Source organism: Thamnophis elegans, chromosome 2 (genome assembly GCF_009769535.1).
Source record: "Thamnophis elegans isolate rThaEle1 chromosome 2, rThaEle1.pri, whole genome shotgun sequence".
Lineage (NCBI taxonomy): Eukaryota > Metazoa > Chordata > Lepidosauria > Squamata > Colubridae > Thamnophis > Thamnophis elegans.
This window is the reverse complement of record NC_045542.1, coordinates 152612234-152739089: the sequence shown is the minus strand read 5'-3', so window position 1 is coordinate 152739089 and position 126856 is coordinate 152612234. Positions and strand designations below refer to the sequence as shown.

At 44.5% G+C, this 126856-nt stretch overlaps 2 protein-coding genes and 1 pseudogene across 5 annotated transcripts; 2 read left to right on the top strand and 1 right to left on the bottom strand.

The window, feature by feature from the left end:
- Positions 1–6988: 6988 nt before the first annotated feature.
- Positions 6989–27853, top strand: LST1 (leukocyte specific transcript 1). Of its 2 annotated transcripts, XM_032238977.1 has the most exons (6): positions 6989–7182; positions 11759–11816; positions 17547–17654; positions 19166–19188; positions 20992–21300; positions 27812–27853. In XM_032238977.1, the coding sequence occupies exons 2-5, from the start codon at positions 11783–11785 to the stop codon at positions 21253–21255; spliced, it is 429 nt and encodes a 142-aa protein (XP_032094868.1). In that variant the 5' UTR covers positions 6989–7182; positions 11759–11782; the 3' UTR covers positions 21256–21300; positions 27812–27853. The 2 variants fall into 2 exon arrangements, with proteins under 2 accessions (XP_032094868.1, XP_032094867.1); XM_032238976.1 differs by lacking the exon at positions 27812–27853 and having other exon boundaries at positions 6990–7182; positions 20992–21415.
- A 13441-nt stretch (positions 27854–41294) lies between these two features.
- LOC116503705 (regulator of G-protein signaling 18-like) lies at positions 41295–87693 on the bottom strand. Of its 3 annotated transcripts, none has more exons than XM_032210275.1 (7): positions 87340–87693; positions 64458–64874; positions 55878–55963; positions 52837–52902; positions 49162–49223; positions 44274–44440; positions 41295–42003 (listed from the first exon to the last, which is right to left on the bottom strand). In XM_032210275.1, exons 2-7 carry the CDS (start codon positions 64872–64874, stop codon positions 41812–41814), a joined length of 990 nt encoding a protein of 329 aa, XP_032066166.1. In that variant the 5' UTR covers positions 87340–87693; the 3' UTR covers positions 41295–41811. The 3 variants fall into 3 exon arrangements, with proteins under 3 accessions (XP_032066166.1, XP_032066168.1, XP_032066167.1); XM_032210277.1 differs by lacking the exon at positions 87340–87693 and adding an exon at positions 86161–86241; XM_032210276.1 differs by lacking the exon at positions 87340–87693 and adding an exon at positions 82790–83068.
- A 12308-nt stretch (positions 87694–100001) lies between these two features.
- Positions 100002–100101, top strand: LOC116505109 (annotated as a pseudogene).
- Positions 100102–126856: the final 26755 nt, after the last annotated feature.

Below are 126856 nucleotides of genomic sequence, written 5' to 3'. Positions count from 1 at the left end.
CAGCGTACGTACATTAAAAATGAAATTTCTTTACAGCTGTCAAAGGGTCACCACCTCCAATATACACTCCATAACCATGACAAAATAAATAAATACATAAATTAGGCGTATAAGGTAAAGATTCTCCCGCACATATGTGCTAGTCATTCCCAACTCTAGGGGGCGGTGCTCATCTCCATTTCTAAGCTAAAGAGCCAGCACTGTCCGAAGATGTCTCTGTGGTCATGTGGCTGGCACGACTAAACACAGAAGGCGCCTGGAGCGCCGTTCCCTTCCCACCAAAGGTGGTGCCTATTTTTCTACTTGCATTTTTTACGTCCTTTCGAAATGCTAGATTGGCAGAGCTGGGACAAGTGAGCTCACTCCATTATGCAGCACTAGGGATTCGAACCGTTAAGCTGCTGACTTTCTGATCGACAAGCTCAGCGTCTTAGCCACTGAGCCACCGCGTCCCTAAATTATGCGTATACCGATATATATTATATGACACAAAGAAACAACGCAGTCTAGTTCATGTATACATGTACATGGTGTGTAAAACGAATCTTGCAAGGTTACCAGACGGCAGGCATAGGGAACACAGCTGTTAGCGAATCGGGTAGCCCTGCTAGACATATTCACATGAGTTTGAAACTGTCAAGCTAGCTTGAAAGGAATTTTTTTTCTGAGGTAAATTTTGAGCACAGAAAAATTTCCGGTCCAGGTTTCGGTGCATGATGTGAAATCAAAGGTTATATAGCTGTGACCTGCGGTTATAAAACAATTCTTCGGAAGCTGTCAAACCAGTTATATCACTAGCCCAGGAATGCATAACTCTGTTACTAAAATCAAACCTTTTCTGCCTATCTTCTTGCAAATGGTAACTGAAACCACTGGCAGAAAGCAGATCTTATTCAAAGGACTTGACCAGGGGTTTTCAAGCTGTCTCCCATAGAACAGGGAGTCCTCGACTTACAACAGTTCATTTAGTGATTGTTCGGAGTTACAACCTCACTGAAAAAAAAGGGACTTATGACCGGTTTTCATGCTGACAAAGGTTGCGGCGAAATGAATGGGGAAGCCGAATTCATTTAACAACCATGTCACTAACTTAACAACTGCAGTGGTTCACTTAATGACTGTGAAGGTCATAAAATGGCCCAAAATTCACTTCACAGAGCAACAGAAACTTTAGGTTCAATTGTGGTCATACACTGAGGACTACCTGTACCAGTGGTGGGATTCAGCCGGCTTGTATCAATTCTGGAGAACCGGTTGTTAACTTTCTAAGCAATTCAGAGAACCGGTTGTTGGAAGAAATCTCCCTTTGTTTCTTTCCACTTTACAGGGCTAATTCCTGTAAGGAAGGCAGGAAGGAAACATTATGCTGTTGTTTCTAGCTATCTTTGTTGCCCTGCTTACAGAAACTGCCCTCTCTAGTTAACCCTTATGACATTGGCAACAGCTAAGCAAAGCCACCCATCGACCTGAGTGACGTTGAGTTGGCCACACCCACACAGCACAGATCACGGAGCCACGCCTACCCAGCTGGTCATTAAGGAAGGATTTGTTAATTATTTGAATCCCACCACTGACCTGTACCCTAAACTTTCAGTGAGAACTGAAAGGACAGATGAAGGCAGAAATTCATTCAAACATAGCCAATTTGCTGTCTCTAGATCAGAGTGCTAACCTTTTGTCATTGTGTGCAGAAAAGCACAAACATGGGTGCACGACAGCACACACCCTCACTCATAATGCAATGCCTGTGCACCAGTGGTGGGTTCAAAAAATTGTTCAACACCTACTCTGTGGGTGTGGCCTCCTTTGGTGGGAGTGGCTTGCCACCCTGTGACCGATGGGAGTGGCTTTGCCGTCCATGTGAACGGATATGAAGATGCCAACAACACTTGTCAGAACCACCTTAAATTACCTCACACACAGCACTGGCATGCATAAGAATATGATGTATATTTGTTTTTTAAAAGGCATCTTTGGTTTGCGTTAAAACAACTTCAACACACGCAATGTCCTGATTGCACCACAAACGCAGTAGTCATCTTTACCTTTCACAGAGGCACTGAGTTTTATAAATATGAGCATGGTAGTGTAGAATAATCATATCCAAGTGCACCCCTCGTGCGCCCCGTGCATGCATGGGTGACCCCCCCTGCATATGCCCCACCCCCACACATGCACAAGCGACTCCCCCCGCACTCCCCCATGCATGTGCTCCGCCCCCACCTCCTCGCCCATTGTTTGCTTCCAGGTTGGTGCAGGAGGTCTTCCAGGCCCAAAACAGGGTGCAGGAGTTCAGTGCGAGGCCCCAAAATGTAATGTGAGCACCCCCCCTCCATGGATGCATTCCGCCCTCCGCGCATGTGCGCACACATCCCCCGAATGCACCCCATGCATGTGCAGTGGAGACCCGAAGACCAGCTGGCTGGTGAGAGGCACGGGCATATATGCGGTGGAGCTGGGCTGGCATGCCCACAGAGAGGGCTCTGCATGCCACTTGTGGCACGTGTGCCATAGGTTTGCCATCACGGCCCTAGATTATTGCCTCTTGGTTGTGGCAACCAACTTTTTTTTTATTCTTAACAGGTTTTGTTGCCTGAGAAAGTCTGAAAATCCCTGGCTTAGATGTCTTTCACCCTACTTCAGACAAGCAAACTAGAGGTACAGAATGGACCTTCCATGCTGGCTGGGGAATTCACACATCTTCAAGGTGCGAAGTTTCAGAAACACTGGTCTATTTGATCACTCCACATAGTTAATTCTGCTTCGGATGGGATGTTTTGCAATCGGTGTATGTATTTCTATTGTCCAAAGTGTACCCTTTCTGCTTATCTGAGCACTCATGTAAGCTGCTGTAAGCAATTAAACAATACGAATGATAAAACACAACAGTAAAATCTGTGTAGTTGCCATCAAAATAATAATAATAATAATAATAATAATAATAATAATAATAATAATTACTGCATAATAATAAATAATAATAATAATAAATATTAATAAATATAATAATAATAATAAATATTACTGCATCTGAGGGAATTGAAATGCCCAATGGCCAACTAATTAAATGCAAAGAAAATGAAGCCTACAAATACTTAGGCATTCTGCAGTTGGATAACATCAAGCATGGAGAAGTAAAAACTATTGTCAGGCGAGAGTACACCAACAGAATTAGGAAAATTTGAAATCTAAATTGAATGGTGGAAATACAATCAAGGCCATAAATACCTGGGCAATACCAGTTATAAGATACACAGCTGGCATAGTTAACTGGACACAAGCTGATTTGGACCTTTTGGACCGAAAAACCAGGAAACTAATGACAATGCACTACAGTTTACATCCACGTGGTGATACTGATAGACTATATCTGCCCCGAAAATCAGGTGGCAGAGGATTATTACAAGTGAAGCAAACAGTTGAAGAGGAAAAACATGCACTGGCTGATTATTTAAAAGAAAGTCAAGAACATCTATTAATCGAAGTAAAGAACAAAAATCTACTGAAGGCCCAACAGACAAAACAAGAATACAAAAAAGATGTGATAAAATCAAGAATGGAGAGTTGGCAGAACAAAGCACTGCATGGTCAATTTCTGGAAAAAATAAAAGATAAGTGGACAGTGAACAAACTTGGTTATGGTTAAAAACAGGTACATTAAAGAAAGAAACAGAGTCACTAATCCTGGCTGCGCAAGAACAAGCTATCCGCACAAATGCCATTAAGGCCAAAATCGAAAAATCCTCTGAAGATGCCAAATGCAGACTTTGCAAAGAAGCTGATGAAACTGTTGATCACATACTCAGCTGCTGTAAAAAAATCGCGCAGACTGATTATAAATTGCGGCACAATTCAGTAGCACAAATGATCCATTGGAATTTGTGCAAAAATTATAATATTAAAACAGCAACAAACTGGTGGGAACATCAGCCTGAAAAAGTCACCGAAAATCAGATGGTCAAGATCTTGTGGGATTTCCGTATACAAACTGACAAAATACTGGCGCATAATACACCAGACATCACACTGGTTGAGAAAAATAAGGTCACAATCATAGACATCGCAATACCAGGTGATAGCAGGGTCGCCGAGAAGGAACATGAAAAAATCGCAAGATACCAGGACTTAAAAATCGAAATTCAACGACTATGGCACAAACCAGCAGTGGTAATTCCAGTGGTAATTGGCACACTGGGTGCTATTCCAAAAGCACTGGAATTACATTTAAAACAGTTAAAAATTGACAAAATCACCATCAGTCAAATGCAAAAAGCCGCACTGCTTGGATCTGCACGCATATTACGAAAATACGTTACGACGTCCTAGGCCCCTGGGTGGGGCCCGACTAGTAACCAATGCCAAATCCGGCGAAACAACTGGCCGCTGTGATACAATTGTATAATAATAGTGGCATTAAAATAGTTATTACACTTGGTGAAAAAGAAGCTACAAATTACTGTATATCAGTAGTGGGATTCAGCCAGTTCGCACCTATTCGGGAGAACCGGTTGGTAACTTTCCAAGCAGTTCAGAGAACCGGTTGTTGGAAGAAATCTCATTTTGGTTTTTTCCACTTCACAGGGCTAATCCTGTAAGGAAGGCAGGAAGGAAACATTCTGGTGTTGTTTCTAGCCTAATCTTTATTGCCCTGCTTACAGAAACTGCCTCTACGGTTAATCCTTATTACATTGCAACAGCTGAGGCAAAGCGCCCATTGACGTGAGTGATGTCAAGTTGCCACGCCCATCCAGTCACATGACCACCGAGCCATGCCTACCCAGCTGGTCATTAGGGCAGAGAACCGGTTGTTAAATTATTTGAATCCCACCACTGCTGTATATAAACAGAGAGCAAACCTCACACTCATTAGCACTGATGAAATTAGCTAGTCAGGTAATGAAACGTCTGCAGGCGAACAACCAAGCTCAGAGAGAATTCACCGTTCAACCCTGAGCTATAGATATTCTCTTCTAAGGCAATTCCACAAATAGTGCTGAAAATTACTACATAACATAGTGTCCATTACTAATTCTAGTAATTGATAAGTTATTTATAGTTAGTAATTTATAATAATTAGTAAATATAATTACTAATATTGTTGAGATGAAACCAGAACTTTTCTAACTGGGAGTTACCGGTAGCCAATTTAGAAAAGAATTGTGGGAGATTGATTTTATATACAGTCATTGCAGCAAGATTATTATTATTATGCACAAGGATGGAGAAACACTGAAATACTCATAATGGAGGAATGGATTGTGAAGTTGACAGAACTAGCTGAGATGGAAAAACTGAACTGTTTGTCAGGCACTAAAAATAAGTACTTTTATAAAAGACTTGCAAACCTTTCATAAGACTCCTGAACACTGGAAAAACTAAAATAGTAATTTGTGGAATCTGGTGATTTCCCTTGAAAAGGGAAGGAATAAGGGGTTAAAGGAATTATTGCAACATTGATGAGGAAAGCAGGATAATTGCTTTGCAATTGCTCTTGAAGAAGGGTAGAAATTGCTTCTTTATCTCCCCCCCCCTTTTCTTTTAACTGTATCCTTTTCTGCACTTTTTCCTTTTCTCTTTTCCTTTATATTTTTTCTCAACCTAGGGCCACAGAGAAATTTGTTAAGTGAGTTTTATGCCCCATTTTATGTCTTTTCTTGCCCTATTCATTAAGCCAGGGGTGTCAAACTCGATTTCATTGAAGGCCGCATCAAGGATGTGTTTGATCTCAGGGGACTGAGGTGGGCATGGCCAAGGTGGGTGTAGCCAGCTCGACATCACACATATCAGGGCCCCTTGTGGTGGGCTGAGCGCTCTGCTAGCAAAACACAAGCTCCCGAGCTCTGTTTTCGGCTGCGATGGCCGCAATCCTGCAATCCTCTGCCAGCGAAAACAGAGATGGGGGGGGGGGGGCATGTGGCCCTCCCGAGCTCCATTTTGGCTGATAGAAGTGCCACAGGCTGGTCCTTCACTGTTTCCAGGGTGGCCCTCCGGGCCAGATCTAAGCACCCTGCAGGCCAGATTTGGCCCCCGGGCCTTGAGTTTGACATGCCTGCATTAAGCAATTCACTGCAATTGTTAAATTAGTAACACAGCTGTTAAGTGACTCTGGCTTCCACTGACTTTGCTTGCCAGAAGGTCGCAATAGGGGATCACGTGACTCCAGGACACTGCAACCGTCATAAATGTGAGTCAGCTGTCAAGCATGTAAATCATGTGACCATGGGGATGCTACAAGGGTCCTAAGTGTAAAAAAATGGTCGTAAGTCACTTTGTTCAATGCCGTTGTATTTGAACGGTCAGTAAATGAAGTGTTGCAAGCGTAGGACTATCTTTATTCATTTTTTTAGTATGGTAAAACGTTAATATTTTTTTTTTAAAAAAATGGCCATTCTATAATGGATACTTTGGCTACCTAATGAGAAGGAAGGACTCACTGGAGAAGAGCCTAATGCTGGGAAAGATGGAGGGCAAAAGAAGAAGGGGACCACAGAGAATTAGGTGGCTGGATGGAGTCACCGAAGGAGTCGGCGTGAGCTTAGATGGACTCCAGAGGATGGTAGAGGACAGGAAGGCCTGGAGGAACATTATCCATGTGGTTGCGATGGGTCGGACATGACTTCGTAACTAACAACAAATAATGGAGAAGCTTGTTTTCCCCTTGTTCTTTCTTTCCAGTTCTGCTTTTCTGGAGAACTAAAGTGACATAGCTGGGCGAGTAGAATTAGGTTTAGCCTGTGATGAGGCTAAATTTAACCTGCTGGAAGTTGATTGACGTGAATATTAGATTCCCCCTTCTTGATGTTTCATAATACCCTGACATTGCTTCTACTGTCCTGGTTAAACATGCAGTGAAACAAAACCAGGTTTTCTGGTGAAAATGAACACAGCAACTCCCCCTCCTATAGGCCGACACCTACTGTATTCAGGCCTATTTAGCTCAGCCTTGTGGCTGAGTGGAAACATCTGCTTGTCCACTTCTAGTTTGTGTGGTAGGTCTGTATTTCCTGGTGGAAGCAGAAGTTTCAGCGAGAGGTTTTTTTTTGTTGTTGTTTGACATCTTTCAGAAGCAGAAATGCCTCAGATCCCAAAGAAGGCGGACTGGTAGAAAAGACGCTCGCGTGTCTGGGATGGTGAAAGAACCCCAAACTTACAGAGGATATTTGGCGAGATAAGGGGAAGAAGGTAAGACGGATCTAAAGAAGTTCTAGAAGCTGACGAAGTTCAACCAGCAGGAAAGAGTCAGAAGTAAGATCAGAGGATGGCAAACGGTGGGAAGGATTTGGTGAATGAGGCGGTGTGGTTGTCTGTGCCTTCAAGTCCGTGTTGGCTCTTGATAATTGCCTAGGCAAGTCCCCAAAGTTTTCTTTGGTAAGATTTCAGAAGTGGCTTGCCATTGCCTCCTTCCTAGGGTTGTAAGAAAGGGACTGGCCCAAGGTCACCCAGCTGGCTTTATGCCTAACATGGAGAACTAACATGAAGTGGTGCCTTCACTACTCCACCAAAATGGTTTCTCGAATGAGGAGGTACCTGGCTTATCATACAATTGTATTTATGGAGTGTATGTGAAGCCAGTGGTGTAGTACTTGCTGAACTCACTCTTATGAGGAACGGAGCACTAGTTGCAATGTGGTTGCTTCTTTGACTTGTGGTAAGTAGAGCTTGCGGAGTGGATCCTGCATATTGCTACTCTGGAGATAGTGCTACTATAGCAGACCCCACTGTTGCTTAAATCTTTTAGAATAGAGTAGAGTAGAGTAGAGTAGAGTAGAGTAGAGTAGAGTAGAGTAGAGTAGAGTAGAGTAGAGTAGAATAAAATTCTTTATTGGCCAAGTGTGATTGGAGACACAAGGAATTTGTCTTTGGTACGTATGCTCTCAATGTACATAAAAAGACAAGATACATTTGGCAAGAATCATAAGGTGCAAAACTTAATGATCATCTTAGTCATCATTTTTATGCTTTTAAAACACCATCTCTGTGTTTTACCGCCATAAAAAAGAGAACTGTGCGTTTTGTAAGTGAAACCTCTTGGATTCTTCACTGAGGCAGTAACAGGAGAGAGATTTCCCTAGACTGATTTGTCCATCCGTTGACATCTGGTACAAATTTCAGCGAAGGAAAAAAAAACATGATAAAAAAAGTGTAGTTGACATCAGCCCTAGCTTTTTGTACTTGGTGAAATAATAATAATCATTTTTTTAAAAACCCAGCATAATAGAAGAAAAAGAACTAGAGAAAAACCACAAATTACAAAATGTATAGATTATAGAAATATGTATATAGAAATAGAATGACTTGTGACAAAAGAAAACAAAGATAATCTCTCTCTATCTCTCTATCTCTCTATCTCTCTATATTCATTCATTCATTCTGTCTGTCTGCCTGCCTGCCTGCTTGCCTGCCTGCCTGCCTGCCTGCCTGCCTGCCTGCCTGCCTGCCTGCCTGCCTGCCTACCTACCTACCTACCTACCTACCTACCTACCTACCTACCTACCTACCTACCTACCTACCTATCTATCTATCTATCTATCTATCTATCTATCTATCTATCTATCTATCTCTATGCAATACAATAGCAGAGTTGGAAGAGACCTTGGAGGTCTTCTAGTCTAACCCCCTGCCTAGGCAGGAAACCCTATACCTTATACCATTCCAGACAAATATCTATCTATCTATCTCTCTCTCTCTCTCTCTCTCTCTCTCTCTCTCTCTCTCTCTCTCTCTCTCTCTCTCTCTATCTCTATCTCTATCTCTATCTCTATCTCTATCTCTATCTCTATCTCTATCATCTCTCTCTCTCTCTCTCTCTATCTATCTATCTATCTATCTATCAATGTTCCCTCTAATTTTTTTTCAGTGTGAGCAGAAACGTATAGTGTTTGAGCGGCACATTTTCATGCCTGAGCACCTGAATTTTTTTCACAGATGTTTCACAGAGCAATTGATTTATAGGATCCAAATTGGAATGGAGAAAAATGGTTTTGTGCGTGAGTGTGTGTGTGTGTGTTTGTGTGTGTGTGTGTTTGAGTGGCGAGGGATCGAGTAAGGGAACTGCGCCTATTTAGGAAAGAAGGTAAATTATTGCAAACATGATCAATCGAAGATAAGTATGGGGACAGGTTGGGCAGTAGAGAGAAAGTGATAAAAGAGTGGGAGAGAGGAAGAAAAAAAGAGGGAAGAGAGACAGAAAGAGACAGAGAAGGACAGAGAAAGTGACAGAAGAGTGGGAAAGAAGGAGAGAGAAAGAGAGACAAAGAGAAAGAGGGTGAAAGAGACAGAAAGAGACAAAGAGGAGAGAGAAGGAGAAAGTGACAGAAGAATGGAAAAGAGGGAGAGAGAAAGAGAAGAGAGACAAAGAGAAAGAGGATGAGAGAGACAGAGAGAGAAGAGAGGAAGAGGAAAGAGTAAGAGAGAACATCTCATTTCAACCCTGAGGTGCAAATATTCTCTCTGATTGGTAATTTTATTTGTCCATTTACTATCCAATACTCTCATTTCTCCTTAAATTCATCAAGAATTCCCTTCTTTTTATTGAATTTATCACAATACCATGAGAACAACTTTTTCAGCATAGCTTTACAGCTATTTAAAATATATAGTAATTTAGGTCAGGTTTTCAGAACATTAGTCTATTTATAAGTCACTAAGTGCAAAGAAACAGAATTCAGAAAATTGGCTTCCCTTTTTGTAATTGCCTATTGCCTGTTTACCGTAGTTTTCTACCTACATTTTTGATAACTGATATTCACGTTGACCCAAAAAGCCCATCATAGAAAGAAACGCTCCCTATGAACTTTGTTGGGTTTCCATGGAATGAAGTTTGACCTTTTTCTCAACCATACATACAGTAGCATATTCTTTCTAAGGAGGATATAATCAAGATAGTCTATAATTGCCTATCAATCTAACAGTATGGAGATTGAAAATCTCTTTATATTTCAACTCTAACTCTTTCAGTCTTAAAGGTTTGGGGAGGAGAAATCCAAAAATTCTTTTAAAGAGGAAAAAAAATGCTTGGCAAGGGAAACCGCGAGCCGAAAGGAAGTCTTGCTGGGAAGACGCGGCAGCAGGCTTTAAAGGGCTCCCCCCTCCCCAGCCAGCCAGCCCACCCACCCCATTCTTCCCCCACCACCACTGTATCCAACAGGCCAAGTTGCTGGGAGGAGAAAGTTTGGGCTGCAGGACATGAGATTCCCCATGGTTCCATTCCCCACAATCCTGCCAGAGCTGAAGAAGTTCTGTGCAAAACCCCTCCTTTGTTCCCATCTTGCCTGAGCTCAAAACCGCAGCCTTTAAACGAGGCTCAGCATAACGCGGAGGAAGGAAGACGTTTCCTTCTGGGAAAAGAGCTGGAGGCAGTGAGAAAGATGCAAACGCGGATCCTGGCTATCTCCCCCCCACCTCCTCGCTTCCAGGAACTCACCGCAACCCCCCCGCCCCGCAAGAGAGACATCAGCACCGCCCCGAGGGACAGGAGGGGTCCCAGGGGCAGCTGCATCGCCCGCCCCCCGCCCGAATAGAGAGGCCTTTTGCACCTGCGAGGCTGCGACTGGAGCAACTAGTTTGCGTTCAGCGGCTGAAAAGATCACTAAAATCCGCCCAGGACAGCTACGCTTTCTGTCCGTAAAGTTTGTGGGAGAGGAAACAGCGTTCCTTTGCGTGCCTTCCAGGGCCCTGGAGGAAGATCTCTCCACCCCCCGCCCCCCCGCTGAGGCCGGATCCTCCTCGATCCTTCGAGGAGGGAAAAAGGGATCTTGGCAGGCAGGGGATATTTCAGCAGGAGTCAGAGGGTGAACCAACACATTTGCTGCCCAGCACTGCGGCTGAACTGAAGCCGGCAAAGCTCCTGCTGGCGCCCCCGCCCTCCCCCTCTGCTTGGAGCACCTCAGCTGGACGGCAGCAGATATTCTGGTGGCGTGGGGGAAGGGCTTTGGGGATTCATTTCAGCGCCAGGCTAGGATTGGCCGCCCACAAAGGACCTCCCCGGGCTTGCTTTGCTAAACACGGGGCGACTGATGCTAGTTTGAGCAGCTGCGGCCGGTGCAAACTACCATCAGTCGCTCCGTGCTCATCAAAACAAGTCTGGGGAGGTCCTTTGAGGGCGGCCAGTTCTAGCCACCTGCAAAGGACATCCCCACGTTTGCTTTGAAAGAAATCTCTGCGCGGCAGTTAGAAACTGCTGCGCGGGATTTTCTTGCCATGTGCGCGGCCGCGCAGCCGCGCACCTTAGAGGGAACAGTGCTATCTATCTATCTATCATCTATCATCATCTATCGTCCACACCACCCATGTCACCTAAGTACTCTGAAATGGTAAAGGTTGGATTAGAAGACCTCCAAGGTCACTTCCAACTCTGTTATTCTGTTATTTTGTGTGGTTTGAAACATTTAATATGTGTTTAGGGTGCAATCCCAAAACAACAGGAGCACCACTTGAACACCATTGGCACTGACAATCTCCACTAGTCAACTGCAAAAGGCAGCTTTCCTTGGAACAGCTTAAATCCCGCAACATACTTAAACACCATAGGACAATATCTACTTATCCCAGGTCCTTGGGGAGGACTCAATAGGTGGATAAAAATGCCAAATCCTGTCTACGTATCTAACTGTGCAACTAGCCATAATAATAGTTATAAAGTAGGCAAGGTGATGTTGCGATCCGCATGTTATTATTTGCACACTATGGTTCCTTCTATTCCTCCATCACTCCCATCAGTCTCCTTCTGACATTGGTTCTCTATTTTTTGTTTTTTCAGAGGACTTCTCCTATAACGCTGGCAATGGGTTCTCTTATGAGTAACATTTGTATGGTTGGTAAGTGCTGTTTAACTTGTATCTTTTGTGTTGTGGAATCTAACTTCTTCAGAAGAGGAATCCGTGTTCTGGTACTGAGGATGATTTTTGGGCTTTTTTCAAAAGGTGATTTCATTGCAGGTTGAAGCCACTATTAAGCCAAAGCCGCCCACTTAACCACAATTCCTTGGCATGCCATCTTGGCCATCAGAACTTTGGAGACATATCTTGAATATGACAACTCACTGGATATAATCAGGGGTGAGCCAAGGTGGCACAGTGGTTAAATGCAGCACTGCAGGCTACTGCTAGATCAGCAGGTCAGCGGTTCAAATCTCACCGGCTCAGGGTTGACTCAGCCTTCCATCCTTCCGAGGTGGGTAAAATGAGGACCCAGATTGTTGGGGGCAATATGCTGACTCTCTGTAAACCGCTTAGAGAGGCCTGAAAGGCCTATGAAGCGGTATATAAGTCCACTGCTATTGCTATTGCTATAATCAGGGGTGGGCTTCAAAAATTTCAGCAACAGGTTCTCTGTCCGGTTGCTGGGTGGGCGTGGCCATGGTGGGCATGGCCTAGTTGGCCTTCTGCACCATGGTGTGTGTGGGGGGTGTTTTTGCCTTCCCCAGGCTCCAGAGGCTTTCCCCGAGCCTATGGGAGGCAAAAACTGCCTCCTCCGGGCTCCGGAGGTCTTCTGGGAGGCCTGTTTTTCCCACTCATCGAGTCCATGTGTGGACCCTGCACTTACACCACCTCCAAAATTTGAAAGACACTCTTGGGAGGGGCAGGGCAAAGGGAGAGGGGAGGGGTGGCATGGGCGGGGCCAGCCAGGGGTGGGATTTGGAGGTTCTCCGAACCGGCCATAACATTAGCTACAGGTAACAGTATATTGGGTTGCAAGGTAGCTTCTAGATTAGAGATTGATCTTGCATAAAATAGCATGATTGTGGTTGCTGCTTACAGAATATTCGCCAAAATTGATCCACTTTCACCTTACCGTTATTAGGAAATGTTTCATGAATCATGGAAATGATTAAGACTAGCAACTTAATAACAGAATAAAAAAGTTGGAAGTCTTAAAGTTGCTGAGTTTGGAGACCCCTGGTGTATATTTAAGGATGAACAAAAGGGCTAAAATGTGTGCCAGGAAATATGAATTGGTGTAATCTAGATTGTGGTAGGTGCATGTGGAAACTAGGATTAGTAGGTTGATGATAGTTGGATATTACAGTTTGATGAACAATGAGGATGAAAGAAATAGAGATGAGTTTGGGGCAGACATTGTGCAACGTTCTAAAGGAATGTTTATGTGTGGGACATAAATAGCTAGAGAAGGATGTAATGAGAGACCACATAAAAGTGAACAGATTAATATGATGAAAATGGTTATTTGTTTGGGGAGCATCTCCTGAGAAAAATGATCTAATGTTTTCAAGTAAATGATGGAGAACGATGACCCCTGTCAGTCCTGGAAGCCATCTTTTACATTTGGGCCTTCAGGCCTCCCACATTTTCAACTGTGGGGAAATGGGAGGGGGGATTATATGGAATATGGGAGATATATAGTCAAAATAACATTCCTTTCTCAGAGAGTCAAGGACACCTTCCCTGCAGCTGTGATGGTGTGACTAGGAAGCATCTCCAGTTTTGGATGGTGCATTGATTAGACCATGTGATGGACATGTGGGTGCTGGGCAGGGGTTTGGACTTTCATTTGGGTGGGAAAAACCTGGAATCTTTCAGATTTGGGTTTTCCCAGATGTGTCAATATGACATCTCTAATAAAATGGAACTTTGAGGAAACTCAAGCCTCTGAGTTTTCTTTCATTGGGGGGGGGGGGTATTTACTTGGAACCCTGACAGTCCCTTTAAGACTTGCTGGACTTCAACTCCCAGAATTCCTGAGCCAGCCATGTTGGCTCAGGAATTCTGGGAGTTGAAGTCTACAGGTGATAAAAGGGCCGTAGTTCCCCACCTCGGCTTTCAAATATGTGGCTTAAATCTATTGATGTGTACACCTCGAAAAGGACAGCAACTATATCTGAAAGTACGATGGCTGGGAGAATGCTGTAAAATTGTAATGTTGTTGTAGCAAGTGTGGCTGATGTAACTGGAGATACGTTAAACTATGGAAGTGGTTTGCTTATGCAGAGGCTGTGCTACATTGAATGCAAGTCTGAAGACTGTCCTTGTGTCTAAAACTGTTGGAAGAATGCTGATACTACCATATTCCCCTACCTTAAGAAATGGAAGCAAGAATGAGTACCACAAAAAAGGGGATTATTATTTCCCACCATGCCTTGCTTGGGAAACTGTTTGGCAGAATTCTGATTGAAAGAGTACCAAAGGTCACCATGAGCAAATTTTGAGAAGTGCCCTGAGAAATGGACGCCCTGTGAAAAAGGAAGTTCCCTGTACATTTCTTGAGAGAGAAGGAGTGATAACACGAAGAGGCCTTGATTTATGGAAAATTTCACAAATGTAAAATTATGGAAATGCAGAGTTGGAGTTTGCTTGCTGGTTGTGGGTAAGGCTGATATATGGTAAAGGGAAGTCAAATGTGAGATAAATTTGGCAAACAGTTCAACAGTGGGCACAGACTAAGTCAAGAATGCTTTTGTGGTTTTTTGATATATTTAGAGATTAATGTGTCAAGGTTTGCTTGGGAAAAAAAAGAACTGATATCTGCTACAGTTTATACAAAGGAATCGGAACATTAAAATCTACACATTTAATTTAATTGGCATCTAGATTCTAATTTCAGATAGATATGAAAGCAATAATATTAATATGAAAGCAATAATAATGCCATGATTAATGAGTAAGTTTAAATTAAATTAATGCAATGATTAAAACATTGCAATTTTTTAATATCCAAAGCAATTTGAATATATATATATATATATATATATATATATATATATATATATATATATATATATATATATATATGTTTGTGTGTGTGTGTGTGTGTGTGTGTGTGTATGCATGCATATATATGTATGTATTTAGTGTCACAACCCCTGGTATGCCCAAATATGGGAGGAGGCTTATTGCTTCCTTTCTCTGTCTATCGGCTCATCACAAGAGACCATGCAGACAGAAACCCAATATTTTACCTTTATTTATTTATCAGCACAAATACAACATATATATATGTTGTATATGATATATATATGATTTGTGTGGTGTGTGGTGTGGTGTTCAGGTTATTCTCCATGAAATATTATTTTAAGCCGGGCAGTCTTTTCAGTCTTCACACAGTGACTCATGGTACCACCCAGAATGGGCTAGAGGAAAGATTGCCAAAGGCTGACCACAACAAAAACAAAACCTCAGTTGTGTGTAATCACAAATAGCAGAACATGTCTATGTCTGGAAGCAGGCAGACAAACTTTGTTGCGCTCTGTGTGTGTGTGTGTGTGTGTGTGTGTGTGTATGTGTGTGTTGATAGCTAGAGAGAAAGAGAGAGGGGTGGGAAAGAGAGAGAGAAGAAAAGAGAGAGAAAAGGAGAAAGAAAGAGACAGTGAGAGAAAGTGTGTGTGAGGGAGAGAAAGAGAGAGAAAGGGAGAGAGAGAGAAAGAGTGAGTGAGTGAGAGAAAGAGAGAGAAAGTGTGAGAGAGAAAGAGAAAAAGAAAGAGAGAGAGAAAGAGAAAGAGAGAGAGGGAAAGAAAGAAAGGGAAAGAGAGAGAAAAAGAGAAAGAGAGAGTGAGTGAAAGGGTGTGTGTGAGAGAGAGAAAGAGAGAGAGAGAAAGGAAGAAAGAGAGAAAGAGTGAGTGAGGGAAAGAGAGGGAAGGTGTATGTGTGTGTGAGAGAGAGAGAGAAAGAGAGAGTGGAAGAGAGAGAGAAAAAGAAAGAAAGAAAGGGAAAGAGAGAAAAAAAGAGAAAGAGAGGGTGAGTGAAAGGGTGTGTGTGAGAGAGAGAAAGAGAGAGAGAGAAAGGGAGAGAGAGAGAAAGAGTGAGTGAGGGAAAGAGAGGGAAGGTGTATGTGTGTGTGAGAGAGAGAGAAAGAGAGAGTGAAAGAGAGAAAAAGAAAGAAAGAAAGGGAAAGAGAGAGAAAAAGAGAAAGAGAGAGGGAAAGAGAGGAGAGGGGGAGAAAGAAACAGACAGACAGACAGATTGGCTACCCAACTCAGAGGTGGGTGTCTCATAATGTAACAACCGATTCGCCCAGAACCGAAAATGTGAGCGTGTGCCTGCTGCACTTACACACAGCCTCAAACACACGGCAATTATATTTGACGGGATGGCACCCGGGATGGGTGGGGGGACCCAGCCGCTGGTTGCAACTGACAGTTCACCAAACCAGTCCGAACCGGTAGCAGCCCACCTCTGAGTGGATTCCTACTCCAGTGTGAAGACTTAGTCTTGGTTACAAGGAGGTCAAAAGCCTTGTGTGAACTACCTGTCTCTTGCTGTACAAACAGAGACAGACGAGCTGCACTTTTCCTCTCAATATTTAGACAACTTCTGAGCCTTTAACGCAGTGTTTCTCAACCTTGGCGACTTTAAGTCCTGTGGACTTCAATTCCCAGAATTCCCCAGCCAGCTGTGCTGGCTGGGAGGTTCTGGGAGTTGAAGTCCACAGGACTTAAAGTTGCCAAGGTTGAGAAAAACCGCTTTAACTCATTAAAAGAACATTTAATTATTGTTTGGCAGAAGAATTGCAGCTAGATACAAGCTATGCATTGCCAAAAATCATTTTGCCTTTGAGATCAATGTGTAGCAGAGGCCTTTATAGTATTTGAAAATATTCCCCTTCGGTCATATTAACATTTTATAATTCAATAGTGAGTTTTAGGAAATGCTCTGCAGGCCACATTTTGGACACATCAAAAGCAGATCGTCCATCTCTGGTGTGAAACATAAAATGACGTGGATCTGTGTTATATTTAGAATAGCCACCATAGTCCAAGTATAGGTAATCTTCGATTTACAACCACAATTGAGCCCAAAATGTCTGTTGTTAAGCAAGACATCTGTGAGTTTTGCCCCATTTTGCAACCTTCCTTGCCACAGTTGTTAAGTGAACCCCTGCAGTTGTTAAGTTAGTAACACGGTTGTTAAGTGAATTTGGCTTCCCCATTGACTTTAGTTGTCAGAAGTTCGCAGAAGGGGATGACATGATCCCAGGACACTGCAACCGTCATAAATATGAACCAGTTGCAATTTATTGGCTTGGCCTAAGTCACTACTATGACTCCAACATTCTCTTGCTGTTGTTTATGTCAGAAAGATATGGGATAGTAAAAGATATTGTAACATTTGATTTAGTTTCACTTTTTAAATTATAAATTGCCCAGAGTTTCTTTTCCAATTTGGGCAGCCATGTAACATGACTGACTGACAGACAGACAGACTGACTGACTGACTGACTGAATGAATGAATGAATGAATGACCAGCTGACTGACTGACCAGCTGACTTAATGACTGACTGACTGACTGACTGACTGACTGACGGAATGACTGACTGACAGACTGACTGACTGACTGATGGAATAACTGACCGAATGACTGACTGACAGACTGACTGACTGACAGACTGACTGAATGACCAGCTGACTGACTGACCAGCTGACTGACTGACTGACTGATGGAATGACTGACCGATTGACCAACTGAACGACTGACTAACTCACTGACCGAATGTCTGACTGACTGACTGACTGAATTGGTTACAATAGACATAGTGATGGCGACAAAGGGGCCAGATTGCTCATTGAACTCTTTTTTGATGAATCTTTTTGTAGAACCTAATATTCCAGTCTGGGCAGTGATCATAGTGGCTGCTGTTGCCTTCTTGATGGTGCTGGCAATTGTGGTCCTCTCTATATGTCTTTGCCGGGTCTGTAAAAGAGGTGAGTATCTCTTTTATTGGGGAGTTGGACACCCGTGATCTAGATCAGGCGTGGGGAACAATGGCCCCTTTATGAGCTGTGGACTTCAACTCCCAGAATTCCTGAGCCACTGGGGGAGCTGAAGTCCACAAGTCCTAAAAGGGCCATCATTCCCCACCTTTGTTCTAGAAGGTTCCGTCAAACTTTAAGATTCTATGCTAGAATCATAAAGATTCTATGCTCTCTAAGATTCTCTAATTTCTAAGATTCTATGCTATCAATCTGGGCAACTTTAAGATGTGTGGAGAATTAGTTGCCAAAGTTGAGAAACATTGGTTTAGACAGTGTAAAGGAAATCTGTGAATATTTTATCTCGCAAAATGCATGATTCACAAAATCCTGTCATAGCTCAGATCCTCAGAGTGAGTAGAATCTGCTTGTATTTGTTTCTCCCACTTAAAAATATGCACATCCTGCCTCTTTTATCTATGATAGATGGATCCCAAAAGGATATGTACTGGTAGTCCTCAACTTACAACAGTTCATTCAGTGACCATTTGAAATTTCAATGATGTCAGAGTATGCACAGTATGACTTCTATTTTGAGACAGGAGCAAAATACAGTACACACAGAGGTTTTGTCTTTCAAACAGTGGTTTATCTATAAGGCATCTATCTATCTATCTATCTATCTATCTATCTATCTATCTATCTATCTATCTATCTATCTATCTATCTATCTATCTATCTATCTATCTACCTACCTACCTACCTACCTACCTACCTACCTATCTATCTATCTATCTATCTATCTATTATCTACATACACCTATTAAGCAAAGCCATGCAATGAATCAATCTTCAACTATAACATGGAAGCACACACACAGAGAGACACCCTCACATGGACTCCCTTATATAGACAGCTTCTTAAAGTGGCAGTAACCCTGATGACTCATTCTTATTTCATCATCTCGGCTTACAACCTTCCAGTGTTTTTGCATCCATATTTTCAATTACATATACAATCATAAATTTTTCGTCTAATATAACTAGATGCCTCACTTTCATTGTACAACATATATTCAATTACGATTAATATTTCTTTCTTTTCAACAAACCTAATTCCCTTGCATTCTTGATTGTCTATTTAATAACAATATACCTTTATGTAATCACTTATCTCATTCTGAATATTTTTACAATGTAAAAGAATTTACTAACTGTTTATGTTTTTATATCACTATTTTCAATTATTTATATTTAAATATTTAAAATTGTATAAAAGAAGAAAAGTTGATATTCCTTTAGATTTGAAGGCAACTGCTTTTCATACTAGATGGAAGTCACTTCAATATTTTTTTTAAAAAAGTAGATATGGCAGATTGCACTCTTTTACTTATCTAAAGTTTCTCACATATGCAAGTAAATATCTGTATCATCTGATAAATTTTGATAACACAACAGCTGATAGATGTCAGAATTCTAATCAGAATAATATTGTTTTTCCACCACTTTTTTTGTCTTTGCAGTGAAGAAGCTAAAACTGTTACGGGTACGTATAGTGGGATTTAAGAGTTGGATGGGCAGAATAGGGAGGTGGAATCGGAAAGATTTGGAAAACTTCCTAACATCCCACTTCTCTAACGTTATCCCTGTCAATGAGGGCTGATGTGTGGAGTTGGGTGGCATATGAATTAAATAAAAGTTGATGAAGTTGGTGATGATGAAAACAGTATGTCAGGGTTCCAAGTAACACCCACAACGAAAGAAGACTCCAAGGCTTGAGGTTCCTCAAAGTTCCATTTTATTAAAGATGTCATATTGGCACATCTGGGAAAACCCGAATCTGAAAGCTTCCAGGTTTTCCCCACCCAAATGAAAGTCCAAGCCCTTGCCTAGCACCCACATGTCCACCACATGTCCTAATCAGGCATTGTCCAAAAGTGGAGATGCCTCCCAGTCACGCCCTTCCCAGGTGCAGGGCAAGATGTCCTTGACTATCTGAGAAAGGAATGTTATTTAGACTAGATATCTCCCATACTCCATATAATCCCCCCTCCCATTTTCCCACAGCACTAAATGTGGCACGTCGGAAGGCCCCATGCAAAAGATGACTTCCAGGCCTGACACAGGGGAGCTTTGAGGAAACTTAAGGTTGGATTTTGTCCCAGCTTTGATGTCACCTAAGGGTTTCTGGAATGGGGATTTTGCAGTATCCTTCCCCCCGAGTGGGGAGGGAATGGTGATTTTGCAGTACTTTTCCCCTGCCACGCCCACCAAGCCACACCCACAGAACTAGCAGTAAAAAAAATTGAATTTCACCACTGAGTTGTCCCCCTTGTTCAAAAAGTTCAAACAGAGGTAAAAACGGGAGCGTAACAGCAGGAGAATCAACCAAGGGGTAGGTGGCACAGAAAAGTCAGATTGGCAACCACAATTAGCAGAATAACAGAGTTGGAAGGGGACCTTGGAGGTCTTCTAGTCCAACCCCCTGCTCAAGCAGACCACCCTATACCATTTCGGACAAATGGTTGTCCTATCTCAAAAGCCTCCAGCGATGGAGCACTCACAGTTTCTGAAGGCAAGCCATCCCTTCATCCCTTCTGTGCTCAAAGCCCCACCTCATTTGACGTGTAGGCAGCAGGGGTGGGTTTCAGCCGGTTCTAACTGGTTCGTGAAGTTGAACGTACGTTTTAGAACCGGTTCATCTGGTGGCACCGAACTGGAATGCTCCCTCCTGCCTGCCCCTCCTTGCTCGCTCCCTCTGCCCGACGCGATCTCCTTTCAATCTCCGTCTGCCTCATTCACTCGTTCGGGTAGCAGAGAACCGAAGGAGATCGCATAGCAGAGGGCAAAGGAGCCTGCAGCCTCCTTCATTCAAACGTTCGGGGCTTCCTCGCACACCTCCTTCCTTCCTTCCTTCCTTCCTTCCTTCCTTCCTTTCTCCAAAGGCGTGCAAGAAAGCCCTCTCCCGCATTGCCCGAACATGTGAATGAAGGAGGCTGAAGGCTCCTTTGCCCTTGCCTATCTCCTTTCGTTCTCTGCTGCCCGAATGAGGCAGACGAAGCCTCCCACGAATGGTGCGCAGAAGCAGATAACAAAAAACAAACAGAGCTTCAATTGTACATCCTGGGTTGCCATTTTGATTTTTCCGGCCATCTCTTTGGAAGTTCCTGCAAGGGTGCAGAGGGGGAATCGATGAACTCAGCGGCAATAATCTTCTAAAGGTCCTTTCTTCAAGAGGCCAGAAAGTCCAGTTGCCTCTTGAAAAAAAGCACCTTTGGGACAACCATGACTTGGATGATTGAGAACCTCCATAGCCAACCTATCGCTCCATCCTTTACAAATTCCCCAGAGTGCTGCCGAAAACCCCTACGAAGCCGATGTGCATTATGCCGAATTACAGAACCTTCCGGCCTCCAGCAGGGGCCAATGTGATGGCGGAATCAACGCAGACGTTCTCAACAGCGACTACGCCACGGTGGCCGTGTTGAAGGAAGATGCCAGCAAGGAAGACTTTGGCAGCCCCCCGCAAACAGAGGACAGCGGGGTAGAGGATGGGGTGAGGGAGGAGCAGGCATCTGAAGAAGCAGAGTCAGCTTCATGTGATGTGGAATAAGGGAGTCAATTGAGGGGCAGAAGCGTTGGGTGCTCCAAATGGCGGGTACGTCTCTTGTGCTAACACCTTCTTTCTTGAAAAGCTCAGTTCTACAGTTATACAGGTAGCCCTCGACTTAAAACTGTTCATTTAGTGACCATTCAAAATTACAACGGCACTGGAAAAAGTATTTTTTGGAGTACAAGACTCACCAAGATTTTGAAGAGGCAAATTAAAAAAAAAGTTTTTGCACTCTGCAGACCTCCCCAAAACGGCCTGTTTTTGTCAAAAAAAGGGTATGCACAGCTTTTAGGCGGCTTCCAGAGTGCTCCCGCGGGCTGGGGGGGCAAAAATAAGCAAAAACCAGCCCATTTTCTGTTCATTTCTGCCCTCCCCAACCCCCAGGAGCACTCTGGAAGCCTCCTAAAGGCTATGTACGGCCGTTTTTCCAAAGGGGGTGGGGTTTCTGGAGGCCAAATATCAGTGTATAAGATGCACCCAGATTTTCACCCTCTTTTTTGAGAGAAAAAGGTGCGTCTTATACTCTGAAAAATACGGTACCACCTTTTCTCCCATACTTATGACCATTGCAGCATCTCCATGGTCACGTGATGATCAAAATTCAAATGCTTGACTCATATTTATGACGGTGGCAGGAACCCAGGGTCATGTGATCACCTTTGGTGAACATTCTGACAAGCGAAGGGCATGGGGGAAGCCGGATTCATTGAATAGTCGTGTTACCGATTTATCAGCTGCAGGGATTCACTTAACAATGGTGGCAAGACAAGTGGTAAAATGGGGCATAACCCACTTAATAACTCTACTGCTTAGCGACAGAAATGTTGGCCTCAGCTGTGGTCGTAAGTTGAGGACTACCTGTATCATTTATGCAGTTTTAGTATATATTCCTACATCTTCTGGAGGTGTTCCCTCGCTTCTGGTCTCCAGCCATGATTTATAGATTGCATCAGTCTGGATGTTTGTAGGGAAAACAAGAGAGGGAGGAACTGAGATACTGTTCTCACAATACGTAGAATCATAGAGTCACAGAATCATGGTGCTCGAGAGGACTATGGAAGGCTTCTAGCCCAATTATTTTCCCAGGGCAAGAAACCGAATGCCAACTCAGACAAATGATCATCCAATCTTTATTTTAAAGCCTTGTTTGATGGAGCCCCCAGAAGACAGGGTGTTCTACTGGCTAATGTCTCTCAGGGTCAGGAAATTCCTTCTTATTTCAAGTTTGGATTTTCCTCTCTAAAACTTCCACACGTCGTTTTTATCCTATTTTATCCTATTTCTCAAACACAATATTGGAATTACCTCTCCTTTTCCTTTTCTTTAGCCTAAACGTACCCAGTTCCTTTAGTTATTCTTATGATTTACTTCAGGGGTGGGGAGCTATGGTCCTTTTTATCAGAACTCCCAGAGTTCCTGAACCAGCATGATCACTTTTGGGTAGCCTTCGGAGCATTCGTAACACCTATCCTCCGTGAGCTGCACTGGTTGCCTATTGGTCTTCGGATACGCTTCAAGGCGCTAGTCGTCACTTATAAAGCCCTTCATGGTATTGGACCTGGGTACTTGAGAGACTGCCTGCTGCCAATTACCTCCAATAGACCGATTAGATCCCACAGATTAGGTCTCCTCTGAATTCCATCCACCGGCCAATGCCGTCTGGCGACTACCCGGAGGAGAGCCTTCTCTGTGGCTGCTCCGACCCTCTGGAACGAGCTCCCCGTGGAGATTCGAACCCTCACCACCTTCCAGGCCTTCCGCAAAGCCCTTAAAACCTGGCTGTTCCAACAGGCCTGGGGCTAAAGAACTGTTGCCCCCCCCTCGAATGGTATGACTGCTGTGTGTTTTTAAATTATGTATTGTTATGTTCCGTTTTTTATTTCTTGTCTGTACCCCCCTCCCCTGATTTGAATTGTGAGCCGCCCTGAGTCCCCTTGGGGAAAAGGGCGGCATATAAATGTAATAAAATCAATCAATCAATCAAAATTTTGGGCAAATATGGCAGAAAAGGAGTAGAAAAGCATTTTATGCAAAGATGCTGCTGGAATACATTTTGTACTAGTGCTGTAATTAGGTGTGGCTTTTTCTAATAGACCACTGATTAAGAAAGGGACAATCTCCAGAATTCAGAACTGCCCAATAATAATAACACCCCGTTTCCCTGAAAATAAGACCTCCCTGGATAATAAGCCCAATCGTGCTTTTGAGTGCATGCACTAAAATAATAAGCCGCCCGGAGTCTCCGGGATTGGGCGGCCTAGAAATTTAACGAACAAACAAATAAATAAATAAGCCCACCCCCCAAAATAAGCTCGCCCTGAAAATATTGCAGCACAGCAGCAGCCATGAGGTGACCATGATCGCTGCCTCCTGCACCTCAAAAATAATAAGACCTCCCTGAAAATAAGGCCAAGCGCTTATTTCGGTGGTCAAAAGAGAATAAGACCCTGTCTTATTTTCGGGTAAACACGGTACCCAACACACTTTTGTCATTCCTTGGACAACAGCTGGCTGTATTTATTTTTTATTTTATTAGTGTCTGAAAGGACATTTGGAATTTAAGTGGTAGGAGAATCTGAGAAGATACTTCAACAGTGGTGGGATTCAAATAATTTAACAACTGGTTCTCTGCCCTAATGACCAGCTCAGTAGGCATGGCTCGATGGTCATGTGAACATGTGGGTGTGGCCAACTCAAGGTTACTCAGGTCGATGGGCACTTCACCTTAGCTGTTACAGTGTAATAAGGGTTAACCAGAGAGGCAGTTTCTGTAAGCAGGGCAATAAAGATCAGGCTAGAAACAATGCCAGAATGTTTCCTTCCTGCCTTCCTTACAGGATTAGCCCTGTAAAGTGGAAAAAAAACAAAATAAGATTTCTTCCAACAACCGGTTCTCTGAATTGCTTAGAAAGTTAACAACCGGTTCTCCCGACTAGGTGCAAACTGGCTGAATCCCACCACTGTTCTGCAACCACCTAAAAGCAAAAGAGCTGGACTCAATCAGACCAAAGCTCATCTAGTTTAGACTTCTTTCCATGGTTTCTGGTTTCCTGGTTCTTACAGTGACCAACTTAATGCTTTAGAAGGCTTCACAAACAAGACATGGAAGCAGTATTGAGAAATATGCAGTCAGTCTCTAATCATAAAATATTAGATAGTCCATTGCAGTTCATAGGTATGGATAGCTTTCTAAATTTGCCCAAGCACCTTTCTAAAACCATTGAAATGGAAAACTGCTGTTCCAGCCTTCTGACTTTTGATATCAAAATGTTGACCTGGTAAAGGCCTGTATTACAGGAGACATCACTGATGAGATGATTGTGGAAATTTTTGAACGAAGACTGAAAAGTAAACTTGACTGCTTATGGGTATTGTGGATCTTAATTTATGGAATCAGGGGGAAAGGATTTTTCACTCAAGTAGTAGAATAGTTTGGAACCAGTTTTACTTCCAATTTCCCCTAAAATATTGATAATGTTAAAGAGATGTCTTCCATCATCTACCAAAGGTTAAGTTTATTAAAGTGCCAATAAAATGTGCTTGGAATACCATTTCCAGGTAAAAATGTTTTAAAACTGTCCACCCCACCCCCCAATAGATACCTCTGAAAAACAGTAAAAAAAAGAGGTAATCTGAAATCTTGCTAAAGCTCCAAAGTGCCTATTCCTTGGGGTCTAGGACTTTTTGGCTCCTACCCTTGGCTGTGCCTCCTTCTCCGCCAGGGTTCCTTCTCGGGGGATTCACCTCTAGCTTTTCTCCTTGGCTAACATGCCCCCAGCCATTCACCCTGAACAATGGGCCACAGCCCCTCTGTCCCACATGCTTCAGTGGGGCCCATTCACTGAAGCAGGGTTCGTCCTGGGTTTTGCACCTCCCAGGATAGTTAGCTGCCAATCAATCAGCTAGCTGCCAATGCCGGCAGCCAGAAGTCAGACTGCCATCAATCGCAGTGGTGGTAGGATTTGTGGGAGGGACTTCAGCCAAATGGCTTTAGGTGGGGGTGGGTGTCAGCTAAGGAGGAAAGCTAGAGGTGAATCCTCCCCCCCCCCCCCCGAGGAGGAACCCTGGTGGAGAAGTAGGCGCAGCCAAAGGTAAGAGCCGAAAAGTCCCATTCCGATTTCTTGAAGGTTTTCCTAAGAAGGTATGCATTTATAAAAAATTGGGGTGCCGGTTAAACAGAGCTGATGGGAACCACTGTAACCTACACCCAGGTTTACACTGGAAGAGGTTATACTGCAATTCAGCAGGCAAGCTGTCCTTAATGGTATCAAATTATCCTTAGAAAAAAGTAAAAGGTAAGTTTTGATGAAAAGAAAGAAGTGCAAAACTCATTGTTTGCGCATCTCTGTAGCGAAGAGTTAAAAAAAAGATTGTGGTTGTTAGTCGCGAAGTTGTGTCTGACTCATTGCAACCCCATGGACAATGTTACTCCAGGCCTTCCTGTCTGGAGTCCATTTAAGCTCAAGCCTACTACTTTGGTGACTCCATCCAGCCATCTCATTCTCTGTCGTCCCCTTCTTCTTTTGCCCTCAATCTTTCCCAGCATTAGGCTCTTCTCCAGTGAGTCCTTCCTTCTCATTAGGTAGCTAAAGTATTTTGAGTTTCCTCTTCAGGATCTGGTCTTCTAAAGAGCAGTCAGGGCTGATCTCCTCTTTGAAACCTTTAAAAAAATATCAAAAATGATTGCAACACTATTCAAAGCAACTTACCAGCAACAACAAAGGAAGTGAAAACTTTCATTGGTTTTAGAAAGTTATTCTCCCATCTCTTCCTCAAAAGGAGAGGACAATGAAAAAATAGGAAATGGTCACAGTTCCTCTGTGTTTCTCTGTAAGTTTTTAAAATGCAGAAGAGGAAGAAAATCGGCACTTCCCCCTCATTGTGTCCTTCCTACCTACCTCCTCTCTTACACAGACAGGCATGGTTGCACACGCATGTGTTCTGAAGATAAAGCCAAGTCTTCCTCACCAGCTGCTCCACACAAGCTTGCAGCAATAGGAGGCAGAAACAGTCTTCCCAAAGGTGCTTTTTCAAGAGGCAGCTGGGCTTCCTTTGTTTTTCCTTGAAGATGTTTCACTTCTCATCCAAGATGCTTCTTCATTTGAACTGAACTCCTAATGGAAAGAACTGAAGAAGCTACTTGAATGAGAAGCGAAACTTCTTCAAGGAAATATAAAAGAAGTCCAGATGCCTCTTGAAAAAAGTACCTTTGGGACAACCATGACTTGGATGACTGAGAATCTCCATAGATATTTAGTGGCTTAATCCACAATGTCCACATATTAGCTATGTGTTGTGGCCCAGCAGGAGCCGTTGGAGCTGCCACCAGACTCCGACAGCGAGGGGCCCTATGAGTCGGCTCTGGAGGATGTGGAGGACCCTGGACAGGGTTCCGGCTCTGAGCAGGGCGCAGAGAGGCTGGTTGGCCACCAGGAGGCACCTGAGCCTTGGACCAGTGGGGAGGAGACAAGGAAGTGTGAGCCTGAGGTCAGCAGTGAGTTGTTCCTGGATGCATGGCACCAAAGAGCTAATAGGCGTCAGGAACAGTTGCGCAGTTACAGGAGGTAATTACACTCAGCTGGTGGTCATTAGGCTCCTCTCCAGACTATAAAAGGACTACTTGTGCACATGCCCCTCTTGCAGAAGTCAACGCAGGAACTAATGTCGGAGAACATTATTGTGAGTTTGGCAGGTTGGATTGCTGCCAAGCCTTATCTGTGCTGGATTGCTGCCCAAGCTTGTCTGTGCCGGTTTGCTGCCAAGGACCTGTCTGTCTGTTAATTAAATGCCGTAACTTATCTCTGGCTCGGAGTGTGTGTTGGTGTGGGACGAGGGGGGTCAGAACAGCTATGGATACTTGGAAGATGCAGTTCATATACCGGTAATTCTTTGAGCTGACCTCCTCTTTGCGTCTAGGGATCGTGGCCACACATTGTACTACGTCATGACTTTTTAAAATCCTACCTTTGTTTAATTTTTGTTCATAAAATTTATAGGCCGCCAATCTTACCTCAAGGTAACCTCGGGCAGCTTACAATCGTCATAATAAAGATCAGTGGGTGAAATTTGCATATTAAAATCTAAATCATGATTCACAAACATAGGAGAGCCAGGTTCACACAACAGGCTAAGCCAAGATCAAGGGAAGCCATACTCCTTTGTCTGTATTGATCATCTCAATAAGAATGCAGAGCATGCCATCTGATGCTACCTACTGGTAGGTAGTTGAACTGCAACAGACATGGAGCCCAGGTGTGATGGAGCTTTGAAAATATCAATTGAGCATCAAATTGCATAATTTTCTGGAGGAACAGTTATTGTATGTATGTATGTATGTATGTATGTATGTATGTATGTATGTATGTATGTATGTGTCAGGCCTGCAGCCATCTTTTCTTTTGGATCTTTGGCCTGCCACACTATTATTCTACTATGCATTTTCTATGGTGGGAATATGGGAGAGGGGATTGTAGAAGTGAGATGCGATGTAGCCATAACAAAATTCTTTCTAGAAAGCCAAGGTCATCCTTTCTCTCTGTACCTCTGCACCTGACAGGAACTGGATGTGTGAAACTGCCAGCATGGCAGTAGAAGATTGGACCATGTGATGGACTTGTGCGTGTAAGGGCAAGATCATGAACTTTCAACTGGGTGGGGAAAACCGGGAAGCTTTCAGATTCGGGTTTTCCCAGATGTGCCAATATGGCTCTCTTAATAAATTGGAACTTTGAGCATTACTTTGCCTCGGACTCTGATTTACTTTTGGATGCTGTTTGGAACACTGATAGTATGTATGTATTGTCAGGAATTGCATAGCAGGTGTCCAAATGAAGGCAGAGACGTTGACAGGAACTTATAGTTTTATATAAATGAATATATTTTACATCAATATATACAACCAATTTTGTTGTATTTAAGTACAATGACAATAAAGATTATACTTATACAGCAAACTATAGGCAAACAGGAGCATCAAGAGGTAATTCACAGGGCATACAGGGGACACAGAAAAAAAAGGGGGAAATTCCCCTCCACACCCATAGCAACCAATCCCAGCGCAAGATTGCCTCACGCACGAGCCAGCGCTTTCGAACCAATCAACCACAACTCAGTGTTCTGGCCAAACCCCACTACTCCAGCTGCTAAATTCAAATATCTTAACATATATTGACTAAAATTTGAGTCATCAATGGTCATGGATCAATCAGGCAGCACTGCAATCCTTTCATTACCAAAAGCTGCACCATAAGAGACGGCAAAGGGGATAGACCTCCGTCATGTCTGGTTTTATTGCGAGGTTAAAACAAAATACACCATCGATTGCTAGTCAGTCTATGCAAGCTTTTCATTGAGCGGCGGACATAAGAAGGCCCTCCTTTTGGCAAAGAATAGTGCTCAGATCAGATCGCCTAGGATAGAAAATTGTTTGGTTTGCCCAGCTCTTAAAATAAGGGAAGGGGGAAAAAAAACCCCTGTGTCAGGTTCTAAGTAATGCATCCATCACAAATTGAACTCTGAGGCATTCCGTTTTCTCAAAGGACAAATTTATTTAGATACACCATATTGACACTAACTGGTGAATAGCCAGTTCTAAAATTCCCTGGTCTTTTCACCCCAATGTAAGTTTCAGTTTTCCCAAGTTTCCAAAACAAACTGTCACAGTGATTCTCAACCTTTCCAATGCCGTGACCCTTTAATACAGTTCCTCATGTTGTGGTGACCCCTAACCATAAAATTGGTCTCTCGTGTCTTAGTTCCTAAAACCATTGAAAATAGGTGTTTTCCGATGGTCTTAGGCGACCCCTGTAAAAGGGTCGTTCGACCCCCAAAGGGGTGCCGACCCACAGGTTGAGAACCACTGTTCTATTAGGATGGGAGCTGGTTGCTTGGCAACATCTCTCCTCCTCCCCTCTCTGTCAGCCAGATATTGGAATGTGGTTGACTCATCAGTCAGGAATGATGTTTTGACTGAAGGCTCCATCCCACTTCAGCTCCAAACTGTGTCAAACAGTGAATTCATGTCAGAATGCCCAAGGATACAAACAATCCCACACCCCAATCAAATTCACACTTGACACCCTGCTCTACAATTATTCTCTCTTAGAAAGTTCAGTTGCACTGAAAGAACATGGTTGTCAGTCCTGCAGCCATGTTCCTTTTGGATCTTTGGCCTGCCACACTTTCTATTATTCTACTATGCCTTTTTCTATTGTGGGAAAATGGGAGGGGGAATTGTATGGAGTTAGATGCTATGTAGCCAAAACAAAATTCCTTCTAGAAAGCCAAGGTCATCCTTTGTCTCTGCACCTGACCGGAACTGGATGCAGGGAACTGCCAGAATGGCAATGGGACATTGGACCATGTGATGGACTTGTGATTGTGGGGCAAGATATTGAACTTTCAACTACATGAGGAAAACCTGGAAGCTTTCAGATTTGGGTTTCCGCAGATGTGCCAACATTGCTCTCTTAATAAATTTGAACTTTGAGCAATACTTTGCCTCGGACTCTGATTTACTTTTGGATGCTATTTGGAACCCTGACAATGGATTTCAACAGGTGCTTAAGAGCAAACAATGCGTTACAGGAAGATCTCAACGTACAGCCACAATTGAGCCCACGATTTAGGTTGTTAAGTAAGGAATTTGTTTGCCCCATTTTACAACTTGTCTTGCTACAGTTGTTAAGTGAATCACTAATGTGGTTAAATTAGTAACATGGTTGTTCAGTGACTCTGGCATCCCCACAGACTTTGCTTGTCAGGTGGTTGCAAAAGGGGATCACATGACCCCAGGACAGGTCATAAATGTGAGTCAGTTGCCAAGCATCTATAAATCACGTGACCATGGGGATGCTGCAATGGCCATAAGTGTGAAAAATGTTCATGTCCCTTTTTTTTAGTGCCATTGTAACTTTGAATGGTTACTAAATGAACTATTGTAAGTTGAGGACTACCTGTACTATATACAGGAACTGAAAACCACAGCCTTTGGAGCAATGTCTGAATAGTTTTGTGGCTGTCCATGGTCCTGGAGCATTTCCCAATATCTCAATTTCTTATTCCAATATGAATCATTTGTGTATCTATGACAGAAGGAACCAGCTTTTCCAGCAGGGCAGAATTAACTTCTTCAAAGAGTGTTTGAAAGGTTTTTTTTAATGTAGGTACGCTCAATTCTAACAACCGTAACTTTGATGTGACACTTCCTGCGGTCTTTATATGGACCTGCATGTATAATACTAACTCTCAGGAAATAAACAAACTGGCTTAATTTCCACACAAAAACCATGTTCCCACAATAGGAGTCTCAACTTAAATCAAGCCAGAGTGATTAGGATAGGTTTCCATGCATTGTATGATTCCAGAAAATGCATTTAATTAGATAAACCTTAATGAACCCTAGAACTATATATAGGAAAACTGTCAAATAATATAGAGTGAAATACAAAAAGAAATACAGTAGTAAAGTTGCTGTCCAAATACGTTATTAGGAACATCATGACAACAGGACTGAGTAGGATGGATTAATAGATATGTTGTTGTTGTTAGTTGCAAAGTCCAACCCATGGTGACCCCATGGACAACGTTCCTCCAGGCCTTCCTATCCTCTACCATCCTCCGGAGTCCATTTAAACTCACGCCTCCTGCTTCGGTGACTCCATCCAGCCCCCTCATTCTCTGCTGTCCCCTTCTAATAGACATATTTCATCCTACACATTTTAATTGAGGGTTTCCATTTGGAGAATGAAGATTTGCGATAAAATGATTGTTTTAAAAAGGAGAAAGTGTTCTTTTCTTTCTCTTTTAACCTTACTCTGATGCCAAAGAGTTCTCCAAAATTGTAGACTCCAGAACTCCATAGAGATTCTGCCCACCCCAGATTCCCACTCTATTATTTTCTTTGTAAGACTATTATTGCCCAGTGTAAGTTTTAATCAGCTTGGGGTAAAAGACCTTTTGCAATGATGACTATGAGCTCAGCAGACTTTGAGAGATATAATAAGCCAAGAAAGGAAGTTACAACTTACTTAAAGAAAGGAAAACACTAAAGCATTTACCTCCAAAAATGACTATCATTATGCAAATTATACATTTTTGATGCCAAAAGTAGAGGAAGAAACTTCTCTACTCAAAAAATAAAATAACTGTAATTGTTCAAATTATATACATATTTAAAGCTGACTAATCAAAACCATTTGGACTCAGCGAGAAGTTTGTAGACATTTCTATTGGCTATGAAATAACTAGGTTTATATTAATTTATAGGAATGGGAAAAGGGTTCTATCTCTGGATGAAGTTGACTGCATTAGACCCCAGGGAATCTCCAATGCTTTTATGCCCATCATTTCAAGATCTATGAAGGACCCTCTTGAATTGATAGAAATCTCCATCCTTTAGCCAGTAGCTATTTTCATAGTTACTGCTAAATCATTGTTTTGCTTAGTTTGTTGGGCAAGTTATATTGAGTCTCACAGGCAGCTCAATTGCTATCCTAAGCTCTATTGTGGCATGGCTTGGTACGACACCTGGAAAAGGACCACGGTCAAGCCGAGGGCTACAATTACGACGTGTGATTACAGCTTTAAGTTTGATTAGCTCACCTTAATCACAGTCCACGGTGCCATTCAAATCTAAACTAAAGGTTACTTTATAATTCTTAAGCTTCCAGGAAAGTGACATGGGACACAAGAATAGCTGTAATGGGGAGCTGCTCCTCCTCCACCACCATCTCCCTTGCCCATACTTTGTTCTTTGTCCCAAGGAGTATATGAAACACAAAAAAGATATTTACTCTTCTCACTGAACATCATGAGCTTCTGTTTTTGTGTAGAAGAAAGGAAGGAAGGAAGGAAGGAAGGAAGGAAGGAAGGAAGGAAGGAAGGAAGGAAGGAAGGAAGGAAGGAAGGAAGCCAACCAGCCAACCAGCCAACCAGCCAACCAGCCGGAAGCACTGCAAATGTTTCTGAGATATTGCCCAAAGAGAAGGGAATTGATCTGTCTGTCTGTCTGTCTGTCTGTCTGTCTGTCTGTCTGTCTGTCTGTCTGCCTGCCTGCCTGCCTGCCTACCTACCTATCATCTATTTATCTATCTGGGTCAAGATTCCATGTTGAATCCTCTTAGCATTAGGATCCCCCAACACACTCACGGACCAGTTGTGGCTTATTGGACTGGTTTCCCTGATACCCAACAATAGCACTAGCAATATAACAATATTGATATTTAGAATAGAATACAGCTGGAAGGGACCTTGGAGATCTTCTAGTCCAGTCCCATACTCTAGCAGGAAAACCTATACCATTTCAGACAAGTGGCGGTCCAGTCTCTTCTTTAAAACCTCCCACGATTTCTGAAGGCAAGCTGCTCCACTGGTTAATTGTCCTCACTAAGTTTCTCCTTAATTCCAGGTTGCTTCTCTCCTTGATTAGTTTCCAACCATATTTAACAATAGCAATAGCACTTAGTCTTATACACCACTTCACAGTGCTTTACAGCCCTCTCTAAGCAGTTTACAGAAGTAAGCCTTTTACCCCCCACAATCGAGGTCTTCATTTTACTGACTTTGAAAGGATGGAAGACTGAGTCAACTTTGAGCTGGTGAGAATCAAACTGCTGGCAGTGGGCAGACTTAGCCTGCAATACCGCATTTTAACCACTGCACCACCATGGCTCTAAATTATATCAAACTTTATTTATTGACTCTCATCTGCAGAAAAATCCTAGCAAAAACTAATACTGCACTGAGATGAACTTAAGCCACAGTTTGGAACAACATGTGTGAATCAAAGTCCCCCCCCCCCCCCGTTTCATAGTAGAAACTGCCCAGCTCCCCACACAGAGCAACTCTGAGTTGTTTATGATTTATGGGTGATGCAAGTTAAAGCTAACCCAGATTGAGATGTTGTGTGAATGCAGCCAGCATGGTGCAATATAAATGCTGAAACTGAAAGAACCAAGTTCAGGTATCTCCTTGTACAGGTAGTCCTCAATTTACGATCACAATTGAGCCAAGATTTATGTCCCTAAGTGAGAAATTTGTTAAGTGAATTTTGCCCCATTTTGTGATTTTTCTCGCCGCAATTGTTAAGCGAATCACTGCAGTTGTTAAATGAGTAACACGGTTGTTAAGTGAATCAGATTTCCCCATTGACTCGGCTTGTTAGAAGGTCACAACAAAGGAGATCGCATGACCCCTGACCAGTGTTTTTCAACCACTGTGCCGCGGCACACTAGTGTGTCGTGACATAGTGTAAGGCAGTGATGGGCAACCTTTTTGGCGTGGTGTGTCAAAAATCGGCAAAAAATCGAGCATAACTCGCGTTGTGTGTCACTTCGACAAAAACATAATTTTGCGCAATTTATAGTTTAAACTACAAAAATGTACAATTGAAATATATAATTGTATTTAATAAACCAAAAACAAATTATTTAACATACCTGCTTAGTAACTTCTTTGTTCATCAGTCGATTTCATATGTTGCCCTTGATATTATTGAACTTGTTTGGGGTGCCGTGAACCAGGGCTGTGGAGTCGGCTGCTTCCAGCTCCACGTCCTCATCAACATGCTGCTTCAGCCCGCCCCTGCTATGAATATTCCTAGTGACGCGAGGGCGAAGAATATGAATATTCATAGCGGGGGCGGGCCGGAGCGGCATGTTGATGAGGACGTGGAGCTGGAAGCAGTAGACTCCACAGCCCTGCTGTGAACTGAGATAAGTGTGGTGCGGTTGTAACCGACAGTCCCAGGAGTAGACTCTCTGTGCCGGCCTGACTGGAGAGAGGCGCGCACTGTTCCCGCGCTCCTCTCCTGCGGGTCCTCCCTCGCCGCGCTGATGATGTGTATGCGCACGGCACACACGCCTTACCAGCAGCCCCTGCGCTCAGAAAGGGGCGGCGGCGATACAGTAAGTGAGTGTGGGCGGGGGAGATCACACGTCCCGCCCCCCCCATTCCTCCAGCACAGATTCTTTCATCCTCGGCGGCCGTGCAGGAGCCGAGGATGAATCGCATGAAATCCTGTGCGTGTCACCCCAAATGGCTACGCGTGTCAGCACTGACACGCGTGTCATAGGTTCGCCATCACTGGTGTAAGGTGTGCCGTGGGAAAAACATTTTATATATAGTCAATATAGGCACAGAGTTAATTTTTTTTAACATTTTCTAATGGTGGTGTGCCTCGTGATTTTTTTCATGAAAAAAGTGTGCCTTTGCACAAAAAAGGTTGAAAAACACTGCCCTAGACACTGCAACCGTTATAAATGTGAGTCAGTTGTTTAGCATCTGAATGTAAATCCCATGACCATGGGAATGCTGCAGTGGTCAAATGCAGAGGTGGGTTGCATACAGTTCGGCCCGGTTTGGCCTAACTGGTAGTGGAATTCAGGCCTGGGTCGCAGAACTGGTAGCGATCCAGGCCTGCCACACTCCTGAACTGGTTTCAGGAGTGTGCATGCATGTAGAACAATATACATTGAAAAGCTCACTGGTAGTAAAACCGGCAGCAACCCACCCCTGGTCAAAAGTATGAAAAATGGTCGTGTTGCTGTTGTAAGTTCAAATGGTCCCTAAGTGAACTGTTGTGAGTCAAGGACTCATTTTGCAGGGGTCACACTTAGCCTAAACCAGAGACATGCAGTCAGGGGAGGCAGGGGAGACGGGGCCTCACTAGTGTCATGAGGAAAAGAAAAGAATAATTAAAAGGAAAAAGACTAAGGTAGTTGCTGCCAGACTCCAGAGTCACAGTGGATGACTCTGAGTTTGCTTAGTGCTAACTGCAGGGGGAGGCGAGAGAACTACGGGCCTCCTTTTCATAAGGAATTTTTCGCCTTTTAACCCTTGCTCAGAGTTAAGCAAGGGTTAAAAGGTGAAAAATTCCTTATGCAAAGGAGGCACATGGTTTTCTGCCTTCTGATCTGGCAGCAGCAAATCGTGCCTAAGTTGCCTTTTTATTTAATTTTTTACATTTTCATCATGGCGGGCAGACAAGAGGAGAGTTGAAATCCACAGCTGGAAAAGGTATGTGGATCAGACGGAGGGAGGGTGGGAATTCAAAATTATTGTAATTTAATTTGTAATTTTTTATTGTGAGTAATTTGTGTGTGTTTGTGTGTGCGTGTGTTTCTTTCTTCACTTCACTCAAACAAACTCTCTCTCAATTTGAGAGAGAGTTTGTTTGAGAAGAGAGGGGCAGCCCTCTCCCCGCCACTGGGAGCCCCGTCCTGCTCCCCTCTACCTTTCCTCCTCTTCCTCTCCCCTTTCTTTGCTGGCTGCCGCCTCGCCCCCCGCCTCCTCCATCCCCGCCAGCAGCGGCAGGGACGTTCTCGCCGCTGTGGGCCACAGCACTTTTGTGCAGCAGTCATTAAGTGAATGGGGCAGTTGTGAAATAAATATTGAGGTTGTTAAGCGAACAGCAAAAACATCATAAATCAGAGTCACGTGACCATATTTCAGGCACTTGACAACCAGCAACTATTTTGCAGCTTCCTCTGGGCCAATTGCCAAGGGCCCAAAATATGGTAACATGATTGCAGGGTGGGGTGGGGAGATGTGATTGAAGCTTCAAATCCAAGTTGTCCTTTTTGGGGGTATCCATCATAACCTCAAACAGTCACTAAATGATTGGCTGTAAGTTGAGGATCACCTGTATGCCCATTTAAAAATAAATACCCCCACACTTTTAATTGTACAGGTAACCACTGTGTTTCTGAAATGAAATGAAACACTCAGTGAAGTAACCTGCGAGCAGAAATGCTGAGAAATTACCCCAGCTAAACATGTAAAGATAGCGACAGCACTTAGCCATAGCACTTAGGACTTATATACCATTTCATAGTACTTTACAGCCCTCGGTGGTTTATAGAGTCAGCATATGCCCCCAAGAATCTGGATCTTCATTTTACCGACCTTGGAAGAATGGAAGGCTGAGTCGACCTTGAACTGGTCAGAATTGAACTGCTGGCAGTGGGCAGAATTAGCTGCAGTACTGCATTCTAACTACTGCGCCACCACAGTGAATGGACACACCAAGCTGCATGCCCAAGGACAAACATAATTCACCCTACAGGACAGTGGTGGGATTCAATTTTCTTTTTACTACTGGTTCTGTGGGCATGGCTTGGTGGAGCTGGCAGGGGAAGGTTACTGAAAAATCCCCATTCCCTCCTGATCAGCTGGGACTTGGGGGGCAGAAAATAGATGGGGGCGTGGCCAGTCAAAGGAGGTATTTACTAGTTCTCCAAACTACTCAAAATTTCCACTATCGGTTCTCCAGAACTGGTCAGAACCTGCTGAATACCACTTCTGGTCCAAGCACAAACATAATTTACTCTACAGGAAGAAACTATTGCCAACCATCCCCTGATTGGTGGGGGAGTTACCGATGCCAAATCTGCAATAGCCAATTGTAACATAATTCTCCGATCATCATATCTCTGCTTGGCTTGTTGCTGTTGTGGCTTCTGGAGATTTTGAAGATGGAGGCAGTGTTAATTTTTTTTTTCAACACATCAACGTAGTTTCCAATCTGTGCCACAACAAAAGCCAGCAGCCCCTGGGAATGACTGGAACTGTTGCTCAATGCGTCTGTCAGGCAGGCTGGGGATAGGCCACTAGGTGTCATCTATGATTGCAAGCAAAATAAGAGGATGCTCATCACCCCCTACTGGTTTTCTGAGTAATGACGCTCCCATTAAAGTACCGCTACTTGAATAAGTACAGCAGCAAGTGACATTTTTCAAAGCCTACCACTCTGGCAAAAAAATAAACCTTAGTTTAAACCTTACTTTTGTAACTGAGTTCATTGCAAACCTGGATGGAGACCATGCAGGACCGTTACTCAAACATAGATTGGGCTGGAACAGCCCTTGTTCCACTGGATCATGAGGTGGCACTGGAATCCGTTCTATCTAGAGAAAACCAGGCCTTTCTTGTGGTTTCCAATGATTATTTAAGAGGCTGCAGCTTCATCTAGCTTCCTGACTGATGTAACCCACATGGCGTTTTCCCTCCAGCCATCTCTGAGCTCGTTTGATTAAACTAGCAACTTGGACTTAAAGCCAAAGTGAATATTACCATTGAATTGGAGGGTATTTTTAAAGGTCTGTAATGGTGCATGAGACACGCAGTGCCTCAGTGGCTAAGACACTGAGCTTGTCAATCAAAAAGGTCAGCAGTTCGGCGGTTCGAATCCCTGGCACCACATAACAGAGTGAGCTCCCGTTATTTGTCCCAGCTTCTGCCAACCTAGCAGTTCGGAAGCATGTAAAAATGCAAGTAGAAAAATAGGAATCACATTTAGTGGGAAAGTAATAATGTTCCGTGTGCCTTCGGCGTTTAGTCATGCCAGCCACATGATCACGGAGGCATCTTCAGACAGCGTTGGCTCTTTGGCTTTGAAACGGAGATGAGCACCGCCCCCTAGTATCAGGAACGACTAGCACATATGTGCGAGGGGAATCTTTACCTCTAATGGTGCATGAGAAAGACCTTGGGAGATGGATTGGGAGCAATGGTGGGATTCAGCCAGTTCGCACCTATTCGGGAGAACCGGTTCTTAACTTTCTAAGAGGTTCAGAGAACTGGTTATTGGAAGAAATCTTATTTTGTTTTTTTTCCGCTTTACAGGGCTAATCCTGTAAGGAAGGCAGGAAGGAAACATTCTGGTGTTGTTTCTAGCTTAATCTTTATTGCCCTGCTTACAGAAACTGCCTCTCCGGTTAACCCTTATTGCATTGTAACAGCTAAAACGAAGCATCCATCGACCTGAGTGATGTTGAGTTGGCCACGCCCACCCGGTCACATGACCACTGAGCCCCACCTACCCACCTGGTCATAGGGACAGAGAACCGGTTGTTAAATTATTTGAATCCCACCATAGGTTGGGAGGAAGAGATGCTGCCTAAGGAATGGTCAGATAAGAGAGGGCATAACTAGCAGCTGCACGATGGACAGAGAAAGAGGCTTAGAAGGGACCCTCCTAAGGAGAGGGTGGGAAATGTGTATTTTCAGATTTGCAAGATTTTGTTAACGTAGCTTTGTAATAAATAGCTCATTCTGTTGTTTCTGGTATGGCCTTTCTGGGGAGGCTGATGAGGTCATTTAATCCAATTCTCTACCAATGGAAGAGGTTCATCATTACAGTGCTTGCTTATCCTGCTCTAGCTGGCTCAGAAGATTACTAAATTTAGACGAGCTACTAAATTTGGCCCACCCCAGACTCTAACCTTCTTGCCAATTACTGTGCCTGAGCTTATTCATTCGGGTGGGAACGGAATTGAGTTAAAAAACTAAATCTAGTCCTCAGCAGTTCTGACACATTAGATGCTACTGGAAGGCAGGACTTTTGGAGAAGATTCAGCGGTTGCTGCAGTATGAACAGAGACGCAAATGTTTTCTTCTGCTTAGCTAAAATGCCGGAACACTATTCATTTTATCGCACAGGCAAAAACGAGGCATGAATTGTGAACCAGCAAGTGTAGCTCCTCTTGGAAAGAGAAGAAGATGGCCTGACTTGAGGAACCTCATCAAAGGGAAATAACAATCTGTTGGAATATTCATGACTGGGAGAGACATGGTAACAAGATCAGCCAATGAATAGGCATAGCAGCTAAGTCAGCCAATGGGAGCTTAAAACAGATCTGAGCCTGTGCTGAGAATCGGAACCGAAACTACTCTGTCTGCTCTGAACTCTGAAATGATACTAACTGTTCTCTCCTGCTTGTGCTCTGCTTGTAACTTCTCCCACGTTGAAAGAATCTACTATTGGTATTGTACATTTATTCATCTGTTATTATGTATATAAAGAAGTTAATGAATCCAGCTGAATCAGTTATCTGTGTGTGCTTTCTGGGTTTGATTTTTCTGCAACAAACTCTGACACAATCTTCGATCTTCTTCAAGATAGGTTAGGCTCACATGCTGGAAGGCTTCCATCCTTTTTCTTCCATTTGGTGCTTTCAGGAAGCTTCTGAGGTTCAAATGCATACAAAAAGACTGACCACGGAGTCCCTACACCAGTGATGGTGAACCTTTTCGGCACCGAGTGCCCAAACCGGAATGTGTGTATGTGCGCCAGAGCACGGGAAACCAGAAGACCAGTCGGCTGGTGTGCATGGACGTGCCGGCTGGCCGATCTTCTGGTTTCCGGCGCACACATGCATGTCGGCCAGCTGGTCTTTGACACGTAGGAGTGCCGGAAACCCGAAGACCAGTTGGCTGTACGCACTGGCCAGCTGGTTTTCGGCACATGTGAAGACCAGCTGGATGGCACGCATATGTGTGCCGGAAACCAGGAGAGCAGCTGGTGACAGCACGCATGCCCAGAGAGAAGGGGCTCTATGTGCCATCTCTGCAGGGGTAGGTTCCTGCCAGTTCTAACCTCTTCTATAGAAGAGGTTCCACAAATCTACCATGCCGTTTAGAACCGGTTCCAGCTCCCATCCCTCCTCTGCCCGTCCACACCATGCTTACCCCACCTGCCGCTCACTAATTGGCTGGCTCACCAATCGCCCTGCCTGCCTCTAAGAGTCCTATCTAAACCTTAAAGTCTTAAAGCTGTCAAGTTTGAACACCCCTGGGAGTATTTTTTCTAAAGGGTTAGGTGTGCAAGGGTCTTGTAACTTGACAGCTTTAAGAATTGCATGCTTCAAATGCCAGAGTTTCTGAGCCAACATTTTGGTTGCTAAGCAAGAGCGTTGTTAAGTGAGTTTTACCAAATTTTACAAGTTGGCCACGCCCACCCAGCCACATGGCTGCCAAGCCACTCCTGTCCAGTCACATGGCCAGCAAGCTACTCCCACCCAGTCACATGGCCAGCCAGCCACTCCCACAAAGCAGGCCACACCTACAGAAGAGGTTCTAAAAAATTTTGAAACCCACCACTGCACGCATGCCATAGGTTCGCCATCAAGGTCTTAGACCAGTGTGAGAGGTTGTGTAAAGGCTGGGGAAGCAGCGGAAGATTTTAATGGATGAGTTAGTTGAAACCTTATCTCATCATTGGGAACTCATCCCAGGTGAGGAAAAGTGTGTGTGTGTGTGTGGGGGGGAGCATCTTCAGAGAGACTGATAACAAACGAGGGCGGAAAATTCCTAAAGTTCTGTATTTACGCCAAACAATAAAGAGACTTTTCTGAACCATTTTTAATTTTTTGGCCCAGCTATGGGAGACTTGACAGCTACAGAGTCGTGCTTCCAGCTTCTATTCATCTGGAAATTTGAAAAGAATCATGAATTGCATTCCTAGGACATTTCTTCCATTCCTTTTTGAACAACCGTCGGTTGTCAATGAAAGACACCCCATCAAATTCCACATGGGCACAATATGAACTTGGGGAGGGAATGGAGGCACCGTTTCCTTGGGAAGACGTTACCGGCAATGTGCGAAAAGTTGGCATTGCATAGAATGCCCAGGAAATCTATAGCATGCGTGTGCCCAGCTCCATTTGTGCGAGCCGCGTGCACACACACTTGCCGCTCACTTAAATGGAGTGCATACGTGTTGCCTGTTTTGACAGCCCAGGTATAAACCCCTCAAAGCCAGGGCTGGGCTTCAAAAATTTCAGCAACGGCTTCTCTGCCCGGCTGCTGGGTGGGCGTGGCTATGGTGGGCATGGCCCAGTTGGCCTCCTGCACCATAGCAGGGGCGGGGGGGAGGCATTTTCGCCTCCCTCAGGCTCCAGAGGCCTTCTGGGAGGTCTGTTTTTCCCCCTCCCTGAATTTCCGCGTGGGCCCTGCACTTATCTCGCATCCAAAATGGGTCGCGTGGAGCTCCTGGGAGGGAGGGGAGAGGTGGGGGTGGGATTTGGAGGTTCTCTGAACTGGTCATAATGTTAGCTACGGGTTCTCCCGAACCTGGGTGAATCTGTAGCAGCCCATTCCGTGGGCTGCGGCCTACACGTTGGGGACCCTGCCCTCGGCCGTCTATAAAATGCCTAATTTCACACATTGAGGGTAACAAACACATGGAGGTCCCAACTCCAATCCCAAATTATTTCTATAACAACGGGGTGTGGAAAACATTCTTCTCTAAGACCTTGGAGAAATTCTGCCCGTCAGAGGAGACTGAGCTGAAACAGACTTATAAATATACCAGGCAACCAACCGTTTCATTTTCCAACCTGCGCGATACTATGCCAGCAGCAGGACAGGCCTCGCCCATCTTTATAGGCCCTGACAAAGAGTTCCTTTTGTTTGTTTTGAACAAAACAGGCACAATTCCGCCTGTCCTTCTAGAATTCTAATGTTTTTACTGAAGTCCCCCCCAAATAGCCACTTGTACTAGCACTGATGATGTTACCTAGTTTGGGTAATGAAAGGCCTGAAAGAAAACAAGCAAGCTCAAGAGAGGACCAAGGACCCCTCAAAGCCACTTCTCCATGCCACATGAGCAAGAGTCCATCGTCTCTTTTATCCATCACAATGTTTATGGATGGGGCACGTTCACCATCTCAGTGGAATAGGACAAAGGACACTCCATTGGTCCCAAACGTCCTCGGCTTGTCCGTATCCTGAACAGCACGGCCGTCTCCAGGTGTCTCCTTCGCTAGGTGGGCTGGTTTACAAGGGGCCATTCGGCTGCTCTTTATCAGGCTGTACCAGATCTTGATAGACGAGAGAACGAAGGAATCGGGGGTAAGAATCTTTCTCCATCAGCCCGAAGATCCTCTTCTGGGCTTGGTCAAAACAAGACCGGGTGGGGAGCAAAATGTTCCGATTGGTGACATCTCTGGTCTGGGAATCAAGATTCACCTGCAATTAAATGCACACCATTATCCACACGATACAAAGTGGCGGCAACTGTGATTTGTTTAAACACGAATAAAAGGTATTTGCAGGAGCAGGGGGGAAAACAATCCCCTCAGGGGCTGGAAACTTAAGATGTTCTGAGTTCAAAACCTAGAAACCTACAGATAGAGATTTTTAATCAATCAGTGCTGATCTAGAACAAGGGTTGACTCAGGTAGCATGTAATTTCATCTGGCTGAAGAAATTCAATTTGATTAATTCTATTCTATTCTATTCTACTCTACTCATTTTATTTTATTTTATTATTAATTCTATTCTATTCTACTGTACTATTTATTTTATTTTTTATTATTTTATTATTTTATTTAGAATAGAATAGAATGGAATGGAATGGAATGGAATAGAATAGCAGAGTTGGAAGGGACCTTGGAGGTCTTCTAGTGCAACCCCCTCCTACCTAGGCAGGAAACCCAACACCGCTTCAGATAAATGGATATCCAACATTTTCTTAAAGACTTATATTAAAGATTTATTTTATTATTTTATTTTTATTATTTTATTATTTCCCACAATTCTAAACCTTAAAAATGTACAACATTTTTGTTGGAAACCACTGTTTACTTCCAATTTCTGCCCCCCCCCAAAAAAGCATCCCAGTGTGAAAAATGGGTTTGCTTAATGACTACAACATTCGCTTAACGACTGTGGTGTTTGCTTCAGGATTGCCAAGTTCCCTTAATGACCACGGTAAAAAAGGTTGTAAAATGAGGCGCGATCGTGTGGTGTGACCTCCTTATCAACTGTCTTGACTTAGGACCAAAATGGAAGTCATAAGCCCGAGAAAAGCAGTTAGATATCCTGCAACTTTCAGCGACGTACAGGCCTAAGATTAGCTGAGCTGTAGGAGGAGCAGGGGCAATGACAGGGCCTTATCCTGGCCTCGACAACCCTGTCTGAGTATTAACATCATTCTCTGACTTCCTCTTTGCTAATCTCTTGAAAACAACAGTAGAGCCCGGGGACTCTCAGTATGATTCAGAAAAACAACTGGGGAAATGCATTCACCTCCTCCATCATCCCTGTCAGCCGTTCAAGTAATGCGCCTATAGAAAATAGAACTCTGAGGCAGGCAGGTTCCTCAAAGAACAGATTATTGGAAACATCACATTGGCACAACTGGTGAAAGCCGACTCTGAATTTTCCTGAGGCTTTCACCTGATTAAGAGTAAAGGGTTTCCCCTTTCCCCCAAGTCACGCTGTCCAATCCGAGTGCTGGCTGGTTGCTTGGTTACTTGCTCCTCCTCTGGCCAGCCACCTGTGAGAATGTCCTTGGTTCCCACAGGAAAACTTTATTGTTCAGGCTACAAAACCCAAGCTAATTATTTCCCCTCTCCCACAGTTGTCTGGCAACCCTGAAGCCTCCAAGCTGGCTTCAGCCAGGTTCACATCAGGGTTGACAATACCACCGTGAAGCACATAATAGTTCTGAATCTTTCATTTCCCTTCCTATCTAGCTTTCCAAAGGACACACACAGATCTTGATAAAGCACTACAAAAAAGCAAGGTCAATAAGATCAGCCACCAGCATGCATATATGAGATTTGTTCTGTGTGGCTTTGTACAGACACACCCGTTTGTCTGGCTTAGTACCAAAAAAAAAAAAACCCTTGGTAAGAAAGGAATAAGAAAAAAGATCTGTTCAAACAATGAAATACAAAGATTTGAGATGCCTATGTATGTGGCGATACTTATGCAGGCATGCAGAAAAGAGCAACAAAGGTTATTAGTGGAGGCTAAAATATATGAAGAACAGTTGTAGAAACTGGGTGTGTCTAGTCTAGTGATAAGAAGGAGTAGGGGTGACATGATAGCAGTCTTCCAATATCTAAAGGGCTGCCTCAGAGAAGACAGATAACCTATTTTCCAAGGCACCAGAAACAAGACAAGAAGCAATGGATGGAAACTAACTAAGGAGAGAAGCAATCTAGAACTCAGGTTCTAGGTTTGCCTTCAGAAGTTATGTGTGCTCCATCCCTGAAGGCTTTTAAGAAGAGACTGGACAGCCACTTCTCTGGAATGGGATAGGGACTCCTGCTTGAGCAGGGGGTTGGACTAGAAGACCTCCAAGGTCCCTTCCAACTCTGTTGTTCTGTCATGAACTCTGTTGCAACATAAATGCGAAATATGGAATAAAGTTTTCTCTAACAAATACTAATTCATCCCATTTCGCAAACGAGTCTACAAATTCAAAGGAAACTTTAATATTCCCCTACTTCTTTTGGAGCTTGGATGGTGATATATTGGTCAAAAATCTTTTTTGCTCTCTCCTGGAGCTTGTCACACCCTCGGAGTTTACGATAATCTTCACAGGCCATCCAGAAGTCCAGATTCTCTTCACTGAATTCTGATTTCAAGAAAGCATGGAAGGCAGCTCGACCATCTATAATGCGGAGACGAACAGACCAAGACAATCCATTAAAATCTTCCCCTCCTTTCTCCCACTCCATAAAATATTTAGAAATTCTATTAATTCCACTTGGAATAAATTCTGCATTTCATCGCATGGATTTCCCCCTCCTACTTCAGGTTACCAGGTGATAGTGGATGTTTTATGATAAGAGAAGATGTTAGTAATGGGTGGAAACTAATCAAGGAGAGAAGCAACTTAGAACTGAGGAGAAATTTCCTGACAGTTAGAATCAGTGGAACAGCTTGCCTCCAGAATTCGTGAATGCTCCAACACTGGAAGTTTTTAAGAAGAGGTTGGATAACCATTTGTCTGAAATGGTATAGGGCAGCAACGGCGAACCTTTTTTGGCTCATGTGCCATAAGTGGGGGGAGCGCAGGAGGGTCGTGTGTGGATGTGCCGCACCCATAATGCAATGTGTGACCCCCCCACTGCGCATGTGTGCACTACAGGCGCAACCCCCCATTTTTTGCATGCTTTTTTCGCCCTCCCCAGGCTCCAGAGGCTTTATAGGAGCCTGGGGAGAGCGAAAACAGCCTCCCCCCCCCCCGAGGCCCTCTGGAGGCTTCAGGGACCTTCAGGAGGCTTCCCTGAAGCCTCCGGAGTGCTCAAAACGACTCTCAGAGCAAACCAGAAGTCCGTTCCTGAACTTCCGGTTTGCCCATAGGGCCGATTTTTTGCGCTCCGGAGGCATTTTTTTTGTGCTCCAGAATGCCTCGGAGGAGGGGGGCGCCGGGGGCTCTTTTCGCCCTCCCCAGGGTCCTATAAATCCTCTGGAGCCTGGGGAGGGCGAAAAATGGCTTTAAAAAAGGGCGAACTCATCTGGCCAGCGCGCGCATGTGCACTGGCCAGCTGACAGGGCAGCGCGTCGCGTACCATGACAAATGGCTCCGTATGCCACCTGTGGCACGCGTACAATAGGTTCGCCATCCAGGGTATAGAGTTTCCTGCCTAAGCAGGGGGTTGGACTAGAAGATCTCCAAGGTCCCCTTCCAACTCTGCTATTCTATTCTATTCTATTCTATTCTATTCTATTCTATTCCTATTCCTATTCCTATTCCTATTCCTATTCCTATTCCTATTCCTATTCTATTCCTATTCCTATTCCTATTCTATTCCTATTCCTATTCCTATTCCTATTCCTATTCTATTCTATTCTATTCCTATTCTATTCTATTCTAGGTAGTCCTTAACTTACCAGTTTGTTTAGTGATGGTTCAAAGTTACAATGGAACTGAAAAAAAATGACTTATGACCGTTTTTCATACTTACAACCATTGCAACATTCCCATGGTCATGTGATTCAGATCATGGCAACCGACTCGTATTTATGATGGTTGCAGTGTCCTGGGACCATGTCATCCCCTTCTGCGAACTTCTGACAACTAAAGTCAATGGGGAAGCCAAATTCACTTAACAACCGCCTCACTGGCTTAACAACTACAGTGATTCACTTAACAACTGTGGCAAGAAAGGTCGTAAATGGGGCAAAACTCACTTAATAACTCTCTCACTTGCCAACAAAAATTTTGGCCGCAATTGTGGTTGTAAGTCGAGGACTACCTGAAGACTTTTTTTTTTAATCCCTCTTGCCATGAAGACACAAAACTTTTATGAAGTGAGTGGAGACATTCCGGAAGCAACAAATCCACACGAAATCACCCTCTGAATTTTGGGAAGCTTACTACAGTGCAGTCTAGTGACAGGCATATAAGGTAAAGGTAAAGTTTCCCCTGGCACATATGTGCTAGTCATTCCTGACTCTAGGGGGCAGTGCTCATTTCCGTTTCAAAGCCGAGGAGCTAGCACCGTCCGAAGACATCTCCGTGGTCATGTGGCCAATATGACTAAACACCGAAAGCGCACAAACGCTGTTACCTTCCCACCAAAGGTGGTTTCTATTTTTTTAATTGCATTTTTACGTGCTTTCGAACTGCTCGGTTGGCAGAAGCTGGGACAAGTAACGGGAGCTCACTCCATTATGCGGTGCTAGGGATTCAAACTGCTGATCTGTCAATCTTTCTGATTGACAAGCTCATCATCTTAGCCACTGAGCCACCACATTCCTAGGGATAGGAATAGCAAGATTGCTATCTAAATACCTGATTCCCTATAGTTGTTGAAAATTATGCATTAGTCTCTGGTTAATGAGTGCTTAAAAATCTGATCTGCAGATGCTGCCCTTGAATAGCTATTTAACACAGAGAGAATGATATTTAATAATGAGCCTCTTTATATAGATTTTTATGCTCTATTTTTCCCAGTAATGGTTATTATTCTTTGGTTTGAGAATACTTGTGCGGTTGGGGGCTTTATACTGTATTATAACACTAAACCATCAGAAGGAAAAAAATAAAATAAGAACATGTGTATGAGGATAGCTATTAGCTATAACAGCTTTTGTTAACCTCACTCCCGGTAGTCCTCGACTTATGACCATAATTGAGCCCGACGTTTCTGTTGCTTATCGGGACAAGTGAATTTTGCCCATTGTATGGCTTTCCTTGCCACGGTTGTTAAGTGAAAGGATGGAGCTGTTAAGTTAATAACATGGTTGTTAAGTGAATCTGGCTTCACCTGTTGACGTTGCAGAAGGTCGCAAAAGGAGATCACGTGGCCGGGGTGGGGGGGACGGGACACTGCAACTGTCGTAAATATGAGTCAGTTACCAAGTGTCTGATGGTTGTAAAAAGGCAGGGGAAAAAGGTCATGAGATGCTTTTTTTTAGTGTTGTTGTAACTTTGAACAGTCACTGAATGAACTGTTATAAGTCAAGGACAACCTTTAGTTATGTTTGGCTACAATGATCGCCAACTATAGCCCAAATCACTGTGGGATGGGAATGATGGGAGGTATAGTTCAATCCAGAGAAGGAAGATTTTCTTCTAGCTCTGCTATGCATTAATGCCAACGAGGGAACATTCTCAGCGATTCCTAGATCGTAGCCAAAGCATGTCCCCTTCAAGGAAGTCATAACAGTGTATTATAGGATCCGGAGCCCTAAATGAATAGAATAGAGTAACAGAGTTGGAAGGGACCTTGGAGGTCTTCTAATCCAACCTCCTACTTAGGCAGGAAACCATGTATAAGTGATGGCTAACCTTTTTCTCCTTTTTCGCCCACACCCATAACTCCATGCTTCCTGCCCCACTGTGCATGTGTGCACAGTGGTGTTCCCCCACCGCTGTGTATGCGCGTGACACCCCCCGCACTCCCCCACGCATGCGTGCAACAACCCCCCCCCCCCCATGTGTCCTGTTTTGGGCCTAGCAGGCCTCCCTGAAGCCTCTTGGGATGAAAAACAGGGCGTAGGGGGTGTACCGCACGACTTGCGCTCCTACCACCACCACCACCGTGCATGTACATGCGACCGCCCCCCCACGCATGCACACACATCTCTGGAATGCACAGCAGAGACTCCAAAATCAGCTGGCCGGCGGGAGGCATGCACGCCTGTGCTGTGGAGCTGAGCTGGGCGACTGCTTGCGTGACGGCAGAGAGGACTCCATGTGCCACCTGTGGCACGCTGCCATCATGGTCCTATACCATTTCAGACAAATGGCTATGCAATCTCTTCTTAAAAACTTCCAGAGTTGGAGTATTCACAACTGCTGGAGGCAAGTTGTTCTGCTGGTTAATTGTTCTCACTGTCAGAAAACAATTAAATGATTCCATTCCTCACTTCCAGGCTCATCATGCAGATCCCTAAGGATTAAAGCTCACATCACATCCGGACCTGAAAACAAATACTGTATTTTTTGGAGTATAAGACACACCATAGTATAAGATGCACCAAGACTTTGGTAAATTAAAGGTAAATTAAAAAAATATTTTTGCACTCTGCAAATCTCCCAAAAACGGGCACTTTTTTGTCAAAAAAGGGGGCATGCATAGCCTTTAGGAGGCTTGTAGAGTGCACCCGGGAGCTGGGGGGGGGGGGCAAAAACAAGCAAAAAACAGTCCAATCTTCGCTCATTTTTGCCCTCCCAAGCCTCCAGGAGCACTTTGGAAGCCTCCTAAAGGCTATGCATGGCCATTTTTGCAAAGGGGGCGGGGTTTCTGGAGGCCAAAAATGCTGTATTCAATGTATAAGATGCACCCAGATTTTCACCCTCTTTTGTTTGAGGGAAAAAAGTGCGTCTTATACTCCAAAAAATACGGTAATTCATAAAGCGACATATCAATTGGCCATCAGTCCTGTTCCTAGGAATACGGAAGTCTCTGAACCTTGATCTAAAGAGGATGCCAGGTGGATAATATCCTGCCAAATAAGCCAGTTTATCAGAATTCAGCCACTCCAATCACCGCTCTGCTCTGCTGTATGCTGGACTGTTCCTTCTACTAATTTGGACTTCTTTCCGTGTCCCACAGGATTTCTGAGAAAGCTGGATTCTGAGGAAAACAGGATTAAACTCATTTGGCAAGGGCCGGACAATTGTTACGAACATGCCTGCTATTTACATTTTTGCCTACGCTCTCTACCAGTTGGAATTCTGGGAATCAGCCTTAATGATTATTATTATTAGGAAGCGGGCTGTGCTGGTGTCAAGAATCCATCTGAAATAAACAAAGCTTCTCGGGACGTCTAACCCTCTCATTTTCAAACACCAGCCTGTGAAAAAGACAGCGGGAAATCTATAAAAAGCCTGCGGGTCAAACAATCCCTTTCAAAGGTCCTCTTGTGTAAACTTACATGGGTGTAGTAGCAGTTTTTCCAACGATTCTGCCCATTGATGGGCTTCCTCGGGAGTTGGCCTGAAAAGAGAATAAACATGAGTGACTGGAAAACAGATGTGACCAGATGAGAGATCTCTGCGCAAAGAATGCTAGCAAGAGTTATCCTACTGCAGGCAGACCTCGAGTTCATTTAGTGACTGTTCAAAATCGTCGCTGGGAAAAGTCACTTCTGACCATTTTTCACACTTATGGCCGTGTTAGCGCCCCAGTGGTCACGTGATCAAAATTCATGCTTCATGCTAGCAAGTTCTTTCAGCATCTTTCTGGAAATGATCTAGGGCCGTGATGGGAAACCTGTGGCACGGGTGCCAGAGGTGGCATGCAGAACCCTCTCTGTGTGCCATCGCCAGCTGTTTTTCTGGTTCCTGGGACACGCATGCGCACCGCCCAGCTGGTCTTTGGGTTTCCGGTCCTCCGGTGTGCACACATGCAGACATTCCAGTTTGGTCACTCGGTCCCAAAAAGGTTTGCCATCACTGATATAGGGTCTCCTGCTTGAGTAGGGGTTGGACTAGGAGACCTCCAAGGTCCCTTCCAACTATTCTGTTCTGTTCTATTGTTCTGTTCTGTTCTGTTCTGTTCTACCCTACCCCACCCTACCCTACTTCCCTTCCATTCTATTCTTTTACTCCTCCTTTTTCCTATCGTTGGTCAGCTGGAAGATAAGCAGAGTTTTTGATTTAACTTTCTGTGGCTGAAAGACTTTATGCTTCGGTCACAGTAACTTAAGCATCCACTCCATAGGTCTTCTTAGGGCCCTATCGGGTTCTTCTGCAGCCAAACATTCAGGTTATTTTGGACATCAAGAGGGGCGATCCGTGGATCAGGTGCAACCCGTACGTTCTCTTTTCTGGTAGACTTTGTGATCTCCAAATCATGACCCAGAAAACCTATTGCAAACTTTGAGAAGCAGTTGAACAATTTCTGGTCATTCTCCCCAAACAGGAAAATCAGGTAGAATGTCATTACTGTCCCCTCTAATAATGTCATGAATTTTCTGCCCTGTCTCTAGCCCTATAGCAATAAAGAGAATTTTTTTTGCGGGCCTCTGGATACAATAGTATTCAAATATCTGAAGGGCTGCCACAAAGAAGAGGGGGTCAAGCTATTCTCCAAAGCACCTGAGGGTAGAACAAGAAGCAATGGGTGGAAATCAATCAAGGAGAGAAGCAATTTAGAACTAAGGAAAATTTCCTGACAAGTAGAACAATTAATCAGTGGAACAACTTGCCTCCAGAAATTGTGAATTCTCCAACACTGGAAGTTTTTAAGAAGATGTCGTCTGAAGTGGCATCCTGCCTAAGGAGGGGGTTGGACTAGAAGGCCTCCAAAGTCCCTTCCAACTCTGCTATTATTATTATTATTATTAGTTGATAATCCGGCGTTGCCCAGTTATTTATTTATAGGGGAGAAATGTCCGGAGCAAATATAATTTCTAATGTTGGATTTTCCCTCTTAGCAGAGGGAGCCCCCTTGTGGAGTACTGTAAAGTCGTTACCATGGAAAGTCCACTGTGCTGTACAGTAGAAACCATTTTACAGCAGTACAGTAAAAGCCATTTTAAGGCACAATAGTCTGCATCTTAACAGAACACACAACCTGAGGGTGTTGGGGTATCTTACTCCACCACGGTATTTTTTTCCAGAGAGTACGTCATCTGTGTACCAAGTTTGGTTGAAATTGCTCAGGGTGTTCCAGAGTTATACTGGAACACACACACACACACATACATTTTTATATATTTAGATTATCAGGTTGCTGGTTCCTTTTGCCTTTGCTATAAGTGCTGACTGAATGAGGATCTGTTTTCTTCTTTGCAGCCCTTAGACTCACTGTGGATCTGGTGCTGCGAGGCTTCCACCTTCCACTGTGGATCTGGTGCTGAGAGGCTTCCACCTTCCAAGGTGGCGCAGTGGTTAAATGCAGCACTGCAGGCTACTGCTAGATCAGCAGTTCAGCGGTTCAAATCTCACCAGCTCAGGGTTGACTCAGCCTTCCATCCTTCCGAGGTGGGTAAAATGAGGACCCAGATTGTTGGGGGCAATATGCTGACTCTCTGTAAACCGCTTAGAGAGGGCTGAAAGCCCTATGAAGCGGTATATAAGTCTACAGCTATTGCTATTGCTATTGCTCACCTGTGGCCGTGAATGATGGGGAGTTTTAGTCCCACAATCTGGATGCTTGTGAAGTGGAGAAGGCTGACGTATCTCAGAATCTCCTCTAAAATGAGATGCATCCAGGAGACCATCTGCAGCCTCTAAAAGCTTCTTTCAACATGCTGGACATTCAAACCAGGTAATAGAATTACAGTAAATGTAGGCCCATTAGAATCATAATGTTGCCAGCTCATAAGCTATCTAGCTATCTCTCTCCGTCTATCTGTTTATCATCGCAAGGGCCTTCAACTTGCTGCCCTGAGGCTCTATGAGCTCTTGGCGAACTTTCAACAACAGCACTCCGCAAGGAATCTAGCTCTGGACAAAAAGCAATTTTCTCCCAGCCTCTCCGGGTCCTGGATATAAATAAATAAAGGGAAATAGATGGAGGCACAGCCTCTTTCGTGAGATGTCTCCTCTAAAAATCAGATTCCTCAGATAAAAAAAAACACATGAACATTTGGTTTGGTCTCCTATCAACAGACAGCAGTATATTTCCAAAATACATTTAACTAATCTAGTTAGAATAGAATAGAATAGAATAGAATAGAATAGAATAGAATAGAATAGAATAGAATAGAATAGAATAGAATAGAATAGCAGAGTTGGAAGGGACCTTGGAGGTCTTCCAGTCCAACCCCCTGCTTAGGCAGGAAACCCTACATCACTTCAGACAAATGGTTATCCAACCTTTTCTTGAAAACTTCCAGTGTTGGAGCATTCACAACTTCTGGAGGTCAGTTGTTCCACTGATTAATTGTTCCAACTGTCAGGAAATTTCTCCTAAGTTCTAGATCAATAATAGCAAACCTTTGCGCTATGGCATGGCTATGTGTGCTCACCGCCATAATTTAATGCCCTCCCATGCCATGCCCCTACGCATGCGCGCGTGACCTCCACTCCACCATGCATCTGCGCACTGCTTTCTTGGAGCCCGGGGAAGGTGAAAATCCCCCCCCCAAGGTCAGAAATGGCCCATTTTCCAACTCCCAGTGGGCCCAGAAGGTCCGTTTTCACCCTCCTCAGGCTCAAGAGGCTTTCTAGGAGCATGGGGAGGGTGAAAACGGCCTCTCCAACCCTCCCGGAGGCCGGAAGTTCACTTTCAGAAACGTGAAAAGTTTCCAACATAGTTATCTTTATACAGTGTTTCCCCCAAAATAAGACAGGGTCTTATTTTCTTTTCACACCCCAAAATAAGCATCTGACCTTATTTTGGGGGAGGTCTTATTATTTTTGAGGTTCAGGAGGCAGCGAGTGTAGTCACCTCATGGCTGCTGCTGTGTTGCAATATTTTGGGGTAGGGATTATTTTCGGGGGAGGGCTTATTTTAGTGCATGCGCTCAAAAGCCCAATTGGGCTTGTTATCTGGGGAGGTCTTATTTTCAGGGAAATGGTATGTTTATTGCAGCTTGTTCCCAACCACGATCCCTCGGTTCCCATTCCCAGTTGGGAAATCTGGTTTAAAGTGAGGTTACCTTAGAGACTGGAGGTCCTGATTTCCTGAGCTCCACAACCTTAGGAAATTCTTTTTGTTCTTCTTTCTAAGAAACAGAAATGAAATATGGGAAATCAGGGATATAGTCAATGCATTAATTAATTCAGGCACGAAAGCTAAATGATAGGGGGAAGTCAAGGGAGATGGGTATGAATTCATGACCAGCTTGGAAAAAGGGCCTTCAAGGTTGGCTTTAGCCGATGTCCCCATCTATCCCCAGCCCCAAACCCCATTGAAAGAGACCCAAAGGAGCTTTTCAAAAGGCAACTGGACTTCCTTGTATTTTTCCCCCTTGCAAATGTTTTGTTTCTTATCCAAGAAGCTTCTTCACTTCTTGGATGAGAAGTGAAACCATTTTCAAGGGCACCCTCCCTCCAAGAAAGTCCAGTTGACTTTTGAAAAGCACTGTTGGGACAATCATGAACTAGATCAGGTGTCCGAGTACGCACAGTATGAAAACTATTTTGAGAGCAAAATACAGTACACAGAGGTTTTGTATTTCAAACAGTGGTTTATATACAAGACTTATATATATACATACATATATTAGGCAAATACCAGGCAAGCAATCAATCTTTCACTCTACACGGGGAACCACAATGGAGATAGAACACGAGGAGAGAGACACACAAAGAGAGGGATACATGAGGAGGGAGAGACGCCCTCGCATGGCCTCCCTTATATATACAGCTTCTTAAAGTGGCAGTAACCCTGCTGTCTCATCTTCATGTCGTTTAGAGCCTTACAGCAGCTGGTCAGCTATTAAATCGTCATTACCCTGACATCAGGGATGGGAAATCTTGGCCCCTTTATGACTTGTGAATTTCAACTCCCAGAATTCTTGAGCCAGCCATGCTCTGGGAGTTGAAGTCCACAATGGTTGAAGTCCACAGGTCATAAAGGGACCATTGTTCCCAACCTCTGGCCTAGAGGATTCAGAATTTCCATCCTTGTGGCTGTTAGCCGTTCAGCCAGATCATCAGCCATTCAGTCATATCCAACCCTCCATAGCCATTAAAAAAGAGTTACACATTTGTGTATCAATCCTCAGTTGTTCCTCAGGGGCCTGTGACATATAACAAAGATTAGCCACAGAAGATTAGATGATGGGAATGGCCTTTCCTATCTGTCAGGTTTTATTATGCTAGCAGATATTGACTTAGTAATTTAACTACTTTCTCTTTATTAGAAGCCACAAAGATGATAACCTGAATGACATTTATTTGTCTGAGTGTTTGATTTATGTAACATTTATCTAAGGGCAAGTACAGGGCTTCTATGTTATCCAAAGAGCTTTGGTTTTGTTTTCCTAAAGCAACTTAAGATATGTAGAGTTTACACGTCAATATCCAGGAATCACAGGTCAGATTGGAAAAGCCCAAACACACACATCTAATATGGCTCCACATTGTTGCGATTGTTCTTTTAACGCACTGGCAGCAGTGAAAGATTAATGGGGAAAAAATCCACACACAGAGCTGTAGATGCATTGTCTGCAGGTGTATACAGGTACAGGTAGGTTCCGCTTGCACATATGTGCTAGTCATTTCTGACTATAGAGGGCGTTGCTCATCTCTGTTTCAAATCTGAAGAGCCAGCGCTGTCCGAAGACGTCTCCATGGTCATGTGGCCGGCATGACTAAACACCAAAGGCGCATGGAATGCTGTTACCTTCCCACCAAAGGTGGTTCCTATTTTTCTACTTGCATTTTTACGTGCTTTCGAACTGCTAGGTTGGCAGAAGCTGGGACATGTAACGGGAGCTCACTCCATTATGTGGAACTAGGGATTCGAACCACCGAACTGCCGATCTTTCTGATCGACAAGCTCAGTGTCTTGGCCACTGAGCCACCATGTCCCTATACACAAGTATATGCATGCATAATTTCCTATTTTTAAAAAAGCAGAATGGGAGGAATGAGGTTTTTCTTAGCAATGGGGAATGGTGGTCCTACGGTGGAGTAAGCCATCCTTCTGTCGCAATCTCAAATAAAGTACTGTGTGGTGAAATGACTCCTCTGAGATATCTTCTATATCAGGAGGATTAACATTAGATATCCCAGGGCTGTTAGGAGATGGAGAGATAAACACTCATTTATCAAGCTGAAGGAAAATCTGCACTGAGGCCATTCACGGCAGTAAGAAATGAGATATATTTACATTATCTTTCTGCCCTTCCCTCCCAGAAAAAAAAAATATTCCAGCTACTTTATCTAGATCAACCTTTCCTCAACTGCTGAAGTCCAGGTTGTTTGAACGATAATTCCCTTCAACCACATTAATGGTCATTTCTGGCATAATTTGGTTGGAGTAGAGAAGATGGTTTTGCTTTTCACCCAGGTTTACAATCAGGTTATAGCTTGGCCAGAACTGATGATTTTTGTTTTACAGATACAGAATTTGCAACTTGGAAGCTCAGAGTATCTACAGATATTCACCAGGCTAGGGACACTGGAAGTTCTAGATCTACCTTAGGCCCAAAGCCAATTGGGTGACCTTGGGCCATTCCCTCTCTCTTAGCCCTAGGGAAAACTAATGTTGAAATTTTGCCAAGAAAATTGCAGGGATTTTTCAAGAGAGTAGTGAAAAGTGAAAAAAAACTTGCATGTAGAGTGCATATGGAGCGGGAGGGAGAGAGGCAGAGTTGGTATTCAGCCGGTTCAGACCAGTTCGCCCGAACCAGTAGTAGAGGCTCTATGCCGTCCTATTTAGGCATGTTTCCAAGTCGTGCGCATGCATTCAAGCCGTGGGCGCGATCAAAGCGCAGGCATGAAAGGCTGAGTGCGCATGTGCTCCCGTTGATGAACCGGTAAGGAAAGTAAGTGAATACCACCCTGGGAGGGAAAGAGAGAAAGAGAGAAAGAGAGAAAGAGAGAAAGGAAGGAAGGAAGGAAGGAAGGAAGGAAGGAAGGAAGGAAGGAAGGAAGGAAGGAAACATGCCGAGGAAGAAGACATAGTTTTAAAGGCTATTTTGAGATTTATAGCTTGAAATCCAGCAATTAATGCTTCAGTGACACTCACCGGGGATGTTTTTGCTTCTGCTGTGTGTTGTGATGGCTGCCATCGCAGTCTGACCCGATGTCCGATTCCACACTGGAGGCTAGTGACTGAAACACAGAGACACAAAAAACCAAGATTTGAACCTAAAGGGCATCTCACAGCCAACTCCCAAGGCTACAGGATCCAGGCTGCAGATATCCGGAGGACCAATAGGTGGGAACAGAGATTGTGTTTCCATGTCTTGCTGCTGCCCTCTAGTGGCTATTCAGAGGCCTACAGTCCAGATCGGTTAGTCTAAAATGCCGACCACAGAGCTCCAAGGCACCTGCTGAAGTCAGTGTCTGATTTATCAAGACCCAAGCCGAGGTAATTTGTAAGTTGACACCATCTTTAGGCTTTTCCAAGTCTTTAGAGGAAGATGGCTCTTTGCAATAAATCAGGGAAAGCAAATACTTTCACCCACCCACTCCCCTTCCTTGTCTTCCTTTTATGTGTGTCGTTTTAAATAGTTAGTCTAATGGCAGGATCTGTCTCTATTTATCTTTACTTATCTAGCAGAAATGCAGGACATGCTTGCTTTAAATAAATAAACCCTTAAGAGAGATAGCCACAGTACTACTCAATTAATAATAAACCGCTGTCACAAGCAAACTTCAGGCTTTGTTCAGATTTTCCAGATCTTGAAAACACACAAAAGTGGGTTCAGAACAATGGCTGCCCAAGTGCAGAGCTGGCTGAAGGACAGAGAAACTCCCATGCCTCCCTCCAACCCTACAGAGACACCTTGAAATGAAATGCTTTCAATAATACCAATGGAAAATTCTCTCCAATCAGCAGGATTTCTCAACCTTGGCCCCTTGAGGTTGGGTGGACTTCAACACCCAGAATTCCTCAGCCAGCCACGACCTGCTCAAAAGCTATTTGTAACCTGATTTCAGAGTTACGGGCGGGTGGCACACAAACCGCAGGCCACATGATCACATTTTGGACTCTTGGCAACTAGTTCACCTTTACAGCCATTTGAGGCACTCCGAAGTCGCATGACTATGATTTTCAATTGGGGGGGGGGGTGTTGGCCGGTTTCCAGCATTTATTTCTGATTTCGAACAAAAAAACGCATATTGGGTAAAATGGAGTCATGTAACAACCACAGCATGTATGACCGTCACCAAAAAAAGTCATAAAATCCGGTCACATGGTGACTCGCTTAATGACCACGACAACTGAGAACCGTGATTACTGGCTCAATGACAACTGTAAGTTGAGGATTACCTACCTATACTGGGAAATCAAACGTATTTGCTCATCTACCCTGTTTTCCTGAAAAGAAGACCTCCCTGGATAATAAGCCCAATCATGCTTTTGAGCTCATGCACTAAAATATGCCCTCCTCCAAAAATAAGCCCTCCGTGAAAATATTGTAACGCAGCAGCAGCCATGAGGTGACCACGCTCACTGCCTCCTGCAGCTCAAAAATAATAAGACCTCCCTGAAAATAAGGCCAAGTGCTTATTTCAGGGGTCAAAAGAAAATAAGATCCTGTATTATTTTGAGGGGGAAATGGTACTAAAAACATATAGAGAAGTAGGCATTCATATCTTGCTGATCTCCATATGAAAAATTATTTTGGATGAGATTCTTTTTCAAACGTTCTGCATAAGAGCTCTTTCAGCAGGTGACCCAAATGTATATGTTCAGAATTTGCATTTAGTGCTCATTTGTGATAATTCACACATAGCCGGCTTCCCCTGAAATTTACTGAGAATCACATGGGTTATAAGCAGGGTGGGGGGGCTGCTCCAGGTTTGCCCAGATTCGGGCAATCCTCTAGCAAAGATTCTGCACAGTTCGGTGAACCCCCAAATCCCATTCCTGGATGGGCCCTCTTCTCCCTCCCCTCCCAGGAGTCTCCATGCGGCCTATTTTGGATGCCAGGCAACTGCAGGGCCCGCGCAGAGGCTCAGGGAGGATGAAAAGTGCCGCCTCTCTGGAGGCTCCGGAAGACTAGAAATGGCCCCGTTTCTGGCCTCAAGGGAGCTCCAGAGCCTGTGGGTGGCTGTTTTTGCCCTCCCGGAAGCACGAGGAAAGCCTCCAGAGCCCAGGGAGGGTGAAAATGTCCCCCCCCCCCGACCGCTGTGGTGCAGGAAGTTGACTAGGCCACACCCACCATGGCCACGCCTACCCAGCAACCTGGCAGAGAACTCATCGCTAAAATTTTTGAAGCCTACCCTGGTTATAAGCTTTTCACAAGCTTTTTTCTTGAGACCTCCTTATGTTTCATTCCAGATCAGAGGTGGGCAACTACAGACGGTCTGTGAACATATTTTTGATCAAATTTGCTGAAAACTGCATCATTTCCTGCCACTGTCAGGTGAGAAACATGAACCTTAACTTGTAAACATCCTATTAGCTTAGGGAATGAAAAGCACAGAACAAATCTTTTCCCCTTGCCCCAAAATCTCCTCTGAGAAAAAGCTGGTCCCTACCCACTTTTTCCATGCATACAATGCATTGTCCCAAGGGTGCTTTTTCAAGAGACAACTGGACTTCCTTGTTTTTCTCTGAAGACTTTGCATTTCTCATCCAAAAAGCTTCAGCTCTGACTGGATGTTGGGGAATGGGAGGATTTATAGAGCGGTGAGGGATACGACATCATCCATCTCCAGTCAACAACACAGTCCTTTCAACAGTTCCAAGAAGGCACCACACCCATTTGCACTATCCAGGTGACCCCTGAGGACATAGATAAACCTCCAGGTGGTCTCATCGTCTCTCTAAAAGGATGCAAATGACCAACTGTCTGCAAGGAGTATCAATCCTTCCATTCCCCACCATCCAGTCATAGCTGATGAAGCTTCTTGGATGAGAAGTGAAACATCTTCAAAGAAAAGCAAGAAAGTCCAGTTGCCTTTGGAACAACTATGACCTGGTTGACTAACCAGGCCATAAAGGTAAAGGTAAAGGTAAAGGTTCCCCTCGCACATATGTGCTACTCATTCCTGACTCTAGGGGGCGATGCTCATCTCTGTTTCAAAGCTGAAGAGCCAGCGCTGTCCGAAGACGGTCTCCATGATCATGTGGCCGGCATGACTAAACGGCAAAGGAACATGGAACGCTGTTACCTTCCCACCAAAGGGGGTCCCTATTTTTCTACTTGCATTTTTTACATGCTTTCGAACTACTAGGCTGGCAGAAGCTGGGACAAGTAACAGGAGCTCACTCCGTTACGCAGCACTAGGGATTTGAACCGCCGAACTGCCAACCTTTCTGACCGACAAGCTCTGCATCTTAGCCACTGAGCCATCACGTCTTATATCTAGATCTAGCCATACAATACATTAATTTTCAGAAAGCCACACCAATCAAGGAATCTCAGTCCTGCTTGGGGGGGGGGGGCATAGAAATTTGTGCCAATCCATTCATGTTAGCAATGTTAATCACTGCAATCTTAGAATAACAGAGCTGGAGGTTTTCTAATCCAACCCCCTGCTTAGACAGGACACCCCACACCACTTCTTCTGCTCTCCCACACTCTTTTAGAGAAACTCAGCTTTCTAAATCTTGCAGAGAATCCCACCTTGGATCGAGAGTTTGCAAATCAAGATGAAAAGCAATATTGCAACACTTTCCCTTTGACAAGAAATCACGACCCACAGGCCAACTTAAGGAAAAAGATAGCAGCGTTCCAACATTTGAGGTGCTGCCATAAAGAGGAGAGGGCTCAACCTATTTTCCAAAGCATCTGAAGCAAGGCAAGAAGCAATGTATGGAAACTAACCAAAGAGGGAAGCAACCTAGAACTAAGAAGTAATTTCCTGATAGTGAGAACAATTAACCAACAGAATGACTTGCCTTCACAAAGTGTAGGTGCTGCATCACTGGGGGCTTTTAAAAAGAGACTGGATAGTCATATGTCTGAAATGGTATAGGGTATAAGGTATTGAGCAGGGGGTGGGACTAGAAGACCTCCAAGGTCCCTTCCAACTCTTTTATTCTGTTAATATCCAGCTGGGAACTTACTTTATAGGGAAAAAAATGGCTCAATCTTTTCCTTAGATTGGTCAGTGGTCAGATAGTTAAGGAACCAATTTAGACTGGGTTCATTCTGAGATATGAGTTGTGTTATAAGTGACTTAGGTCTACTCTGAGTAAGACCGAAGCATCCCGACTTTTATTCTTGCAGTTATGGGAAAATAGCATTCGAACTTTGTACCTCTGGCAACACGGTGCCAGAGGTGGTATTCAGCCAGTTCTGACAGGTTCTAGAGAACCGGTAGCGGAAATTTTGAGTAGTTCGGAGAACCGGCAAATAGGCTGGCTGCGCCCCCGCTGCCTCCCAGCTGATCTTCTTTTGCTGCCCTGAACAGGAGAACGGAGCTGGAAAGCAGATTAGTGGGGTGAGGTGGGGGGAAATGGGGATTTTGCAGTAACCTTCCCTCAGAAGTGGGGAGGGAATGGAGAATTTGCAGTATCCTTCCCCTGTCACGCCCACAAAGCCATGCCCACAGAACCAGTAGTAAAAGTTTTGAATCCCACCACTGCATGGTCTCTCTCTCTCTCTCTCTCTCTCTCTCTCTCTGTCACACACACACACACACACACACACACACACACACACACACACACAGGCTTCAGTTAGCAACAGTGATAGAAAGGGACTGTGGTGCTTCACAAAGGACTGGCCATGGTAGCCATACAGCAAATGACACTACAAAATGGGGCCGAGAACCATAGAGTCCCAGGGGCAGAATTGCTCCTCCACTTACATGATCCCCCCACAGCTTGAAAATGATGGCTTTCAATTAGAGAGTTTTCATTTGGGACCTGAAAGCTCAAAGCTCTGCATGATAGGAAATTATGCAATCCATTTTTTTCTCTCTGCTCTGGGACCACACCTGTTTTTCCTTTAGAGGATGTTTTTTTTTCCCATCGGCATCTCCTGGGGTAAGTGTTTTCAGGAAGGCAAAACCTAAGTCTCATTCCTTTTGTAGTGCATTAATATTGCATGCATGTACAAAGGCAGGGCTAAAAACATACTGCCATGGCTACCATCTTCTTGCCTTTTTGGATCCCCAGAAGAAAAGAATAACACAGAAATCAGGGTAGACTTGTGAGTAAAGTCGCAGGTGGAAGGTGATTGGCCCCTCCCATAGGAAATAAAAGAGGAGTGAAAGGGAAATGGGCTTTTGCAGGAAACAATTCCTTCGGTCGGTTGTTAAGATTCATTTGAGGAGTGTGAAGATCTGTCCGTGAATCTCAGAGACTCTGTGCCAAGTCTTTCCTTGCACAGCTCCTCATTTGGAAAATATTTACATGGCAGCTTTCCAAGCTAGATAAGGTCTCTAGTCATAAATATTCATTTGAAAGGCTGTTTGCCAGACCTTGTTGAATGTAAATGAGAGGAATTCACCTTTGTTTAATAAAAGGGATTTTGTCGGGACCAGGACTCTGCCTCCTGCTTTTTGGGGAAGCCTAGGTCAGAATAGTGATGTGGTGCATGTGGCTCGCACAAAAAAGACACATTTGCCTGAAAGTACCCTGTGAAGTTGCCACCTTCAACAACTTCAGGAATGCTCTCTGCAACCTCAAATTACCTTTGTCTCTTTTCCAGGTCCTTGGTACTCTCTGAGCTTGGTTGTTTTCTTGCTGACTTTTTATTACTCAACTAGGTAACAGCATCTGTGCTAGCCTGGGACACCACATCTCGACTCTAATTCTTCTTTATTGGTACCACATACAGGCATCAAACGAAGGCATACAAATGGGAAAGTGAACACTGATAATGTTACCTAATGTGGGTAATGAAATGTCAGCAAGAAAATAAGCAAATTGAGGGAGCACCAAGGACATTTCAACCCTGAATTAACCAATTCCAAAGGTGGTTTTTTCCCCCAAGAGGCAACTGGACTTTCTGGGTTGTTTTTTTTAATAGAATAACAGAGTTGGACGGGACCTTGGAGGTCTTCTAGTCCAACTCCCTGCTTAGGCAGGAAACCCTACAACACTTCAGACAAATCGTTATCCAACCTCTTCTTTAAAATGTGTTGGGGCATTCACAACTTCTGGAGGCAAGTTGTCTCACTGATTAATTGTTTTAACTGTCAGGAAATTTCTTCTTAGTTCTAGGTTGCTTCTCTCCTTGATTAGTTTCCACCCATTGCTTCTTGTTCTACCCTCAGGTGCCTTGGAGAATAGTTTGACTCCCTCTTCAACCCCTGAGATATCAGAACGCTGCTATCATGTTCACCCCTAGTCCTTCTTTTCATTCAACTAGACATACCCAGTTCCTGCAACTATTCTTTATATGTTTTAGCCTCCATGTTTTAGCTTTTTCTTTGAAGACGTTTCGCTTCTCATCCAAGAAGCTTCTTCAGATCAGAGCCAGAAAGTCCAGTTGCCTCTTGGGGAAAAAAAGCACCTTTGGGGAAACCATGACCTGGATGACTGAGAATCTCCATAGATCTGAGCTACAAATATTCTCCTTGACTGACATCTATGCAGCAAATTTTCTTTGCTATGAATGTTTGAGGGACACGGCCATTTTGGCTGATGAAGATGCTGCTGGAGGGGAACCATTTTGCCCTACAGCATTTCAGCTTCTTGTTTATTTATTTATTTTGAACTAAAACGTTGCTTTGAAAGAAAACCAGGTGGGGGGAGGGAGGCTGGAGAATGGAAAGAGAAGGCATCCCCCCAGTTTCTCTGAGTAATTCACTCGCCTCTGTGGGGAAAACCTCAGAGCTCTGAATCCCAGGCCCTCGACCATAACCTTTCCTTGATCATTCATTATGAGCTGTTTAATCTTAACAAGATACATTTTTCACAGCAGCAAATTCCAGAAATTAAAACCAGTGGGAATAAAGACACTCGGATGTTTAGACAAGCAAACTAAAAAAAAAAATATGGATAGGCAAATAAAAAAAGATTCGGGCTTGTGTTTTCGGGGGGTGGAAGAGGAGAAAGAAAGAATTGGTAAGATGTCCCAAAGGTGCTCTTTTTTTTCAGGAGGCGATTGGACTTTCTTGTTTTTTTTCTTTGAGACATTTCTCTTCTCATCCAAGAAGCTTCTTCAACCCTGACAGGATAGTGGGGAATGAAAGGATTTGTGTTCCTTGCAGACAGCTAGTCATCCTGTCAGAGCTGAAGAAGCTTCTTGGATGAGAAGCGAAACGGCTTCAAAGAGAAAAAATAAGAATGTCCAGTTGCCTCTTGAAAAAGCAGATTTGGGAAGGCCAGGATTGTGAAACACTGTTCGAGGCAGATCCAAAGGACCTTCCCTCCTTTTCATAGAATGAGACAAATGACCTGGTTCAGACATTGCACTCCTGAAAAGGCGCCTTTGGGACAACCATGGCCTGGATGACTGAGAATCTCTACAGACTTTGAGCTACACAATGTGGGATGGATACCCCTTTGAATGGTGTGGGAGTAGGAGCGGATTTCCAGAGGACATAATTGCAGACTACAGGAACCGTTTGCATCACTCAGGTGACCCTGAGGACACAGATCAACCTCCAAGTGCTTAAATGACCCTCTAAAACAGGGGTCGGCAACCTTAAACACTCAAAGGGCCACAAAAGTCCTTAACGGAAGCCCCTCCATTCAATTCTGGAGCAGACCGGAAGTCTGGTTCCCCCATCATAGAGTCTCCTCCTAGCATGGCATCCTTTTTCCTGTCCTGACCGGAAGTCTGGTTCCCCATCATAGAGTCTCCTCCTAGCATGGCATCCTTTTTCCTGTGCTGACCAGAAGTCTGGTTCCCCCATCATAGAGTCTCCTCCTAGCATGGCATCCTTTTTCCTGTCCTGACCGGAAGTCTGGTTCCCCATTATAGAGTCCCCTCCTAGTGCGGCATCCTTTTTCCTCTCCCTGTCCTAACTGAAAGCCCTATCAATTGTGGTGCGACAGCAGAGGGACGGAAGAGCCACATGCAGCTTCAGAGCCACGGGTTGCTGACCCTTGCTCTAAAAGGATGCAATGTCAGACCTGCAGCCATCTTTTCTTTTGGCTCTTTGGCTGCCACACTTTCTATTATTCCACTATGCATTTTCTATTGTGAGAAAATGGGAGGGGGGGATTGTACGGCGTTAGATGCCATGTAGCCATAGCAAAATTCTTTCTAGAAAGCCAAGGTCATCCTTTATCTTTGCACCTCTGCACCTGACTGGAACTGGATGGGTGAAAGCTGTCAGGGTGGCAGTAGAAGATTGGAGCATGTGATGGACTTGTGGGTGTGTGGGGGCAAGATCTTTCAGATTCGGGTTTTCCCAGATGTGCCAATATGGCTCTCTTAATAAATTGGAACTTTGAGCAATACTTTGCCTTGGACTCTGATTTACTTTTGGATGCTATTTGGGCCCCTCACATGCAAATGACCAGCTGTCGGCAAGGAAGATAAATCCTAACATTCTCCACCATCCTGTCAGAGCTGAAGAAGCTTCTTGGATGAGAAGCGAAACATCTTCAAAGAAAAAAACAAGAAAGTCCAGTTGCCTCCTGAAAAAAAAGCACCTTGGGGACAACCATGACCTGGATGACTGAGAATCTCTACACACGATTAGTAAGACGGTTAGTAAGAAAGCATTAAAACATTCCACTGACTTTGTTTGACCCTCCAAAGAAATTCCTCAGATGTTGCTTTGCTGCTGCCACTTTCTCGCAGAGTTGTCGCTCTTTCCTCAAAGATTTGGGGGACGGCAAGCTCCACCCACTTCCTGTTTTGTCCCCTTCCTCAGTTCCCTTTGGGCATGGTACCCCTTGTTGATCTAAGCGTCCCTCGCTTCGGGAGCGCCAGAACCCTCCCGGGTCTTGGAGTGGGAGCTGAGGACAGTTGACCACTTCGGTGTCATCTAAACGAATGCTTGGGGTGCAAGGTTTCTCCTGCTTTTCACAGTTGTTCCTTGGCTCCGGATCCTCACAGCTCTGATGTTGCTTCCGAAGGGTGCTCCGTTGCCATGGCAGGAAGTCACAATCTAGGAGACAACCCTCCGAGCCGCACTTCTGGAGGGGACTCAACATCTAGGTGGAGGAGAACAACATGTTAGTACAGTACATATTCCTTGGAGGTAATGGAATGTCCACATTGGAAGGGATATTGGAGGACTTCTAGATAGGGGTGAGTTGCTACAGGTTCACCTGGGTTCGGGCGAACCTGTATCTAACATTTTGGCCAGTTCGGAGAACCTCCAAATCCCAACCCCTACTTGGCCACGCCCACCCCACCCCACCCCTTCCCTCCCCTCCCAGGAGTCCCCATGCGGCCCATTTTGGATGCGAGGTAAGTGCAGGGCCTATGCAGAGGCTTGGAGAAGGGGAAAAAATGGCCTCCTGGAAGTTCCAGAAGGTTCTGGAGGCCTCCGGAGCCCAGGGGAGGCAGTTTTCACCCTCCCAGAGGCTCCAGGAAAGCCACTGGAGCCTGTGGAAGATGAATAGCCCGCCACCCCACCCCACCATGGTACAAGGGGCTAACTAGGCCATACCACCATGGTCACACCCACCCAGCAACTGGGCAGAGAACCTGTTGCTCAAATTTTTGAAGCCCACCCCTGCTTCTCGTCCACACACACACACACACACACACCATTCCAGCAGAAAACTCTGTCTGCAAAAAAGGGGTACACACTTCCCCTGGGTGTTCAAGATGACCCACTGGGGACGTGGGGAAAACATTAGAATGTCTACTTCTATTTATCGGGGATGAAAAAATAAACAAGAAATCTGTGAGGTTGCTAACAGCTGGCACAGATTATACAGAATGCAGAAAATGTCATGCTGTATGGGCGTTTTCTGTAGATTAAAAATAAGTAAGAATTTAAACTAGATTATTATTTAAAGCGCAAAATATACAAAAAGCGATATGTTCGGGGGGGGTGTCTCTTTTATAATGTAAATACATTAATGTAGTACTAGACATATACAATAATTTATAAGCAGAATAACAGAGTTGGCAGGAACCCTGGAGCTACTCTAGTCCAATCCCCAGCTCAAGCAGGAAGCCCTATACCCGTAGTGGGGAACCTATGGCACATGTGTCACAGGTAGCATGCAGAGCTCTCTCTGTGGACACATGAGCCGTCGCCCAGCTCAGCTCCACCGTCCATGCGTGCGCACCTCCCACCAGGCAGCTGATTTTTGAGTCTCTGCCGCACATGCTTCCCCTCACCCCATTTTTGGTGCCAGGAGGCTTCAGTGAGGCCTGCTAGGCCCAAAACGGGGCACGGGGGGGGGGGAGGTTTGTGCATATGCGCGATGAGAGCACTGGGATCATGGTGAGCGCTGGGGAGGGTGTCATGTGTGCATGCGCAGGGCCGCATTGCATTATGAGTGTGGGCACTCACACGACCGCGATTTCGGCACACAAGGAGAAAAAGGTTAACCATCGCTCCCCTATTCCATTTTGAACAAATGATTGTCTAGTCCCTTCTTAAAAGCCTCCAGTGTTGGAGGCACCCACAAGTTGTTCCACTGGTTAATTATTCTCACTGTCTGGAAATTTCTCCTCAGTTCTAGGTTGTTTCTCTCTTTGATTAGTTTCCAGTCACTGCCCTCAGGTGTGTTTGGGGTATAGGTAGAGCCGAGGTGGCACAGTGGTTAAATGCAGCACTGCAGGCTACTTCAGCTGACTGCAGTTCGTCTGTTCAAATCTCACCGGCTCAGGGTTGACTCAGCCTTCCATCCTTCCGAGATGGGTAAAATGAGGACCCGGATTGTTGTTGGGGGCAATATGCTGACTCTGTAAACCGCTTAGAGAGGGCTGAAAGCCCTATAAAGCGGTATATAAGTCTAACTGCTATTTCTATTGCTATTCTTCTCTGTGGCAGCCCCTTAGATGTTGGAACACTGCCCTCATGTCACTCCAGTCCTGGTGGAAATGTTCCTCTTGAGACTGTCAACTTGGCTCATGATTCACTAAATAAGAATCCAGAGCAGCCAGTCCTCATATAAGTGCAAGGGTTATGGAATTCCCTGTTTGCTTATTTGTGCCTGAGCCTCAGAAGCTTCCAGTACTTGCTAATGACATATCTGTTTACCCAGATCCTTGGTATTGGCATTGTGGCTTGTTTTTATCTAGCTGTGTCCCTGCTTGCACTTAACCATGGCACAAACACCTCCCTGTTTGTAATATCCCTGTTCTGCCTTTGGCGGTTGTGCCTTCACCTTTTGATTGACTCATGAAGGAGAAAGACTCCTCTTAGCTGCGCAGGTGCTGAAGTGGCATTTCTCTCCTTATTCCAACACTATGCACAGGCAGCCTCAAAGGGTATCGAATGGGCCCAAACTTCGTCTATCATTATTTACTAATTTTTTAGGGGAAAAAATTGTTTTAATTGAAGAAAAACACAAAAAAAGAATCATCCTTCATTACATCTTGTAGAAAGCATGTTGATTGGTTACAGATAACGTTCGTGCATTTCTTCCACAGTCATTACCTATAGTTCATATTAGATTATACAGTTTAAATCAAAAATCTTTGCATATCTTACTATTAATGTACCACAATTCTCATTTGAGTACAATTATTTGAACATGCTTTCACCTCAAATCATTCATACTTAAAGACACAAGCACACAATGGCATTCATTAGCTATTTCAAAAAAAACCTCCAATAACATTACACCTTTATAGCATCTTTTAAGTAAAACTCAATTAATAAAGTTTCTAAACCTTCCCCCCCCTTTTTTCCAACTCACTGTTTAGAATTTATATCCAAGTTACTTTTGCCAATACCATAGCATGTATATATTGTTAAACAATGACCGTTAACATTTCCTTGTTGTTATTATAAATGGCTAAAAATCATTTGCTATTTATGCCCCATCTCCTCTCATAAGACCCCCACCCCCCCAAAAAAACCTAACACCTTTATAACAAGATCTAAATAAAAATTTGTTAATAAAATTTATAGGTCTTTTTCCCAAGTCACAATTTACAATTTATATCGTTTATTAGATTGCCAATGTATGCATATATCCATTATCATTTCATTATTGTTATTATTATTATTATTATTATTATTAATAATAATAATAAATTGTTAGCAAATAAACATTTGATAACAACCTAAGACAATCTAAGAGTTACAAAATTCCTACTTATTAATCACCAAAATCAACTAATTTTTTTATTATCAATAATAATAGTGGATCCTCCTTCTCCCGTCTATCATTATTTTGAAGGGAAGTCAAGTGACTGCTAATGACTGAGAATAGAAATAACAGAGGCACGAAAAGGACTGACAACAGGGAGAGCCAGTTTTGTGTTGGCTAGTTCTCATTCTAGAGGAGGGGGAGACGATCTGGGCGCCCGTAGAGACTGGCTACTTTGTGTGGCTGATTGCAAATGCCACCACCATAGCCCTTCCAGACGCCCTCCTCCTCCCTCCTCCCCCTGTGGCTCAGCTTTCGTATTAACATTATCATTGCCTTCTACAGAGCCATTTGCTGAGAGCCATTTGGCTCTGCCTGAACTCGCACTCTAACAGCTGCGCAATCTATCCTTTCTTTCTTTCTTCTCTCCCTCCTTTTCTCTCTTTGTATGGGATATGCATGCGATATGTATGTAATTGAGTGAATGATCCCACTTTTTATTGCCATTATTGTTGTACTTCTGTGTTTTTAATTATTACGTGGGGACTGCCTGGGTGAGTGAATGAGTATGTTTGATTCGGAGGACCTGCCGAGGAATGCGGGGGTCATTGGGGTGGTCGGGGGGACTATGGACACAGGAGTGGGCCGGAGCATCACGGTCATAACAGGGAGGGGCAGATATGGCGGGGACTTTAGGGCTGGCCATTACCGGGGAAGGAGGGCTCGCTACATTGCAGAGATCCCTCCTTCCAGTCCTATGAGTCCCACTCCAAGGCCAGATGGCGCGAGTAATCAGGACCCTGGTCTCAGGCTGTTGTCGCTAAATGCCAGGTCTGTAGTTCATAAGGCTCCCCTCGTCCGGGACTTAATTTTAGACGAGAGGGCAGACCTGGCATGTATTACTGAAACCTGGCTGGGCCCGGAGGGAGGAGTCCCCCTCGTAGAGATGTGCCCAGAAGGCTTTCAGGTGCTCCATCAGCCGAGAGCTCAGGGAAGGGGTGGGGGTGTGGCTATTGTTATCCGAGAGTCTTTAGTACCTCGTAGGATCCCTGCTCCGGAGCTTGTCGGGTGTGAGTCCCTGCTGTGAAGTTGGACCTCAAGGGTCAAGTGGGTTTGCTGTTAACGTACCTGCCTCCCAACAGCGTTGCAGCAGCCCTCCCCTCGCTCCTCGAGTCGGTAGCCGAGCTGGCAATTGAGTTCCCCAGGCTTATGGTCCTGGGGGATTTCAATCTGCCTTCGCTCGGTGAACACTCTGATGGAGCGCAGGAGTTCATGGCTTCCATGACAGCCATGGGCTTGACCCAAGTAATTCGGGGCCCAACCCACTCGGCGGGTCACATGCTCGACCTCGTATTTCTCTCAGAGCAGTGGACATGTGATCTTGGTCTGAGGGGTAGTGAGATCGTACCCCTGTCATGGTCAGACCACTACCTACTGAGGCTTGACTTTCGGAGACCAAACCCCCACTGTAGGGAGGAGGAACCGACCAGGTGGTTCCGCCCCAGGCGACTTATGGACCCTTTGAGGTTCCAGACGGAGCTTGGGGTTATTCCTGATACCCTCGCCCACAGTCTGGCGGAGACTCTGGTTGCTGCCTGGAACTCGGCAGCGACGGAGTCTCTTAACCGGATTGCGCCACTACGGCCGCTCCGAGGCAGTGGATCCAGGAGGCCCCCTTGGTTTACTGAGGAACTCCGGGAGAGGAAGCGCCGGAAGAGACGCCTAGAGCACTTATGGAGATCCAATAAATCCGAATCGAACCGAGCACTTTTAACATCTTGCATCAAGGAATACATCAGGGCAATCAGGACGTCGAAAAGAACCTATATTGCCACCTTGATTGCCTCTGCTGAGTCACGCCCAGCCACGTGACTAAATAGGAGGGATACGGGGGAGCCTTTGCAGGGTAGGGCTGAGGACTACGTCCAGTTCCTAGTGGACAAAGATGCTCGGTTTCGGTCGGACTTGGACTCCAATTTCGCAGATCCAGCCGAGGCACAGGGGGATAATCTGGTAGGCCATCGCTGGGTTGAGTTTCAAGCAGTTGCCCCTGAGGACGTGGACAAGGCCATGAGAGCTGTGAGTGCCTCCACATGTGTACTGGACCCGTGCCCCTCCTGGCTGGTTGCTAACAGCAGGGAGGTGACACGGGGCTGAATCCAGGCGGTTCTTACCGCCTCCCTTCGGGAGGGGGTCTTTCCCCCTGCTCTTAAGGCGGCGGTGGTGAGACCCCTCCTGAAGAAACCATCCTGGGATCCAGCCGTTCTTAACAACTACCGTCCAGTCTCCAACCTCCCCTTTGTGGGGAAGGTTGTTGAGAAGGTGGTGGCCTTTCAGCTCCAGCGGTCCTTGGAGGAAGCTAGTTACATGGACCCATTCCAGTCTGGCTTCAGGCCTGGCTACAGCACAGAAACCGCTTTGGTCGCATTGACCGATGACCTCTGGAGAGCCAGGGATGGAGGCCACGCCTCCATCCTGGTTCTCCTTGACCTCTCAGCGGCTTTCGATACCATCGACCATGGTATCCTTCTGCGACGACTGCGGGAGGTGGGGGTGGGAGGCACTGTTTTGCGGTGGTTCTCCTCTTACCTCTCGGACAGGTCGCAGTCGGTGTTAGTTGGAGGGCAGAGATCGACCCCTAGGCCCCTAACATATGGGGTGCCGCAGGGTTCGGTCTTGTCCCCCCTACTTTTTAACATCTACATGAAAACGCTGGGCGAGATCATTCGGCGGCACGGGATAAAATACCACCAGTATGCGGATGATACTCAGTTGTATCTGTCCGCCCCGTGCCAACTCAATGAAGCGGTGGACGTGATGAACCAGGGCCTTAAAGCTGTTAGGGACTGGATGCGGGCTAACAAGCTTGTGCTCAACCCAGATAAGACCGAGTGGCTGTTGTGTTTCCCTCCCACTAATTCGGCAAGTATTCCATCTCTCAGGCTGGGGGGTCAAATATTACGCCCCTCAGACAGGGTCCGCAACTTGGGAGTCCTCCTGGACCCACAGCTGACTTTTGAACACCATTTGTCAGCTGTGACCAGGGGGGCATTTGCCCAGGTTCGCCTGGTGCACCAGGTGCGCCCCTACCTGAACCGGGAGGCTCTCACAACAGTCACTCGTGCCCTTGTGACATCTAGGCTGGAGTACTGCAATGTGCTCTACATGGGGCTGCCCTTGAAGAGTATCCGGCGACTTCAGCTAGTCCAGAATGCGGCCGCGCGAGCGATTGTGGGTGCACCTCGCTTCACCCACATAACACCTATCCTCCGCGAGCTGCACTGGCTTCCGGTCAATCTCCGGGTACGCTTCAAGGTGCTACTTATCACCTTCAAAGCCCTTCATGGTAGTGGATCTGGGTACTTGAGAGACCGCCTACTGCCAATTACCTCCACCCGACCAATTAGATCCCAAAGATTAGGCCTCCTCTGAGTCCCATCTGCCGGTCAATGTCGACTGGCAACTACGCGGAGGAGAGCCTTCTCGGTGGCAGCTCCGACCCTATGGAACGATCTCCCCGTGGAGATTCGTACCCTCACCACCCTCCAGACCTTCCGCACAGCCCTTAAAAACTGGCTATCCTGTCAGGCCTGGGATTAAAGACTGTAACCCACCCGAATAGTATGAATGTCGTGCTTTTAATGATGTATTGTCTTATGTGTCAATTGTTTGTTTCCCTCCCTTTTCGAGTTGTAAGCCGCCCTGAGTCCTCCCAGGGAAAAGGGCGGCATATAAATAAATTACTCTAAACTCTCTAAACTCTAAACTCAAGGCTGGACAGAGGGAGACATTATTCATGGTACTGTTGCCCTTTCTGCACAATTGTTCCAAGTGAGGGTGTTTTTTGAATTGAATGATTCATTTTCAACTTCTGCCCTCCAAGTTTCAACTTTTACCTTCCAAGTTTCAACTTTTACCCTCCAAGTTTCAACTTCTACCCTCCAAGTTTCAACTTTTACCCTCCAAGTTTCAACTTTTACCCTCCAAGTTTCAACTTTTACCCTCCAAGTTTCAACTTCCTCAAAACGGCGCTATAGGACACTGCACACCAAAACAACTAGACACGAGGACAATTTCCCCTCCGAATGCCATCACTCTGCTAAACAACTAATTCCCACAACACTGTCAAATTATTTACTAAGACTGAATTGGTATTATTCTTCTCTTCCTTCCTAGTATCTATCTCTCCACACTTATGACTATAACCATGTTGCTTGTATCTCTCAATTTATATTGTTTTTAATTTCTTTCCTAGTATGATTTGATAGCTTATTAATAACCTTGACTATCACTAAGTGTTGTATCTTTTTATTCTTGATGAATGTATTCTATTTTATTTTTCTTTGTGTACAGAGAGCATATGCACCAAACGCAAATTCCATGTGTGTCCAATCATACTTGGCCAATAAAGAATTATGTTCTGTTCTGTTCTATTATTCTATTCTATTCTATTCCATTCTATTCCATTCCATTCCATTTTTCTATTCTATTCTATCCATTCTCCCTGTTTTTAAATCTTAATTAAAGGTATTCAGAATTGTTAAAAGGATGAAAAATTCAGGAAAATATTTTTCGGAACAAATATATCAGCAAGAGGTCCTTGTTGCTCTTTGAGCTTGGTTCTTTTCTCACAGAGGTTTCATCTGGACCAGCCCCAATGACGTTACCTAGTTGGGTCATGGAACTTCTGCAAGAAAACACCCAAGCGCAGAGAGCACCAAGGACCCCTCATTTCAACCCTGAGCTACAAATATTCTCCTTTAAATATATCGATGCCATTTTGCTTAAACCGACGGAGGAAAACCACAACCTCGAACAAGCAGCGCTTCTATTCTGCAAGGTTTGATAACAAATAACAGGCCACTGGTCTTCTGAACCTCTAGATCCCTTAGGCCAGCAGCTAACAGAGCGTGTAGTCCAGGGGTATCAAACTCAAAGCCTGGGGGCTTGATCCGGCCCGCAGGGTGCTTAGATCTCACTCTGGAAACAGCGAAGAACCGGCCCGCGGTGCCTCTGGCAGCGAAAACAGAGCTTGCGCGGGTTATGTGCGGCTCCCCCGAGCTCCATTTTCACTGGCAGAGGGTTGCAGGAGGCCGTCGCAGCCGAAAATGGAGCTCGGGAGCCCGTTTTCGCTGGCAGAGCACTTGGGCCACCACAGGCACCCCCGACACAATGTGATGTCGAACTGGCCATGCCCACCTTGGCCACACCCCCTCTCCCTCCCCCCGAGATCAAACACAACCCTGATGTAGCCCTCAATGAAATTGAGTTTGATACCCTTGGCGTAGTTAGTCTTGCCTGACCTTGAAAAAGCTAAACAAGGTCAGATCTGGTTGGTACTTCGATGGGATACTACCAGTCATTTCTAGAGCTGGAGGCTACACACAGGAAAACCGAAAAACAATCCACCAAATGCAGCAGCAAGGCACTTCCATGCAGTCACCAAAAAAAACCTATGCCAACTATAAGTCAAGTTCAATTTGAAGGTGCTACCTTTCCTCTACTCCAAGAGCCAGTATGCTTTCTTTTGAAAATATTGCTTTCCCCCTTCCTACTGCAATGCGCTCTACATGGGGCAGCCCTTGAAGAGTATTCGGAGACTTCAACTCGTCCAGAACGCAGCTGCGCGAGCGATTGTGGGTGCACCTCGGTACACCCACATTACACCTATCCTCCGCGAGCTGCACTGGTTACCGATCAGTCTCCGGATACGCTTCAAGGTGCTAGTCGTAACTTATAAAGCCCTTCATGGTATTGGACCTGGGTACTTGAGAGACCGCCTGCTGCCAATTACCTCCCACAGACCCATTAGATCTCACAGGGTTGGCCTTCTCCGGGTGCCATCTACCAGCCAATGCCATCTGGCTATTACCCGGGGGAGGGCCTTCTCTGTGGCAGCTCTGGCCCTCTGGAATGAACTCCCCGCAGGGATTCGGACCCTCACCTCTCTCCAGGCCTTCCGAAAAGCCGTCAAAACCTGGCTTTGCCGGCAGGCCTGGGGGTGATGAGTTCCCTCCCCTCTCGACATGTATGGTTGTGCGACTGTTGTCTACTTTTATTATTTGTATTTTGTTTTTTTTATGTTCCCCTTTCCCCCCCTGAATTGTTCACCGCCCTGAGTCCTCCCGGAGAAGGGCGGCATATAAATAATAAAATTCTATTCTATTCTATTCTATTTCATAGAAACATTGAAGACTGATGGCAGAAAAAGACCTAGTGGTCCATTGAGGTTTTTCTTTTCATTTTAATTCATTCATTTATTTATTATTTTTAATTATTATTAATAAATGAGAATATTTGTAGCTCAGCGTTGAAATGAAGGATTTCTAGATATTTCTGAGTTTGGTTGTTTTCTTGCAGACGGTTCATTACCCAACTCGGTAACGTCATCAGTTTTATTTGGGTAATGACACGCCTGCAAGAAAACAACCAAGCTCAGAGAGTACCATGGGCTTCTCATTAATTATTATTTTTATTTTATTTTATTTTTAAATTTTTGTTGGGTGACAAAAAATTATCCCAAGCATGCTTAAACTCAGTTACTGATGATTGATCTACTACCTGTGCTGGAAGTTGGCTCCGAGCATCCGTTAGTCTTTCTGGGAAGTACAGGTGGTCCTCAACTTCACAACCACAATTGAGCCCCAAATTTCTGTTCTTAAGTGAGGCATTTGTTAAGTGAGTTCTTGCCACAGTTGTTAAGTGAATCACTGCAATTGATAAGTCAGTAACCCAGTTGTTAAGTGAACCTGTCTTCCCTTTTGACTATGTTGGTCAAAAGATTGCAAAACGTGATCACCTGATCTTGGGACACAGCAACGGTCATAAATATGAACCGGCGGCCAAGCATCTGAATTTTGATTGCGTGATCATGGGGATGCTACAAAGGTCGTAACTGTGAAAAATGGTCATAACCAATGGTGGGATTCAGCTGGTTTGGGCAAGTTTGGGCGAACAGGTTATAAAATTGCTGGCAGCCCCCACCGCTTCCTGCCCCTTCCAGAAGTCCTCACACGCCCCATTTTTACTCCCAGAAGGCTGCAGGGGAGCCTACTAGGCCCAAAACAGGGCACGGGAGGGGGGGGGTGCAGCGCAGCTCCCCCCATGTGGCCTATTTTTGATCCCAGGGAAGTGCAGGAGGCCGAGTGCTGCCTGTAACACCACCTGGCCATGTCCACAATGGTCACATCCACCCAGCTGGTCATTAGGGCAGAGAAGCAATATTATGCTTGATGACGACTCTTTCGGGGAGGGGAGTTTAATCAGCTCTTCCATCAATATTTTTGCTCCGGACTGACACATAAATCAAAAACAAATTTTGTTTCCTCAGTACCTCTCTCGCATAATGAGACTCCTATGTGGTCAGTTCAAAAGCAGTCTCACTCAATACAGGAGGTCTTATTGACTGACCAGAAATAAAATGGCAAGATATCCTCATTGGCTATTAATCGCTACTAATCGAATTGGTCTTGACTTCAGGCCATATACTGGGGCACAAGGGTGAAGGTTACACGATGTAGAAAAGATGTGGAGACTCTAGAAAGAGTGCAGAGAAGAGCAACCAAGATGATTAGGGGACTGGAGACTAAAATATATGAACGGTTGCAGGAACTGGGTATGTCTAGTTTAATGAAAGAAGGACTAGGGGAGACATGATAGCAGTCTTCCAATAGCTCAGGGGTTGCCACAAGGAAGAGGCAGTCAAACTATTCTCCAAAGCACCTGAGGGTAGAACAAGAAGCAATGGGTGGAAACTAATCAAGGAGAGACGCAACCTAGAACTAAGGAGGAATTTCCTGACAGTTAGAACAATTATCAATGGAACAGCTTCCCTCCAGAAGTTGTAGATGCTCCAACACTGGAAGTCTTTAAGAAGATGTTGGATAACCATTTGTCTGAAGTGGTGTAGGGTTTCCTGCCTAAGCAGGGGGTTGGACTAGAAGACCTCAAAGGTCCCTTCCAACTCTGTTATTCTTTACTATATAGGTTGACCGAAAAACTGAACATCTTACGTTGAAACTACATTTTCTCATTTGGTTGGCTGATCAGTGTTGCTAGATAGATGAATGTATAATACAGAAATATAGAAATTATATAGAATCTAGAAATCCTTTAGAAATTAATCCTATGGATGAACAGGACGATGAGCTTGGTGGTTCTTTGGTTTGGTTCGGCAGATTCCTTACATTGTGGTTTTTGTTTTTTTAAAAAAAAGGAACCCCCTCAATTGAATGGGAATGTGGTTCTATGGAGATGGCCCATCAAATTATTCCTAGTAATATGCCAAGAACACAACTTGATAGCAAAAAAAGAAGCGGGCCTTGAGTGAGGGAGCTTAGTGTTAAAAATCCAAAAACGGAAATAAGACAAGAGGAAAAAGAAGGGACAAGGATCCACAAGGAAAAGAGCACACATTTAAATATAAATCTGTGAAAGTTTCCTCCGAGACATTTGTCTCCACAAAATACAAGTAGCCCTCGACTTACAACAGTTCATTTAGTGACCGTTCGAAATTGCTAATGACCATTTTTCACACTTACGACCACAGCGGTATCCACACAGTCACAGGGAAAAAACTGACTAAGGACTGTTTTTCACTTATGACCGTATAATGACTCGTATCCGCACGTTCATAGGATCAAAATTCAAACGCTTGGCAACTGGTTCATATTTACGACGGAGGTGGTGTCCCAGGGGTCATGCATTCTGGCAAGCCATCTGGGGAAGCCAGATTCACTTAACAACCGTGCTACTAACTAAATAGCTGCAGTGATTCACTTAGCAACAGTGGTAAAAAAAAAGTGTAAAACGGGGCAAAGCTCAGTTGACAACGGTCTCGCTTAGCAACAGAAATCTGGGGCTCAGTCGTAGTCATATGTCGAGGACTACCTATACAGGAAGAGATTAGGAAAAGGGGCATTGTAAGCGTTTTGCGTTCAAAAGAAGAAAGAAATCCTTGCTTTTTTGCGATCTTCTTAAGTGTGGTCACACTGGCGATGTAACTAAACAGTGTCATCCACACACAAGAGAGGCATGAACGGAGTTAGGGGGGGATAGGTTCAGCTTGTGGATTCTTTTACAAAATAACACAAAAACACACCCTCTCCAAGGAAGCAGAGTTCCTGGGAAAGGGCAGTGCTGGCTTCAAGCCTGAGGAGAGGCACTTCACGCTGCACGATGTTACTCTGGTTCTGTATGTTGTTGGGATTCCTAAACCCAAATACTGGTCATCCTCAAGTTACAACCACATTTGAGCCCAAAGTTTATGCCACTAAGTGAGACACGTTAAGTGAATTTGCCCCATTTTTACAACTTTTCTTGCCATAAGTTCTTAAGCGCATCACTGCATTTGAATAGATTAGACCCCCTGGCTAGGCAGGAAACTCTACACCACTTCAGATAAATGGTTATCCAACCTCTTCTTAAAAACTTCCAGTGTTGGAGCATTCACAACTTCTGGAGGCAAGTTGTTCCACTGATTAATTGCTCTGTCAGGAAATTTCTCCTCAATTCCAAGTTGCTTCTCTCCTTGTTTAGTTTCCACCCATTGCTTCTTGTTCTACCCTCAGGTGCCTTGGAAAATAGTTTGACTCCCTCTTCTTTGTGGCAACCCCTGAGATATTGAAAGACTGCTATCATGTCTCCCCTGGTCCTTCTTTCTCTTAAACTAGACATACCCAGTTCCTGCAACCGTTCTTCATGTTTTAGTCTTCTATCCCCTAATCATCTTTGTTGCTCTTCTCTGCACTCTTTCTAGAGTCTCAACATCTTTAGCTAAGTTAATTTGTTAAGTTAGTAACACAGTTGTGAAATGAATCTGGCTTCCCCATTTGACTTGGCTTGTCAGAAGGTCGCAAAAACTGACCACGTAACATCAGGACACTGCAACCGTCATAAGTATGAACCGCTTGCCAAGGATCTGAATTTTGATCACGCGACCACGGGAGTGTTGCAACGGCCGTGTGAAAACTGGTAATAAGTCCCTTTTTGAGTGCTATTGCAACTTTCAACAGTCACTAAATGAACGGTTGTAAGTCAAGGACTACCTTTACGTGCAGAAAAAAAGGGAGCTGAGTGGCACTCTGTAGAAACTCTAGCCCTAACCCTTATTTCATCGGCTGGCTGCTGACTTTGTGCAAAGCCTGAGGATGGATAGTTAGAAAGCTGGGACAACTGGACTTGTTCGAGCTGCAGTCTCCACCCTCCCTCTGTGTGTCTCTTCTGGCCTGCAAGGAATCATCCATTTGCTCTTATGATGGGAATAAGTCCAAAGCAGCAACTCCTTCCAGAAGCTAATTCAGAAATTATTTGGCAGAGTCTTGGCATCTGAAGTGGAAAAACATTTCGAGCAGAATTATATTCCACTCATTATCAGTATTTTTTCTTCTTTTTCTATTGCACTCTGATACACAATCTAATAGATGTGCGGAGATGCTGGGAATGATGGGGAAAGTAATAAATAACTGTGTGACTCAAAATCAAAAAGGGGTAACATGATTAGTAGTCTTCCAATATCTCAGGGGCTTCCACAAAGAAGAGAGGGTCAGGCTATTCTCCAAAGCACCCGAGGGTACGACAAGAAGCAATGGGTGGAAACCAATCAAGGAGAGAAGCAACCTAGAACTAAGGAGAAATTTCCTGACGGTTAGAACAATTAATCAGTGGAACAACTTGCCTCCAGAAGTTGTGAATGCTCCAACACTGGAAATTTTTAAGAAGAGGTTGGATAACCATTTGTCTGAAGTGGTGTAGGATTTCCTGCCTAAGCAGGGGGTTGGACTAGAAGACCTCAAAGGTCCCTTCCAACTCTGTTATTCTTTACTATATAGGTTGACCGAAAAACTGAACATCTTACGTTGAAACTACATTTTCTCATTTGGTTGGCTGATCAGTGTTGCTAGATAGATGAATGTATAAGGTGCCTTCCTATTCCTATTCCTATTCCTATTCTATTCTGCCTCACAAGGAAGAGAATATATTTATCCAAATCTAGTCCGGGAATGCAGTAAGCTGGCTGAGAGGAGAACAACATTCTTGGACCTGCCAGCTTGTCTCGTCAATTATTATGGAATTATTATTATCTATAATAACCTTCTTTATCAGCCTTATACCTACACTCCAAGTCAAGGCCCACAAGTAGCTATGTCACAAGAGCTTTTAGAAGTTGAACTCATGCCTCTCCAGGGGACACTTGATGGAGGAGAGTTAGGATTGACCCTTGTCAGCGGTCAAAACTAATACTTGTATGGCTGTGCTCAATATTGTACAGAGACCTATTTTTGTTTTTTGGCGATCCATGCAAATCCATTGCTTTTCCTTGCCGGTTTATCAATAAAGGAGAATATTTGAAGCTCAGGGTTGAAACGAGATGTCCTCTCTCAGTGTTCTCTGAGGTTGGTTGCTTTCTTGCAGGGGTTTCATTACCCAAGATTAGGCAACATTATCAGTGCTAGTAGTGTCCTTACCTAATATGGGTAACGAAAAGTCTGCAATAAAACAACCAAGCGCAGCGAGCACCAAGGACCCCCACACTGTGGTTTATTCAAGGAATCGTAGTTAAGCTAATTTGTGCTTAGTGCAATGTCTGAACCAGGTCATTTGTCTCCTTCTGTGAGAATGAGGGAATAGCAATAGCAATTAGACTTATATACGGCATCATAGTGCTTCTATAGCCCTCCCTAAGCAGTTTACAGAGTCAGCATATTTGTCCCCCAACAATCTGGGCTCTCATTTTATCCACCTTGGAAGGATGGAAGGCTGAGTCAACCTTGAGCTGGTGAGATTTGAACTGCTGCAGCTAGCAGTCAGCTGAAATAGCCTGCAGTACGGACTGTACCTAATGGAAGGGAATGGAAGGATTTATACTCCTTGCAGACAGCTGGTCATTTTTATTTTTAATTTAAACCTTTAAATAGCCTTAATGACTCTCTAAAAGGATGCAAATGACCAGCTGTCTGCAAGGAGTATAAATCCTTCCTTTTCCCACCATCCAGTCAGAGCTGAAGAAGCTTCTTGGATGAGAAGCGAAACATCTTCAAAGAAAAAACAGAAAGTCCAGGTGCCTCTTGAAAAAAGCACCTTTGGGACAACCATGACTTGGAGGACTGGGAATCTTCATAGACTCTCAATCGTGGCCATTCACAGGTGTGTGGAATTCAAATCCCAGTACTCCTCAGCCAGCATGGCTACTGATGGGAATTCTGGGAACTTCAATTCCACGTATCTGGAAGTTGCCAAGCCAGGGAGACAATGGGCTAGGGACAGAACGAGAAAAGCGACTGGCCTCAGATTCATGAGTCCCATGTTTGAATGGAGATCTGGATTCTAATCCCTAAGCCCCATCCACAACCACATCATGTCAGTTGTCAATGAGACACATTTTGCGGATACGAGTTTAGTATCGCTGGTTAAAACATCTGGCATGACTCTCCCAAAGTCTACAGGATTATGAATGCCCCATGTTGAGTATCTGCAAGTTGACCTGGCCCAGTGATGGGTTGCAGGCGGTATGCCCCGGTACAGGTGTACCGGAGCCAGCCTGGAACACTGGATACCGTTCCGGTACGGTGCTCCAGAGGGCCCGCCCGAGCTCCTTACCGGTGTTTAAAGGCTTCTGCGCTTCCACGCAGGCGCATGGCAAGTACAGCGCCTGTATGACGGTCCGCAGAGCAGCTGGAGCATCGCAGAGGTTCTAAGACCCATGCGTGCACTGCGCGCGTCCATTAACCCACCACTGACCGGGTCCCTGCGAAATATAGCTTGGCTAGCTTGTTTGAGTCACTTAACAAACTCTTTCTTTGTGGTGCACTTGTTCTCTGCTGTTTTTTTTTTTTTTTTTTTTTAATTATGCACACCATGAGGAGGAAATGGAACAGGCTGGAAGGGAATTTAAATGGAATGTATTTAGTTATTGTTCTGGGCCACCCACTACAGTTTGGAGGGCAGCTCTTGACATGCCACAGCCTTGGGTCCACAAAACGAAACAAAAGCTCGCCCCAGCTTTAACCGGCGCATCTAAACAGAAACTACCAAGTGTTTCAGCTGTTATGCCACCTTTCCCTCCAGAAATCAAACAAGCGAGAAACTCCTGAAGCTGGAAAATGCCTTCTAGGCCTCCTGTTTTGTTTGGTTTTTTTTAAATATCAAAGCAGGGAGGAACAAAATTGTACTATTAAAATTTCACCGGGAGGCACAGAAGTTAGGAACCCCTGTCTGAGCTATCCTGTCAGCTGGCAGGGAAAGAAGAGTTAAATTGACCAAACTCTGTTTGTACCCCAAGGGAGAGCCAAAGGTCAAGGATTTGTTTCTGGCTTATGTCTCTCTGGAGATGTAAATCGAGCGCTCTTGCAGAAAATAGGGAAGGGAAAAAAGACTTGGCTCTTAAGCCCTTCCAAGCCTTTTCTCTCTTTCTCAAAATACACTTCGTGCCAAAAAAACCCATCGCTTTTCCTCGTCATCCCTAGCACTGCCAGCAGATGCTAAGCCGTCCATGTGGAGAGCTTCCCCCAGCCGCCCCTCCATCCTCCAGCCCTCCATCTATCTCCCAAAATAAAGAGGAATGCCCAGCGTGTAAACAGCGGCAGGGCCAGGGGCCAGGAGATCTGCTGCTGGGAATCTCCAGTAAAACTGCAGGCAAGGAGAATATGAGCTAGCCAGCCTCCTAAACTGGGAAAATTCCCAAGGGGGACCTCTAAGTTTTTATTTTTATTTTTTTTCCCCTCCCTTGTGTGGAGAAAAGACCTCAAGCCTCAAGGGGAAAGGAAAAGGTCTCTTTGGCTCTGGGGAGCCTATAATTCACCTGCTCTCTCTCTCTCTCTGTCTCTCTCTGCCTTTGAGAGGAGGGGGGGGGAAGCCAAATACCGTATAGTGACGCGCGGAGAGGAATTAAAATAAAACCAAGGCAAGGAAAGCCAGAAAAATGGGACCGACCGAGACAGTAAAGAAATGAGGGGAGCCTGCTCCCGCGGGAAGGGGTGTGTGTGTCAATATGAGATTGGGGAGCATAGGGGCTGTAGTCCAACGTATCTAAACACCAGCAAGCGCACCCCACCCCCCGCAACGTGAGAACATGTGTGTGCACGCACCAATGTTGTGTAGCGGGAGGGGGGGAGTGGTCATTTGCGGACCCGCTGTTCTAAAAGACAAATTGGGGAAGGGGTGTTGTTTCGGGACGCCTTCAAGGGGGCTAATTGGAGCGCCTAAGTCCGCCTAGTGGTGGCTTCAGGTTTCACTCAAGCGCTTTGCTGACCCGATCGGAAAGCGGCAGGAAAGGGGACGGGTGGGAAATCAGCCGATTAAAAAGACCGAAGAAAGTAGCTCCGGAGCCCCCAAAACGGCGGAGGGGGGAGAGAAAGAGAGGGAGGGAGGAAGAGAGAGAGGGGGAGAGGGGAGGAAGGATGGGGAGAGAAAGAGAGGGAGGAAGGAAGGAGGCAGAGAGAGAGAAGGAGGGAGGGAGAAGAAAAGGAGGGAGGGAGAGAAAGAGAGAGAAAGTAGAAGAGTAATAGGGAGAGAGGAGGGGGAGAGAGAGAAAGAGGGAGGAAGAGAGAAAGGGAGGGAGGGAGAGAAAGAGAGGGGGAAGGAAGGAGGGGGAGAGAGAGAAGGAGGGAGAGAGAGAGAAAGGGAGGGAGAAAAGGAGGAAGGGAGAGAAAGACAGAAGGAAGAAGAGAGGGAGAGAGAGGAGGGGGAGAGAGAGAAAGAGGGAGGGAGAGAGAAAGGGAGGGAAAGGGGGAGAGAGGGAGGGAGAAAGAGGGAGGGAGATAAAAGGAGGGAAGGAGAGAAAGAGAGAGAGAGAAGGAAGGGAAGGAAAGGACAACACGGGGCAGCGCTGCCCTTCGGCCCTAGCTCACCTTCCCTGGCCGGTTCTCGCGGGCTGCCAGCGACACCCGCGCCCCGCTGCCTCCCAGCGGGAGCGCCCGAGTGCCAGGCGGGCGGCTCCTCCGGCGCAACCCGTCCGCCACTAGCAGCAGCCGCAGCAGCTCCCGAGGCAAACGGTCCCTCCTCCCTCGAAGGGAGCGGCAGAAAGCCCCGCGGGCTGCGCGCAAAGCGTGGGCGGCTGCGGGTGGCCCGGTCCTTGGAGAGTGAGAGAGCGGGCAAGAGGAGAGAGAAAGAGAGAGAGAAAGAGAGAAAGAAAGTGAGAGAAACAGAGAAACGAGAGAGAGAAAGAGAGAGAGAGAGAGAGAGAGATGCGAGAGGCTCCGGAGGAGAGCACAGCGATCCCTCGATTAAACTTGGACTTTGCACAGGAAAATGGGGGTGGTGGGTGGGGAGAAGAAGGGGAGACCCAGGGAGGGGAGTTCAGCCGAGGAGCACCTCACCCTTTCCTCTTACCTGTGCCCACCCTCCAAGGATTAGATAACCCAATAAGGGCTTTTTAAAAAAACAAAAGTACAGGTAAAAGGACAGCACTGAATAAAAGCGACACAACCATTTTTTCACATTTTCAACTTTGTAGCATTCCCAGGGCCACATAATCCAAATTCGGAAGGTTGGCAATTGACTAATAATTAGCACAGCTGCAGTGTCCCGGGGTCACTGTCTCACATTTATGACGGTTGCAGTGTCCCAGGGACACCTTTTGCTACCTTCTGGCGAGCAAAGTCAATGGGGAGCCAGATTCACTTTCTTTTTTCAAAGTATTTTTATTTTATACAGTTTTCTTCGTTTTGCATCACAGTAAAACATTGTTGCAAAGCTGGAACTGTGGTGTCAAAAGGGGAAGGCAGATTCACTTAACAGCCGTCTTGCTGACTGAACCACTGTGGCAAGAGAGATTGCAAAACGGGGCTAAATTCACTTAACAACTGCCTTGTGGTTAGCCACAGAAATTTGGAGGTCAGTTGTGGTCGTAAGTCAAGGAGCTCCGGTACCTTAAAAAAATCTCTAAAATGACCCAATAAATGGATGCCCCTAACAGATCTTTCAGAGCAGTCAATCAAAACAGCTAACAGGGTCATTTCTGAATTTGCAGGGTCAACACACATGCATTAACCATGACCTTCACTGTGCAGTAAGAAAAAACATGGTGGGTGGGAGTTTTAAAGGATTCTACTGCTCCCCCATCTTTAAGCACTGTAAAAAACAAAAAACCTTCCCGTTATTTTAAAGCCACTGACATGCATGCTATCTGTGTATGCACGCTAACTAATATTTTATTTATTTTATTTAACCTGTCTTTTGAGATTAAACTAAGCCATGAAGCTACCGTATTTTTCGGAGTATAAGACACACAGGAGTATAAGGCGCACCAAGATTTTGAAGAGGCAAATTTTTAAAAAAAGTTTTTGCACTCTGCAGACCTCCCAAAAACAACCTGTTTTTTTTGTCAAAAATAAGGCATGTAGAACATTAGGAGGCTTGTAGAGTGCTCCTGGGGGTGGGGGCAAAAACCGGCCAGTTTTTCGTTCATTTTTGCCCTCCCCAGTCCCCAGGAGCACTCTGGAAGGCTCTTAATGGCTATGCATGGCCATTTTGGCAAAGGGGTTTCAGGAGGCCAAAAATGCTGTATTCAGTGTGTAAGACGCACCCAGGATTTCACCCTCTTTTTTGCGGGAAAAAGCTACGTCTTATATACCGAAAAATACGGTATTTCTAACGCTCCTATGCATATAGCCTAACTACATTAAAAATAATAATAATAATACAGGTAATCCTCAACTTACAACAGTTCATTTAGTGACCGCTCGAAGTTACAACAGGACTGACAAAATTGACAGAACTGTTTTTCACACTTACAACCATTGCAGCATCCCCATGGTCGCTTAATCAAAATTCAAACAATTGGCCACTGGTTCATATTTATGACGGTGGCAGCGTCCCAGGGTCACGCAATCCCCTTTTGTGACCTTCTGACAAGCAAAGTCAATGGGGAAGGCAGATGTCAGTTAACATCTGTGTTACTAGCTTCATAACTGCAGCGGTTCACTTAACAACGGTGGCAAGAAAGGTCGTAAAATGGGGCAACATTCACGATCTCGCTTAGCAACAGAAATTTTGGGCTCGCCTGTGATTGTAAGTTGAGGACTACTTGTGAAAACCGAGGACGCAGTAGCAATTAAAAGTTACCTGAAAGAGATACAATCAGTATCTACCATGAAACTTTTACAATTACAATAAAAACAATGTGGTGTAGATATGAAAATCTAGATCTACCTACGGTCTCTCTTTACTGATAAACAGAGAAACAATGCCAACATGTTTTCAATCCGATGCTTGCAATGTGCTTGTTGACAAACCACAGGCAGTCCTTGACTTACTACCACAATGGAACCCCCAAGTAAGGGAGACGTCTGTTAAGTGAATTGCACCCCATTTTATGACTTTTTTGGACACACTCTGTTAAGTGAATCACTGCACTTTTTGAGTTAATAGACTTTGCTTGTTGGAAGGTCTGCCAATGGGAGTTCATGTGACAATCCCCCCCCCCCCCCGAGGACACTGTGATCGTCATAAACATGAATCAGTTGTCAAGCATCTGAATTTTGATCACATAACCATGGGGAGGCTATGGTGGTTGTAAATGTGAAAATTAGCAATAGCACTTAGACTTATATACCGCTTCATAGTATTTCATAGCAGTTTTACGGAGTCAGCCTATTGCCCCTCCCCACCCAACAATCTGGGTCCTCATTTTATCCACCTCAGAAGGATGGGAAGGCTGAGTCAACCTTGAGCTGGTCAGGATCGAACTCCTGGCAGCGGGCAAAGTCAGCCTGCAATACTGACTTCTAACCACCGCGCCACCACATTAGCCCATTGAAAATAGGCATAGCAATGGCCCTTTCACTTGTATACCACTTTACGGGTGCTTCACAGCCCTCTCTAAGCGGTTTCTAGAGTCAGCATATGGGCCCCCAGCAATCTGGTCATAAGTCTCTTTTTTTCAGTGGCGTTGCAACTTTGAACGGTCACTAAATGAATGGTTGTAAGTCGAGGACTACCTGTAATAACATGTGCAGCTTTAGTGGTGCGCTTGCCAGACTCTAAACTCTGCCTACAAACCCCAGATATAAATAGCAATAGCAATAGCAGTTAGACTTATATACCGCTTCGTAGGGCTTTCAGCCCTGTCTAAGCGGTTTACAGAGTCAGCATAAAGAAATGGAACAAAATGAGGCTGGGCGCACGAGGCATGCCACGGTGCTGCAGCTAACTGTGCACCCTCCTTATGAAATGTCCCTGGCATGCAAGTCTCAGGGGTACCTGGCTGTTCCAGTCCTACCTGTGCTACCTGGGGTGTCCCTTTTCTCCCGTGTGTTTTGAATGCTGGAAAGAGGGAGGGACTGAAGGAAAATAACAGATCTGTTAACGTTCTGCCTCTTGTGCCCTTCTCCAAAACACACACTCACATCCGCTGGGGAAAGGCAGCGTAGCCTAGAAGCTGGAAATTTACCAAGCTGAGTTAAAGATTAGTGTGAGAGCTGCTAATGTGCAACATTTATCCCGCAGAGGAACGGTTTAAAATGCAGTATAACAGAATAACAGAGTTGGAAGGAACTTGGAGGTCTTCTAGTCCAACCCCCTGTTCCAGCAGGAAACTCTGTCTGTAAAGCGGGGTACGCATTTTCCAGGGGTGCATGAGATGACCCACTGGGGATGTGTGCAAACATTCCAATATCTATTTCTATTATCAGGGATGGAAAGTAAACAAGAAATCGGTGAGGTTGCTAAGAGCTGACACAGATTATACAGAATACACAAAATGTAATACTGTATCTATGGGAGTGTGCTTTAGATTAAAAATCAGTAAGAATTTAAGATTAAGATTAATATTTAAAGCATGAAATACCCCAAAGGTGATATGTTGTGGGTCTCTATTATAACATAAATCATATTAATGTAATACTAGACATATATAATAATTTATAAATAACAGAATAACAGAGTCGGCAGGGACCCTGGACCCTAATCCAATCTCCTGCTCAGGCAGGAATCTGTATATATCATTTTCGACACACGATTATCCAGTCCCTTCTTAAAAGCTTCCAATGTTTGAACACCCACTTCTGAAGGCAAGTTGCTCCACTGGTTGATTGTTCTCAGTGTTAGGAAATTTCTCCTTAGTTCTAGGTTGCTTCTCACCTCAGTTTCTGTCCATTGTTTCTTGTCCTGCCTTCTGGTGCTTTGGAAAATAAGGTGGCACCCCTCTTTCTCTAATGGAACACTGCTATCCTGTCACCCCTAGTCCTTCTTTTTCACTTGTTTATTTAAAAGAAATGAACAAGTATGCATTGCGGAAGGCGGACTGAAAATAATTGTACCGACAAAGGCAGAGGAAAAACACCGTATCGGTTATTCTTAACAATTCCTGAACAACCCCCTTTTGAGAGTGAAATCCCTTCTCAGGGCAACTTGCAAAAAAACTTATCATAAAAGCGAGAGATCCAGTGAAGCCACTTACCTTTTAGGAAGCTTGGCATACGGAGCTGGTAGTCTCCAGTTATGAGATGCAGAAGCCTCTCCGGTTCCCTCCAGGAAGAGCAGCAGCAAAATAAAAATGTCAGAATGCCGGCACTGTTTCATGCAAATGGTTAGCGAGAGGGAGAGAGAGAGAGAGAGAGAGGCGAACTCCCCAACTGAAGTGAGCAACACCTGACTCAGGATGTGACGTGTGACAAGGGAGTTTCAGATGTGTGGGAGACAGGAGTAGCCCCAGCCCCAGGTCGCATCGCGCTTGTCTAAATGGTGTGGGATAAACAGAAACGGGGAGGGCGGGAAGGAAAGGTCACACGCATTTTGCCTTCAAGCCAAAGATGCACAGAGTGGCTCTGTCCGACGGAGAGTTTGTACGCTCAGCTTTTTGCAGTCTCTCGGGTGGCAGGGGGAAAAAAAAGAGGAACACCACAAAAATTCAGTGTGGAAACCGGTTTGTTATGGGCGGGCTTGATATGCGCAACGTCCAGGCTCCCCACTGCTTCCAACTGTTTGAGGAAGGCTGAACACGAAACAGTTCCTCAGCAGCGCCTGTGAATCACGACAGAGCGGCTGTGTTATGCTGGCGAGAGCCTTGGCTTAAGGATGGTCTTAGTTTAGTTTACGATTGTTTAGAGATTAAAAGTTTATACGCCACCCTTGGCTGGAGGAGCACGGCACATAAATTACAGGTACTCCCAGTCTTGGCAACCATTGTTTAATGCCTCTTCGAACTTATAACGGTAGAGGTGGGGGAAATGACGTGGTCGGTTTTCACACTTACGACCATCACAGCATTCCCCACTCTCCAAATTTAGAGGCTCGGCGAGGTGGTCCTCAACTTAGGACATTTCATTCAGTGACTGTTTAAAGCTATAGTGGCACTGAAACAATGAGGGATGACCGGGTTTCACACTTACAACCATTGCAGCAATTCCCCACGGTCACGTGATCAAAATTCAGAGGCTCAGTGATGAATTTATACAGGTGATCCTTGACTTACGACATTTCATTTAAATAACCATTCAAATCTACAGCAACATTGAAAACAATGAGCTATGAACGTGTTTCACACTTACGACCATTGCAGCAATCCCCACGGTCACATGATCAAAATTTAAATGCTTGACAACTAACTCATATTTATGATGGCTGTAGTGTCCCAGGGTCATGTGACTTTCTGACAAGCAAAGTCAATGGGGAAGATGGATTCACTTAATGACTATGTTAGTAGCTTAACCACTACAGTGATTCACATAACAGCCATGGCAAGGGAAGTCATAAAATGGGACAAAACTCCCTTAATGACTGTCTCACTTGGCAACAGAAATGTTGGGCTCAATTATGGCCATAAATCGAGGACTACCTTATAGTAACGGTTAGGGCCAAAGAGTTTCCAATGAGGAAGACGAAGCTTTTAGTTCTAATCATTCTACCGCTTTGCTGTGAGGCAAAGAATTCCGAAAATAGCTTATTACAGAGAATCCTCGACCTATGACCACAATTGAACCCAACATTTCTGTTGTTAAATGAGACATTTGTTAAGGAAATTTTGCCCCACTTTATGACCTACCACAGTTGTTCAGTGAACCACTGCAGTTGGCAAGTTAGTAACCTGGTCGTTAAGTGAATCTGGCTTCTCCCATTTGACTTTGCTTGTCAGAAGGTGACAAAAGGCAATCACATGACCCCCCGGGACACTGCAAACGTCATAAATATGAATTAGGTGCCAAGCGTCTGAATTTTGATCACATGATCACGGGGACACTGCAAAGGTCGTAAGCGTGGAAAACAATTCTAACTCTTCCCCCCCCCAGTGATGTTGTAACTTTGAACGGTGATTCACTTAACAGCCGTGTTAAATGAGCAGTTGTAAGTCGAGGACTGCCTGTAAAAGTAGAAGTTGGGAACGCTGTAAACATTTTTGGGAGGCCTCCAAAGTTGCAAAGATGCTTTCAAACCTACCCACCCTTCCCCAAGATTGGCAGGTGGTAAAATAAGAACCAGCCCGTTGCTTGTTCCCCTTTTCTCTAGTGGAACCGATCCCCCCGTTTAACTGGTTTCGCTGGGTTTCGGAATGCTCCCGGTCAAGGGCGGCAGAATTCAGACTCAAAGGATTGACTAGTTTGTGGCTAAAAACCAGAGGCTAAAAACCCAAGGTCAACAAGAGTAAGCACCAGTTATGCTCTAAGATGGGCAGGTTGACAATGGAAATTAAAGATGGACAGGTTGACAATGGAAATTAAAGGAGAAACAGAATACTACTTAATTTGGGATGCATGGTATAATTGGTTAGATAGCAGATGCAAAGATTAGAAAATTAACAATGAAAGAGGATTAACGAATTAGAAATTAGAAATAAGTATAACAATAGACAGAAGAATATTTATTGTAAATAATATTATGGTAAGATGTTATAAAAATGTAAACTAAAATATCTAGAATGGTGATTATACAGAGATTTATGTTAGAAATATGGAAATAACAGTTACGAACATGGAGACATAATAGTATGGATAATGTAAAAAAAAACTGTGGATATAACCAGTATATCACTGTTGCAAAGCGGAAACTGTGATGTAACCAGATGAAAAGGAAGGAGCGGAGCCCCTCTGACCAGCTGCTCAGCCAAGGGATGTAAACAACAGCACAACCAGACCCAAAAGTTTCAAAAACTCTTCCTCCCTTCAGATTCCCCCAAAGTCTCTTGTTTATCACTAGAACGTCCCAGAAGAAAGCCTTGTTTTATTACCAGCCAATTAGAAGTAACGCACTCTCGCTAACCGCTTTGAATAAAGCAGACCTCCCTCAACCTTGTACCTTCTAGGTCCGTGATAGTGACAGGTGGTATGCAGAGCTCCACTGCGCATGTGCGCACGCGCCTCCGGACGGCTAGCTGATTTTTAGGTCTCTGGGGGTCGGGGCTCATGTGGGAGACGTGCGCGCATACACAAGGTGGGGCAGGGGGGGTCGCGAAGCACGCGAGAAGCGAACCCGTGCAGGTGCCGGTAGGAACCACACCCCTGGTTTAGGTGGGCCTGAGGAGAAATGTTTTCAACATGCGTTAAAAAAAAACAAAAAACTGCTGGCGGATTGAAAAGTCATTTTCAGGGTTTTAGCCGGCTATGCATTCCTAAATTACTTTCTCTTCTGCAAGCCTGCAAGAATTATTCACGGCACACTATTTCCTGCAAGTCCCCCTACTACACAGTCATACATTCCAGATGACATTTGTCAAATGCAGCCAAGCAATTCATAAGACCGTTTTTATTCAAGGAAGTTTTGCTAACTTTCCAAAGTAGATTGCACTGCAGCTCCAATAGTTTGCTCAAAGTCAGCCGAGGGACTTGCGAGAAGTGGAAGTAACTATCGTGGGATGACTTTTAATATTGTATCCTACCATAAGCCACGATGTTGTTGTGTCCCCAGGACTGTGGAATGAGGAAGTCAGAGGTTGTGTAATAGGGCAAGTGAAGGCTTGCTGATTAAATAACCAATTGACGAAGACAGATAATAGGATTGTTCCTTTCCCTATAACCAGACCATTGTAACCTCCCCATCGCCATGCGGTCCAAATTCAGACACTAGGCAAGTGACTCATATTTAGGACGGTCCGCAGCGTCCCGGAGTCACGTGATCCCTTTTTCACGACCGCTTCTGGCAAGCAAAGCCAATGTGCAAGCCGGATTTCATTTAACAACCGTGTTACTAACTTAACCATTGCAGTGATTCACTGAACAACTGGTAGCAAGAAAGGTCGTAAAATGGCCCAAAACCCACTTAGCCAACGTCTCGCTTAGCAACAGAAATGCTGGGCTCAATTGTGGTCGTAAGTCAAGGACTACTGGTAATTCTGAATGCGCCTAACAAGCCGGCCCTTGGCACGTTTGCAGATCACACACACTTTCATTTTCAACCCCCCATCTCCCACAGACACACACAAACAGCTTTGTGTTTTGAACAACTGCAGTCTAAAAACTTTCTCACTGGAGTCGATTTTTTCCCCCTCACCTTTCCCCAACCTTGCATAAGCAGGCAAGCCTCCTTCCATACCTTCAGAAGTAACCTCTTCTCACTTACCGTAAGTGTGCAGGTCCGAGAACCTGGCCTGCAAACAGACCCTCCACTAATGAGTCCCTGGAACTGGATTGGCACCTCGCACTAAGCCACAACGTAGCCTGTTGCTTCAGCAAAAGTTTTGCAATGTAGATTTGTAAAGCCACCATCGCTTCTGAGCCTGGTGTGTGGGTGAGCCCCAGCTTGTGGGTGATTCATTTCACAGACTGTAGCTTTTTGCCTGTGGTATATAAATGTAATCCAAGCCTAATGAAGAGAGGCAGGATTTCAAGAGCGGTCAGCTCTGAAACACAGCAGAAACACAACAGCCACAGCGGTTCGGTGCAGAAGGACATTAGCGGTCGATCTGGCCTGAAAACTAAAGGGATTGTGTCAGCTGTCCCTTGGATTGAAGAAGGAATGAAGAGAGACAAAAGTGTAGACAGACGCAGGATTATGCTTGTCTTCAAACCCTTGAGAAGAGGCCCACAAGTAATTGGAAGCGTTTTTTCACCCTCTGGAATTTTTTTCCTTGCAAGTCACAAGTCCCCAGCCAAACTGCTGATCTCTTGTTACTCCATTTTGTCCAATCTGATTGGCAGGGATTCTAATGGAAGGGACTCTTTCACTTTCACCGAGAATATTTTCCTTTTTCTTGGGTATCCTCAGAATAAGAGAGTTGGAAGGGATCTTAGAGGTCTTATAGTCCAACCCCCTGCTGAGGCAGGAAACCCTACCATTTCAGACAAATGGTTGTCCATTCTATTCTTAAAAACTTCCAGTGTTGGAGCATTCATAACTTCTGGAGGCAAGTTGTCCCATTGATTAATTGTTCTAACTGTCAGGAAATTTATCTTTAGTTCTAGGTTGCTTCTCTCCTTGATTAGTTTCCACCCATTGCTTCTTGTTCTACTCTCATATGCCTTGGAGAATAGATTGACACCCTCTTCTTTGTGGCAACCCCTGAGATATTGGAAGACTGCTATCATGTCACCCTCTAGTCCTTCTTTTCATCAAACTAGACATACCTAATTCCAACAACCTTTCTTTATATGTTTTAGCCAGTGGTGGGATTCAATTTTTTTTACTACCGGTTCTGTGGGCGTGGCTTGGTGGGCGTGGTGTGGCTTGGTGGGGCGTGGCAGGGGAAGAATACTGTAAAATCCCCACTCCAGGGGAAGGATACTGCAAAATCTCCATTCCCTCCTGATCAGCTGGGACTCAGGAGACAGAGAATAGATGGGGGAGCGGCCAGTCTTACCGGTTCTCCAAACTATTCAATATTTCCACTACCGGTTCTCCAGAACTGGTCAGAACCATCTGAATACCTGCTCTGGTTTTAGCTTTCAGTGCCCTAATCATCTTTCTTGCTCTTCTCTGCACTCTCTCTAGACATTGTGGCGACCAAAGTTGGAATACAGGTTATCCTCGACTTGTGACCACAATGGAGTCCAAAATTTCTCTTACTAAGTGAGACAAATGTTAAGGGAGCTTTGCCCCATTTAACTATCTTTCTTGCCACAGTTGTTAAGTGAATCACTAAGTTAGTAAGACGGTTATGAAGTGGATCTGGCTTTTCTTGTCAGAAAAGGGGGAATCACATGACCCCGGGGACACTGCATTGCAGCCTTCATAAATATGAGACAGACACCAAGCATCTGAATTTTGATCACATGACCATGGGGATGCTGCAATAACCCAGTCTACACAATGCTAGGAAGAAACAAGCAAAATCTGTGGGGAATCCAGATTCACTTAACAAGCCTGTTACTAACTTATCAATTGCAGTGATTCCCTTAAACAACTGTGGCAAGAAAACTAGTAAAATGGGGCAAAACGCATTTAACCAACGTCTCCCTTAGGAACAGAAATTTGGGGGCTCAATTGCGGTTGTAAGTCGAGGACCACCTACAGTCTGTGCAAATGAGTGCATTGCTCCCAGATCGGCCTATGATTTCCTGTGGATTTAGATCCTCAAGGAGTCTGATTTTTTTTCCCCCAGTCTTCACGTATTCCAACGCATTTTAAACCAAATGCTCTGTAGAAGCCCAACCTCTATGGTTCGTTTACAAAAGGGATGTCAAACACCCCCCGCACTTAAAGAGGCAGTGGTGAGACCCCTCCTGAAGAAACCATCCTTGGATCCAGCCGTTCTTAACAATTACCATCCAGTCTCCAACCTCCCCTTTGTGGGGAAGGTTGTTGAGAAGGTGGTGGCCTTTCAGCTCCAGCGGTCCTTGGAGGAAGCTAGCTATCTGACCCATTCCAGTCCGGCTTCAGGCCTGGCTACAGCACAGAAACCGCTTTGGTCGCATTGACTGATGACCTGTGGAGAGCCAGGGACGGAGGCTTTGCCTCCATCTTGGTTCTCCTTGACCTCTCAGCAGCTTTCGATACCATCAACCATGGTATCCTTCTGCGACGACTGCGGGAGGTGGGGGTGGGAGGCACTGTTTTGCAGTGGTTCTCCTCTTACCTCTCGGACAGGTCGCAGTTGGTGTTAGTTGGAGGGCAGAGATCGACCCCTAGGCCCCTAACATATGGGGTGCCGCAGGGTTCGGTCTTGTCCCCCCTACTTTTCAACATCTACATGAAACCGCTGGGCGAGATCATTCGGCGGCGTGGGATAAAATACCACCAGTACGCGGACGATACGCAGCTGTATCTGTCCGCCCCGTGCCAACTCAATGAAGCGGTGGATGTGATGAACCAGGGACTTGAAGCTGTTAGGGACTGGATGAGGGCTAACAAACTCGTGCTCAACCCAGATAAGACCGAGTGGCTGTTGTGTTTCCCTCCCACCAATTCGGCACGTATTCCACCTCTCAGGCTGGGGGGTCAAACACTATACCCCTCAGACAGGGTCCGCAACTTGGGAGTCCTCCTGGATCACAGCTGACTTTCGAACACCATTGTCAGCTGTGACCAGGGGGGCATTTGCCCAGGTTCGCCTGGTGCACCAGTTGCGCCCCTACCTGAACCGGGAGGCTCTCACAACAGTCACTCGTGTCCTTGTGACCTCTAGGCTGGAGTACTGCAATGTGCTCTACATGGGGCTGCCCTTGAAGAGTATTTGGCGACTTCAGCTAGTCCAGAATGCGGCCGCGCGAGCGATTGTGGGTGCACCTCGCTTCACCCACATAACACCTATCCTCCGCGAGCTGCACTGGCTACCTGTCGATCTCCAGGTACGCTTCAAGGTGCTACTTGTCACCCATAAAGCCCTACATGGTAGTGGATCTGGGTACTTGAGAGACCGCCCTACTGCCCAATTACCTCCACGCGACCTATTAGATCTCATCGATTAGGCCTCCTCCGAGTTCCATCTGCCGGTCAATGCTGACTGGCAACTACACGGAGGGAGAGCCTTCTCGGTGGTAGCTCCGACCCTATGGAACGATCTCCCCGTGGAGATTCGTACCCTCACCACCCTCCAGACCTTCCGCACAGCCCTCAGAATCTGGCTATCCCGTCAGGCCTGGGGCTAAGACTGTAACCCGCCCGAATGGTATGAATGTTGTGTTTTTAATTATGTATTGTCTTATATGTTAAAAGTTTGTCTCCCCCCTCCCCTTTGGGTTGTGAGCCACCCTAAGTCCCCCCAGGGAAAAGGGCGGCATACAAATAAACTTCTACAATCTACAATCTACAATCAAGGCCCACGGGCCAAATCCAGCCTGCAATGTGGTTGGATCCGGCCCGTGGGCCGTCCTGAAAAATATAATGGGGCGGGCCAATGTCGCTTCGGCCTTCTACCCAATGCAAAGAGGAAACATGCCATCAGTTTGGGGAGTGGTGTCAAACTGGCCACGCCCACCCAGTTGGCCACACCCACCCAGTCATACCTGACTGTCCCCTCAAGGTCAACCACAGCCCTGATGCAGCCCTCAACAAAATTGAGTTTGACATAGGGGTGAAATTCAGCAGGTTCCTGAAAACCGTTAGTGGAAATTTTGAGTAGTTTGGAGAAACCGGCAAATACCACCTCTGGCTGGCCTCAGAATGGAGATTTTGCAGTATCCTTTCTCTGCCACGCCCACTAAGCCTCGCTCACAGACCCGGTAGTTTAAAACATGAATTTCACCACTGGTTTGACACCCCTGGTTTATAGTGTCGCCTTTTGTGTGAGATTAAATTGCCTAATCTACCATTAACCTAACCTGGCTCGGCCTGTTAGATGAACCTAAGCCGGAAAAAAACCTGTCTCCCGTTTCAAGAGCTTGGTGGGGTTACTCAACCTTATTGTTTGATTTCCGGAGAGTCTGACCAACTCTTAAAAGCTTGAGATATGAGATGCAGCCGGGTCTTTTGCTGTCTGTACAGAGAGATTAATGAGAACTAGAAGCCACTTATCTGCTCTTTGCAAGACCATGAGGAGGCACGCCAGAGTGGCCTGCTGCTGAGCGAGGATGGGAGATGTTTTGCCTTTTGTCTTTGGCCTTCAAGGACAGCTTTTAATATTGATCGGAAAAAAGGAAGCTACACTTTGTCTCTTTGGAGGGTTGCTATTGGAAACACAGCTGAGATCCAAGCCTTTGTTCTAAAGCACTGACACTTTCCTGGACAGCCACAGATAAAGAAGTGGCAATTGAAGCAAGGGTGTTTTGGTTTTTTTTTTTGATAGCTTTATTATTATTATTATTATTACTGAAGAAATCTCTCTCTGGGCTTTTAACAAGGGATCAGTCTGCAAACATTATGTGGCTGATTTCTTTGTTTCCACTTTATGTCGGCTCCTAAGCCAAAAATTCAGAGAATGCTTACACCGGATTGAAAATGAAAATCAAACTATATATATACTGGATAGATAGGTAGGTAGTTAGATAGTTAGGCAGGCAGGCAGGCAGACAGACAGACAGACAGACAGACAGACAGATATATAGATATTCAGATAAATAGAATAATGGATGTATTGATGTAGATATAGATAGATAGATAGATAGATAGATAGATGATAGATAGATAGATGATAGATAGATGGATGGATGGATGGATGGATGGATGGATGGATAGATGGATGGATGGATGGATAGATTGCAAGCATAGCATAACATAGCATAGCATAGATAGATACAGATAGATGATAGATAGATAATAGATAGATGATAGACAGACAGACAGACAGACAGATAGATAGATAGATAGATAGATAGATAGATAGATAGATAGATATTAATTTAAACGTGTAGAATAATATGGATCGAAGAACTTGAAAGAACATGAATAGAAGTATTCTAAATGTATAAATGGTTGTGATTGGTACTAAATTGTATACAGAGATATTGAATGGAAGAATGAAATAGGGATAAAATAGAGGGGGGAATATCAATTATATATCAATACGCTAAGATATACAAAAGATAGAAAGAAGGTTTAGTAATGGAGAGTGATAATAAAAGAATGTATAAATAATATGAATAATGGAAATGAAATGTAAGATTTAGGAGCAATAAGATTATGTTTATATGTACTAGAATGCATAATACCCAGATAGCACACCATTCACGCATTGATATGTATAAAGAATATACAAAATAAACATTTGATTGAAAAAAGAAAGAACGAAAATCAAACCATCCATCGAGATTACGCAGAGAAATGACACCAGGCTTAATATATAAAATTATATTAAAATACCTACAAAAAATAAACTTAAAAATAAAAACAGTTTGCTAGAAGCCAAAGAGCTTCCAGATCGTTTTTTTTCCAGCAGCTTCTTTTTCACCAGCCATGCTCATATTTTTGCCAAGCAAGGATGCAACTAGGTTTTGACTAAGTGTGTGATGTGAACCCAGATAATTGTGCTTTACTCCGTAAACTGTGTTTCAATGGAGCTCATGCCGTGGGTCATGCCGTGATCTACAAAAAGCTGGCGGGAGGCTGAGTGGGGAGGATTGGTTCATCATATGTACGTCATGGTAAATCTTCACTTTGAAGGAAAAACAGTTGCTTGCATTCACGCCCGTGAATAAGCCAAAACCAAAGCAAATCACAGTTTGGGAATGTGCATGAATCCAGTTTCCAGATAAATGTGTGCTTATTTGGGATTGTAATGTGTTGAATCACAACTCTTGCAGCTCTGGTCAGCAGGGCGGAAAAGGAAAGACAGACTGAATTCTGATTCCGTAGCTGCTCAAGATGTTACAACTACTCCTTGCTCCTACTCCGTAACATCCCTAATTGGAAACAGCAACTCTGTCACTAAGGCAAGCGGTCATTGCGAAGCATCACGATTGCACTGTCCAGCAATGGCAGTTCCAGCAGTCCCTGTTGAAGTTGTTAAGTGAATCACAGTCCTTAAGCGAGATACCACATGACCAAAGCTAGTTGTTTTTTAGTCACTAAGTTATGTCCAACGATTGTCTCTCTTACAGATATAAGCAGGTTCTCCTGCTTGAGCAGCGGGCTGGACTAAAAGACCTCCAAGGTCCCTTCCAGCTCCGTTCCATTCCTATTCCTATTCCTGGAATGGAATGGGATGGAAAAGAATTCTTATTGGCCAAGTGTGATTGAATGCACAAGAAATTTGTCTTCGGTGCATAAGCTCTTGGTGTACTGTACATACAAGCAACAAGCAATGAATCATGATCATAATCATACAATACAACCATAATAAATCATAAGCCACAACATTCAGTCATAGCCATAGGATACAAAATGAGCAATCAACATAAATCATAATAGGACATAAATCGTGGGATACAAATAACAAAGTTGTAGTCATAAGAAGGAAATAGGCAATAGGAAAAAATGAGAAGGATAATAGTAATACAGTCCTACTAGGTAGTTTGACATCTCATGGGAATAGGACAGTGTTATGGGATGTCCTTGGGTCTAGTTTTTTTGGCAAGCAATGCCCTGAAGTGTTGTCTTGAGGGAAGAAGTTGAAAAATTTAATGTCTAGGATGTGTGGGGTCTGGTATTTTCACAGCCCTCTTTTTACCATACATAACATATAGATAGAAGCAAAAGCTTCTAGCCTGAATAACCTGCCTTTTTATCTTTTCCAAGCCAACTGAATGCTGGAAATAAGTTATCTATCTATCTATCTATCTATCTATCTATCTATCTATCTATCTATCTATCTATCATCTACCTACCTACCTACCTACCTACCTACCTACCTACCTACCTACCTACCTACCTACCTATATAAATGCTGTGGTTCTGTGCCTCTATTTGTCCATCAGCAAGAATCCTAGACTTAGAATAACTTTATTGTCACTTTAAATGTACATTGATTGGCATACATTAAATGAAATTTTGTTGCATACAATTCTCAAAGTGTCACCACCTCCAATATGCACTACATAAACATGACAAATAAATATAAATATAGAGATACCCACATATATTATATGGCACAGAGAAACAACACAATGTCGGGATAATACACCCTTAATGAGCAGAACTCCAAGGCAGTGTGGCAACACTAAAGCCTCAAAATGGCCCCGGTCAGGTCAGCTTCAGGGTTGATACACAGTCTAGTCCAGATGTATAATTGTACACATAAAAAGTGAATCTTGTGATACCAGGTGGATGGCGTAGGGAGCAAAGCCGTTACAGAATCATGCAGTCCTGCTAGAAATATTTTGAAACCTTCTCCCAGATGGGAGCAATAGAAACAGACCATAAAGTGGGTGTGTGGGGTTTCTAACCATGCTTCGAGCTCTAATCACACAGTATCCTGAATAACGGGAAGCGGGTTTTCTATAATCTTCTCGGCTGTCCTCACCACTCTGTGTATGGACTTTCTATCTGAGGCGCTGCTGCCACCAAATCAAACAGGAATGCAGTCTGTTTTTTTTTTATAGAAAATTTTATTTTTGTTACATAGACAACATAATCACATAACAATAGAAAAAGAAAGACAGAGAAAAAAGAGGGGGGGGGAGGAAAACAAAGCCCATCACCCCATGCAGTATGTCATTTGATTACAGGTGTTTTAACCTTTATCATTCTTATACATTCATTGTTTCATTTAATAAATTATAATTTAGTATCGTTTCTTATTCCCCTGCCTGTAGCAATCCATCCCTACTACGTTTCCCCCCATACACACACACCGTATCTCTCTGTTATATATTTGATAGACACCACAATAGCCTAGGATTAAAAAAAAAAAAAAAGGAAAAAACACACAAAAAGAAAAAGAAAAAAAAGCCATCATCACATGCAGCATGTCGTTTGGTTACAAGTGTTTTAACATCTACATCTTCAAATAATATTTACCATCTCAAATGTTTCATCTAGTATAACTAAAAGCCTCATTTTCATTCTACAATATATATTCAGTTAACATTAGCATTATTTTTCCCCAGAAAGTATACTTATATTCATTATTGTCCTTGCATTTCATACCTTCAAACAGAGATCTTATGCCTTCATTTTTCAACAAGACGTCGCTGCCTATATATACCAGTTTTCATTTGTTCCCTTATTAAAATTGCTTATCAGCAGCGAAATATCATTATAATAAGTTCTTAACATTATACATTATATCACCAGACCTTATATTAATTCTTCATTGTATCATTGTTAGATTATTTCACAGCATAATTATATCATCATTCATTTTCTTCAATTAAAGCATAAGTATATCAGCACATATACTAAAATTGGAACGATACAGAGAAGATTAGCATGGCCCCTGCGCAAGGATGACACGCAAATTCGTGAAGTGTTCCATATTTTTCAATTAAAATGAACATTCTACCTAGAATTCTATACCTGTTTCAGACAATCCCAATCTGATTGGGTAAGGACTTTTTTCAAGATCTAAATAAAATGGTTCTGAAATTTATTTGGCAAGGGAAAAAAGCTAGAATAAAACTTAAATTACTACAAGATGCTAGATCTAGAGGAGGATTTGGGCTACCTGATTGGGAGCTATACTATCAAGCAACAAACTTGATGTGGATTAAGGAGTGGATATCATTAAAAAACTCTAGACTATTGAATGTAGAAGGTCACGACTTATTGTTGGGGTGGCATGCTTTCTTATGGTATAAGGGAACTAAATCACATGGTACTTTAGAAGACATTACATAAGGGAGGCATTGCTATTAAACTGGGAAAAGGTAAAAAGATTACACTATTTGAAATTCCAGTCTGGATATCAACAATTGAAGCTTTTTCATATCCAATAATATATAAAAAGGAACAAACAGTTAGATATATAGAATTACTGAATGCAGAGGGTGAGCTCAAATCTATTCAAGAGTTGAAACAAGAAGGGATGGAAATGAACTGGTACTCATATGTACAGATACAATCTAGATATAATGAAGATAGAAAAACTAAAGGTCTTTATAATAAAATGACTGAGTTAGATAAAATTTTAATAGGCACTGATGAAAAAGTAATAAAAAAACCATATGGCTATTTATTGGAGTTTAAATTGCAAGAAGAACAAGTTAAAGAAATTATGATAGCTTGGGGGAAAAACTTTAGGTATGGGATTGACTTAGAGAATTGGCAGAAATTGTGGTCTCAAAACTATAAAATGACAATGTCTACTGCATATAGAGAAAACTTGTATAAGATGTTTTACAGGTGGCACCTACCCCCAACCAGAATCGCAAGAATGTTCAAGAATAAATCAGAAAAGTGTTGGAAATGTCACCAGATACCTGGTTCATACTACCACATGTGGTGGACTTGCACTGAAGCTAAAAGATACTGGACTAAAATCCACATGTGGTTGGAGAAAATGACACACCAACAAATAGACTTTAAACCAGAGGTCTTTTTATTGGGGATCATACCAGAAATCTACAACAAAGACTTAAAACATTTGATTGTAAATGTGTTAACAGCTGCCAGAATTGTATTTGCAAAAAACTGGAAAAACGAAACAATACCAAAACAGGAATAAGTTATCCGAAAAATAATGGACTGTGCTGAAATGAGTAAATTGACATTTTATAAGATATGGGATTTGTTTTATCGGTGGCTAGGGGAAAAAAAAAACCTTGAAAAGGAATGCAGTCTGTTAAAACACTCTCAATTGTTCCTCTTTAAAAAGTGGCCAGGACAGAAGGAGAAAGAATGGGAATGAATGTGATATGGTGGGAGAATGTTATAAAAGAAAGGTAATGTTCAAGAATGGGGTGGATCCTGCTTGGAGTTGTTGGGGAAAAAAATAAGAGAAAATTCTCCCCTGCCTACAAACCCCAGATCCTACAGGGGGAAACAGCTCAGCAGAGGCTTGGAATTTTGCTGACTGATCATTCTAAGCCCACCTCCTTCCTGGTTATGTGACTCAGAATAGACCATGCAACTCACCAAATGTTTCTCAACGTATACATACAAACAATTGCATACAAACACAACGCAAAGGGAGGCAGAAACACAGTTACACAGCTGGCATACATTACTTCATCACAGGTCGTCCTCGACTTACAGCCATTCATTTAGTGACGCTTCAAAGTTACAACAGCACTGAAAAAAGTGATTCGCGACCATTTTTCACACTTACGACTGTTGTAACTTCCCCATGGTCATGTGATCAAAATTGAGACGCTTGGCGTGTATTTATGACAGGTGCGCTCTCCCGGGGGTCACATGATTCCTCATTTGATCATTCTGACTTCTGACAAGCAAGGTCAATGGGAGAAAACCAGATTTGCTTAACAACCGCATGATTCACTTAACAACGGTGCCAAAAAAGGCTGTGAAATGGGGCACAACTCACTTAACAATTGTTTTGTTTAGCCATGGAAATGTTGGGCTCAATGACATCATATGTTGAGGACTAGCTGTATACAGAAGAAAATACACTTTGTAAAAAATTCCAGAAACTATACTATGTGTGCTTACTTTGTTAGCTACTAAGATCTACGAGTTTTCTTTATTTCAGCAGCATATTTTGGTGGAAGAAGACTGCATTGTTGTTGCTGAGCTTAATGGAAGTCAAATTCCTTCCAAATTAACCAAAAATGACTACAGACAATTGTGCAGCTTCGGGAAACATTAGCTGCTTCCCCCAATTTCTTCATAATTGCTATAATCAACTTAACTGCTGATTATTCAGTTCATGCAACGTCTTTAAGGGCCAACTAACTCTTTCGAGTAGTGCGTATAATGACATTGTGTAAAATTTGTTCCATCTCCTCTCCTCCATCAGTATAAAATCTTTACAAGAAATAACCTGAAAAAGCAGGAACCTCTAATCCTTATATAAAGCGTGTGAGGATCTTGCTTCCATCCTGAGTCCATTCTGCAGTTTAAGGGGCTTGAGGTTGTCTATCTCAGCCCTTGTGAGCCTAGCCATCTAGTGTTTCTCAGATTTGGCAACTTCAAGATGTGTGGACTTCAACTCTCAGAATTCCCCCAATGAATTCTGGGAGTTGATCTCCACACCATCTTAAAGTTGCCAATCCTGAGTTAACTGCACTTTGGTTCAATACGTATATAGCAGGGGCCAGCAACCTGCAGCTCTGGAGCCACACGTGGCTCTTTCGTCCCTCTGCTGCAGCTCCCTGTTGCCAGTCAGCACCACAATTTTGAGAGGAGCTTCCAGTTTGAGGGGGAGAGCAGGGAGGGCCAGGAGGAGACTCTATGGCAAAGGGTGGGTTTCCTGGTGAGCTCCACAATTGATAAGGCTTTCAGTTAGGACAGATAGAGGAAAAAGGACGCCATGGAGGAGACTCTATGGTGGGGAAACAGGACTTCCGGTCAGCTCCAGAATTGAATGGGGGGCTTCGATTAGGACCTTTGTGGCTCTTTTTTAAGGTTGCCAATCCCTGGTATATAGAATAGAATAGAGCTGGAAGGAACCTTAGAGGCCTTCTAGTCCAACCCCCTGCTCAAGCAGGAGACCCAATACCATTTCAGACAAGTGACTGTCCAGTTTCTTTTTAAAAACCTCCAGTGATGAAGCACTCATAATGTCTGAAGGCAAGCTGTTCCACTGGTCAATTGAACTCACTGCGAGGCAGTTTCTCCTCAATTCCAGGCTGCTTCTCTCCCTGATTAGTTTCCATCTATTGTTTCTTGTCCTGGCCTCTGGTACTTTGGAAAATAAATTGACCCTCTCTTCTTTGTGGTAGTTCCTCAAATACTGGAATACTGCTACCATGTCCCCCTTAGTCCTTCTTTTCTCTAGACTAGCCAAACCCAAATCCTGCAAACTGTTCTTCATATGTTTTACACTCCAGGCCTTTAATAATCTTAGTTGTTCTTCTTTGCACTTTTTCCAAAGTTTTGACATATTTTTGTAGTGACCAAAACTGGATGCAGTATTCCAGGTGTGGTCTTATTAAAGCTTTATAAAGCGGTTGTCAAGCCTGCAATTACATTCCTTTTAGAATTTTGGCCTGCCACACTTTCTCTTATTTCAATATGCTGTTTCATTAGTATAGTTGATGGGAGGGGGGAATAGACAGGAGTAAAATTGTGGAATGTATTGTTTTCATTCTTTGCTAGAAGCCAAGGTCATCTTTTGTCTCCGCATCTTCACACCTGATCGGAAGCAGCTGGGTGGAGACGCCAGCGTGGAAGAAGAAGATTGGACCATATGATGGATTGTGGGTGTGGGGACAAGATCATGAACTTTTAACTGGGTGGAATTCTGGTGTCATTTCCAGTATTGGGATTTCATAGCACAATGCCAAGATGTCTGATTTATTAAATTGGAACTTTAAGGATTGTTTTGCCTTTGACTCTGATTTAATTCTACATGATACTTGGAACGCTGACAGCGGTACTAATACTTCAAGTGATTTTTATTCTATCCCTCTGTTTATACAACCAAGGATTGTATTAGCTTTTTTGGCTGCTGGCTCATCATTAAGTGATCATCCACTAGGACTCTAAGGTCCCTGTCACAGCTGCTGTTTTTGAGCCAGGTCTCTCCTAATCTGTATTTATACCTTTGGTTTTTCCTGCCTAAATATAAAACTTTGCTTTTCTCCACATCGAAATTCATTTTGTTGTATAGGGCTCATTGTTCAAGTCTGTCAAGGTCTTTTGGGATCCTGAGCTTGTCTTCTCGGGTGTGGCTGTTCCTGCCAGCTTAGTGTCCTCTGCAAATTTGATGGGTTCCCCTTCTATTCCCTCATCTAAGTCATTTATGAAGATTTAGAAGGCCACTGTTGATGTTGTGGCCCACCAGTGGAACTGGCAGCAGATTCGGACAGTGAGGGGGTTGGGGAGGAACATGGGCCAGTCCTAGAGTCTGGGAAGGCTCTGATGAGGGCTCTGTGTCAGAGGCAGAGAGCGGGCCAGAGCTGTATGCCAGTTATCAGCTGCCTTCAGAGTCAGACATCAGTGAGGCAGACGAACTGCTGGAGCCTGTTCCCAGTGTGCGCATGCGCAGAGTTACCAGACGAAGGGAATAGCTAAGGAACAAGGGTCAACTTGGAGTAAAGCCACAAGTGAATGGCCCCTTCCAGAGGAAATAAAAGAGGAGTGAAAAGGGAGTGGAGTTTGCAGGAGAGAATTTGTTCGCTTAATTGATTCGTGACTCTCCGAGACTCCTTGCCAAGTTTTGCAGATATCGGCCCGACAGCTCTCCAAACTAGGATCTGTGACTGTAAATCCTCCCCTGAAGACCTTTGCTGGATGTGAATGAGCAGAATTCACAGAAAATTAATAAAAGGTGTTTTTGTCGGGACCAGGAGTTTGCTTCATGCTCTCAGGAAGCCTCGTTCAAAACAGCTGAAAGAGAATAAGGAGTTCTCATTTTTCTCCCACATGTATGAAGAAACAAAGAAACGCCTCTTCCTGAATATTAAAAACAAACCAAGGGTGTCCTCTTGATTTGGAAACAGTGTGATTCTTCTCATTTTGTAATGGGTTCACGAGTCTTTCTGCCAGCTTGGATGAGTCTCTGCTTGCACAATGAGTGCTTGGAAGTGACCGGAAAAATGGCTAGTCATTTAATCACCGCAGGAAAAGCAATCAAGAACAGGAAATGTTGCTTAAATTTCCCATCTCTCCGGCTTATGGACAAAACCCAACTCTCTGCTTTGTCCAGCAAATAGGCTATACAGGAAACTGCTGGAAATTACAGAGGTAGTTTTCTTGCGTTGCCCAACTTGAAAAAAAACAACAACAACAACCCTCAAACAGATTTGACATTTTAAAAAAAGAACACTTGTGTGTCTATTATGCCATTTAATTCTTAAGGGCTTAATAATTGACAGTAATCTACTGCAATTTTACAAGCTTGGCTCAGACACATTCATGAAATGTCCGCATAAGTGTGTGGCTAAATGTCAAGAAAGGGAAATGGTGAGCTGGCTCCTCATTTCAGCCTTGGTCTCCAGGAGGGTCCCACACTTCAGCTTATATTTGTCTTTTTTGGGGTTGGTGGGTGCATTTCAAATAAAATACAATTTCACAGCGATCCACCCTTAAGTGTCCCTCCGGGATCTCTATACAGGTGGCCCTCACTTACCGTAACAATTGTCATTGTGACTGGTGGCTCTGTCACTAACCAACACAAACATTAAACATGTAAAGTCCAACATTACATGGCCATTTTGGCTTATGATAACAGTTGTAACAGTTTTGGTTGCCATCATTAAGTGAGTCCTGCTGTTGTGGCCCACCAGCAGCCAGCAGAGCTGTCAGCAGAGTTGGAGGGTGAGGAGGTTGGGGAGGAACATGGGCCAATCCTGGAGGTTGGGGAAGGCTCGGACGAGGGCTCGGACGAGGGCTCTTTGTCGGACGCAGAGATGGAGCCACGGCCATCTGGAAATTCTCAGCTGCCTTCGGAGCTAGACAGCAGTGAAGCAGAGGAACAGTTGGAGCCTGTTCCCAGTGTGCGCATGCGGAGAACTGCCAAAGAAAAGAGCAGCTCAGAAATCAGGGCCGACTTGGGAGTAAAGCCACAGGTGGATGGTGAATGGCCCCTCCCACAGGAAATAAAAGAGGAGTGAAGGGGAGTGGGCATTCGTTCATTCGTTTTAGGAGTGTGAAGATCTGTCCGTGAATCTCAGAGACTCTGTGCCAAGTCTTTCCTTGCACAACATGTGTTTGGAAATATTTATATGGCAGCTTTCCAAGCTAGATAAGATCTGTGGTCATATATTCACCTTTGAAAGATTGTTTACCAGGCCTTTGCTGAGGGGGAATGAGAGGGATTCACATTTGTTTAATAAAGGAGGTTTTGTCCTGACCAGGAATCTGCTTCATGCTTTTTACAATACAATACAATAGCAGAGTTGGAAGACACCTTGGAGGCCTTCTAGGCAGGAAACTCTATACCATTTCAAACAAATGGCTATCTCTTAAAGACTTCCAGTGTTGGGGCATTCACAATTTCTGGAGGCAAGCTGTTCCACTGATTAATTGTTCTGTCAGGAAATTTCTCTTCAGTTCTAAGTTGCTTCCCTCCTTGATTAGTTTTCACCCATTGCTTCTTGTTCTGCCCTCAGGCCTTTGGAGACTAGTTTGACTCCTCTTCTTTGTGGCAACCCCTGAGATATTGGAACACTGCTATCGTGTCTCCCCTAGTCCTTCTTCTCATTAAACTAAACATACCCAGTTCCTGCAACCGTTCTTCATGTGTTTTAGCCTCCAGTCCCCTAATCATCTTTGTTGCTCTTCTCTGCACTCTTTCTAGAGTCTCAACATCTTTTTTACACCGTGGCGACCAAACTGGATGCAGTATTCCAAGTGTGGCCTTATCAAGGCATTATAAAGTGGTATTAACACTTCACGTGATCTTGATTCTATCCCTGTTTATGCAGCCTAGAACTGTGTTGGCTTTTTTGGCAGCTGCTGCACATGGCTGGCTCACGTTTAAATGGTTGTCCACTAGGACTCCAAGATTCCTCTCACAGTTACTACTATTGAGCAAGGTACCACCTATACTGTACCTGTGCATTTTATTTTTCTTGCCTAAATGTAGAACCTTACTTTTTTCACCATTGATGAAAAGTGCTTTTGGGGAAGCCTAGGTCAGAACACCTGCATGATTGTGCAGAGAAGAGCAACAAATGTGATTAGGGGACTGGAGGCTAAAGCCTATAAAGAACGGTTGCTGGAATTGAGTATGTCTAGATTAGGGGTGTCAAATTCAAGGCCTGGGGCCGGATTAGGCCCACGGGGGTACTTAGATCTGGCACTGGGGTCGCCCTTGAAACAGCAAAGGTGTAGCCCATGGTGTCTCTGCCAGCAAAATGGAGCTCAGGAGCCCGTTTTCACTGGCAGAGCGCTTGGGCACCACAGGCTTCCCGGACACAAGTGACATCAAGCTGGCCACGCCCACCCGGTCTCCGAGGTCAAACACAACCCTCAATGAAATTGAGTTTGACACACCTTGTTAGATAATGAAAAGAACAACTAGGGTTCACGCCTATTCACCATTAGATGTTCTGATGGGATCTATGTGTATTGTAGGAGAAGAGCCACGTATGGTAGCCCAGAATAAGAAATAATATCTGGAAGCTTTTTGAGAAGAATATATTTATAAAAGGCATATTGGGTTCTCTACAACATCTGGGAACTGTGTGAGTTCCAAAGGCATTCTTGGTTTTAAAAACTTGTAATTTTGAATGTTTTAATGACTTCTGTGGAGTTTGGGGTTATTTTTGTACTGGGTTTATTTTTAATCTTGTAAGACTCAAAAGTCATAGCAGTCCGGTGGTCCTATAAACTTAATAAGGAAATAAAATTTAAATTAATTATTGGAAAGGCTGGCAAACTCATTTTGCAACTCACTAGATCCCTTTTAATTAAAATAATCTATCCTCCCCAAATCAGACGGAACACAGAATAATAGTAAGATTTGGAAAGCATCCAAATACCATGCTGGACACCCACATATGTGTGTGTGTATCTATGTACAGTATGTCTGTGTCTCTATCTGTCTGTCTGTCTGTCTGTCTGTCTGTCTGTCTTTCTCCGTCCGCCTGCCCATCCATCCATCCATCCATCCTCCATCCATCCATCCATCATCCATCCATCTCTATGTCTGTCTGTCCATCCATCCATCCAATCCATCCAATCCATCCATCCGTATATGGCTGTCTGTCTGTCCATCCGTCCATCCATCCATCCATCCATCCATCCATCCAATCTCTGCTGTCCGTCCATCCGTCCATCCGTCTATCAATCCACACATCTATCCATTCATCTCTATAATGTTCTGTCTGTCCCATTCCGTCCATCCATCCATCCATCCATCCATCCATCCATCCATCCGCCTCTATATGTCTGTCTGTCCATCCATCCATCTATCCATTCATCTCTATGTCTTTCTGTCCGTCCATCCATCCATCCATCCATCTATCCATTCATCTCTATGTCTGTCCATCCGTCCATCCATCCGTCCATCCATCCATCATCCATCCATCCATGCCATCCATCCATCCACCCATCTATCCATTCATCTCTATTCTGTCCGTCCATCCATCCATTCCGTCCATCCGTCCATCCGTCCATCCGTCCATCCATCCATCCATCCATCCATTCATTCATCTCTATGTCTGTCCATCCGTCCGTCCATCTGTCCATCTGTCCACCCACCCATCATCTATCCATTCATCTCTATATGTCTGTTTGTCTGTCCGTCTGTCCATCCGTCCATCCACCCATCCATCTCTCTGTGTCTGTCTGTCGTCCATCCATCCATCCATCCATCCATCCATCCATCCATCCATCCATTTCCTTGTCTGTCTGTCTGTCTGTCTGTCTATCCATCCATCCATCCATCCATCCATCCATCCATCCATCCATCCATCCATCCATCCATCCATCCAACTATCTATCTATCTGAAATCATTTTATAATTCATCATAGGGAATTAGTGCCAATACTTATTTAAAAACAGTTTCTTTCTCTTGGTTGTTTAAGAATACAGAATTAGAGTTGGAAGGAACCTTCTAGTCTTCTAGCTAACCTCCTGCACAAGCACCTACAACTTCTGGAGGCAAGCCACTCCACTGATGAATTGTTCTCGCTCTCAGGAAATTTCTCCTTAATTCTAGGTTGGATCTCTCTTTGGTAAGCTTCCATCCGTTGCTTCTCATCCTGCCCTCAGGTGCTTTGGAGAATAGGTTGTCCCTTACCCTTCTTTGTGGCAGCCCTGCTATCATGCCATCTCTAGACCTTCTTTTTTTTATTAGTGATGGGAGCATAATAATACAAGTCTTGTGGTGTTTCTGAATGAGTAAATGAATGAGCCGCACAAAAACAGAGTTTCACAGCTTATGGGGAATAATAGCATTGCGTAGATGTCCTGCTTAGACAGACTAGATCTCCAAACCACAAATGTGGTTTCACTGGCAATTCCCCCCAGTTAACATGAGATGGCATTGAGAAACAATGATAACCAAAATTTCCGTTTGCTGAAACAGCGGATGAATGTTGAGGGGGCCCCTCTAAAGTGCTCTCTCTTCTTCTATGGGGGTGTTTCTCACCCTTGGCAGCTTGAAGAAGTGTGTGGACTTCAATTCCCAGAATTCCTAGCCATCTACAATCTGCAAGTTGACGTCCACCATCTGCAAGTTGCCAAGGCTGAGAAACACTGTTCTGCTGTATTGGACTACAAGCCCATCATTCCCAGCCCCATAGATCTGAAGACTCTCATACAATTTCAGAGACAGAAGAAGAGCGAATAACAGAGTGGGCGGGACCTTGGATGTCTTCTTGTCCAACCCTCACTAAAGCAGGAGACTCTGCACCATTCTGGACATACAGTTGTCCAGTTTCTTCTTAAAAACCTCCAGTGAGGGAGCACCAGTGATGGGATTCCGCCAGTTCACGCCAGTTTGGGAGAACCGGTTGTTAACTTTCTGAGCAGTTTGGTGAACTGGATGCTGGAAGAAATCACTAGGGCAGAGAACCGGTTGTTAAATTATTTGAATCCCGCCACTACGGAGCACCCAAACTTCTGAAGGCAAGCCATTCCACTGATTAATTCTTCTGTCAGGAAATTTCTCCTTATTTCTAGGTTGCTTCCCTCCTTTGATTAGTTTCCATTCATTGCTTCTTCTCCTGTCGTCAGGTGCTTTGGAGACTACCCCCCCTCTTCTTTATGGTAGCCCTTCAAATACTGGAACATTGCTATCATGTTACCTCTAGTCCTTCTTAAAGTAGACCTACCCAATCCCTGCAACTGTTCTTCATATGTTTTATCCTTCAGTCCCCTAATCCTCTTTGTTGCTCTTCTCTGCGCTCTTCCTAGTCTCAATATTTTATTTCATATTATCGCAACCAAAACTGGATGCAGTACTCTAAGTGTTGTCTTACTAAGCCTTTATAAAGTGGTAATTAATGCTTCACATGATCTTGATTCTATCTCTCTGTTAATGCAGCTTAGGACTGGGCTGGCTTTTTTGGCAGCTGGAGCACACTGCTGGCTCTTGTTTAAGTGATTGTACACTACATCCTTCTCGCAGTTACCGGTATTGAGCCAGGTACCACCTATTCTATACCTGTGCATTTGGTTTTCCTTGCCTACCTTACCCTTCTCATCACTGAATTTTCATTTTGTTAGCTAGGGCCCAGTGTTCAAGTCCATGGAGATCAGGGCTGTCTTAACAGCATTATAGGTCCCAGGAAAAGCAGTGTACTGGGGCCCCTACAGCAACTATTCACAGGAATAAAAATGTAATGGCCGATAAATTAAACATATATTTATTTTATTGGCGCTTCCAACAAATCAGTATTGAAACATTAAAAACTGCTGTATAGGACCAACTAATCAACATGATAAACATTTGAACAATAGACAAGGCTTGAAAAACTCAATAATATCAGAAAGCCATATGATGTGGCCTGCCAGTGGCCTGCGGAGGCTAGCAGCAGATATGGACAGTGAAGATGTTGGGGAGGAACATGGGCCAGTCCTGGAGTCTGGGGAAGGTTCTGATGAGGGCGCTGTGTCAGAGGCAGAGAGAGAGCCAGGGCCGTCTGACAGTTACCAGCTGCCTTCGGAGTCAGACATCAATAAGGCAGACGAACAGCTGGAGCCTGTTCCTGGTGTGTGCATGCACCGTCGTCAGACGAAGGGAACAGCTAAGGAACCAAGGTCGACTTGAGAGTAAGGCCACAGGTGGACGTGTGAATGGCCCCTCCTATAGGGAATAAAGAGGAGTGAAACAGGGGGGGTGTTTGCAGGAGACAATTAGTTCATTCCTGCATTCTTGCCAAGTATTGCAGCATCTGAAAGATATCGGCCTGGCCACTCTCCAAGCCTGATAAAGGTCGGTAATTGTGAACTATCTTGAAAGACTGTGGGCCAGGACTTTGCTGGAAAGGAATTCACTGCAAATTAAATAAAAGAGGTTTATTGAGACGAGGGACTCGGCTTCGTGCTGCTGGGGAAGCCTAGGTCAGAACACCATACAGTTGCTGTATTATAAGACACAAGGTGAATTGAAGAGTTAACATACACCGATTAGTATGGGGCCACTATGCTTGTGGGGCCCACGGGCAATTGCCCATCAGGCCCATGCGTTAAGACAGTCCTGGTTGAGATCCTTCTGTATCTTGAGCCTATTTTCTGGAGTGAGTAAGGCAGAGTTCCTGCTCTGATCCTTATTCACCCACTATTGTTTCCTAACCTGTTGTAAAATACTCCGGGAGAAAAGTTATGGATGCTTTTCAAAAGCTTTTCACTTATGAGTGTTGAGGCACTAACCTTGTTTTTTTTAGTCGAGAGTTTCCTAATGTTTTATTTCATACAGGGACCGAAAGGGGAAGGATAATTAAGGTGTCTCTTCTGATTCTATATTTTCCTGATAGACTTGGAGATAGCCTTCACTTTCTCCTTAAGGACTTAAGGAAACTACTTTGCTTAATGGGGCCCCATACAGAGTTGCCCTTTATCCAATACTTGAACCAATTTGCTGCTATCTAATTTCTTGTTCAAGGCGGGATTGCTTTCTTCCTTCCCTTCAGGGAAGCCTGCAGGAACTGTTAAAAAAAATCAAATTTGCTGTTTTAACTCTGCAATCAAAGCTCTGCACCATGCATAAAAAAGCAAGCACAGCTTTCATTCTCACAAACCGCTAGATTGACCTTGCACTGCAGACAACCCTGCTTCCCCACCAGCTGACACACACCTAGTTTTGATTTGGCAATTTATATACTGTGCTAAACCACAACCTGGCTCCAAACTGTTGGAAGAAATGTCCTTCTGGGTTCAGCTCCAAGTGGGGAAGAAGACACTGGACACATGGAGGCTGCTTGGAAAGATGGTTTATTGTTGGACAGGGCCACGTGGCTTGACCCCTGAACAGAAAAGGTGATAACATGCTTCAATGTTGGTGGAGAAGAAGAGAAGGGCTGAAGGAGGGGCTTGCTAGGCTTTTTATAACCTGTTTAGTCCCACCTCTCTGTTTCTGTTCCTGTGTAAGAAATGTATTCTGATTGGTTGTCAGGGCCATAGGGCCATGCAGGGGCAACTCTCTGGGCTGTTTTGAATCCAGGTATGGATGAGTTCTCAGATGCCATGTGGTCAGTTGAGTAAAGTTCAATATTATTATGCCTTCCTGTAGCTGCTGGTGAAGTCTTTATTATGTAAAGTGGACTAGCCTGGCGTCTTATGGCTCATTAACAATGGGGATGGGCAAGAAGCTACAGGCAACTATTCTGTCTTTTAAAACATGTTTCTTTCTTTTCCACATCCAGAGAAATATTCTGCCTTTTCAATATTTCCTAGGATATTTCATTTTTCTGGGAGAGGGCCTGGATGATAACTTCCCACAAAACACTAGACTAAACCATGGTTTGTTTAATAGTGATTTATTCAATAAACCAGTTTTGGCTGGATTTGCACAACACCCAAAGCTAGTGACAAGAGATTGGGCCTTGGGTCTCCTCCTGATCGAAGCCACTTGGGTCAGGCATATCCACCCTGGAGCCCTTAGATGAGTTCTAAACTCCCCTGCATTGCAATAGGATTTTATGGTTGATCATACTAAGCATGGGAGTCTCCAAAACACGTTCCTTGCCTACAGTCATTATTTGCACCGTTGACCATCTAACACAGATTCTGTGATGGCCATCCGTTTTGATTATGGAGATTCTCAGTCATCCAGGTCATGGTTGTCCCAAACCCTAGAAAGTCCAGTTGCCTCTTGAAAAAAAAAACACCTATGGGACAGTCATTTATTTGTGTCTATGGTTTGAATATGTTGTTCCCAGTAAGCCTAGAACAAGCCACTTCTCTGCTCCACGTTGGGATTCAGGTTGAGGAGAACTTTTGAATCCAGGTCATGGTTGTCCCAAAAGTGCTTTTTCAAGAGGCAACTGGACTTTCTTTTTTCTTTTTCTCGAAGACATTTCACTTCTCTTTAACCACTTACTAAAAGGATGCAAATGACCAGCTGTCTGCAAGGAGTATAAATCCTGCCGTTTCCCACCATCCAGTCAGAGCTGTAGAAGCTTCTTGGATGAGAAGTGAAACGTCTTCAAGGAAAAACAAGGAAATAGAATAGAATAGAATAGAATAGACAGAGTTGGAAGGGACCTTGGAGGTCTTCTACTCCAACCCCCTGCCTAGGCAGGAAACCTTACACCATTTCAGACAAATAGTTCTCCAACATCTTCTTAAAAACTTCAAGTGTTGGAGGATTCACAACTTCTGGAGTCAAGTTGTTCCACTGATTAATTGTTCTATCAGGAAATTTCTCCTCAGTTCTAAGTTGCTCCTCTCCTTGATTAGTTTCCACCCATTGCTTCTTGTTCTACCCTCAGGTGCTTTGGAGAATAGCTTGATTCCCTCTTCTTTGTGGCAGCCCCTGAGATATTGGAATGATATTGGATATCATGTCTCCCCTAGACCTTCTTTTCATTAAACTAGACATACCCAGTTCCTGCAACTGTTCTTCATATTTTTTAGCCTCCAGTCCCCTAATCCTCTTTGTTGCTCTTCTCTGCACTCTTTCTAGAGTCTCCACATCTTTTTTACACAGTGGCCACCAAAACTGGATGCAGTATTCCAAGTGTGGCATTATAAAGTGGTATTAACACTTCACATGATCTTGATTCTATCCCTCTGTTTATGCAGCCTAGAACTGTGTTGGCTTTTTTGGCAGCTGCTGCACACAGATGGCTCATATTTAAGTGGTTGTCCACTAGGACTCCAAGATCCCTCTCAGAGTTACTACTATTGAGCAAGGTACCACCTATACTGTACCTGTACATTTTGTTTTTCTTGCCTAAATGTAGAACCTTACTTTTCAGTCCAGGTACCTCTTGAAAAATCAAATACCTTTGGGACATCCACTTGTTTGTGTCTATGGTTTGAATACAGGTCGTTCCCAGTAAGCCTGGAATCAGCCGTTCTTCTGCCCCCTGTTAGGATTCAGGTTGAGGAGAACTTTTTAATCCCAACTGATTTAACAAGAACATTAGCTGATTTTTTATTTTATTTTATTTTTAGGAAAATGTTTTCTGTCAAATGCTCCCACAATACCTTCCATTCCTGATCTGAACTGAGCCATTTAGGTTATCATGACCTGCAAGTGGACTAAAACACTACAATTAAGAAGACGGGAAAAGAAAAATACGTTATTCGACTCAGAAAAAGAGAATGGAACTAGAATTAGCTGAGAGTTGGCACATTGAATTCCAACAAGATAAAAAGAGTCCAGGAAGAAACTGGGGAAAATTTAAGCCACAAGTAATCCTCAACTTACAACCACAATTGAGGTCAACATTTCCATTGCTAATCGAGACCGTTGTTAATTAAGGGTTTTTGCCCCACTTTATAACCTTTCTTGCCAAAGTTGTTAAGCGAATCACTGCACTTGTTAAGTGAACCTGCCTTCTCTGTTACTGGAATGTCAGAAAAGGTGATCACATGACCCTGGTACACTGCAACCGTCATAAATATGAGTCAGTGGCCAAGTGTCCAAATTTTGATCATGGGACCACAGGAATGTTGCAAGTGTGAAACACAGTCATAAGTCACTTTTTTTTCAGTGCCATTGTTTAACTTCGAACGGTCACTAAATGAATGGTTGTAAGTCGAGGACTACCTTTACAGGAGAAGGCAGAAAAAGAAACGAAGAAACTCTTGTTGAAACCAAGAAAACAATCCAGATTTTTGAAAGCTACTTGCCTTTAGCACAAAGAGAGAAAGACTTCCAAGATGTAGCATATACATAGACCCAGAAGTGGGGAATGACTGGTGGACTTCAACTCCCAGAATTCTTCACTATGGCTGGCTCAGGAATTATGGGAATTGAAGTCCACTAGTCATAAAAAAGTCACATTCCCCACCGTTGACACAGGGAAGCTGTTTTGTTCTATACAAGTAGCATTTCTTTGCTAATAGGAAGTATATCACCAAGCTTTTTCCCTTCCGAATTGCACACCGAACCAGTCTTCCCACCCTTTTTGGTTAACCAAGATATTTCTAAGAAGAGTAGATGAATCATGGACAGGTTTACACCTATTGCCCTGATTAACAAAACAGGAAGACTGAGGATTGCTCTGCAAACATTTTCCTGAGCAAACCACAATACTCAGTGCAAACGGACACAGCTCAAGGATGTATTTGTGCAACCTTAGTTTGGGGCCCTTTAATATAATTCGACTTCTATGTTGCTATTTGCAATGGACTATATAACCAGTTGCTTTTGCAAGTGCTCCAAAGGCTATTTAGGACCCAGTTTTAAAATTATGATGACTGAACCCTGGTGGCTAGAATGCAGTATTGCAGGCTGACTCTGCCCAGGAGTTCGATCCTGACTGGCTTGAGGTTGATAGCCTTCCATCCTTCCCGAGGTTGGTAAAATGAGGACCCAGATTGTTGGGGGTAATGAACAATAAAGCATTATGGGGTGATATTGCTATTGCTATTTCACTGCTTCTCCCGGTCAAATAACTGCATTTTGACAACCAACTCACCATTATGGTCATTTTCTGTGCCAAAAAAAATCAGGTCCAATCATGTGATGCCTCAACTTATGACCATGTCTTATGATGAGCTTAAGACATTGTAAATAGAGGGCCTGCTATATCTTTCTGCCTTCTTTTATATCTAACAGAATCAAAGTAAGGTGATCTTAGTCCCCACCCACAACCCAGATGTCTTATGGACTGAGTTGTATTTTCCTCTTCCCAGTTCATCCATTCCTTCATCAAGGTTTCTTTCACATTACAATCCATGCTGGACAAGGAGTTTACTTCGTCAAGCCTTACTTGCGTTCAGACAACCTCCTAACCCTAAAGTAAAGGTAGAGATTAAAGTTTCCTTATCAGTCATGCGTGATTCTAGGAACACAGTGCTCATCTCCGTTTTCTTGGCTGAGGGAGCCAGCTTTGTCCGAAGACAATTTCTGGGGTAATATGGCCAGCACGGCTATACACCAAAGAAACACACTTACCTTCCCACCGCAGTGGTACCTATTTATCTACTCACATTTGCATGATTTTGAATTACTAGGTGGACAGGAACTGGGGCAACTAATGGAAGCTCACCCCATTGCGCAGCACTTGGGTCTTGAACGCAGGCTACCAATTCAATCAGGAAAAAAAAACTGGAAGGAACTGTGGACGTCTTCTAGTCCAACCCCTTGTAGGAGACTCTAAACCATTTTAGATGGATCACTGTCCAATCCCTCTTCTTAAAAGCCTCCAGTGATGGAGCACTTGCAATTTCTGAAGGCAAGCCATTCCACTGGTTATTTGTTATTTGTTCTCACTGTTAGGAAATTTCTCCTTAATTTCCAGGTTGCTCCTCTCCTTGATTAATTTCCATCCATTGTTTCTTCTCTTGCCTTCTAGTGCTTTGGAAAATAAGTTGACCCCCTCAACTTTGTGGCAGCCTCTCAAATATTGGAATACTGCTATCATGTCACTCCTAGTCCTTCTTTTCTCTAGACTGGCCATACATATCCAAATCCTGCAATAGTTTGTAGGAAGTTAACACCCACCCCTCTCCTAGAAAAATGAAATATCCTGGGAAATATTGAAAAGGCAGAATATTATATCTCCATAGATCAGAAATGGAGAAATATGTTTTTAGGCAGGAAGCAGACTCACTCTTAATAGCCCCCACCTTTGTCAATGGGCCACTAAAATGCCTGAGCCAGTCTATTCTACATAACAAATCTCCCCCTTCAGCTCCAGGGTGATGGGATTAAGGCATGATAGTATTAGCCCTTTACCCATCTCACCACAGGACACCTGGGAAGAAGCAATGCTCAACCAAACTTGGATTCACAACCTAAGGAGTTGCCCCTGCATGGCTCCATGGGAGTCTGACAATCAGAATACAAACTCAGGTTCAAAGCCCAGAGGGAGAGCATAAAACCAGGGACTTTCAACATCTCACTCTCTTTTCTTCTTCACCCAACATCTTGAAGCCATGTGATCCTGTCAAGCCATGTGATCATGTCCACCATTGAACCATCTTTCCAAGCAGCCTCCATGTTTCCAATGTCTTTTCCCCCACTTGGACCTGAACCCAGAAGGACATTTCTTCCAACAAGTTCTTCAAATGTTTTTGTCTCCAGGCCTTTAATCATCTTAGTTGCTCTTCTTTGCACTTTTCCCCAAAATCTCAACATCTTTTTTTATAATGTGGTAACCAAAACTGGATGCAGTATTCCAGGTGTGGCCTTACTAAGGCTTTATAAAATGGTACTAATACTTCCATGATTTGGATTCTATGCTCTGTTTTTACAACCAAGGATTGTATTAGCTTTTTTTTGGCTGCCGCTGCATACTGCTGGCTCATATTTAAGTGATCGCCAGCTGACAATCATTAACCACTGAGCCATCGTACCCCCGCCCCCAACCTGAAAACATCAACAGAACAATGATGCTAACATGGGACCCAATTCCTGCAGCAAACTCTGATGTCTACATAGCCACTATCATTTACATTGCCATTCTGGATGCTAACAACTTCACATACAAAATCAGAAGTTCCTCCACATGTCCCCCCCCCTTTAATATGATATATCTCATTATTGTCCCTCCAGAAACTACAGCATATTAGACAAATGGGCCAGACTTGTGTAGGAAGTTATCACCCAGCCCTCTCCCAGAAAATGAAATATCCTAGGAAATATTGAAAAGGCAGAATATTTCTCTGGATGTGAAAAGGAAGAAACATGTTTTAAAAGACAGAATAGCTGCCTGAAGCTTCCTGCCCATTCCCCTTTGTCAATGAGCCATTAAAGCCTGAGCTAGTCCACTTTACATAATAAAGAGTTCTCCCCTTCAGCTCCAGAGTGATGGGATTAAGGCATGATAATATTGGCCCTTTACCCACATGGCATCTGAGAACTCAACCAAACCTGGATTCAAAACGCAGCCTAGAGAGTTGCCCTTGCATGGGCCCATGGGAGTCTGACAACCAATCAGAATGCAAACTCAAGATCAAAGGCCAGAGAGGGCATAAAACCAGGGACTCCGCTTCTCTTCCGCTCTTCTCTTCTCCACCAACATTGAAGCATGTGATCACCTTTTCTGTTCAGGACTCAAGCCATGTGGTCCTGTCTACCATTAAAACCATCTTTCCAAGCAGCCTCCATGTCTCCAGTGTCTTTTTCCCCACTTGGAGCCAAACCCAGAAGGACATTTCTTCCAACACTTGGAACAAAAGAGTTAACGGAAACAAATCTGACATCAGGAAATAAATTAACACCAGAGCATTTCAATCTCCAGAACGCTTGATTTCAAAGCTGCTACTTGAGAGCAACAAAACCACATCAAAAGACTTCAGGCTCCCTCAGAAGGGTTTCATAAAACACAATAGGGTTTTTGTACATCAAAATTGCCAATTGATGAGGTACTTGTAATACAACTCATGTGTAGTTTGCATCTGCACAACCAACCTTTCTTACCCCTCCTCCTCCCCTCGTGTTTAAATCTTACATCACTCCATGACTTTGATGAAGTGAGCTGCAGCTCACAAAAGCTTTAATCAAACTTGTTGGTTGGAAAAGGTGCTCCAAACTGTTTTCAATTTCTGCCCCAGTCAAAATTTATAGATTGCAACCCACAGGAGCCCGTCCCATATTCTCCACGCAGATGCTTTTCAACATCGACAACTTGGATTTCAACTCCCACAATTCCCTAGCCAGCATGAGCTATTCTGGGAGCTGAAATCCATAGAATTAGCCACTAACTACCACAATGATGGGGTTTAAATTATTTTCTGGCCAATTTTTAAATCCTAAATGACACAGCTAGTACTTTTCTGGAATGGTTTCTGGAAAATAGTGTTCCGTGCACCTTCAGCGTTTAGTCATGCCGGCCACATGACCACGGATACATCTTCAGGCAGCGCTGGATCTTCGGCTTTGAAACAGAGATGAACACTGCCCCCTAGAGTCGGGAACGTCTAGCACATATGTAGAAGGGGAATCTTTACCTTATTGGTTTTTAGCTTCTGGCTAAGAGGGGAATTTTTGCCTTTCAAAATTGGCTTAGTTAATCAAGAAATGGTACAGGGTTTCCTGCCTGAGCAGGGGGTTGGACTAGAAGACCTCCAAAGTCCCTTCCGTTATACCGTCAAGAGGTGAAACAGGCACACAATGAATTACTGTCACTAAAACCTGACAAATTCTGCTGGGAAAATACCAGTGTTGACTGCAAAGGAAACCGAACCAGTAATGCTACTTTTGTCAGTTTCTACCCCATGAAGCAATCTTCCGGAATTTAGTAACGTGGCTACCTTCCTTGCACTGGAGAGACAGCTGCTGAGTCAAGGAAGAGCAATGCAAACATTTAAAGTTTTGAGCTGGTTCCACTTTGGAATGTGGGGAAAGAAATCAGCGTAGAACTTCCCAAAGCTGAAAGTTGAAAAACCTTGAATAAAAGTGGACCAACTTGCTGGTGGACCAAAATGTCCATTGTTTTGCTTCGGTAACTAGAATAAGAGAGTTGGAAGGGATCTTGGAGGTCTTCTAGTCCAACCCCCTGCTCAAGCTGGAAACCCCATTCAAAGCCTCTTTCAGCAAATGGCCATTTGAATGGTTGTTTATTGCCTGTTGTTTGTTCATTATTGCAATTAATTCCCTGCACGCACACAGCACTCAAAGTCAAAAATAAAACGTAAGAGATATAGACAGAAGGCTGGTTTGGGGTAGTGGTGAAGGTGCTGGCTTACAAACCAAGAGACTCCGAGTTCAAGTTCTGCCTTAGGCCTTAAAAACCGGCTGGGTGACTTTGGGCCAGTCACTTTCTCTCAGCCCAGCCCATTTCATAAGATTATCATTGCGGAGAAAATAGGAGGAGGAAGGAGTTCAGGAAGTCCCCAACTTACAACCACAATTTTGAGCCCAAAATTTATGTTGCTAAGCGAGACAGTTGTTAAGTGAGTTTTCCCCCATTTTACAACTTGCCACAGGTGTTCAGCTAATCACTGTAGTTGTTAACTTAGTAACACAATTGCTAAACGAACCTGGCTTTCACTTTGATTTTGATTATCAGAAGATCTCAGAAGCTGATCACAGGACCCTCAGATGCTGCAGCCATCATAAATGTGAACCAGTTGGAATACTGCATTCAGTTTTGGTCGCCATGATGTAAAAAAAAAATATGTGGAGACTTTAGAAAGAGTACAGAGAAGAGCAGCAAATATGATTAGGGGACTGGAGGCTAAAACGTATGAAAACAGTTGCAGGAACTGGTTATGTCTAGTTTAATGAAAAGAAGGACTAGGGGAGACACAATAGCAGTGTTCCAAAATCTCAGGGGTTGCCACAAAGAAGAGGGAGTCAAACTATTCTCCAAAGCACCTGAGGGTAGAACAAGAAGCAATGGGTGGAAGCAATGGGTGCTGGGGGATTTCAACCTGCCTTCGCTCGGCGAACACTCTGACGGAGCACAGGAGTTCATGGCTTCCATGGCAGCCATGGGCTTGACCCAAGTAATTCGGGGTTCAACTCACTCAGCGGGGCACACGCTCGACCTCGTATTTCTCTCAGAGCAGTGGAGTTGTGATCTTGGTCTGAGGGGTATCGAGATCTTGCCCCTGTCATGGTCAGACCACTGCCTACTGAGGCTTGACTTTCGGAGGCCAATCCCCCACTGTAGGGAGGAGGAACCGATTAGGTGGTTCCACCCCAGGAGCCTTATGGACCCTTTGGGCTTTCAGATGGCGCTTGGTGTTCTACCTGATACTCTCGTCCACAGTCCGGCTGAGACCTTGGTCGCTGCTTGGAACTCGGCGGTGGCAGAGGCTCTCAACCGGATTGCGCCTTTACGGCCTATCTGAGGCAGCGGATCCAGGAGGGCTCCTTGGTTTACTGAGGAACTCCGGGAGATGAAGCGCCAAAAGAGAAGCCTGGAGCACCGCTGGAGGTCCAGTAAGTCCGAGTCAGACCAAGCACTATTAAAAGCTTGCATCAGAGCCTACCTTCTGGCAATTCGGACTTCAAAAAATACATACATTGCCGCTCTGATTGCATCCGCTGAGTCACGCCCAGCCGCCTTGTTCAGGATAACCCGCTCCCTCCTGAAAGGAAGGGATGCGAGCAATCCTTTACCGGGCAGAGCTGAGTAGTTTGTCCAATTCCTCACGGATAAAGTTGCGCGGCTTCGGACAAACCTGGACTCCAATTGCGCGGAGCCAGCCGAGGTACCGGGGGAAGGTCTTGAACGACATCTTTGGATTGACTTTCAGGCTGTTATTCCTGACGAAGTGGACAAGGCCATCGGAGCAGTGAGTGCCTCCACGTGTGTACTGGACCCGTGCCCCTCCTGGCTGGTCGCGAACAGCAGGGAGGTGACACGGAGCTGGATCCAGGCGACAGTTACCACCACAGCTCTCCGGGAGGGGTTCTTTCCGCCCCCCTAAAGGCCGCGGTGGTGAGACCCCTCTTGAAAAGGCCGTCTTTGGATCCAGCCATTTTAAATAACTATCGTCCAGTCTCCAACCTCCCCTTCGTTGGGAAGGTTGTTGAGAAAGTGGTGGCCTCTCAGCTCCGGCGGTCCTTGGATGAAACTGATAATCTAGACTCCTTTCAGTCTGGATTCAGGCCTGGCTACAGTACGGAAACTACTTTGGTCGCACTGACTGATGATCTCTGGAGAGCCAGAGACGGGGGCCATGCCTCCGTCCTAGTGCTCCTTGACCTCTCAGCGGCCTTCGATACCATCGACCATGGTATCCTTCTGCTATGGTTACGAGAGGTGGGGGTGGGAGGCACCGTTCTTTGGTGGTTCTCCTCCTACCTCTTGGACAGGTCGCAGTCGGTGTTGGTTGGAGGGCAGAGGTCGGCCCCTAGGCCCCTTAAATATAGGGTGCCACAGGGTTCGGTCCTGTCCCCCCTCCTGTTTAACATCTACATGAAGTCGCTAGGTGAGATCATTCGGCGGCACGGGACAAAATATCACCAGTATGCGGACGATACTCAATTGTATCTGTCCACCCTGTGCCAACTCAGTGAAGCGGTTGACGTGATGTGTCAGTGCCTGGAGGCTGTCAGGGTCTGGATGGGAGTAAACAAACTTGCTCTCAATCCTGACAAGACCGAGTGGCTTGTGTTTTTCCCTCCCAATAATTGGCCATGTTCTCCAACTCTCAGGCTGGGGGGTGAAATTATACGCCCCTCAGACAGGGTTCGCAATTTGGGAGTCCTCCTGGATCCACAGCTGACCTTAGATCACCATTTGTCGGCTGTGACCAGGGGGGCATTTGCCCAGGTTCACCTGGTGCACCAATTGCGCCCCTACCTAAACCGGGACGCTCTCACAACAGTCACTCACGCCCTTGTGACCTCAAGACTGGACTACTGCAACGCAGCTCCACATGGGGCAGCCCTTGAAGAGTGTTCGGAGACTTCAGCTGGTCCAGAATGCAGCCGCGAGAGCGATTGTGGGTGCGCCTCGGTACACCCACGTTACACCTATCCTCCGCGAGCTGCACTGGTTGCCTATTGGTCTCCAGCTACACTTCAAGGTGCTAGTCGTCACTTATAAAGCCCTACATGGTGTTGGACCTGGGTACTTGAGAGACCGCCTCCTGCCGATTAACTCCCAAAGACCCATTAGATCCCACAGATTAGGCCTCCTCCGAATTCCATCTGCCGGCCAATGCCGGCTGTCAACCACCCAGAGGAAGGCCTTCTCTGTGGCTGCTCCGGCCCTCTGGAACAATCTCCCTGTGGAGATTCAGACCCTCACCACCCTTCAGGCTTTCCATAAAGCCGTTAAGACCTGGCTGTTCCATCAGGCCTGGGGCTGTTGAGTTCTATCCCCTACTCGAATTGGTGTGCTTGTTGAGACCTTTTAAATTGTTTTGTATTGTTGTCTGTTTTTGTTGCCTTTCCTTTGTATTGTCCCCCCCCCCCCTTGGTTTTGTTAGCCGCCCTGAGTCCCTCGGGAATAGGGGGGCATACAAGTTGAATAAAACCTAAACTTAAACCTAATCAAGGAGAGAAGCAACTTAGAACTGTGGAGAAATTTCCTGACAGTTAGAACAATTAATCAGTGGAACAACTTGCCTCCAGAAGTTGTGAATGCCCCAACACTGGAAGTCTTTAAGAAGATATTGGATAGCCATTTGTCTGAAACGGTATAGGATTTCCTGCTTAGGCAGGGGGTTGGACTAGAAGACCTCCAAGGTCCCTTCCAACTCTGCTATTGTATTGTATTGTACTGTATTGTGTTCTGTTCTGTTCTGTTGTCAAGCATCTGAATTTTGATCACGCGACCACAAGGATGCTACAATGATTTTAAGTGTGAAAAATGGCCATAAGACATTACAAATCAGCTTGGTTGTAACGTTGGACAGTCACTAAGTGAATGGTTGTAAGTCAGGGACTAACTGTATTAGGTATGTTCGCCATCTTGAGTTACATATGAATGTTGGATAACAATCAAATAAATATATAACTATGTAAATAAATAAACAGTTATACACTGCATAACAGTGGTAGGTTCCGGATCCCTTTGCAACTAGTACGGTACAACAGGGGCCGGTGGCCTGCACATGTACGTGTGCAACGTCCTTACCTCCTGCAATGCTGCGCGACGCTCCAGCTGCTCGGCGGATCGTCGCACAGGCACCTTATGCTCCGTTCGCGTGCGCGGAAGCCCTGAAGAGCTCACATACAGGTAAGGATGGCAGATGGGTGGGTGAGCTCCCTGGAGCGCTGTACCGGAACGGTACCTGGTGCTCCCGGCAGGCACCGGTACGCCTGTACCAGGCGCATTGGTCGTAACCAACCACTGCTGCATACGCAGCTGAAAGATTATAGGTTGCCTTTGGCTTACAACAATTCATTTAGTAGCCGTTCAAAGTTAACAACAGCAGTGAAAAATATGACTTATGACCGGTTTTCACACTTATGACCATTGCTGCATCCTCGTGGCTGATCAAATTTTGATCACATGATCAAATTTCAGATGTTTTGGCAACTGACTTATATTTATGACAGATGCAATATCCTGGGGTCGTGTGACATTTCTGACAAGCAAAGGCAAGCCCCTGGTCATGTGATTTACATTCAGATGCTTGGCAACTGACTCACATTTATGATGGTTGCAACATCCTGGAGTCATGTGATCCCCCTTTTGCGACCACTTCTGACAAATCAACGGGGAAGCCAGAGTCCCTTAATAACCGCGTTGCTGATTTAACAACAGCAGTGATTCACTTAACAACTGAAGCAAGAAAGGTTGCAAAATGAGGCAAAACTCACCTATCAAATGACTCCCTGAGCAGCAGAAATTTGGGGCTAAATTGTGGTCGTAAGCTGAGGACTACCTGTGGTCATCTCATTTAACAGAGCTGGCTGGAGAGTAAATCCTTAAGCTTTCTGAAGATGGAAAAGGGGCAGGCAAGGGCTCGGTTGTTGTTAAAAGTATAGGACAAGGGAGTTTATTCAGTTTGCAATACATTTTCTTTGCTCTGGAGCTTTCTGGCTTGTGGTCTGGATGAAGGAAGTCAAGTCTCAAAGAAGAAGACTTTGAGATTACAAATTTGTGGTAGCATCTTGACTGTTGTCCATCGTCCGAGCTCAGCGATCAGCGGCTCTGGAGCTGCATGTGGCTCTTTCATCCCTCTGCTGTGGCTCCCTGTCGCCGGGTCGGCACCACAATATTGAGAACAGCTTCCGGTTGGGCGTGGGGTTGGGGAAAGCACAGCATGCCAGGAGGGGACTCTATGGCAAGGAGCGGGTTTTCTGCTCAGCTCCACAATTGATAGAGCTTTCGGTTAGGACAGTTAGAGGAAAAAGGACGCCGGAGACTCTATGGCAAGGAGCAGGTTTTCTGCTCAGCTCCACAATTAATAGAGCTTTTGGTTAGGACAGATAGAGGAAAAAGGATGCCACGCTAGGAGGAGACTCTATGGTGGTGGTGGTGGTGGGACCAGATTTCCAGTTGGCTCCAGAATTGAATGGGGGCTTCTGGTTAGGACCTTTGTGGCTCTTTGAGTGTTTAAGGTTGCCGACCCCTGTCCTAGCTGAACTTTCTTTTGGAGGTTGATTTTTACAATATATTTGATTCTTGACAACTTCCTTGTAGCTCTGAATAGGGTCTGGAAAGAGGCCAGAAATCTGTGCTGCTCCTACTCTGTTTATTGATTGATTAGATCAAACCTTTGTATGACTATAAATTACACCGTTGGGGCAAAACAAGAAAGATTTATGAGCCTCTAGACAATTAAAAAAAATATTCTTCTGCTTCCTAGATTTTCTTTTGTCCCAAGACAAAACTTTTGCCTTTGGAATTTGAACCGGTTAGCCTTCAACGGGCTTCCTCCTGTGCAAACAGATAGTCTTTGACTTACAACCTTTCATTCAGTGACTGTTCGAAGTCACAACCACACTGGAAAAAGTGACTTAGGATTGTTTTTCACACTTTCGACGGCTGCAACATTCCCCGTGGTCACGTGATCAAAATTTGGACGCTTAGCCACTGGCTCATATTTATGACAGTTGCAGTGTCCTGTGTCCAGAACGTTTTGCGACCTTCTGACAAGCAAAGTCAATGGGGAAGCCCGATTCACTTAACAACTACATTAATACTCAACAACTGTAGTGATTCACTTAACAACTGAGGCAAGAAAAGTCATAAACTGAGCCAAAACTCACTTAACAACTGTCTGGCTTAGGCAGGGAAAATTTTGGGTTAATTGTGGTTGTAAGTGGCGTACTACCTGTAGTATCCATCTAGCAAAAGGGATCAGAATTTTAGAACTGGGAGGGGAAAGCCAAAGGGCATTTGGTTTGTTGTTGTTGTTAATTGCAAAGTTGTGTCCGATACATCACAACCCCATGGAAAACGTTTCTCCAGGCCTTCTTGTCCTTTACCATCCTCTGGAGTGCATTTAAGCTCATGCCCACTGCTTCAGTGACTCCATCCAGCCACCTCATTCTCTTTCGTCCCATTCTTCTTTTGCCCTCCATCTTTGCATGCCTTGAAGATCTTGGGTGAAGAAAAAAAGGGGAGAGATGCTGAGAGTGCCTGGGATTTTTGCCCTCTCTGGGGTTTTGAATTTGAGCTTGTATTCTGATTGGTTGTCAGACTCCCATGGGACTATGCAGGGGTAAGTTTGTAGGTTGTGTTTTGAG

Bases quoted from the DNA above. Each gene is read 5' to 3' on its own strand.
- LST1 (XM_032238977.1), top strand. From the start codon at position 11,783: ATGGGTTCTCTTATGAGTAACATTTGTATGGTTG. The intron at 11,817-17,546 runs GTAAGTGCTGTT...ATCTTTTTGTAG, and splicing joins GAGTAACATTTGTATGGTTG to AACCTAATATTCCAGTCTGG. The intron at 17,655-19,165 runs GTGAGTATCTCT...TTGTCTTTGCAG, and splicing joins TTGCCGGGTCTGTAAAAGAG to TGAAGAAGCTAAAACTGTTA.
- LOC116503705 (XM_032210275.1), bottom strand. From the start codon at position 64,874: ATGTTGAGTCCCCTCCAGAAGTGCGGCTCGGAGGGTTGTCTCCTAGAT. The intron at 44,441-49,161 runs GTAAGTTTACAC...TCCGCATTATAG, and splicing joins AAAACTGCTACTACACCCAT to ATGGTCGAGCTGCCTTCCAT. The intron at 42,004-44,273 runs GTAGGGGAATAT...ATTTAATTGCAG, and splicing joins CCATCCAAGCTCCAAAAGAA to GTGAATCTTGATTCCCAGAC.